The sequence below is a fragment of the Chenopodium album genome, chromosome 23 (assembly GCF_948465745.1).
Source record: "Chenopodium album chromosome 23, dcCheAlbu1.1, whole genome shotgun sequence".
Lineage (NCBI taxonomy): Eukaryota > Viridiplantae > Streptophyta > Magnoliopsida > Caryophyllales > Amaranthaceae > Chenopodium > Chenopodium album.
The window spans coordinates 4,830,173-4,951,447 of NC_137856.1; the positions used below are offsets into that span (position 1 = coordinate 4,830,173).

Below are 121,275 nucleotides of genomic sequence, written 5' to 3' on the forward strand. Positions count from 1 at the left end.
ACTAAGCTAAGAATAGAAATCTAAAATTGTTTAATGAATTTCTTTTTTTTTTTAAGAAATGAGAAGAAATGCTATTTATATACAAAGGAAATAAGGCAAATATCCCGAAATAAACAAAGCCGTGCGCACTCGCGATAAATAGGGTACGAAAGCAAATCCTGAGGTACGCACCTGTGCTAAATTGATGCGCTCCCGCGCAATTTGAGGCTTGTCATGGTGCGGCGCTGCTGCCGTGGCGCGGTGGAGGATGCCGTGTCAAGGCACTTGCTGCCATGACGTGGCGTTGCCTATCTTGTCACGAAGTTTCCTTCCGTGTCGTATTAGAGCCTTCTTGCGCGCCTGCACATCTTCCTTGCGCGCCCGCACTGCTGGAGTAGGGGACTTCCTTCGGTGCGAGCTCCATGTGGAATGTGCAAGCTTCATATTTTCATGTGAGAGCAGCATGCATGCGAGCTCAACCTCTTGGTCTTGGAGTTAGCCATCCCTTGCTCCATTAACTTCCATGAGCCAAAACTTTGCACCAGAAGGCCAATTCCAACCCGGAGAATCATCGTGATGGGTATTGAGCTTTGCCTTAAACCTACAAACAAAGAAAAAGAGCAAATAAAAAGGAAAAACACTAGAAAATCCAGAAAAGTTGACGAAAACACAAAATAAGCAAGAAAAAGGAAATTAAAGAGAAAATGCATAAAACAAAGCATTTATTAAGAAAGAAACCCATGAAAAGAAGGTAAAAACAACCTAAAAACTCATCAAATCATCAGCATGTTTGCCGTTTAATCTAATCCGGTCGCGTTCCTCTTTGTGGAAAAATGAGGGGGAAAACAGGCAAGCCGTTATTTTAAGGCAGGGCATAATACACATTAGACAAATTTTCACCTTTTGTCTTAAGTTTCTTGTACTCAAGACCATAAGACCTAACTCAAATGATTACAAAATTAAATTAAGAAAACAAACTTAGAAAAAAGAGATTGTTTAGAAGTATTTCTCAGCTTCTAATAACTTGAGTCATGAACGACTCTAATAATAATCATCGGTAAAAAATTGTACTTTGATGATACTAAAAACAACAACAAATATCTATTGATACTAAAAAATTATTTATGATGTATGTTAATTATATTTAGTGATACATTAAATCAACATGATACATGTTATAATAATTTAGTGACCAACATGCCAATTTTTACTTGTAGTAAATACTCCGTAACTAATACGGTAAGGCCCCATTCACTTCACCTTATTTTTGCTGAACTGAAATAATTTTTACTAAAACAAAATTATATTTGCTGAACTTAAATTAATTTTACTGAACTGAAATTAAATTTTTTTTACTGATTTTCTATTATAATTCTTCTTTAAGAAAATTGACATTTTACTAAACTGAAATTAATTTTACTGAACTGAACTAATTTTTACTGAACTGAAATTATTTTTACTTAATATTATTTTTGTAAGGTGAAGTGAAGATGGCCTAATTTGACCAACATCAACAAACTTTGTTGACATTAAAAAAAAAAAAAAAAAGAGTATGTTACAAAGTAAATTTGTCAAAAGTAGAGGATTAAAAACATTTCCAATTTTCCAAAATGGAAATTAACTCAATCAAACAAATACTTCTTCCATTTTTTCTTTTTTAAATGTTTCAACTTTTATAAACACTATTTTTTTCATTGAATGTTTTTATGATATATACTTTACAAAAAAAAAAAAAAAAAAAAAAAAAAAAAAAACAAAAAAACAAAAAAACAAAAAAAAAACGGTAAGATAAGACCAAGAACACACCTCGGGGAGATGGAGGAACTAACCATCCCTCCACTCCTCATTCCTCACTTCTCAAGTTGTAGTTATGTGCTTTTGTGTGATCTCGTCATTAAATTCATATTCTTCATAGTTAAAATTATGTATGACAAATACTCCTTCACTTTCTAAATAGTTAATATGTTTAACCTTTTTTTTTTTTTTTTACTATTATTAATGTAAAAATCTTTGATCATCGTATTTTAAAATCGTATAAAAAAAATTATCATAAAATATATTGTTAAATACGAAATTGATATTAATATAAAGATTCATAACATTAAAAATGTTAACATTTTTTTACTAATATTTAATTATATGTATATGAAGTTAAACTAATACATTGACACGCCTATCAACTGTTTAGAACAGATAAAGTATGAGATAGAAATATTACGGAGTACTACTAAAAACAAACGAGGAAATAAACACTGGCCGTTATATGACCGGGTCGCATAGGTGCTGTTGTACTGGCCGGTTTTCCGCTGCAATGGGCCAGTGTCCAATGTCTCAGCTTTAGAAATATATTGCACGTCTTTAAGCCCAATAATCCTTTGTAGTCCAATAAGACTTTTTCTTATGTCTGATATTTCGTTGTTGTTTTTAGAGGCAATTGGATACTTGGACCAAATATATACTCCACTTTCTTGTTCCAAATTAGACGACACAATTTGATTATGTGCAATATTCATATAACTTATTACTTTCTCTATTCTTTTTTACTTGACTTGTTTTTTTTATCACGCTTGTCAATGCAAAACTATAACAAATCATAACTTTAATTATGATATTATTTAATGAGACGAATTTTTAAATTTCCTGCATGAATACGTTTTCCCTTATAAATTATTCAATAAAGACGGTTAAAGGAGAGGTGATGAATAGTGTAAAAGTCAAAGCGGGTCAAATAAAAATGAATGGAGGAAGTATGACTTTGCTTGTGATTTCGTATTAAATATAAACATATTCATGTGGGGTCTTATTAAATTCGCTCAACATTAATTTTTCAAGTATTAAATTTCTATAAATGTTGCTAATATGTAATCAAGGATATCTGCATTAGAAAGTAGGCATTCACAAATGAGCCTAAATTATATGTGTCATCTAATATGAAATGGATGATTTTCATGTGTACTAAGTACTAACTAAAATCATTTTAATTTTCATGTGTTGTACTACGACATTACTGCTTAAATGTGGTAAGACAATATTATTTTTTTATTTAATGTTTACACTTGATCTTCCGCCACTATTTCCTTTGTTTTTTTTTATCCAGTACATGCAACACTTTTCTTTTTACGATTATTGATACATTATTAATATCTATACTTATCATTATCAATGTTTGAAAATTATTAATACAAGGTAAGCGACACACGAAAATTCGTGTGTTATATCAGGCTCGATTCTCTACTCTTCCCCCCCCCCCGGATGGAAGGTTTTTTTTTTTTCTTTCTCTTTTCATATGGTAGTTTTTTTAGGTTATAGGTTTTTTTTTTTTTTTAGATGGTAGTTTTTTCTTTTAAGAATTATAGCTTTTTTGAGAGGGGTATTTTGGACAAGTGAAACACTTTATATATAGGATTTGATAATAATGAAATAGTATAACTTCATAATAATCTAACAAGATCCACATGACTTTTTTTTTTTTTATTATTATTTATATATAAATCATCAAAACTAATCAAAGTAAAAACAAATAAATAATGTAAAAGTCAAAATGTTGATATTAAAAAATTAGATGAAGTATGTGTTTAAGTCATGTGTTGAGATATTGGTCAATTTGGCCAATTGCTTTTCTTTGATTGCATCAATAATGCTTACAAGACATGTGTTGAGATCACTAGTCTAGATTATGGCCATTGGGCCCTAAAAATATGTAGATCCTATTTTAATTAGTATTGGTCCAAATTGGATTTGGTAAGAAATTCAAATTGGATTTAATCCATTGGTTAAATATTGAATTTAATTTCGTATTAGATTGTATTGATGAATTCAACACTTAAAGATTTAATTTGCTTTCAGATCGGGTTGGATTTGGCTTACATCAAACTCAAAGACTAAATAAACACCCTAATTGTTTAACGCATAATTTTTATCGTTAATATATCTACCTATCTATCTAGTTTATAATTGTATAAACTAGTGTGTGGCCCAGGCGATGCCCCGGGTTACTACTTTGTACTTGTTAGATTCGAGTTTAAATCTTGCTATAAACATTTTTAAGTTGTCAAAGTCAATCATTACATATTGGAAACAAATAGTGCTACCTCTGTTACAGGTTATGTGCAATGATTAGACATTTTCCCTTTCTACTTTATGTCAAATCGTTGCACATAACCTATAACATAGTTAGTATAATAAAACATCAATTAACGTATCTAAGTTAACTATAATTTTGTTGGATTAAAAAAACACATGCAATTAATAAATAGCTAATAAGATGGTAAAACTTGTAACTTAAGACTTGTTGCTCTTGAGTTCAATTCTTGTTATAAGCATTTTTTAGATGCAAATCTAATACATGTTGTGAAGGTGACATATTGCTGACATGTCGAACTTAAAAAGGTGACACGTAGAACATATTCTATTTTGATTTTTTTTTTTTTTTTTTTTTTTTTTTTAAGGGAGTAGTAATTTTGATCTATTCAATGTGGAAAAGTGATAATATTGCAATACTTTTTAAAAGTGGTAGAAAAGGCCCATAACTCCGGCGGTAATAGGGCCGTGGAGGCGGGAGATAAAGGTGAAGATGAAAAAAAAAGCTTAGCGATAAACAAGCATGCTTAATACTTTGTAAAATATAATTAGTTAAGTCAAAGGAAAAGATTAATGCATGGGACCCATAAAAAAAAGGGAATATTCATATGATGATGAGTATGTAATGTATGAATGCATCTAAAGTTTAAGCAGAGGATGTCCTTTGTTGATGGAAGAATTGAAGATGCAACGTAACGTATTCTGACACGCCTTTTGTTTTAAAACACTTGCCTTTAATTTGTCAGCCTTTGCGGTATTTTCCCATCTCCTGCTGCCTCCAATCTTCTTCATGTGGGAGGTTTGTGTTCTCCATTACAAATTTATAATACGAGTATACTCGTATTAATGTACAATACTCATATAGACTAATAGACGTACTTGTATGTTGTATCCAATTTACCGGTATTGGCTAACTAGAAAATTCTCCGTTTTAAAATAAGAGCTACACTTTAACTTTTAAATCCATCATACTCCGTATTACGGAGTAACGTCTTTTTGTTTCATCTTATTTAACTCACTAATTTATCGCACTCAGTATTTTATATATACTTGTATAAATTTAGAAACAATAAACAAAGATATAATAAGGTCTTTTTTCTTTTTCTTTCAAAAAAAAAAAGGATCTTTTTTCTTTTATTTAAGAAAGTTTTAAATTAGTTTAATTAGATAAATTTGAAATACAGTCAAAACAATGTAAGTTCTAATAATATATACGAAGTATAAGATGAGAAAAAATAATACTAGTATAGATTCAAGTTTCAACTCATTCAAGTACGTGCTTGTTTATTGCTAAGCTTTTTTTTAATTATTATTTTTATTTTTTTATACTTGTATGGAGTATTTTTTTAATTCTCAACTATAATCACAAATCAAGCTATATACTTGTACATCTATTCATTCTTTAACCATAACCTAAGTTCATTTGTAACATCAGAAGTAGATTATGTGATTTTCATTGCTTTAGTGTAGTTTCGTCTGTTAGAAAGTATCATATTTCTGGGGAGTGAGTCCCTTTTTCTCAGCTGTCAAAAAAAAAAAAAAAAAAAAAAAGTTCATTTGTAACTTTAACAGGATTTCAAGATCAAGATCTAAAAGGCCCTCTACTAATGAAATTTTAATTTGAACCTTCTAAACTAAGGGCCTGTTCACAGCCTGTTCACATTTTCTGAATTAAGCCGAATTGAACTGAACTGAATTGATTGGAGCTAAAATGAATATTTTATTAGAGCAGAAAATTAAGAGCTAAACTGAACTGAACTAAATTGAAATTAAGCTGAAGTAAACAGGTCCTAAGACATCATAAGCTCTTTTTTTTTTATTCAAGAAAGTTTTAAATCAATCAAAATAATGTAAGTTTCAATAATTTATACAAGTAAAAGTTGAGACAAAATAATATAGAAAATAAATTCAAGTTCTCGTTTATTGCTAAGCTATTTTTTACAATATTTATTTTATCGTGTGGTTAGTGTATTTTTGTCATAATTTTCTAAATTTAAACAATTTTTAAGAGTGTTTTTAATGTTTATATATAGCCTTAAGGGCTATGTACATCATTTTCCTTTATTTCTCATCTAATTCAACATATCTCAACTATATTCAAAAATAAAGCAATATTATACTTGTACATCAAATCACATATTTTATTCTTAAATCATAACCTAAGCTTATTCAATTCATTTGAAACTTTAACAAGATCAAGATCTGAAAGGCCCTCTGCTAATGGAATTTTAATTTGAACCCTCTAAATTTTTTAGGGCCTATTTCTTTAAGCCCTATCTATTAATCCAAGACACTGCAAAAACTATAGAATATAGAATGTTAGTCACGTGATGTAACAGTTCACAACATGCATAAATTCTTAATTACTCAACTTGAAAATAATATAAATCAATTCATCCAAGATTAAATTATGATCACTTTGATCTTATTCAACATTATCCAAGTACTAAAAATCAATCTTATTCCTGCAAATTTGAAGTAAAAGTAGAGTAATTTTAAAACCAGGAATCCTAAGGTTTGATACTCTCCACGTACTTCCAATAATAATTGAGGATAACCATGACTTGCACTGTATGTATTATTACTGGGCTCATTTTTCTATTAACTGAAATTCTTCTGGAGTCACATGATCTACATACGAAGTATAATTTAGATTGAATCAAATTTCATATGGAATACAAATTTTGGGGTCCAATGGATGCTCTATATGTAACTCCGAGCTCAAGTTTACTATTTTGATTTAATTATATGTGTATTTATGACATGAGTTACTCTTGACTTTATCTATTTTTGAACTTGTTAATAACTAAATTCAACATTTCCAAATCGAGTATCTATTAATGTATTTAGTATTACTAGGTTAGATCCCGTGCCATGCACGGTAATTTCAATATTTATCATTAGTTTAATACAATTATTTTACTATAAAAAATAATATCAAATTGCAAAATAGGATGAAAGTTCTGTAATTACAATTTTTTTGAATCTTTAAGGAAAACAGAGGAAGAAATGCATGCACGACTAATAAAAATAACCATGGATTACATTACAAAGTTATAGTCTTATAGATAATATTAAATTATTGTATTATATGACTTTGTTCCCGTCATAAAATAAAGGAAAATTTGACTTTTGCTACCTCACAAACACATCGATTTCACTTTTGCTACCTCGGAAAAATTTTATTTTATTTTGCTACCTGACAGCTACTCTTTTATTTTTAAGTTTTGCTACCACTTAACGGAATCCGTTAAGTGAATCCATAACGGCACGTGTCGCGTTATTATTGGCCCAAAAAAATAAAAATAAAATTTTAAAAAAAAGTTAAAAAAAATAAAAAAAAACCTAAACTACCCAGCTGGCCAGCCACCACCCCCGCACCACCCCCGCGCCACCACCCCCTTCCCCCCACCTCACCGCACCCCTCCCCGAAACCACCAGCCGCGTCGCACCACCACCCCCTACCCACCGGAACCCTTCCCCTCCCTTTCCCGCAACCGCCTCGCCCCAAAAACCACCAAACCCAAAAACCCTAAATCCCGAAATGGCCCGAATTTGGCCACAAATGGCCAAAATTGGCCGATTTTGGGGCTTAGTGGCCTTGATCGGCCGATTTCGGCCTTTTAAGGCCAAATCGTGGTCATTTTTGGGTAGGGGTGGTGGTGCGTTTTTGGATTTGGTGGTTTTTGGGGGCGAGGCGGTTGCGAGAAAGGGAGGGGAAGGGTTCCGGTGGGTAGGGGTGGTGGTGCGACGCGGCTGGTGGCTTCGGGGAGGGGTGCGGTGAGGTGGGGGAAGGTGGTGGTGGCGCGGGGGTGGTGCGGGGGTGGTGGCTTGGTAGTTTAGGTTTTTCCCTTTTTTTTAATTTTTATTTTTTTTAATTTTTTTTTATTTTTTGGGCCAATAATAACACGACACGTGTCGTTATGGACCCACTTAACGGATTCCTTAACGGATTCCGTTCAGTGGTAGCAAAATTTAAAAAAAGGGCAAGTGTTAGGTAGCAAAATAAAATAAAAGTTTTGATAGGTAGCAAAAGTGAAATCGAGGTGTTTGTGAGGTAGCAAAAGTCAAAATTTCCTAAAATAAATAAATATATAAATCCTTGTTGAATGTGTAAAAATAAATATACTTGCCAAATAGAAAAGAAATATTATTGTAAAGTAACTATTAAACTAAATACTTCTCTAAGAAGCTTTGAAAAAAAAAAGGAAAAAAAAAAAAAAAAACCTTTTGGAGGGAAAATTTTTATCCAGGTTATGACAAGTGTCATTTCTGGTTTCGCCTTTAGTATAGGTATATTGATTGATTGATATTGATTAGCAAGGCACAAATCGCACAATAAATAGTGGAACAATACAACTTGTGTACAACATTAAAATATTAAACTATATATATACGAAAATTAAACATTGTACTTACATATTTCCTTCTTTATACCTTTTTGATGAATGGAGATTTTTTTTTTTTTTTTTGAAAACACGGTGAATGGACATTATTGATCAAGTTTAATAAAATTTTTGAAAAAAATAATTAATTAAAAACTACATTTATATTTATATATAAAAATTAATTTGTAGCATAGCTATAAAAATTTCCTATAGAAATAATATACTTTTTACAAGTATATTTTAATTTGGATTTCATTTTCATAATGATGTGATCTTTTTTATTAGAGCAAAATGGTTGAAAACAATTGTAATATACACCTAGAAAATTGATTTGTTGACAATGAATTTAACATGATGGAAGAAGCTGTTTTAATTCTTTTTTAATACCTCAAATCAATCTTAGGCCCTGTTCTTTTGAGCTTCTGGGCAGAGCAGAGCAGAGCAGATTTCAGCAGAGCAGAGCAAAGCAGAGCAGATTTCAGCAGAGCAGAGCAGATTGAAGCAAAGCCGAGCAGAGCAGAGCAGAGCAGATTTCATTATTATTATTATTATTATTATTAATTTTTTCATTTTTTTTATTATTATCATTATTATTATTATTATTATTGTTATTATTACTATTATTATTATTATTATTATTATTATTATTATTACTACTACTACTACTACTACTACTACTACTACTACTACTACTACTACTACTACTACTACTACTACTACTACTAATACTATAATAATAATTGTAATGCTTTATTATTGTTATTAAATATTAAATATTATTATTATTATTAATTTTAATATTATTAAATATTAATTATATTATTATTAATATTATTATTATTAAATATTAATTATATTATTATTATTATTAAATATCAATTATATACTTCCTCCGTTTTCTTTTACTTGCAACACACCTTTTAAGTACGCAGTTTTAGGAGATGATTAGTGAGGGTAAACGAGCGATTTTATCAATATAATTTTTACACGAAAATTAGAATAGAGTTAAGTATCATTTGTAAAAATTATAATGAAAAATTTGTCCATTTACATTACATAAACCAGAGCTCAAAACACGTGCCACAAGGCTATGTTGCAAGTAAAAGAAAACGGAGGAAGTATTATTATTAATAAATATTACTTATTATTAATAAATATTATTTATTTATTTATTATTATTAAATGTTAATTATTATTATCATTAAGTATTAATTATTTATTATTATTTTTATTAAATATACATTATTATTATAATAATTCAATATTAAGTATTAATTTTAAGCTAAGCAGAGCAGGGCAGAGCAGAGCAGATTGAAGCAGAGCAAAGCAGAGCAGAGCAAATTTCAGCAGAGCAAAGCAGAGCAGATTTCAGCAGAGCAAAGCAGAGCAGAGCAGCTCTAAAGAACGGGGCCTAATAAATCAACTAGCTCTTTATCAGTATTACACATTTAAGAGAGAACCCTGATTGACGACAACAGCGTAATTTTATAAACGAGATTTAATCGATCAAATAGCTATGTCTGTCACCACGTATGTCTAATGTTAAACCAACAAAATTAGTAGAATTGAGAACACATAAAATCCTTATACTCTTTTGAGAATTAGCATAAAGGAGATCAAATTTCTTTGTTGGTAATGGCTAGTTGCAAAAACATGTGGTAATGTAGAAATGTGCAGATGAGTGCTCGTTGGTCAGTTGGTCACAAGTTGAGAATAATTATAAAATTAAGATGGTAATAAAGCTCATTCCCAAAAATATGCACTCTTTTTTTTGTAGCAAGAAACAAAGCACATGTTGTACATGTGATCAGATTCTTATCCATCTTCTCTTCATCTCCCAATTAATGGCATCCTGTTTCCCACTTTGCATTGGTCACCTTTTATTTTTATTGTATTATTACTATATTGTTGTGATTAGGTGAAATTCTATTAATAAATCATTTATTATAAACTAAATATAATGTATGGTCGTATGGAATACTACATGAAATTAGAGGGTTATTTCAAGGGACTAAAGGAACAATCTTAGCTTACAAAGTGATAAAATTCTTAATTCATGTATATAACTATATAAGAGATCGAGTTGGAAAGTCCTCCATGCATCTGTATTATTCTTAGCTTTCTCTTGTATATCTATCATAAATGGTGTGTTATGTATGGTCACAAGTTATTAGATTTTGATTTTAAACGGTGTATATTATTTTTATAACACGACTTGTGATTTAAAATGATATCTACAAAGTCATTACATACAAAGAATAAGGTAATTCGAAGGGTTTATAAACCATTAAAGAGTGAACCATATACATTGGAGTTTATCGAAATCGATTAGGGTTCATAAACCATTGAAGGTTGAACCAATTACATTGGAGCTTATCCATCAATAATATTATACTGCCTAATCCTAAGTATCTACGTACTTTATTTTATAAATCTACTAATTCAAGAAGAATAACGCTAAACAATGCATGGTTTAACTACTGAGAAATATTCACCTCTTTCGAATACTTGTAACTTTGTAAGTCCAATTTCAACACTGTTACCAAAAGATATAATTTTTTTTTTTTTTTTTTTGGACAAGAAAGATATAATTTCTCTCCATAGGATTAATCACAAACTAAAAAAGTAAAGTTATTTGTCGCCTTATTTACACAACTAATAATCCGAAGAAATGAAACAAAATATTCAAATTATTTTCTTTGATATTCTCATCTCAATAAAAAAGGTGTTAGTTCGACTCATTTAATTAAACTCCCGAACAACTCTACTTCTGTAAGTTTGTTTTCCTAATAATCTATGAATTATGTAGTTTAAAATACTCCACTTAATATAGTGAATGCTATTTATACAGCTATTAGCGGGCAATTTTAGTTGTTTGTTTTCCTTCTTCAAATATCCAGCAAGTAGCTTAGGCAGTGCCCAAAACACTAAAAAGTCCAAAATAATGACCTAAGAGAGTAAAGAATCAGAGGAATGCAATAAATCAAATAATCGGGCCTTAGTTATAAGATGAGAGTGTGACAGCAAGTTGCGTATCAAACTAAGCTGAAGCTTAAATTATTGTATGCTTATTTCTTCAAATTAAATGTTTTATGTTGTACCACTGAAATTTGACTTATAATTTGCATCTTATCTCAATGATGTCACTAATTAGATGTAGGTCTTTTTTTAAAATTAATTACATGTACACTATCTTAATTATTCTTGTCACTAAAAATTGTTGGCTTATCAAATACAACTATAGTTTTCCCGAATCGTACACTAGAATGTTGTTGAGCCCATGAGAAAAACCCACATGTGAGTGGTGTGTTATCCTACATAAATTTAGTGTATAAGTGAGAGTTTGTATTGGGCCGGGTGTGAATCCTACATTGAAGAAATAAGAAAGTTGTGTCCACTTTATAAAGTTAAGGGGCTACTCCCCTCATTGTCATATGGTTTTGAGGTGAAACCTCATTGGTCGTATAAAGTGGACAATTGTGGCGGGTGTGGCCCAGGCCCGTTTATCAAATGCACTTGTTGGTTGTGCATCATATTATCACTAGAACACCCCCCCCATTTGAGATTAAAATTTCAAAAATTAGGTTATAAAAAAGTAAAATTTCACATTTGCTACCAGGGAAAGCACCCTATTTCACATTTGCTACCCCTTTAATTTTTATTTTATACTACTACCACACAAACACACTACCTGTTACAATCACTACCACTTAACGGAATCCGTTAGGATTTTCTTTAAGTTTATTAAAAAAAATTAAAAAATCTATAAAAAAATAAAAAAAATAAAAACCAGCCACCCAAAAAACCCTTGCGCTCCCCGTCAGCCACCCTCCCCTTGCCAGCGGCCAGCGCCCAAAGAGGCGGCGGCCGGCATCGGAATCGAACCCCTCCCCTTCCCCACCCAAAACCGACAACCCTAAACCCTACTTCCCTGCCCAAAACCACCCTAAACGAGTTTTAGGGTTTCGCTTAGGGTGGTTTTGGGTGGCAGGGAATTGCGATTTGTGGCTAACAAAGCAACGCCAACGCGGCCGGAAAAGGGAATGGGGGACGAGGACGGGGCTGGGATCGGGTTTTCGAGGGGAGGGGAGAGGGGCTGGGATCGAGGGGGTTTTCGAGGGGAGAGAGGCTAGGATCGAGGGGGTTTTCGAGGGGAGAGAGGGGGCTGAGATGGGGTTTTCGAGGGGGCTGGGAACGTGACGCCGGCGCCGACAGGGTAGTGGTTGGAGTCGCGGGGTCGGGGCTGCTGCGAGAACGGGGAAAGGGTAGGGGGGTTCGTTGTGGTGGCTGGTCGGCAGCAAGAAAGAGGCTCGCTGGTGGCTGGTTTGGTCGGAGTCACGGGAAGGGAGTCACAGATGGTTGGCTGGATGGTGAGTGGTGGTTGCGGTGACAGCTGGTGGAGTGGTGGGTGAGAAGAAGTGGTGGGTGGGAAGGAGTGGTGGCTGGCGGTGGTTGGGTGGTGGCAACGGAAATAGTAACGGTATCTGTCAAGTGGTAGTGATTTTTAAAAAAACTCTGATTTAGGTGGTAGTAATATAAAATAAAAAATTAAAGGGATATCAAATGTGAAAACGGGTGCTTTCCCTGGTAGCAAATGTGAAATTTTCCTATAAAAAATTCAATTCTAAATTGCACAATTCATTTTTGCAAATTTTAGAGAGAAAAATGAAATTTTATACTCGTAGTTTGTATAATTGTATTTAAAAAGAAAAAACCTTTTATAATTGAGAATAATACACAATAACAAATTATAAATTTTAAAGCACCAAAGTGTTGCACCTCAAAAGGTATTTGGGCTTCTCTTTGATTCAGCTACAAATCAAGGTTTAACTCGAAATTTCAAGTTAGTCTTATGTAGGGGGCTGTAGGAACTAGGAAGTCTACAAGAGCCGAACTTCCGATTTTCAACTTTGCCATATGTGTTCAAGCTAGGTTTTGACTGCTTGCTTCACCAACAACGAATTATTTCTCATTCTCGTCTTCTAAGACTAGGTAAGATATGTTAAAATGGATTTTCTGCAGGTTGTAGGATAGATTATGTGGGATCAAAGCGACGTCCATTTTTATCTCTTGACCATAGAATTTTGCAAGTAGGTCAGAGTGAAGCTTGCTCGCATTGATCTTTCTCGGGTGATGTAGTTATATTATCATTCCCCTGTACGTATGTTTTTTTTTTTCCTTTGTATGTCAAAAATACCGTAAAAATCAAATCGTTGCAGCAATCACTAGGAGAAATAAGCAAGAAGTAGAAATGTTTCCTCAAATGGAGTAAAATACTCTTTCCAAAAGCCAAAAAACCCAAAACCAGCTGCCCTTTGTTTTTCCACTTTCCTTCCAATCAAATCCCCCCTAGTCCCTCCCTTCCGAGTTTGACCGTCTAAAATACGCTTGATTTTTTTTTGAAATAAAAAACACGCTTGAATTTTCTCTCTCTATATAACCCATTTTGCTTCTTCACTCAACGCCTCCTTTCCTTGAACTCTTCTTCTCTTTTGACACTTTTCTTCCTCCTTTTCTCTCCTCTTCTTCTTCCTCCATTAATTTCACTCCCAAAATTAAAAAATAAAAAACCCATTAAAACCCATTTCATAATCTTCCATACTTCCTTTATCTTTCTCCTCTCTCAAAAAAATAAAAAATTTAAAATTGCCTCGGTTTCTGTGTCTAAAACCCAAAAAACAGAGCTTTTTGTCCTGGGTTTTCTGCCATTGAAAAGAAGAACACAAGCAAAAAAAGGTGGGATTTTTATAGAGAGAAAAAAATGGTGCATCATCAAAGATACTATTACCAACATCAAATGAAGAAAGGAGGAGATGGATTATTAGTGAAAAACTTTATATTAGATGAAGAATCACAAATTGGGATTATTACTACTATTAATGGAAACTATTTTAAGAGAGCTATTAGACCCAAGCTTCTTTCTTTCCTCTTTCTATCTCTTCTCTCTTGCAGTCTCATCTGGACTCCTCAGCTCTTTGGCTTTCCTTCCACTTTCTCTCTCCTCTGTAAGTTTCATTTCATTTTCCTCATTTTTTCTATCAATTTTTCTTTTTTTTTTTGGGAAATTTCATGTTTGAAAAATTTTCTGGGATTTTTTGGATACCTGTTTTAGTGAACCAGTAGGTTTTAATCATCATTTTAAAAAAAAGTTCTTGGTTTTTGTCTATTATTTTTTCTTCAAAATCTCTGTTTTAGTGGGTTTATAATCATGATAGTTTTTGCAAAAATTAAGGGTTTTTCAAATTTTTTTGCAGAATCCCTGTTTTATTGGGTGTTTGATTACCAAACTTGTAATATTATTTTTATTAAATCCCCTGTTTTGATGTGTTTCTAATCATAAAAATTTGTACTTTAATGACTTTTATTTCTTTTGATTAATATAACTGTATTTTAATGATTTATGTTTATTTGTTTGTGAATTTTGTAGATTCATTAGGAGCAGAGGATGAGCATATGGGTTCTGACATGGCTTCTAAGCTTCCTCTTTGTTCTTCCGTCTCTAATGGTTTGTTCTCTCTCTATCTGTCTTCATAAATGTAGCATTTTATTCTTTTATCTGTCAAGCTGAAGTCATGGATGCCAACTAGTTTAGTTAATACCCGATATCAAATTCCGTCTATATCATTGCTGCAATCTATAATCTAGTGGTTCTCTCTAAACCAACAAAAATTGATTTTAAAAAAAATGTCTTTCTTGTTAACTTATTGATAGTATTTAACAAAAATTATGTTAGGATGAAGTTAATATTAATACATCATATGGTAAAGTTGATTTTAGATGCATTAATTTGTCACTAGGATAGCTGTCAATAATGGCATGTTGCTATGAGTTTGCATTGATGAACTTATTAATTAGTTCTTTTCCATTCTGAATATAAAATTGCAGAAAAAAGGGAAAAAGGAAGTTTTCTGTTAGATCCTTTTTTGTGCAACAATGGCTTACATCAGAGTAATTTGAACTTTGAAGTATTTTAATAAAAGAAAGAAAAGGCTTGTATTTATGATTTTCAAATGCTGAAATGATTTTTTGAAATGGTTTTTGATTTTATTGTTATTTGTTGAATTATTTTTCTAAATGTTTTGTAATTTATAAATGCAGGAACAATTTGTTGTGATAGAAGTGGTATCAGGACTGATGTCTGTTATATGAAGGGTGACATTAGGACACATTCACCTTCATCTTCAGTCTTCCTTTATACTCGAAACGATCCAAGAGGTTCATCTCATTTATTGGAAGATGGGGATGAAATCGTCGAAGAATTTGAGTACCAACGCGAAAAGATTAGGCCTTACACTCGAAAATGGGAGACTAGTGTAATGAGTACCATTGATGAACTTTCCCTTGTGTCGAAGCACGAAAACAGCATTTCCAAGCGTAAGTGTGATGTTGTCCATGATGTTCCAGCCGTGTTCTTCTCAACAGGAGGGTATACCGGGAATGTCTACCACGAGTTCAATGATGGTATAATCCCATTATACATCACCTCTCAGCAGTTTAACAAGAAAGTTGTGTTTGTCATTCTTGAGTATCATAATTGGTGGATAACCAAGTATGGTGACATTCTTTCCCACTTGACTGATTACCCAACAATCAATTATAGCGCGGATAATCGTACACATTGCTTCCCGGAAGCCATTGTGGGTTTGAACATACATGATGAGCTCACTATTGATCAGTCCCTCATGAAAAGGAACAAGTCAATTAGGGATTTCCGGGACATCTTAGACCGAGCTTATTGGCCTCGGATTAAAGGGTTGATTCAAGACGAGGAAAGGGAGAAGCAACTGTCACAATCGCCTACCTCTACCTCATTGCTTGAGCTAGATTACCAGCCTAAGAAACCAAAGTTGGTCATCCTTTCAAGAAGTGGTTCAAGGGCAATACTCAATGAAGACTCATTGGTGAAACTAGCAGAAAAGATTGGTTTTCGAGTGGAGGTTTTAAGGCCTGAAAAGACTACTGAGTTAGCTAAGATCTATAGGGTACTGAACTCGAGTGATGTGATGATTGGAGTTCATGGTGCTGCCATGACACATTTTCTCTTCGTTAAGCCTGGTCGTGTTTTCATCCAAGTTGTTCCCTTAGGAACCGATTGGGCAGCTCAGACTTACTATGGTGATCCATCAATGAAGCTCGGTCTGAAGTACATTGGATACAAAATCCTTCCTAGAGAGAGCTCACTGTATGATGATTATGATAGAAGTGATCCTGTTTTAACAGACCCTGACAGTGTTAACGCGAAAGGATGGGAGTTCACTAAGAGGATCTATTTGGATAAGCAGAATGTCAAGTTAGATCTTAAGAGATTCAAGAAGCGGCTTGTTCATGCTTATGATTACTTAGCTCTTAGACGAAATCAAGTCTCTTAGTCAATTTTGATTCTGCTGATATCTGCTGGTTGCCTGTTCTTTTGTTCTTTTATTCCTTTGTTTTGATAATGTCTTATGGTGGTTGCTCTGCTGCAGGGGTTAACCAACCTCGCGCCTGCCTGTCCACCACACGGTGAGTGGATGGTTGGTTACCCCCGCGGCTGCAGCCAACATAATTCATTGCGAAACAACAATGTATATCAATATAAAGTAGATGGTTTAGGAGGAATTATTTTTTTTTTTTAAATTTTGTAGAGACTGTAATTGTCATGTAAATGAAATAGTAAGCAAAGAATAAGATTGGTTTGGCAATATGAAACATATTTTGGTGCCCCCATTTCCTGTTGTAATGAAAAAAGAATCTCAGCTTTCCAGATCAAATTGTATTGAAGATGCTTAATCATCATATTATTCTAATATACTTCTGCCAACCTTAATTATCCTACTAATTAATGTCAGGGATATAACATGGCTAGTTGCCTAAATAACCTTAGTTAATTAATGAATTAATCACATTTTAATGTCATGTCCCACCTAGGGATTGGACCTTATTCATGAATTTAGGCTAATCCAATAAAATAAACACGGTTTCTGATCTGGGTATGGTCAAATTGGGACCAATTTGTATATGCTCTAGTCATTTTCTTAGAATCTTGCCATTCAAATAACGGCTACTTGAACACAGGATTATTAGCACATGTGACACTGTGACACTATAGTTTGAAGAGGTTGTCTTAACACTAAATTGATTTCACTTTATAATTCTATTTTGTGAACAAATATATGCCAACTGAAGAAGTCTTTGCGAATTTAATTGAATAGGGAAAAAAAAACATAGTACGGAGTACATAGACCATCTAATTATACACTCCCGTATTAATAGATGGTCAAACAAATTGAAACATATAAATTCTTCATTATACTGAAGAACAACTATGTTCACCTAAACTATCACATGAGAATACACTATCATATTACGTGAATGTAGCATATGCATGATATAATCGAGTGTATAGTAAACATTTACTCGTAAAAAGTAATGCTCTAAATGGTTTTTTTTTTTTTTTTTTTTTTTTTTTTTGAAATTTGAAGATAATTGAAGTTTGCGAAGTGTAGATTCTTAAGCAACATTTAATGATAATTTTTTTTTTGTTACCATTCCTTGTTATCCATTGGTTTGTTGTAATATATGCAAGATAAAATAAAGAATAATATCTCTCCAAAAAAAAACAGACTGTACAACATCAAAGTGAACAATCGTACAAAATCCGTAGATTAAAGTGGAAATATTTACCGAGGACAGTGAAATATGAGTATGCTTAGAGAAAAGGATTATGGAGTACAACTGTACATTGTCTGTAAAATAAAATAAAAAAAAAAAAAACCAGAATAATAAACCTTGGATTATTATAATTATATTAAGAATACTGAAAATAAGAAAAAGTCAACAAATCCAAAAAAAAGGCAAACTGTAAACAGAAGGGCTATAAACGTATAAAGTGTATAAATCTCATTGGATTCCTGTAAACAGCTAGCCATGCTAAATTGCTTCACTACTATACTCAGGTCAACATCCCATAAACATAAACCTTATCCGTCGACTCATAACTTGGATAACATTTCTACTTGTATTATTCGACCCCTTTCATTGTTACAGGTTAGCTTTTTTGGCTACTTCAGATATTCTTATTCTTGCCAAGTTACGTGTTATTTAAGAACTCTTAACGCCTAATGTGTTAATTAATCATAATACGGAGTATGATTATACTTTTTGGACACAAGGTCTCACACAACCAATCATATACATTAAGTAATGAAAATGTTAGTCAACTAACATTAGTGTTAGGGAGTCTTACCTAATAATTAGGAGTACGTTATATTGTCATCCTGACTAGGGCCTGTTCATATTTACTGAATTGAGCTGAACTGAACTGAACTGAACTGATTGGAACTGAACTGAACTGAACTGAACTGAAATGAATATTTTATGTGAGAGAGAAATTAAGAGCTGAACTTAACTGAACTGATTGGAACTGAACTGAACTGATTGGAGCTGAACTGAACTGAACTGAAATTAAGTAAATGTGAACAGGCATTTAGGTTAGTTGATTAATATCAGTTGATTTAATCCTCCGTATATTTTAAATTTTTAACTATGAATCTTTTTTTTGAATGAGCTATAGAATCTACTTCCTATGTGTGTTTTAGCCCTTTAGGTACTTGACACAATGTCCCTTCAAAAAAAAAAAAAAAAAAAAAAAAGGTATTTGACACAATGTTAATGAATAATAATAGATTAAGGGCCTGTATACATTTACTTAATTTCAGTTCAATTCAATTCAGCTTCAATAAGTTCAGTTCAGTTTCACTCCAATCAGTTCAGTTCAGTTCAACTTTTAATTTCCTTCTCACATAAAATATTCATTTCAGCTCTGTTCAATTCAGCTCCAATCAGTTCAGTTCAACTCAGTTCAGTAAATGTGAACAAGCTCTAAAAGTGAAATTAATTATAAGTTTAAAATGATAGATTATAATATGATTACTTTAATTAATGGGAGACTAGAGACTTGAAATAGGTAAATTTGTAATTAATATTATTCAAATAGAAAATGTAAAAATATTAATTGTAAAAGAAAAGGCTCAAAACGGAATACGGAAAAAAAAAAGAAAAAAAGAAAAAAAGAAAAAAGAAATGAATGAAGGGATTATTTGGTGGGTGATTTAAACAATCTAAAAGAAATTCCCGCTAAATTGGATTTTCTCAATTCTATCTTAAATAATGTCATCAACTCATAATAGACAATATAATTAGACAACCGCTCAATGCATTAAGCTTTAAATCCTAAGATTAGGAAGCTAAGAGAGGTCGGTACAGCATGTGGCCAACCCCACGTTACCTACCAATCATCGATGATCATACGGCGTAGTATCTATTTTGTTGAGGAGCTACTACAATCATCGGTGATAATTATACTCTCTTCGTCTCTTTATGTCTCCCTAAATTTTTTATGAATTGTCTATTTTAATTTGTAAGAAAACATAAGTTAAAACTAATTATATATATTAATGTGTAGAATTAAGTGCAACTAAGAATATTATTGAGTAAAATTTTTACTTTTCAATGAGTAAAGTATCAAATGAATAAAGATATACCCTTTACATATATATATGTGAGTACGTATAAGAATCTTTCAAATGAGATGGTATATAAATAATTAAAATAGTGGATTAAGTAAAATGACCATTAGGGTTCAAACTTTTAGTTATGGGGCTTATTTTTCAGGCCTTGTATGGGCTTAGGAAAGCATTTAAATGATGTACTTGCATATTAGTATTAGCTTTTTACATTTATTCTAGCATTCTCTTTTTGTGGTAGCAATTTGACTTTTGTGTTATTTATAGGAAATTTTGTCAGAAAAAACCATTTATAACAACTATTTAGTTGGAAAAAACCTTTTAAAAAATTTTGGCACGAAGAAACTAGATTATAATTTTTTTTTTTTTGTTGAAAACAGCTAAGGGTCACAATCCGGCATTGACCAAGTGTTTTCCAATGTTAACTGAACATGTGCATGCAACATGACCTATTATTTACTAATCCCACCCAATTTCTTCTAAAATTACCCCCACTAATTTCCCTCCAACTCTCTTAATTTAATATTCCCCCTTTTACTTCTAATTTCCCTCATTCTTTGTAATTGGTCCCTTTTAGCTTCTTTGAACACGATGCAACTCCAACACTTGCCTCCTTCTTTGTTTTGTTCTTTGCCATTGTAGAGCAAATTAAAAAAAATTCAGAAAAAACTTACCCAAAAAAGGAAACCCACATCAAACAAATACAAAGCATTAACTAAACTTATTATTTAGGGTGGGTGGAAATTAACTTCTTTGATTGATTTCCAGCTTGAGGGGTGATGCCATAGCAGAAGGAAGCAAAGAAGAGGATTAATTACCTCGTTAGATGAGAGAGAAGAATGAGGGAAATTACTAGTAGAAAAAAAAAGGGGGGGTAAATTAAATTAAGAGAGTCAGAGGGAAATTAGTGGGGGTTGAAGAAATTGGGTGGCATTAGTAAATAATAGGTCATGTGACATGCACGTGTTCAGTCAACGTCGGAAAACACCCGGTCAACGCCGGATTGTGACCCTTGGCTGTCTTCAAAAAAAAAATTTATAATTTGGTTTTTTCGTGCCAAATAATTTTTATAAGGTTTTTTCCCAACAAAATAGTTGTTATAAATGGTTTTTTCTGACAAAATTTCCTTACATATATATCATTTGTTTATTTTGACTACGTTTATTTTACAAAATTTATTGGTAAATATTGAAGATATTAAAGCTCAAAGTTGCACGTTGATACGAGTAGATGTTAAACTAAAACTTGTGACTAAAAGTGAAAATTGGAAGTATATTCTTTACTGAAATCTATTGAAAGGGGAAAAATAAAATATAGATACCAAACATTTACATACTAAAACAGATTGCATTGGTAAGAACAGAATAGCTTCTGCTTTTGTTTCCCCTAATCTGAAAGTCATATAATTCAAAAAGGCAGCTTCTTAGTGATATAATATTAGCTACATACCTCAGTAATCAGATTAGTCAGGATTATTTGGATAAAGAATAGAACAAGTATCTACATGAATATAAATTTTGGATGCAAGCAAAATAAAAACTATCATGAATATAAAAAACATTGATATTGAGGTGAAACACCACATTCCATTGTGGTGTAGTACATTTTCTATTTACATCAATGTCATCATGTCCCTGAAAGTCACTTGTCAGGTAAGTTCTGAACTCGGCCTACATCGAATGAACATCAGTTAAGTTGTGCTTCAAGTTGAAGCACAATGCATCTGTTATGATTGAATTACATCCATCGATTTGTTATCTTCATTGATGAGCGTACAGGAGGAGGTGTTTTTGCATTCCTGTTGTCATTTGGACCTAGAACAAGAAAGAAAAGAATGTAAGAAACACTGTCAAAATTTCTGCAACAAATCCCACATCAGATGTATCTACTTACGAGCATCAGTCGATATGCCTCCAAGAGAAGATCTTCTATTTGAACCTGGTGGAGGAATGCCTGTTAGTGACTGTCTTCTCACAGTTCTTGCTTTGGCTGTCGAGGGTGATCTTGGTTCACGAGCATTGTCTTTTCCCTTCATCGATAATGATTCGACCACCTGTTGGCTCCTGTAATTACAGGAAGCCTTAAGAGTTAACACAGTACACCAGAAAGAAACAAAACTGATCAAGGAAAATCATTAAATACCTTTTCTCAGAGCCATTGATCAACTTTCCAATAGTTCTAAGTGATCTTTTGATCTGAGACCCCTTCTTATTTGTACTTTTTGCAACACTAGGAGTCTGCGTCTCATTCAGATCAAGTTTTTGTCTCTCTGGTGTTTTTGGTGGTTGTATCGTCGGATATTTTGTTGCACAATCTGTGAAAGTTAGTCCATTTGTATGAGTTGCAGGGGGAGGGCTCTTAGGAAACTCGGTAATGCTGATATAGTCCTTAGAACTGACAACATCAGCTGAAGGCATGCCTTTCTTTGTACGATCCTTTGGACCTTCCAAGCTCAATCTCCGAGCACGAATAGAACTCTGTGGTGTTTTAGTACTCTTTCTGATGTCTGCAACAGGCTTCACAGAGTTGGGATTCTCAATGCTTAGTCGGCGTGTTCTTGGAGGAGTTTGCCTTTTAAGTGTGGTTTTCCCTTCAGAAGGAGTTTTGGGTTCCTTCAACTTTTGTTTATTCTCACTTTTGACAGCCATTGAATTTTCGATGCTTAACCTCCTAGGTCTTGGGAAGGACCCTTCAAGCACTGGTTTTCCAAGTGGTGATTTGGGGTCTTTACTTCTTCCTGTTGTTGGATCAGAAAGTTTATCAGGCTTCCTAGCACTGGGATTTTCTGTTGATATCTTTAGCTGCTTTAAAGGTGATTTTTCCAGCCTCTCGGATTTCATGCTTCCAGGATTCTCCAAGCTCAATCTTCGTGTTTTTACTGGACTTTTTTCGATTGCTGCTCTTGTTTTATAACAAGGTGATTTCAGCTGCCTGTTGGGCAGTGGGCTTTTTGGGTCCTTGTCACCCAGTGCACTCTTAAGGATCTCAAGCTGCACATGTTCACAGAATGAAAAAGTCAGAGGCGATTCTATATCTGTAGTATGACAACTTTAAGCATTCTAGCACACTTTACTTTGACAGGAGGTGTCCGAAAAACAAGGAAAAACCTCAAGTCCACAAGGATAAAGAAGTAATTCTTGGCCTACTGATTTATATCATGTGCAAGGAATTTGTTCCCTTCATATGAATGATTTAAGTAGAATTCGAAGAGAAAAAAAAAATCTTATAATTAGACGTGATGCCTTGATGGATAAATGTGTTGTCAAACTCATGGTACTAGACTCCCTTGGATGAAAGCAGAAGACTTAAATACAAATAAGACATAAATTTTCAGTGTATATCGAGTTTATACCTCTTCTTTAAGCTGCATAACTTCTATGTTCGTTTTGTTTGACTGAACAGCTCCGAGCTCAATAATTGAGACTTTCTGTGCAAACTTTAAGGTTCTAACTGTCTCTGTGAAGTTATCTCCTTCTGGAATTACATGTGTGAGCACCACTACCTTTGCATTTCCTCCTATAATTTTATCGGAATGTTATAGAAGTAGCAAGTAAGTTTAATGCAGGAAGTTTCTGGTAAATCACAAATTTCAAACTGCATATGTTCAAGCCTTAGAAAATAATAAAAGAAGTGTCATATTATGATACCTAAAGCATCTTGTAAAAGTGATGTAATTTTACTGTTTCCTTGATGATTGTTAGAACTTTTCTGAGAAAATGATGTAATGACATCTTCCAAGCAGGAAAGTGACTTGTCATCCTCTCCACTAGCTGCAAGATCTACCAAGTGTAGACAACCGCGAATAATATTTCCTGATGTATCCTTTCCATGCACATGGATTGCCACAGCACTACAAGAGATGCAGAAATGAATTCAATGCAATTTATAATGATGCCTTCAGTAAATTGTTAGATGTTCAAACATTTTTAGCACAAGAAGGATTCATTAAGCACTGACCTATGACAAGGACTGCTAATGTTGTTCATCTTTGAAGTATTGACACTCGCATGTTTTCTTTCTCCCAATTTTACTAAATTGATAGCATCAACATTTGACTTCACAGAATGGAATGTGACATCTGGAAGACCTGATTCACTGTCAGATGCAGGATCTTCAGCTAGAAGGTCCTGTATTTCTTCGTTGCATATCCCTACCATTTGAACACGCACATCATAGTTTGTTTCTTGCCTCCTCTCAGCTATTTGGAAGAGGTCATTTAAAGCAAAGAAGTTGATGCCCATATCCTTCTCTGAGACGCCTGATGTACCATACTAAAAGCAGCAGAATCAGATCACCACAAATTTCTCTAGCAGAACCTAAACAAACATATGACAATAGAATAAGTGAGCACTACCATAGTATGTGTCTTGCCGGATCCAGCCTGACCATAAGCCAAGATGCACACGTTGTAGCCATCCATAACAGACCTGATCAATGGCTGAATCTCTTTAAACAGCTCATCTGTCAGAAAAGAAAAATTCAGCAGAGAGGAGTTAGAATTAGTTTTATTAATGAAAAACAAGAATCTGATTATGTACAAGGTTTTCACTTGTATCACTAGTTATGTATGTACGTACCTTGTGTACACGTTGGACCATACACCTGATTGAACTGGAAAATCTTTCTTCCATCGTGTCTTGGTTTTGATGGATCAACAATCACAAGTGATCCATCCTGCCCGACAAAGTCTACCACATTATTTGCTTCTGTATTGAGAATGGGTCTGATCCTACAGTAAACTCTAACATTTCCTGAAAATATATCAGAAAACACAATCTAAGGCCTTCTAACTTCAAAGGGTAAACCTTGAATTCTTCAGGAAATGTACTGAATTACAGTCAACATCTGAGCTCACATAAGAATTATTAAGTGCAGAGATATATGGAGCAACTTACCCTTTAAGTCTTGGGCCATATTGTACAGCTTCCTGTTCTCCTTGATAACTTTTTCGTAACCAAGTGCAGGGCCAGACATCTCTTCAACCAGACTTCCTGTAAAAGCCAAGGAATCATCACAAAGCACTTTGGACTAAGAGAAAGCAAAATATATACAACCGAGTATTATTGCCTACCTAAATGCATTAAATCATTTGACATCTGAGATTGCAAGTCTTCAAACTCTCTTTTTGTCTTGTACCATAAGGCTTTAATATCCTGAATTACAATGGACAACAATTATATATTCCCTCAAACGTTACAGCAAAACTAAGTACCATGAATTGTTACTTTGGTAGTTTGGTTAAAGGTAGTAAGAATACTTACTGAAAGGTCCCTTTCTTGATTTCGCAACATACGCCTATGATCCTTACTACCTTTTCTGGTTTGAACTCTGTGGCACTGCAGTGGCTTTAAGGAAGTGCAAGTTATCAGTTTAGAAGAAATTAGTCATTATAGACTATAAACAAAGAAATATTATATCTGGAAAATCAGCATAGCAAATGACATACTTTAGAGGATCCTGACTTTATTCACAGAAACTGAATACTCAATCAAACAGTCTATCCGGTACAAATAGAAGTCATTTTAGCTACTCGAACATATTTGTATGTTTTGATAAATTATACTTCTTTAATTCTATAGAGAGAATACAAACATACAGATTATTTTTATGAAGCATTTGTTAAAGATTAACTAAAAAGTAGAGTTTGATGAGCTAAGACAGACAAGGCACTTCGGAAGCAATTGTCCTCTTGATTTTATCCATCTGTTTTTACTAACACCTTATGTTTAGCTTAGACACATGTGATAAGGCTAGAATTTCTCTTGAATTTTGCTTAACTATAAAGGGATATCTAATTCTATTGAAATAAAAATGGTCTTTGATATACTATCAAGGCATAAATTACCCCAAAATAGGCAACTTCTTACTGCAGGTTCCACTGAAATCACGGAATCAGTCTTTAACAATTAGTTAATTATCATTTTCTCTAATTAGCTCATCGTTCGATCCCAGTTTTTAAGTAGTGATTAGCTACTAATCCAATAGGAATAGTAGTTTATAAAGAAACAGTATTATCAATTGCAATACAAATATAAAGACGGGAACTTTGAAATACCTCAGGGCTATGTATTAAAGATGAATTTTCCTTTAGTATAGATACTGAAGCATGTGATCTGCCTGCTTCTTGCGAGCTTTCTTGAGAGCAAGACTTTAGCTGAAAATAATGAGCTGAAATCAGTTTGTATTTGCTCTACCTTATGCATTAATGTCAAATGATAGCAGGAAAGTAGCACCAACCATTGGAAAATTATTCCCTAGTTTTTCCTCCAAACATCTGGACAAAATCTCTTTAAAAAGTTGGATTGGACCCTGTCACAAAAGCATATAGAGTGAGCACGATGTTTATGTTATAACTTTGGGAATGGGGAGGGAAGAAAGACAGGTGCTATACCTGGCTACCATTTTGGTAAGAAGTAAGAAAATTATCATCAATGTTTTCCTTTGAATCAACCATACCGTTTGTTAGTGCCTTGACAATGGAATCTACAAAAGCCACCAAAAGGAAGATTGAATAACAATGACTGAGTGTGTAATATAAAATGACAAATTCACGGCTAGCACCTAATTTCAACCACAAATTAACAAACAAAAGGAAAGAGAAGATAACCTAGGTGTGGTCTGCATAATCACATGATTAGAATGATTGTCATACTTGCATTTACTATAATTTCTAGCATGGGCAGTAATGTCAAGCAAACATGCATTCATTAGAACTTAAACCTTAATTGCTAAGAGTGGCAGTTATCTAAATCTGTAAGAGACTGTAAATGTTAAGTAGCAACAATTTCACCCATGAATTATTGGAAGGTCAACTAACATAAATTGGTACAAGTCATTAACACTTTGTTTGGATAGGAAGAAATGGAAGGAAAAGAAGAGAAGAGAAAATGGAGGAAGGAAAACTCACCATTCTTCACTCCCCTCCCTTTCCCTCCCCTCCTTTTCTCCTCCCTCCCCTTCTTTTCCTTCCTCTAATGTTATCCAAACACACCGTAAGTCAACTAGCATTTAATCTGAGATACTATTACAAGTGCAATAAGTTCATATGGACACTAGAGCTGAGCAAACTGAACAAAAATTGGGCAAAAAGAAACCTGTAAGTGATTGTTTCTCATCCACAGCAGACAGGTCTAACTGCCTACAAGGCTGAGCAGAAATCGCGCTCAAAGGTCTAGAAAAGTTCTTGGCAGCAGCATGCAGAACAAGAGGAGATTTAGCTGTTACATGCTTGTAAACTCCATTCCCTCCACTCCACTCCTTCCACTCATAATAAGATTTAAGCGCTAAAATGCAATCAGCTATCCTAGCTGCTGATCCTGTCTCGAAATTCTCCTGAATTATTAACAACAAAAACAGTACTTCATGTCATGATTCGAAACAAACTCGAAACCTTCTTCCAATAAAATAGGACAACATTTAAGTTTATGCAAAGGAGTTTATTAGCCTTACCAGGTCAGAAGCCTCAAAAGCAGGAAGCTTCAATTCTTTGACTGCCATGAGAAAATTCCTAACATTCTCAAAGTACTGATAAGCAGGCAGTGGTTTTGAATCCCAAATTGCTGATTCAGATGCCACAAGCTCACTACTATCCACAACCTAAAAATCACCCCCAAAAAATCCCACAAAAAATATGTTAAAAATCAGCAAAATTTCAAAGCCTAAAACCCCAAATTGGCAAATTGATGACATCAATGAAACCCACAAAACTAATCGAAATCGAACACGAAAACTCGAAAAGAAGAGGGAAATTAATACCTTGGGTATACATCCAGGTTGAATTTTGTTAATGACTTTGCAGAGAATTATGCCATTTCTCAAGCAAGAAATGAACTCTCTATCTGATGGTTCACTATGTATGCCAAGGGGACCCACAGTACATTCTAGCCAGTGGACTGCCTTATATCTCCTTAAAGCTGCATCATCGTACATTTTGTTTTCTCAGAAAAATAAATCTTCAAATTCTTAGCAAACCCAGAAAAAAATTAATAATAGAATGAATGTTGAGAATAAAAAGAGGGGGAAAGGATATGAATTTGAAGAATTAAAAAAGAAATCTTCAATATTTATTTTGGAAATTTGTATGACTGTTCAAAAGTGAATTATTTTTTTAGATTCTTTGCAAACTTAGGAAATTTATATGATTAATTGATTTTTGATTTTCTTGTTTGTGGTGTGAAGAGAGCTTCAAGGGCAATAATGTAGACGGGATTTATTAGATACCGAAGCTACGAGCTAAGGAAACATATATGATTGGTAATTGGTTTCCATTACTATAAAAAGAATGTATCAACAAATTCTTTGCACAACAAGAAAAATTATTTATGTATGTTTTTCTAGCTAATTGAAAAAATAAAAGAGGGAAATTTGAAGAAAAAAAACAGGGGAATTGATTCAATTTTCTTCCATTTTCATAACTGGTAGATTACATAATCACCCAAAATTAATGAAGATCATATTGGATTGTTTACCCAAACAAGAAATAAATCTCATCAAATCAATTTACATATCATTTTCCATTTCAGTCAATTAATCATACTTTCAAAAACAAATAAAAATTCCCAGAAAATTAAAAAAGAAAACAATACCCAATTCTTCTGCTTTTCTTGACGCTAAATGAAAATCATGTAGCTCCCCACTTTTTCTAATTTCCGCCATTATTGCCCTGCAACACCCCCAAAAAATAAAAAATAAAAAAAAAATAACAGTGAGATTGATGAGTGAAATAGGTTAGAATTAATGGAAGAACCAGCGGCCACCAGCTTTCCCAAAATAAGGGGATATTTTCTGCTTACTGCTCACGAAAACATCCGACCGAAAATGGAAAAGGAACACCGAGTGGGATCAAAGAAACTAGCAGACTGATCACTAAATAGATACAAATAGGCGCAAATTCTGACATCACCACAGACCAATTTGTTTTTTCGCTCCGGGAGGCTCGCTCCGGGCAGGTTCGGATCACTTACAATACACGGCTCTACGAAGGAAGGGCTTGGGATAGGTTAGAATTAATGGAAGAACCAATACGCGGCGAAAATTGATGTATCGAAAACTCACATTATCTTTGTAGTTTAGCTGTGAATTTTTCTGCAAAATTTTTGGGTTTTTTTCGTAGAAAAAAATGAAGAAGAAAGGAAGAGGGAAATATGAAAATAAAATCCGAGCCTAAGGGAATTGAGTTTATGATTTGATCAAACGGTTAATTTTGTTTTATTTGTGTTGGTACGGATAATCCGAACCTGAGGCATGGGAAGTTAACGTTATAATTCAGCTCTTTTTTTTGAATTCAAATGTAGGGCCAGAGGTTTTGTGTTGGGTTTTGTATTGGACTTCTTTCATTTTTTTTTTTCTTGGGCTATTTAGAAAATATTCTAGGTGAACAATTGAGACCAAATCACAATTTTATGACAACAAAATCAAAGCCTTATTTAAAATTAGATGAGACTCAATTATATTTTCTCCATTTTCTTTTAAATACAAAACGTGACTTTTGTGCTAATAAAGTATTTTATTTTGATGGTTTGTAGCTAACGAAAAATATAGTCTGTTAAATCCATCTCGATTCATACTTTATCAATATTCTAATGAAATTTTTATAATTTTTACATATTGGAGTAAAAGACATTTAGCAATTGAGATAACACATTGACAAGCGTGTAATGAGAAGTAATGCATTTAAAAGAAAACTAACAGAGAAAGCATTTAAGAAATTATTTTACGTGATCATCTTAGAACCTAAACATAACAATTCAAAATCCATTTCATAGTTAAGTTATCTTAGACCTCCCATGACATCTTTTGAAATCTCCATTGTCCTAAGATCCCTAACCCTTGCACTTTTTATTATCAATTGCATCCTCAAGTTTTTGTCTCTATGTCCAAACCAAGATTGTTAGAGGACCAACTCAACTAAAAGCTTAAGCTGATGGTTGAGGCCCAAAAATATGTTTTATACTCTATCACGCCCCCTCACACGAGAGCCTGTTTAGGCTAGAAGTGTGGATGCAGCATGGGCCCTCCTCGTATCCAGCGCTTATTATTTCACTTGAAAGTTGGGGGATGGATGAGATTTGAAGCCGTGACCTTTGTGTCATGCTGGCTCCGATACCATATTAGAGGACCAACTCAATCAAAAGCTTAAGATGATGGTTGAGGCCCAAGAATATGTTTTATACTCTATCAAAGATAATTCAATTTGGGTTATGAATATTAAATTTTCGGTCTTTGATCTAGTTTCCTTGAGAATCGATATTCACTTTGTCGGTTTTTAAGTTAAAAAAATTGAAAAAAAAAGATATACAATATATATATATATATATATATATATATATATATATATATATATATATATATATATATATATATATATATATATATATATATATATATTTTGCCCAAATTAGTACTGTCCAAGCAAAATTAATCCAATCTCCAACTTTTGAATTTTAAACTCTAGTCTTCGGTATTTGACCAGGCGTTATTACATGCATTTTTTGAGTCTTTGACAGTTCAATCTACCTGAAAAATATTCTACATCACCTGCCCTTAGGGCTGTACAAAAATTGGCCCGGACCTGAAAACCAACCTGTTGATTCAGGTTCTTAATATTCAAGGATTCCGGGTTTCAGGTCGGGTCCGGGTAAAACCCGGAATTTTCAGGCCGGACTTTAAACTGGTAAAACTACTTTTTATTTATTTAATAAGTCTAAACAGGTCTATAAACAAGTCCAAACAGGTCCATAACAAGTCTAAACAAGTCCAAACAGGTCTAAACAACAGGTTTATAAACAGGTCAGTAGATTTATATTATTTTATAAAAAACAACGAAAAAAATTTATAATCAGGTCTATCTAGGTCCAAACCAGGATCGGACCTGATTTTTCAGGTCTGGATCGGAACCGGACCGGACCTGGTGATTTAGATCCAATCTCCGGTCCTTAAAAATCAAGATTCAGGTCCCGGTCTATTTAGGTCCGGTTTTGGACCGGTGTACAACCCTACCTGCCGTATCTCTTCTCTTATAGTTAATGTTTGACAATTAAATTTTATAAAATGTTTATTTAAATATTTACCCTTAATAATGTTAATTACTTATTTTTTGAATTCCTAAGAATACTAAGCAGACATTTATAGCAATAAAATTATTTGTTCACATATTTTCTTTCATTAACGCCGCCAACAACTAACGTGGCATAAGGGCAAACTGAAAGAACTCCTCAAATATGGCTAGATATGATGCACGCATTGTGCGTTAGCCACGAGTCTCTTACGAGTTTGAGATTACTTTTATGAATAGTGTTTGGATCGGGCAACCAACTAAATGTTTACTTACATTTTTACCCTCATTAATGTTAATTGTCTTTTTTTAACTCTTAAAATAGTGTGTGTGGATATTTATACCCATAAAATTGGTTTACATATGTTCCTTTATTAATGTTAAATGTGACACTTAAGGATGGCAATATTAAGTGGATATCCACTAACCCGCTCCACCCGCAATAAATAAATGGACGAAAACCCGAATTAAATGGATGAGAAGCGGGTGACGGATGAAGCGGATGATGGATTGGATCGGATGTGGATGATACTTTTTTCACCCGTTAACCATCCACCCACCCGTTTAACATATATTAATTTTTTAATCTAAGAAATTTAATAATAAAATATGAAATGTGCAAGAAAATTATATGTATTATTTGTTGGAAATTAATTTTTTAAACAATATATTGTTATTGTTTCCTTTTTTATTAATAAAATTATTGTACAAATAACCGAAAATTAAAGTTTATGTGAGTTTTTTTCAACTTTAATACTCATCCATTAGTCATCCGCTCCACCCATTTCATCCGCGGATGATGGACGGACGGACGGATATGGATGATGAGTGAAGCGGATGACGGATGGATGTGGATGGAGCTATTAGAGTAATGGATGGATGCGGGTGAAGCTCCACCCAATCCGAATCCGATCCATTGCCATCCCTAGTGACACTAGACCAAACCAAAAGAACTTCCCAGACATAACTAACTACGACAAGCGTATCGTGCACATTAGCCGCTCTACTAGTGGAATAATCACTTGACTTATCCAGGGCTTGTTTGACATCGTTTTTTGTTTTCAGTTTTCTCTTTTTTTTTTTTTCAAAATAATAACCAAAAAACAGAAAACAAGAAAAAGGTGTTTTCACTTTTCTGTTGTCAGTTTTCAAAATTATCATGACTTTAATATGTTTGACTAATTTTTGATACATTATATGACATTTATCATATGCTTTTGAAAAATAAAATACCAAAAATAGAAAACCATAACAATGCCAAACGAGCCCTCAAATGTCAACTTTGACTTGAGATTTTACTAATAAAATATAAATACCAAAAGTTATTATGTAAACTTTTATTATTGGATCAATTATCTTTCAAAAAAAAAAAATATTATTGGATCAATTAATAGTAATTCATACTTTCATACTTATTTAAATATGGAGGGATATCGTATGTATCCTATATTCCTATGCAAGCAACAGTGGTCCCACCTCTAATTATACACATAGAAATGAATCCTTGCAGATCATGAAAGTGATGATTTCTGTATTAAATGGAGAGATTTATATCCAAATTTGGCATATATTTTCATAATAATACAAATGTCATTATGATTTATGCATGCTTAATGTGTGACTTGTGAGAGTTACAAACCCCCTTCTTAAATACCAATGTAATTATTACTCCAATTTTTTTGTTAAATTTTGCATTAGTACAGTGGGACTTAGGGCTTGTTCACATTTACTTAATTTCTATTCAATTCAGCTCCAATCCGTTCAGTTCAATTCAGCTCCTAATTTCCCTCTCTAATAAAATATTCATTTCAGCTCTGATCAGTTCAATTCAGTTCAGCTCCAATCAGTTCAGTTCAGCTCAATTCAGTAAATGTGAACTTTTTTTTTGGTAAAACTTAGGGCCTATTCACATTTACTGAATTGAGCTGACCTAAACTGATTGGAGCTTAACTGAACCAAACTGAGCTGAAATTAATATTTTATGAGAGAGGAAAATTAGGAGCTCAACTGAACTGAACTGATTGAAGCGGAATTGATTGAAACTGACCTAAAATTAAGTAAATGTGAATAGACCCTTATTTGTACAAGATGTCAAGATCGTCTAACCCAAATTTGAATTGTACATTTGTACCGTGATGTGGACTTAATTTGGCCCTATTTAATATTCATTTGACTAATATTATTGATTCAATTATTCAATAAAGTAAGGTAATAAGTAAAGGTATTAAAAGCTGAACCGATCCGAAATAACCCCACATATTTTAAAGTGATCTGGTCTAGAATTTGAAAACAATAATTTACCATGACCCAAATTAAATCCGACCTACTAGACTGACTTAAATCGGTTGATAATCAGAATTAAGATATATTTTAATGTAAATTCGTAACTAGTAATATGACCAATTGCATAGTTGTAATACGAAGTATTGTATTAAGATGAATTAAATAAGATCCTACATGAATTTATATATTTTATTGGGCATATAAATCAAATGACGGTATAATTTGTGAATTATTGTACAAAAGTCGAAGTGCAAAGAATGTTAAGGAAAAAGAGTTAGTAGTTAAATATGACCAGCATAAATGGATCAAACTTGTTCATGAACGGATACATATGTATGACCCGAACCGAACCCGTCCTAGAAAGATCAAGAATCAAATTTTCTCTTAGGCTATGTTTAGCTCTCCTTATATTAGATCAAGAAAAAGCAATTCTAACAAGCTTTATATTATGTGCGTTTTTTATTGTTAAATATCTCTAATTTCGTAATGAAATTTTCTTATGAAATTAATGTTACATACCTATTAATAAAACGCATCATTAAGAATCTAAGAAGACATCACTTAGGGCCTGTTTTGATTGACTGAATTGACCTGAACTGAACTGAACTTAAGATATATAAGAACTGAACTGAACTGAACTTATTAGAGTTGAACTGAACTGAACTGAACTTAAGATGACCTGTTCTCTTTAGCTTTAGTTCAGTTCAGTTCAATTTCAGTTCTTATCTTGATTTCCCTCTCTCGTTAAATATTCAGTTTAGTTCGGTTCAGCTTCAATAAGTTCAGTTTAGTTTAGTTTAATTCAGTCAATCAGAACAGACCCTTAATCATTTTTTTTTGTATATATTAGCGTACATATAAGGTCAAAGTTTAGGTAAATCAGACAATCATATTATATAAAAAAAAAGGGCTCAAATCAAATTAGATTAGAAAAATAAGTTCAAATCACATCTAATAATCAAAAATAAAGTGAACTAACATAGTAACATACCCTTATTATAAAAATAATCATTTCATTGGCTGGTTGACAACATAGCAAGCTAAGAAATCTCAAACTTAATTAAGGATTCTTTCTAATTGCTAAAGACTTATTTACAAATCTGGAATATATTTTCAGAAAAGAAAGCCAATCAAAACCACGAAACATCAAAAGAATATCAAAAGAAAACCCAATTATAAAACCTAAAAATATAATTCCCAAATAAGCAAGATGCCTCATTAAGCTTTCCATTAATTTCATGATTCTATTTTATTTATACCCCTTTGTCTTTTTTGTTCATCCCATTTGAAATATTGACAGTATTTATAAAATGAGAAAACCTTCTAATTACTCTTAATATATATGGAGTACTTCATAAAACATATTCATGTTGCACCTTATATATCAACTAATCTCGATGAGTAGTTTATTATATATTTATATTACTATTCAACTATTAATATTATACATATTTTTTTTTTACAAATATATAATTAAATTTTATGGTCAAAGTATTACATTGACAAATGTACGTATGTACATAGTTAAAATGGAAAAAACTTTTAGTAACGGAGGGAGTATAAAAAACTAATAGTAAGGGCCTGTTCACATTTATTTAATTTCTGTTCAGTTCAGTTCAGCTTCAATCAGTTCAGTTCAGTTCAGTTCAGTTCCAATCAGTTCAGTTCAGTTCAGTTCAATTCAGTTCAGCTCTTAATTTCCCTCTCACATAAAATATTCATTTTAGCTCAATTCAGTTCAGTTCAGTTCAGCTCCAATCAGTTCAGTTCAGTTCAGTTCAGCTCAGTTCAGTAAATATGAACAGGCCCTAAGTACACATGGCCTGGGTTGGACTCTTAATTGACTTATTGTTTTAATTGTGATATCTTACCTTAAACAGAAAAAATCTTCTATGATAATTATTTCCAAAAATATCAAAGTATCCCCCCAATAACAAAAAAATAATAATTTTTTTTTAATTATTTAATTCTACTTTTCTATCCAAATTTTTATATAAATACCACCATCCAACTCAATAACAATCCACAAATTTCTCTCATTCCTCCTACATCTCTCCAAAATAATTCCTTTCTAGATTTTCAATTCAGCCATGGGAAGAGGCAAGGTTCCAATCCAGTTCATCGAGGACACCGGCAAACGTCAAGTTACGTTTTCGAAACGTCAAAAGGGGTTGATCAAGAAAGCTACTGAAATCTCTATCTTGTGCGACTGTGAAGTTGCTCTCATGATCTTCTCCAACACCAACAAGATGTACGAATATAGGAGCTGCGATAGGTAATTAAACAGCTTACTATTCTATCTAATATTGTTTTGCACCAGTCCAATATAATGATAATATATATACTTTTTACTAGAAATTTACGTGATCATTGTATTAAACTTCTTGTTTTTAATGAGTAAATATTAATGGTTTAAACGATTTGTGGGATTTTTCATCGTTTTTGGCTTATTTGACTGAATTGACTTCTTAAGTATGTATTGATAAATTTTCTAATCAATACGTAAACTTGTGTTTAAAAAATTTAGTTTTTTTTTTTTTAATGAAAATAAATTTCTTGGACCAATTTTTAATGAAATTTGCATGTGTTTGAGTCAAGGAAGGTCTTTTAGGGTTATTCATGACTTATGGTGGACTAGGTCAATCCGTACATAGAGTTTTGCTGGAGATACGTGTGTATTTTTAATTTTTTTTTAAATTTTTTTCTCAAACTATTTTTTGTTGAATTTTATCTTAATTTCAAGATAACTTTTTTGCACCAAAATGACGGAATAATTTTATCTCTAGAGTGATTTTTGTCTGTCTATTTATCTATTATCTTACTTTATGTGTAAGCACAAAATTGAGACTAAAAAATAGTATTGATCTACAACCTCCTTAATTTAATTGGCATGTGGTTTTTCTTTTTCTATCCTCTAAGTTAATATTTTGTGTGCTCCTATATCGCCATCCATTCGCATTGCATGCGCGTGTGCATCACGCGTGCACCATCACGCGTGTGCACGCGTTTATACACAAGTGATGGACTTGTTTCTTTTAAAGGGACAATTATATTACCTATATTAATATTAACATTAATGTATATAATTAAATGTGAATAGTACTCAGCATGGAATGGATGCGCAAGTGAGATTCATGCGATTTTCACAGAAGTAAATAGACTTGTGTGTATATAACTATTTATATAATAAAATGTGGCGTATATGTGGGAGTGAGATCTAGCGCTTTGGGTATATAATTATATATGTAATTAAATGTGGCCTAGAGTATATGCACCTCCGCATGGGATATATGCGCAAGTGAGATCTACGCGCTTTCACAAAAGTGAATATACTTGTTTGTGTATATAATTAATATATAATTAATTAATGTGCCTAGAGTATATGCACCACCGTACCGCATAGGATATATGTGCAAGTGAGATCCACACCCTTTCACAAAAGTGAATAGACTGTTTTATGTATATGTAATTAAATGTGGTCTAGAGTATATGCACCTTCGCATGGGATATATGCGCAAGTGAGATCACGCGCTTTCACAAAAGTGAATAGACTTATTTTTGTATATAATAATATATGTAATTAAATGTGACCTAGAGTATATGCACCTCCGCATGGGATATATGCGCAAGTGAGATCACGCGCTTTCATTTAAGTGAATAGACTACTTATTTGTGTATATAATTATATATATATATGTAATTAAATGTGGCTTAGCCTAGAGTATATGCACCTTCGCATAGATATATGCACAAGTGAGATTCTCGCACTTATATAAAAATGAAAAGACTTGTTTATTGTAGAGAACAATTTTTATTAAATTTGTGCACATGAGATCACACGCTTTAAAAGTGTTTTTTTTTTTAAAGAATATATCTTACTTGATTTTATTTATCGGTTGTAAGTTTTAATTTTGTACTAATATAATGCGAGATATGCGACTCTTGTTCATAAACATGTGCACCCATACATACTTATACTAGGGATAGCATTCCAAAAAGAAAATACACTTTGATGTGCGTATAAACCTTTTTTCGCCACCATCATATTTTTTGTTTAGTGTACTGTGTCCTCAAAATATTTAGATGAAAAAAAATATTTTACTTTGCGAGACTTCTTCTGGGACTAAAACTAAACCAATGTGCCCTAAGTACATGCACCTCCGCATGGGATCAGAGCCTGTTACATGCGCATGTGAGATCATGCGCTAAAAAAGGTATAATTATCTCCTTCCTTTCTAAACGACCTAAGTACATGCACTCTGCATAGGATCATGCATTAGAGCCAATTACATGCGCATGTGAGATCCACGCGCTATAAAAGGTATAATTATCTCCTTCCTTTGAAAGATATATTATGCCTAATTTTACATGTAACCACATTGTTATCTAACAACGTAGCAGTTACAGTATTTGCTTTTTGAAACATATAAATGATGAGTAATCTGTAGCTATATAAACATTAATAATTAATGTTAGCCATACAAATTTGTGCTACTTTTTAATTATTGAACATTTTGTAAATTTATTATGCAGAACCATGGATTCATTCGCAACTATGCATAGGAATGCCATTGTTGCTGCCAGTTCATCAAAATCCGCCAATGTTGCTCCACAATCGGTGGAGGTAAACATATAACTATATTGATATATTTGCTCTATATTTTACTTTTGGATGTTTTTTTTTTTTTTTTTTTTTTTTTTTTTTTTTTTTTTTTTTTTTGACAAAAGCAAAGGACTTTTGGATGTGTTTTTATAGTTTAATATGTATCATAAAATGGTCTAATATATATCGTTTATGAATTTGAGTAATTATGTTTTCATTTTTTACCTTAATTGATTGTTTGGTTAATATTATTGGAACAGGATGATCCAGATGCTGATGTGGCTACCTTGAGGGAAGCACTTATTGAGCTAAGGTGTTCATATCAGTAAGTGATAATTTTTTATGTTATTCACCCCGCTCTTTTTTTTCTCTTCTCATTTATTATTCATGTGATCAAATTTATAAAACTTTAATTGTATTTGTGCTTATTTTATAAAAAAATTTATTATGTGATATATTTTTTTTGAAACAAAATATGACATATATTATTGTTAATAATTTTATAATTTGTATTTTCATTATATCAAATTTTGGTAAATTTATTAATATGACACTAAAGATATTAATGATAAAAGTTATAGCACTAGTAAAGAACGTACAAAACACATGAGAAGATAAAAAATGAAATGGGTGTTAAATTTAATTATTAATATGCTTAGTATGGAACAATCTTTTGTAAAATCATGTCACATATATACTTGATTTATATGAGCAAGGTTCATCGTACAATATAAATAACAACTAATTCTGAACAAACGGAGTGTAAGCTCAAAATTTAACCGATCGATTATTTCTGTAGTCAGATGCTGGGAATAGGATTGGACAACTTGAATTACAATGAGCTTCATAACCTGGAGATGAAGTTGATTAATGGGTTTCGTTTTGTTAGAGATAGGAAGGTATGAATAATAATCCCAATTCTAAAACACGTACAAAAGCATTATATTATTACAAAAATTTAATGAAATGTGTTTCAAAAAAAAATATTAATTACATGAGTTTTTTTTATTTTAAAATATATATAAACGTAATTTGTTTAACATGTAACTTTTATATATGTTGTAGGAACAAGTATTCACGGAGGAATTGAGTATATCTTATGCACATGTAATAATCTTTTTAACTCAAATGACATTATATATTGCGTAATCTTACTAAAGCCGCTAGCTATGACTACTTTCGTTCTATGAAATTATACCTATTCACAACAACTTAATTACACGGTGTTGTTTTCTGTTTGTGCAGGCGCAGAAGGTGAAAGAGGAGAATGAAGAATTGCGCAGGGAGGTAAGTGTACTCAAGAAATAAATCAAAGTTTTAAATAATTCATAGGTTTTTTTTTTGTAATGTTTTATATAATAAAAAATTGACAGTACTCATTGGATTCGAAATTTGTATGTGTAACTACTATGTAGGTGGAGGAGCTTCAGCAATGCTTGATGTCATCTGGCAGTGGCTCTGAATCCAGCTCCTTAAAGAGGAAGCGCGTTGATGCTGGTGTAATGACCGATGAAGGTTACATTACTGATAGAAAGTGCGCTGATGTTGGTGTGATGACTGATGAAGGTTACATTAATGAGAGGAAGCGCGCTGATGCTGGTGTGATAACTGATGAAGGTTACATTACTGAGAAGAAGCGCGCTAATGCTGGTGTGATGACGGTTGAAGGTTACATAACTGAGAGGAACAGCGCTGGTGCTGGCGTGATGACTGATGAAGGTTACATTACCGAGAAAGAATTCGAGTCTGACGATTTTCTCAACTTAGGATAAATGGGTATGTACTTGTTCTATGTAATTTAAGTGTCAAGTAACTTCGAGATTATTGTACACTATGGTATATTCACACAATTCGATTATTTGTACAATGCAGGTTGTCAACAAAAGCTTGTGGTGCTGATCTAAGATGATGCCAAAAGATGGTGTATGCACACTCTTGACTGGTCTAAAGGCGACGATACATAAATCATGAAGCACCATATAGCTAGATGTTGAGTAGACATTGTTCAAGCCAGCTACTTTGTTTAATTTGTTGTTGTTGTTGTTTGTCGTCGTTGTTTTTTATGTCTTAATTAATGCTATATAGAAGAATCAACTGATGTTGTTACATCTTATTACTAAGCTTGCTCGGTTGATTATAGACTAGTATAAGTATAAATTACTGTTCAATTTAGCTCTATTAATTATAGTTTCAGCAGCTGGCATATGATACATTATTGCCTTTCTTTATTAACAAAAACCCTTTGGGTTTTCTTATATCTTTATTTAATTTTATGTTTTTTTTTTTTTTTTTATGGATCGATATTATTAGAGTCGTAATTTATGCTATCTAATACTTCGTATTTGCATAATTAAAATTATTTTTTGTTGAACTAAATTTTAATTAAATTTACTAAAATTAAATTAATCTAATATATAAATATATATATATATATATATATATATATATATAGGGGAAGGCTCTCGTGAGAATTTTTCTTATATGAGAATTTTTCATATGTGAGAACACTCTTTATGTTCTAAATTTTTACTCGTTCTAAATTTTAAATCTGATGTTCTAAACTTTTTCTTAGGTGTTCTAAATTAAATCAAATATTCTAATTTAGTACTCACATGTTCTAAACCATAAATTAGTTAAATTTGATGTCATAAATTTTAAATAGCTTGTTCCAAAATTTTAACTTATATATATGTTCTAAATTTTAAAACATATGTTCTAAGAATTTTAATTATATGTTCCAGATTTCAAAGCATATGTTCTTTTTTTTTACTCGTATGTTCTAAATACTTTACTCACACTTTCTATATTAGTTTGTTCTAAATTTTTATCCACATGTTTATAATCTTAAATCAGATGTTCTAAATTTTTATTAAAATGTTCATAATCTTAAATAAGATTTTCTAAGTTTTACTAGTATGTTTAAAATTTCATAAAGCAAACTTTATAAATTTTTAATCACTTGTTCTAATTCTTAAATCAGATGTTCTAAACTTATTATTCACACAAATGTTCTAAATTATTACTCATATGTTCAAAATTTTAATTTGAGTCACATGTTCTAAAATTTAACTCGCATGTTCTAAATTTTTATTCACATGTTCTAAATATTTACTCACATATTCTAAATTTTAAATCAGTTCTCATATAAGTATGAATTCTCACATATGAAGCTATTCTCACCGGATCCCTCCCCTATATATATATATATATACACACACACACACACACATATATAATTATATACACAAATAAGTAGTCTATTCACTTAAATGAAAGCGTGTGATCTCAAATGCGCATATATCCCATGCGGAGGTGGATATACTCTAGGTCACATTTAATTACATATATTATTATCAACAAATACAAAACGAATAGTTGTATATAACTACGAGTATATATATAGTGTATTTATTTTTATCAACTTCATTTGTTTGTGATATAAGTTGTATATTTAGTGTATTTACTAGATTAACCTCGTGCGATGCACGGTTTTAAAATAAGAATTGAATTATAGACTTTTAATACGTATTGAAAGAAAGTAACTTCCTCATTTTTCCTAACAAATTTTTCTAATTAAATATGAATATATAATTCCCGAAAGTGCACAATTTTCATATTTAATTAAGAAATTTCAATTAAATTATATAATTAACAATTGTTAACAACTCGTAAATAACTAAATAGCATAATATGCATAAAAAACCCAAAATTTAAAATTTAAAATTTAAAATTCAAATGGAATATATTTTCAAAGCTATGATAAATATGGTAGCTTGAAAAAGAAAAAAAAAATAAATATATGACATCATCCTTGCATTTTGGAGGGAAAAAATTAAATAAAAAAGTGACACATAGACAATAATGACATCGGCGCTTGTTATTTTAGTATATATATAAATATATGACATCATCCTTGCATTTTGGAGGGGAAAAATTAAATCAAAAAGTGACACGTAGACAATGATGACATCAACGCTTGTTATTTTAGTATATATATAGATTCTTATTTACTGCATTTGTTTAAGCTAAAGTAAATCATTTTTTTTTTTTTTGAAAATGGGGGACAACATGTTCCTACATGGCTCCGCCACTGATACTCTAAATTAATGTTTTATTTACGATTAACGAAATTCTTTATCAAAATTGAGCAGGTAATGTAATATTTAATTATTCGTGCGATTTTTTATTAACCCTTTAATTTCTACTATTGTTTATCAATATTTTGAGTTTTTTTTATCTCCCCTTTTCGATTTAATCTTTTTTTATCATTATATCCAACCTGAATTGATTGTCTTTATTAATTTGTGTTCTTCATTATGATTTGATGTTCATAATATCACATACTTGTTGCCGACATAGTTTGTTCAAGATTGTGCATTTGAACTTTCAAATTGTTGTATTTTAATTGTAAATTAAAGTTGTAGTGATGTAATTAAGGTATGCTCTCCGCCTCTCTTTAATTTTATTGATCAATGTCGCAAAAAAATAATTGACTTTGTATTCCCATCTGTTTAAACTATTGACCTTGATAAAGTTAGTGTGGATGCAATAATTAACACTAACGTCAAAAAAATATTCAATAAAGGCTAAAATAAAATACACAGACTATAATTAAGAATTGAAAATTCCAGAACAAGTGAGATTAAAGCAGTATATGGTCCTCAACATGGAATGGATGGGCAAGTGAGATTCATGCGCTTTTCACAAAAGTGAATAGACTTGTGTTATATAATCTATACTAATATATTAAAAGGCGTTTATAAAAACGTCTATGCGCCATGTAGCCTCTTCCAAATTACGTCACGTCACTTCACCAACAATTCATGACGCCAAAAAACTGATGATAAGAGGATTTGAACCCCAAACCATTCACAACAAAATTGACTCTTTAGCCATCTAAGTTAATTATCAAACACGTTATAATTATGAAAAAGAATATATATATATATATATATATATATATATATATATATATATATATATATATATAACTTTAAACCATATGGTTTAATTATTACAAAAAAAAAACACATATTTATTTCCTACCTCATTCTTTATTCCCTACTTCATACTCTGCATATTAAAAGCGTTCATAAACCTCTTATTACACATATTACTATTTAACCATCTAAGCCAATATCAACTATGTTATTTGTATAGAAAAAAATTCATATAAGTGTAAACCACAAGGTTCAATTAAAAAATAAAAAACTATATTTAAAGAATAACTCAATTTTGGTTTGACAATGACAATTGCAGTTTTGAAAAGTCTTCTAAAAAATTTATTAATTGTACGCTACAACAGTAGCAACGCCCGGGGTCACTCACTAGTTATTTATAAAATAAAATGTGGTGTATATGTGGGAGTGAGATCTATGCGCTTTAATTTCACAAAAGCGAATAGACTTGTTTGGTTATATAATTATATATGTAATTAAATGCAATTAGTATAATATACTCCTGGATCACAGTACTCCACTACTCCATACCCAATATACTTGAATTATTTTGCCTAGGTGTTATGTTATTTTGCTTAAAACCTTATGTTATTTTGTTAAAATAATATGTTATTCACTTATTTACTTTACATCATGTATTAAAAAAAAACATGCATTTAATAAAAAAACATGTACTTATTTAAAAAACAGTTCCTTTTGCATGCCCCCGGTCTACAATAATTTTATTGTACATCGAACATTTTTGCGAAAAGTGACATTTTTTCTTACAAAAGTGACCCTTTTTATTCATAAAAGTGACCCCTTTATTTTTTACAAAAGTAACGTTTTTTTCACAAAAGTGACTTTTTTTTTCTTCACAAAAGTGACCCCTTTTTTTTCACAAAAGTGACCCTTTTTATCACAAAAGTAATTAAGTTACATATGCAAATTGCAAAACAGAGTATCAAAATCTCAGTATTTTTTTTTTGTTTTTTTCAAAAGTAACCCATATTCGGTTACTTTGATTCGAAATTTCTACTACTTTGATTTGTTATTATTGCTACTATTGTTACTTGATCTATTATGAAAGATAAACTATCAATTTGTATTCAATTTTTTTTGTTAACGAGGCTCAAGCTCGCGGCAGTGGTGGCGGCGATGGTGGCTTCTGTAGTGGGTGAAAAATTAGATGAACATACATACCTTGAAATTGGTTGCAGAAGATAAATCATTGATCAAACAGGAAAATTATGTTACAAAATCAAGATAAAATCGAAAAAAAAGGAAATTGAAGAACAAAGGAGAGAGAAAGAGAGAAGAAGAAGTGCAGAGGAGAGAGAAGAAGAGCAGAAAAAAAAGATCAAATAGAAACCCATGAGGAGAGAGAAAAATAGAAACTTACGTACTACTCCATAAAACTTTCGCACACATAACACCGCCATTCGTTAAATTATTGTAAACCCGCTTTTTTTAAACTTTTGTCTTTAAAAAATAACAGATATATAAATTGAAATAATAAGAGGTTCACATTAAAATAACATGAATTTTATAAATCTGAAGTACAGTGAAAGGATCAATGTTGAAAAAAAAAAACAACATGCAAATATAAAATAACATATACTTATTTTAAAATAACATAAATATAAATTGAAATAACAAGAATTTCATATTAAAATAAAAAAAATTTATAAACCTGGAGTACTATGCACACGGTACTCCAGATGTAGCATAGAATTTGCGAATTAAATGTGGCCTATAGAGAATATGCACCTCCGCATGGGATATATGCGCAAGTGAGATCTACGCGCTTTCACAAAAGTGAATAGACTTGAGCAATATTTCCACTATTATTTATTAATATTTTGTTTTTTTTTCTATCAACCCTTTTTGATTTAATCTTTCTCGATCATTATAGCCAACCTAAATTGATTGTCTTTATTAATTTGTGTTCTTCATTGTGATTTGATGTTCATAATATCACATACTTGTTGCCGACATAGTTTGTTCCAGATTATGCATTTGAAATTTCAAATTGTTGTATTTTAATTGCAAACTAATGTTGTAGTGCTGTAATTAAGGTTTGCTTTCCGGCTCTCTTTAATTTTATTGATCAATGTCGCAAAAAAATAATTGACCTTGTATTCTCATCTCTCTAAATTATTGATCTTGATAAATTTAAGCGTGATAGATGCAATAATTTACGCTAACGTGAAAAAATCTTCAATAAAGACTAAAATAAACCACACGGACTATAATTAAGAATTGAAAATTTTAATACTCCCTCCGTGTTTTAATAAGTATTACACTTACCAAATCTGACCGTGTTTTAATAAGTGTTACACTTCCTTTTTTGGCAAAAAGCTGCCTTTAAATATTATATCTTTCAATTCCCCTCTATGGTCCTAACCAAACTCATTATTACTTTTTTTTTTTATTATATATTTCCTCTCACATTCATTACTTTTTAATAAACTATTAACCCCACTATCAATTTTTTAATGCTCCAACTACCCCACTTACCTCTTATTTTTTTTAAGGGTCTGTTCACATTTATTTAATTTCACTTCAGTTTAGTTTAGCTCCTAATTTCCCTCTCTCATAAAATATTAATTTCAGTTCACTTCAGTTCAACTCCAATCAATTCAATTCCACTTCAGCTCAGTTCAGTAAATGTGGAAAAGCCCTTACAATTAAATTGTCTAAAACTAATGTGCCGGTCAAACTGTAACACTTATTGAAACACGGAGGGAGTAGATAGAATTAAAGGGTATAAGTAGCCGTAAATTATTAAGGGTGAGTTGTACTTTCAACAACATGTAGAGGAAGGCTTGTAGACTTGTAGTGAAGGCACGACTACTTGTGAGTAGGCTTGTGAATGAATGTCCATCGTTAATATTTATAGTTGAAGATAAAGGTAAAAAGAAATGGCTAGGAAATTCTAGAATTTCCTTCATCACTCTTGTTGCCACAAGCCCACAATGTTCTAGTTGCTTTCACTTTAAGAATTCTTTAAAATGTTCATGGAGCTTGCATCATACAAGCTTGTAGAACCAACAAGAGTTGGCTCAAGTGGTAAGCAACTTGATGCCGTTTAAGGGAGGTCTCGGGTTCGAGCTTCACCGTATGCAGAAACTCTTGTTAGGAGACTCACCCAACATAAGCTAGGTGTGCTACCCGAGTCGGATCCAGATGTAGTCGGAGCTAAGCACCGGTGAACCGGGTGGACAACCTTAAAAAAAAAAAAAAAAAAAAAAAAAAAAAAAAAAATACAAGCTTGTAGACAATTTAGAGAAATCATGAGTAAGCAAAACAAGCATAGATAGTCCACCAACATAATGGGCTAATATTATTTGGGCTACACATAACAAAAATTAAAGTTCACCCATTAGCAAACTACAAAGCCGAATCGAAGCAATAACAAGCAAATAGAACAAGAATATTAAATACAATTTAAGCCAAAATTCCGGCGATGATGACGATGACGAGGCAACAATAGGAGTTGAAGTTGCGTGACTTACATCAACCAGAGCGGCTGCAGACTAGGGAAATAGGGGATTGATGATGAGGAGAGAACAAGAAATGAGTAAAGCTCAAACCACCATATATATTTTTTCAACTTGTGACTTCTTTTTTTTTTTTTTTTTTTAATTTATTTTTTTTATTTTAATAATAGGAAAATGTGACCTTGAAAATAAACATAAGTCTTTCCAAAAAAAAAAAAAAAAAAGAAAATAAACATAAGTATGTACAAATTTGTCTCTTAAAATGAGCATGTTAATTATACTTCGTACACAAAGTATTGCTATTACAATGCGTCAATGCGTAATTGCATATAAACCATTCATTGAAATTTTAAAATGAGTGATCTGAGTAGTACATTATTTGGAGTATGTTATTGTGGTTTTGTGTCTCTAATTAGAGATGTGGCATCATTACTCCAATAAAATTAGGTGGACTTATTGTATATGCCGCATATTACAAAACACTACTCTTTATAACATGTTTTATGTGCGGGTAGCTATATCGTATGTCTTCTTGTAAAATAAGGAGTAAAAAACTAACGATGAATTTATTTTATAAATTAAAAATGTTCATATGATTTAATAGAATTGAGCAGTTAACTCTATATGAAAATGAACATAACGGTACATCTAAATGAACATATAATATGTGTAACTGAACAATTTAAATAATTTAAACATACTACTATTTTTGTCACTTTATAACTAATTATAATCCAATGTCAAAAACATGTATTTCGTATTAGAATTTAACAAACATCTTTTTAAAGTGATAATAAATGGTGTTAAACTAATGAACATGTACAAATGAACATAGAGTTCATCTAAAATGAGCATTTACAATAGATTGCAAATAAATGAACATCTTTTAATACGATAATGAACAAATATTGGATTAAAATGAATATCTTTCAATATGAAAATGAACATGTAATAATGTAAAGAGTATAAGCATGTATCAAATTTGATTGAAAATTTTCTTAATAGATGAACATAAATGATCATCATTTAATTTAAAATGATCATTAAGGATTGACTTTTAAATTGCAAAATAAGTAGTAATAATTGCAAAGTTAAATTCATGTGCTTATAAATGAGCATTTAATTATTTGCAAAAGAATATATTTTAAAACTAAGATATATTTACACACAACTCTTAATTGATAATTGACATCTGTGATAAGCATTTATTAATATCGGAATGAATATCTATTATGATGAAATGATCATGCATATGTATTAAAATGAATATGGACATTTATATATATATAGAAAATGAATAAAGTTATTTTCAATTTGAACATTTGTTATGGTGTATTGTTATAGGAAAAATATAGGAAAAATTGGCCACAACAACACCAACTATGACAAAGGTGCGTGTAGCAGCACAACCTTTCAAGGGTGCACTCAACATCACAAACTATGCACTTGGGTGCACATAACAACATAAATGACATTGGCAAAATGTAGATTTCTTCTAAAAGTGAAATCTTAAATATTTTTAATGCCTTTTTGTTTAAAAATATTTTTGATTAATTTCATTCTACTTAATTTTCCATTTTCCATCACATGTAATTAAATAACCATTAAATTGAATTATTTCAAAAAGTTTTCGCCATTATTTTCTATCGTTTGTTTCTTCAATTACTTTTTTTACATCTCATGTGATGATTGACTTAGTTTCCTCTTCCATTATAATTAATTTTTTCCCTTTAAATTAATTCTCTCTTAACCTCCACAATTTAAGTGTTGTACATCAAAAACAAAAAAATCAATTTGACATATCCTAAAATCCAACTCTAAAATTATTTTTTGAATTAAGTATTTGAAATCACTTTGTGGGTTTTGATATTAGTATTTAGAAAGTTACCTATGTATCCTGAAATCTTGTAGAATAAAGGTATTTAAATGATTTTATTTTTTATTTTTTATTTTATTTATCAATTTAGTATTTAACTAGGTGGAAAGGGATAGGAAACTAAGTCAATCATGTGAGATCAATATTAGAAATAGTAATTGGAGAAGCGAACAAAGGAAAATAATAGCACAATTTTTTTTTTTTTAAGGAATCCGCTTAATATAATGGTGGAGGTCAAGAAATGCTTAAATGAAAAAAAAAAAAAAAAAAAGGTAAGGCTAATTTAGTTACGCATGATGGAAAATCATATATGTTTAAATAATGTTTAAACAATTATATAAAATAATAAAGATTCCACTTTTTTCCATGCAACCTTAGTTCATTAGTGTCATTTATGCTAATATGTGCACCCAATTACATAGTTTGTGCTGTAAACCGCACCCTTAAAAGGTTGTGCTGCTACACGCACCTTTGTCATAGTTGGTGTTGTTGCGGCCAATTTTTCCAAAAATATATTAAATATATATTTTTTACATAATATTGAAATAATTTGATGCTTATGATACATACTCATGAGGAAAAATTATACTTATTTAGTTGTATTTGAAAAACATTGCGATTAACGTGTCATTATTTGCAACTTAATAGATAGATTATTATAGATAAAAAAAAAAAAAACAAACAACTTTCCAAGGATTATTATTGAAAAAAAATAGTATCTATTAATTTAAAAGTTAATTATAATGACATAAAAGTAAAGCATCAACTTCTTATTTTTTTGAATGACACCATTCTATTATCACGTTTGTCAACGCATGTTTTTAACGACTAATATCTCTAATTATATATTATTAGCATTGTAAAATTATAAAAAGTGGATATTAATTATATATATATATATATATATATATATATATATATATATATATATATAGAGAGAGAGAGAGAGAGAGAGAGAGAGAGACGATTTAAACAACATCCCACGTGAGTATATTATATCGTATCTATAAATCACAAAAGCAAGTCAAAGTGTAGTGTTATTAGTATAAAAGTCAAACGGTGTCAACTAATAAAAAACGAATGAAGTATTATTTGATTTCATAGCATAAAACTAATAAGATATGTTATGTAAGTAAAATATCTTCAGTAACATGCAAATGAACATGCAATAACATGCAAATGAACTATTAATATTGAATGTGCTTATTTAAATGTTCATTTTTGTACACGTAAATGTTCAATTTTTTTTATCAATAAAAGTTCTTTTTTATTTTTATCAATAAAAGTTTATTTTTGCTTATAAGTATTATAGTTAAATTATTTTATTTTTACATATTAGTAGTAACATGTTACCAGCAATCAAAACACGCATACTACTATATATGCAATCCTAAATATTTTCCGATTATGACTCAACATGTGTGCTAATGTGAAAAAAAATCATCAATCGTTGTATATTAGGAAGAAAAAAAAAAAACAACAATTGAATATTAATTTAATAATCTACTCATTGAGACAAAACAAATAGCACCTAACATATTTGTTTCTCTCTCTAAAAATCCTCTCTCTCTCTCTCCCATAAACCGCCGCCCCTCTTCTTCTTCTCCGGCTATGAGGCTCGCCGGCGGGCGTGTGGCTCACCGCCCACGCCACAGCGTCGGCGAGCCTCCGATCTACCCCTTTAGATTGTTTATTTCTTTTTCCGTTATGGTTTTTCGTTTTTTCAGCCTTTCATCTGGCGCCGCACCGCCTCTTCGTCCACCGCCGTTGTTCTTCTCCGACTGTGAGGCCGGCCTGCCGTCGTTTCTTTGTACCGCCTCCCCGCCGCGCCTTCGCCCCACCCCTTTGTCCGTTGTCGCGACGTGGTTTACGAGAACGGGGAGGGGGAGTTTCCTCCCTCTGAGTCCCTCGTGTAGGGCCGTTCTAAGTCCCTCGTGTAGGGTTGTCGTTGCAGCGGCTCAGGGGCGTGTGGGGTTCGGGCTTCTCAGGCGGGCCTCGGTGGTCCGTGCGTTTATTTCCGGCGTTTCGTGGGCTGGGTCGGTGAATCCCAGAGCGTGGGTGGTGGGACTCGGTTTGGCGGCGGGGTGGGATGTTAGGGTTTCGTTTTTTGTTTTAGGGTTTAGTTTTCGTTCTGTTTTTCCTTTTAGAAGTCGTTGTGTGTTTTTTAGTTTTATTATTTTTTCTGTTTGTGTGGTGTGTTGGAGTGATATGGGGCTTGCAGATCGATGTACCGATCTTCTGGTGCAGGATTTAAGCCGGGTTTTTTGGCTATGGGGCTTCGGTTTGATCTTCTGTTGGTTTGGGCTAAAGGGTTTTGCTTCCATGCCGATATCCGTGTTTGAATCGGAGTTGATCTTGTCTATGGTGAAGTGTACGACACCAATTTTGATTTCAGGTCGAGGAATACGGAATTCTGAGCCAATGAAGGTTCTCGTCAGAAATTACATCATATTGCTAGACCCCCTTGCAAGAGGCTGCATAGGACAGCGTTATATGAGCCAAGGGTACTTAAGAAAGTCATTCTGCGCGTGCAATTGTAGTTTCGTTTATTTCGAACTTGTAATTGGTTCGGTTGTCTTTGTATTGTTCGATTATGATCTCTTATGTAAGTGCCGTATGGCTTTTTATTAATGAATATAATCTCCCCCCTTCAAAAAAAAAAAAAAAAAAAAAAAAAAAAAAAAAAAAAAAATAGCACCTAACATAATTTAATTAGTTTCAAGATTTTAAATGTGAAGAACTTTTAGGAATAGAGGGAGTATAAACAAAGTAATAATTAGATAAACATTAATAATATAAGGATGAACACATTGTTAAAAAATGAACATAAGTCAAAGTTAAAATTTAAATCGAACACTTTTCAAAATGATAATGAACAATCAATACTAGTATTAAATTCCAGATGATAGATGAAAATAAAAAGATTTATAGTTTGTCTTTAATTTTTGTAATTAGGGTTTGAATATAATATTATTCATTCTATTAATGAACATGTTGTCTGTCTAAAATGAACATTTACAATCTATTAAATTTATTAGCTAAAATTACCGATAATAGCTTAAATTAACAAAATAAATAACATTAATTGATAATTGATTTTTTAATTTCGTAAATCTAACATATAATTTTTAGTTATTATATTTTGATTATTTATCTTTCTAAAAATGAACATGAATTGCATTCAAAATGAACATTTATAATATGCAGCCCAATTCCCCAAATAGCAATTTAAATTCACGAAAAGATTTTCATTGCATGATGTTTTCTTTTTCTTTTCCTTGAAACACTACTGCAAAAAAAAAAAAAAAAAAAAAAAAAAAAAAAAAAAAAGGTACATTAGAAAGAAAAGTTTTTTTATTTTTTTTAATTTTTTTTAGAGTGAACAGTAGAAAGAAAGTTAGAAACTAGAGTTTTACTATTTGTCTATTTTATTACAAAAACGCTTAATTATAATTTTGATTCACGCTATTTATTATGATTTTTTCTAGCAATTTTGCCACTTTCGACTATTTAGCGAATTGATTTACTGATATTCTCGTATATCAGATATTGTTAATGATTATCATTTATTACATAGGCTTTCAACTATTTTGAATTGATTTACTGGTTATCAAGGTATGAAGGTTGAGATGAGAAAGAAAATAAAAAATTTGCACAAATTTATTAGGAGAGAAAATGTTTCTTTTTTTTTATATATTTATTTGACTAATGTGGGGTAGGAAGTTCATAAAAGGGGGGTAGGGGCTGTGTACTGGATACTAGGTATTGTGCAATTTGGTAGTGAGAGATTGGGGGTATGGGGTTAAACGATACCGTTTTAAGAGGGGGTGTATGTAGAGTTGACTACAATATAGTTTAGGCATAAATAATTATTCACTTCCTTCATAAAATATCTTATCGGGCCTTGATTATTTTATTGGATTCCTACGTTATTTTCTTATAGAATTAAATATTCAATCTATATACTCTCTTTGTATTAGATTATACCATTTCTTTGACACGGAATTTTAGAAGGAATAGTAGAAAGTATTATTTCATGACGAAAGTGAGGTTGGTTGAAGAATAAAAAACCTAAAATCAAGCAAATTAAAAAAGAGTATAAGTGGAGAGAAAATATGAAAATTATTAATATATTATTAAAATTTCCGAATAAGAAAGTGTAGCAAGTAAAAAATATGGAGGGGTAGGATACTAAAGCATTCATACATTCACCTCTTGGTGCAGTTTTTTGTTTGATATCCTTTTTTTTATTACTCCCTCCGTCCCCTATTGATGGTCACTTTTGCCATTTTTGGTAACTCAAAATGTTAGTCACATCTCCTTTTTTCAAGTACCATTAATATTATTTTTTTTACCAAAATTCTCTAACATTTGCAAAAATGTTTGTGCAAATTTAACTTTCCCATGTAAATTTTACTTTCCCATGTACTTTAATTACTTTCTCCCTCTACTTTTTTGCATACCCAATGTAAATTTACTTTTTCAATGTACTTTCTTTATTTCTCCTTAATTCCCGTGATTTTTTAGCAAAAGTGACCATCAATAGGGGACGGAGGTAGTACTATTTTTTCTACTAAAATCAACTACTTTCTACTTATTACTTGGGGTAACATTCACCAAATCTTATAGTTGTAAACTTGTAATAATTTTGATTTACATTTTACCATATATGTAATAAAATATCTTCCATATCTATTATTTGGTATATTCACAAAGTCTTATAATGTGGCTGGCCACACCGTATTACAGGGGTTACTTTGTTAGTATTATAGGGGTTCCTTGGTCAGTGTTAAAGAGGTTATTCCGTTAGTGTTATAGGTTTATTCGATAAGTGTAATAGGGGTTACGTACTTAATCAGTATTACAGGGGCTACTTCAATTCATTTTCGTTATATGGATTACTTTGATATTTTATAAATGGCCACACGGTGTGGCTAGCCACACACAAGACGGGCTGTTGTATAGTATCTATTAGTATGCATACTAGATGAAGGCCGTGCAATGCACGGTTTGTTTGAATTTTGTAAAATAAATTTTTTTGTATTCATGTGTGAAAATTTGTTACGTATTTCCTCCTTTTTTTTTACTTGACCCGCTTGATTGACTTTTACACTATTCACCAATCCACCTTTGACCGTCTTTTGTGAATTATGTAAGGAAAAATATATTCATGTGGGATCTTGTTAGAATCGTCTAAATAAGTTCTAACACAATATATACCTTTGATACTTTTTACTTAGATAGAATTAAAGTTATTGATGATTAAAGTTATACATCGGCAAACGTGATAAAAAGAAACAGGTCAAGTAAAAAAGAATGGAGATAGTAGTATCCCTACCTTATAAAAAGTAGAAACATTCTCTTAGGAATAGTGTACTACCAATCATACCCTCAAAACTATGTACAAAGTTATGTACAAAATGTGTATTTACTTTATTACCCTCATTAATATGTTTACTATCATTAATATATTTAATGTTTTTTTTTATCATTAAACATATCATCAATTAATTTTGTTTTTGTTAACAAATAATTTGTAATGATTTTTTTAAAAATAAAAAAATTCTAATGCTTTACACTTATATGATGTTGTTATTATTATTATTGTTGTTATTATTATTATTGTTATTATTATTATTATTATTATTATTATTATTATCATTTAAAAAGAAAAAATTTGTATGTACAATGAAACGGTTTATTACCAAGTGACTGATGATTACTTTTTCATAGTTGCTCTTCTTATTTCCGCAAAGTCTCTTGACTCTTGCGAACTTTGATTTGAAATAAAATCCTAATAACTTATCATCCCCCCCCCCCCAAAAAAAAAAAATTTCTTGTCATTTTTTAATTGCAATTATTGTTAAGGTTTATTAGCTTTGTTTTGGTGTTTAGAGAGCCACAAGGGCGAATGATGAGAATCGAACCAAAGATCTCTTGGACCGGGAGGGGAGCTCTAACCACTTGAGTTATCTCTCACTATGTGGTTTATTAGCTTTTTAAGTCTACATATAAACAACATCCATCATAGAATTTGAATGAGATTCATATATTAAATAGTTTGGTGATATTTGAGCAGACGTATGTTATCAAGAGGTATAAAGAACTAAATATCCTAAAATCAAGGAAAATCGGTGGTAGAAAAAAATGGTATTAATTATGAAGAGAATTTAAGATGAAAAATATAACTAATTGGCTATTGCTTTAGTATTGATATAGATATTAGATGGTCGTCGTAGAACATTAAAGAACTTGTTTACATATTATTACTCCACATGACCAAAGCTCACAAAAAAATTCATTTGAAGAAAAACACGATAGAAATATTATACTAAGTACTATTGAAACATGCACAACAATTAAGAGTTCTAAACTAACAATGGCCGCTTAAAATATGAAGGGATGGAAAACAATCAAATATTATATAATAATATAAATTTTTATATAACACTATCAAACTTTTGAGGATTTAAAAAATAATTGTCTTAAAAGATTTTGGTGGCTTTCTTATAATTCTACAAATTCACCACATATGCACATAAATTAAATAGTCAGTATTAAAATTACTAGGTCTACCACCCTAACCAAAGGTGTAAATACACACCAATACAACTTCTCCGCAAGAGCTAGCCCCTCCGCGCGCATCGCGCGCGTAAGATACCCTAGTGTACATAAAATTCCTAATATCAAAAGATAATATTTTATATATAATTAATTTAAACTTAAAAATATCATTTTTGCCAGAAAAAAATAAAAATAAATTATAGAGAACAACTCCTAACATTGGTTTTTTGAAGGAAAAAAAAAGTCCTAACATTATTTTATATATATTTTATAGGATATTTTGATTTATGGTTAGTTGGAATAATTTAATGATTCAAGGAGTAATTTTTAGGAACATTATGCGAAGGATAAATTGAACCACACACCTTAGTGGCACAGTGTCAATAGTGTGTTATGGGCTGTCATCTTGTGACATTGTAAAATGGCATGAATACAAGATGGTCCGTCCATACATTCCTTAGGGCCCAAACATAAACCTAAACCTTAACCGTCAATATACAACTTAAACTTGATCCAACCCAATTTGAAAATAGTGTCACTAATATATATCGAAATAATTCACCCTCAAAATTTAATATGACCACAACTGAACCTAGATACAAACAAGTAAAACAACTACGAGTAACAATTAAGAATCTTATCTAATATAGAAATGTTGATCATTGTTTGTTTAATTTCATGCTAAACAAGTAACCTTGGATTTGAGGATTTCAATCCTTTTCTAAATGGCAAGGCTTATTTACAAATCTGGCAAATAATAAATTTCCATTAAGGAATTAAAGACCAATCAAAACAAGGAAACATAGAAAGATACCCTAATTATAAAACCTAAAAATATAATTTAAAGTACGTAATTAATAACACTATTACCAAATCAAGGTGCCTCCTAAAGTTTCCTATATATTTTCCGATTATATTGTATGCGAGAAACAAGTAACTTAGCTATATATGGGCATATTTCTTACCTTACTTTTTTTTCCATTATATTCTTACTAAACTTAGTGATTACCTTTAATCATAATACTTACTACAAATATACAAGTTCAAGATTTCCTCCCCTCTTTTTTTTTCAATTAATATTTATTTCTATTTCTATTTTTCTACATTATATATATAAACATCCTACAAAAATAAAACATAACACCCACCTCAATAATAATAATCTCTTCCTCTTTTGACTCTTTTCTCTTCCTTTCTCCTTTGTTTTTGTAGTAGGAAAAAAAACACAAAAAAAAAAAACAAAAAAAAAAATAAAAAAAACAAAAAAAAAACATTCTTTAAATTGTTTTTGTTGTAGATTTTTGTTTTTTTAAGCAATGGGAAGAGGAAAGATTATGATCAAGACTATTGAGAACGTCAACAACCGTCAAGTTACGTTCTCGAAACGACGAGGCGGGTTGATTAAGAAGGCGAATGAACTCTCTGTCTTGTGTGATTGTGACATTGCTCTTATAATCTTCTCTTGTACCGGAAAGAAGTATGATTTTGTCAGCAGTAAAACGTAAGTTTTTTTCCTAATTATTTAGGGTACATTATTGAATTTTTTGTCGTATAATTCTTATTGTTAGCTGTTGTTGTTTAAACATAATTTCTGTAAATTTTTTTGATCATAGGTTGAAATCTTGAAAATAATTCCAAATTGATGTTAATTTTTCTGATCATAACTCATAAGTATTGTTTTGGGATTTTTTTTATAATCATAATTTAATGTTCTTGTTGATTAACAAGTTTTGATGGATTTTTATGACTTGAAAAATAATTTGGTGTTTGAGAATTGTACATTTGTACCTAATATGTTAATTATTTGGTAGAATTTTTTTTTGTCCAACTAAATTCGCATGTGTTATAAGTTATGGAAGATCTTTCTTAATTCGTATAGTGGATGAAGTAGAATTAGAATCTATACAAAAATATTTTTCGAGTAGATGAAGACAAATGATTCGGGAAATATAAAAAAATTAAAAAAAAAAATAAAAAATACTCCGTATCTTCTTTTTTTCTTTTTTTTTTTTTCGGCACGTTTGTTAAAAAAAAAAATAGAAAGTTATCTTTCTATGTAATTTTATCCTATATATATCTTTCTGATAATTTTTCATTAAAGTACATTTTAGTGATATCAATATTGATTTATGGAGACTTTATGTGCCCTAGAGTCCACAAACACACTTTCTTTTTGAGGAAAAATCGTCGAAAGGGGAAAAAAAAAGGGATGAGACTCGAAAGTTAAGAAGAGAAGAGAGATGGAGAGAAATAAAGGTAGGGATTCATGTGATGTGGAAAGAGAGAAAAAACATGTGCAATAAGTAAATGTTACAATATTTGTAAAACTTCCTAAAATAGTATTTGTTGCAATAGTATTGAAACGAAACAATTGGCCGTTATACTATAATTTAAAGAAGTATAAAGCCCATCCCAAAATGGCCCTCATGGCCTAAAATCCTATCTGGCTTGATCATTGGGCTTGAAAAGCCCGAAAAATGGCTCAATTTTGGGCCAGCCCAGTGATAAGATTGATAACCTCTAAAATAATTACAATATATATTTTTGTACCTTAGGAATTTGGAGAGCTAATCCTAATAATTCTAGTTAATATTGTTGTTACTCCTTGAGCATTGAATGATTTGTGGTTTGATTTGCAGCACCATGGAAAACATGTTGCAACGGTATAAGGATTTCGTCGCCAACCGTTCAGCTACGGCCGCATCAAATTCTTCCAATAATGCAGCTACTGTTGAGCATCAACTAGTTGAGGTACGTAACAATATAACTATGCTGTATAATTCAAGCTTAATTTCTTGATTAAGTAGTATGTTTCCATTTTCACCTTAATTAATTGTCTATTTAACATTGTTGGACCAGTATAATCCAGATTCTGATGTGAATTCTATGCGTGAAGAACTTACAAAGCTAAGACCTTTATGCCAGTAAGTCACGTATTCTTTATAAGGGTTGTTTTGTAAAATCGTGTCACATAATTGATTTTGTAAGGTTCGGACAATGTAACAACTAATAAATGATAAATAGTGTACGTGCTAACGAGTTTTATATGATCGATGATTGGACTCTGTAGGCAGCTGCAGGGGAAAGGATTGGAGGGCTTAACTTTCTTAGAGCTTCAAACGTTGGAGAAGCAGTTACTTGACGGGATTATGTCTATCAGAAATAAAAAGGTATAAATTGATGCTTAATTTATAAATTTGATAATGAAATTACAATAACTTAAATTTTTTTTCTGATATAATAGCTAAAATCATGAATAATTAAGAAAATCAATGCATAACATGTAACTTGATTGTATGTATTGTAGGAACGCATACTAAGGGAGCAGTGGGAAAGAAGTAAACAACAGGTACAATCTCAAACAATATAATTTCGTGTTAAACACGATACTATCTCCGTTTTATAAAATTCGTTCTACCCATATGCAACCTTATTAACTATATAACTTTTACCTATTTTCAGGAAGAGAAGATTAGCGAGGAAAATGCAGCATTACGCAAGGAAGTATGTGTACTAATAACAAACAATTAGTGTTATCTTTTTTCACTTACTCAAATTTAAGTCGATATTCCCTTTGTGTTCACCCAACACATTTAATTTTTAAACAATTTGAAGTTAGGATTTTGAATGTGCAAAATTTGTGATCATATAAAATTAACATTAGATTTCAAATGTGTGTGTGTGTATATACATAGGTGCAGAGGCTTAGACAATGCTCGAAGACATCTTGCAGCTCTGAATCTAACTCTTTGAAAAGAAAGCGCGATGCAGCTGGATTATCGACTGATGAAGGTTCCATTATGGAGAAAGAAGTCGAATCTGATCAACCTTTTCTAAGCTTAGGGTAATAATAACACTAATTTTATTAGACCTTTTTTTTTTTGAACGGAATTTTATTAGACCTTTGATAAATAATTAAGCTATTGAATGGTATTCTAAGAATCTAAGTTGTGTACCTTTACACACATGCTTACATTATGGTAAATTCACAGTTTTATTTAACTTGTACAATGCAGGCTGCCAACTAGGCGTTTTTGTGATGAGATGATACCTAAAACAGAAAGCACGTCCAATGATTCGATTGGGGAAAATCCCGCGACATATAGCTAGATGTTGATTAGCCATCGCATCGTTCCAGCTAGCTCCTTAGTACAGATAGTTGCTTGTTAGAGTGACAGCCAGTCAATCGAACTGGCTCGGCTGATTAGAGCGTAGTACTAGTACTAGTACTCGTAGTAATAGGTTCAGTTCAGTATAGTTATATAGTAGTGGCAACTTTGGCGTATGATACCAAGCATTTAACATTTTCTTTTGTTTCAAGATTTTTATAGTTCTATACATAGTTGAATGGAAATACAATCATGCCTCCTTTCATAGTTGTTAATTATTATATTGAAATCTAACTAATTTGTCTAATTACCGTGCAGGCTGATAGGTTATCCTTGGCTTTGTTGAATTTATTTAAACAAATATTTGAAATTTTAATTAATATCTGAAAAGTACACATTGATACAAATCTTATGACATGTTGTTTTAACTAGAAAATCAAATGAGGCTCATTAGCACATAGTCATATAGCTCATAATTTTATGCAACAAAAGAGACATTGTAAGTTTATGGACCACGTACTTCACTCCATTTTGAAACAAAGTCCAAGCCCAATTAGATTATTGCTAAGAAAAAGTACTCCACCTATTTATTTTGTTTTTTTTTTCGAAAAACTTCACTAGTCTAAACCTTGCTTGGTATATCTACTTATATTACTAGCTACATGCCTTACAAGCCATTAAAACAACAAATTTTGCTTAACACACCCATGCAATAAACAAACAATATGGAAGTTATATAATGTAAATGAGGAGCCTAATTGGGCTCGCTCGGGTTTAACCTAACATGCTTTGGCCTTGTGGACATTGTGTAGGCCCGATCGGGCCCTAAATATACACAATTAATAGACACTAATGTCTTTTCTTGAAATTCTTAGAAATTCCACTTACAAAGGTGGAGTTCAATTCTCAAGTGAACCTAAAGCTGTATCAACTGATTGTTATCACTTCACACGGTGCTCACACCAAAATTTGTCTATCAAATTTAAGGACTCATTTCCTACATTTTCGGTTGAATACTTGAATGTATGTGACATTGTCAAGGGTTAATATTGAAAATAATATACATAATCAACCAATTGTGCCATCTTTTCTGGTAGGTTTTGTGGTTTTGATTTCATATAGGGTGACAAACTAGTAACGTGATTATGACGCGCTTTCAACCCTTTTTTTTTTAAAAAAAATACAATAAGTATTTGTTTGTATTAGGTACATATGTACGTATTACTCTGTATATAAAACACATTTTTTTTTTTTAATTGCAATAGTGTGTTGATTTTGTAATAAGCACATACTCTAATTTGACTACATATGATATTACAGTATTATTTACCGAAAGATAAACATATATGATGATTTGAAATCTCGTTGAGTTAGTTACAATGAATATATTCAGTTAGCCAATTTTTGTAAATTTCTCTTGTTGATGATATAAAATGTTTAATTTATATAATTGAAATTATGCAATAAAGAGCATGACATACTTCGTAAGTCGATTTATTTTAACCTAGACATGATCCCTTGCTCACAATGCATGACACATGCTAATTTATTTTAACATACGTGAGTCATGCTATCCGGAGTAGGAGAGAAAGAATCGACTGAGAAAAACCTAACAACCATAAACCTAAGATCGCATATTGATTGGTTTCAATAGTGAAGTCACTACAACAATGACATTCAAAGATCAAGATTAATTATTTATACGTATAAAAACATTAAATAGCTAAAGATTAATTTGAAAAATAAGGCCATAAGTAAGAAGTAAAAAATATAATTATTGCTAATTTGCTAGACATTTTCCACAAACAATGAAACAAATAATAAATTTTCTTTGGTTTTATATTTTAGTCAAGGAAAAATATTAAGGAAATCCAATTGTAACTTGATAGAGGAAACATTAGACTCCTTAAAACCAAGTATTATTTTCATAATATAATGCCTAATTGATTAAAACAATAACAAACTCACGTGTAGACAAAAGCAAAGAAGATATTGATGCTAGAAAAGATGGTGACATGTATATGTACGCAAACATATAGACATATAGTTATACTTGTATTACGGAAGAATTGCTAATGGTTATAATACTACACACGTATCATATAATCTTGTCATCAAAAAAGAAAATTAGTAAATGTTAGGCCACCAAAATTATTGGTACAATGCTTATTAGTTATTACCTCAAGCATGTATTATAATTAATTAATTATAAAGGGTTTGGAACCGCCCATAGGTTAATTAATTAAATAGTAGGAGTATAAAAATCATCATTAAACTAAATCATAAAAAATTTGTTATCCTTTCTCAAATGAAAAAAGTGATAGAATGGCCTACTAAAACTGGCCTTTCATCACCAATTTTTTTCCTTAGAATGCTTAGCTTTAGTAAGTACTCATAGTCTATCACAAGTTTTTTTTTTTTTTTTTTTTTTTTTTTTGAAAGGTAGTCTATAACAAGATTATTTTCTTTAATTTAATAAATGGGTAGTAGTTTACATAAACGACTCATATAGTCATATTAGACAATTAATCAAGTGACATCTTATATTCTAGAAATTTAATTTATTGTATTGGTGTTATTTTTATTTATGTACTTATGATTAATAACGAAGTATATATAGGTAAAGGTCAAATCAGACAAGAACATACAAGACTACCCAATGAATACTAATTGATATAAGTATTATTTAATTTATTAGATGTTCTCATAGTTTTTTGTATTGTTGTTTGAAATGTGTTATTGTTTATTGTTTTGACATCATCTATAATGATCTACTCCGATCGAGGGGGTTTTCACAATCTGACATGATACCATATATTATCTCACGTAAATTTAGCTTAGCTTCCACAAAACACCTTAATATAGATGAAAATTAAAATACTAGTAACAACGAACATATATACACCAATGTAATTATAGGTCTAAACAAACCAAGTTATTAACAAAAAATGGCAACACTAGATAATTTGGACGGTGACCTATGATATATATAATATTAATGTATGACAACATACATGTTCTGTTAAGGTCAACCAATTTACAGGGACACGAGTCACAAAAAGTACTTCAAATCTATTTAGGAGTTTAATAGGATCCTATTTATTAACTAAGGAATCCTAAATTCCTAAGTACTATGGACTGCTTTGTACTATTTTTGTCAAACACATCACGTCTAAACAGCCAATAATATCATAGCAAACAAGTTTTAAGGAATAAATTTTATAAAAATCACGGTCCATATGATGCCTTCTTGTTTATTCATTTTGCCTTTGTTTAACTTTATAAATTAAAGATAATAAAGGTGATGAAAAAAAACATTAGGAGATCCCACTCTTGCGGAAAAATATTAACTTTTATACGATGATTTATTTTGAAAAAAGTTGGGACAAAGTAATTTTGATCAATTCTACTCTTTAACTCATACTTGATTTGTTGGGATGTTTTTTATTTATTTATTCTTTTTTTTTTTTTAAAAAAAAAGTGTACGTGTAACATGTGTTACTTTATGTGCTTGTGTATTTGCATTGTGATGTACAAACATCACATTGTAAACACGATATATTATACGAGTTTTTTTAGGAATTGTCCCAGTTAGCTAATTCTGTTAGATGATTTTACAAAATTTTGATCATATGTCTAACTAACATTGTTAGATATATGAGAAATGGAAGATATAAATAAGAAAACATCACATTAATATATTGTATATTCCTATATCTCTAATATTTCCACTCCTAACAAATTTATTGCAAAAGTTAAAATCGTACATACAAAGTTGTCTTTAAATTATTAAATTTGAAATTCGAGTGATTAATTTTTCATACACTCTTCCATCACAGTAATCATTCTACGTACTCCCATTTATAATAATATAATTTTGCAATAAAGATTATTGTATTCTTTAATTTGGGTTAAAATATGTGGGGTTAAAGAATAAAGCTACAAAATTAACAAAAACAATGGCCTTTTCTTATTTGGGGTTAAGACAAATGAAAGAACACAAAGGAGATCGGATGACCTAAGTACACTTAATTAATTAATTGATCAATTCAAAAGCTTGCAAATAATGTTACCCCCACAATTATTAAAAACAAGATAATTAATAATAATCAATCTCAAATATATATTCAACTATCTTATGGTCTTACCAAAGTTATGAATACATAAAGGAGTATAAATATTATTCTAAAGCATATGATAATTGATCATTAACACTTCCAACATATTGGACCACCACAAACTCTCCACTCTTCCCTCTTTACTCATCATTTCCTTTGTCTCCCCCAAAACATTCAATCAATTATTCTACAAACTATTTCCTCTAATTCTTATTATCATTCATTCTCTCTCTAAAATCACTATTTTCTCTCTCTAAAATATGAAGCAAGATCAAAAACTTTCTCTTAGTAGAAGTACTAGTTGCAATTCTTGGAGTTCTAAAATTATACCTTCTAATTTTAGTCGTTCAACTTCTTCTACATTTTCTCCTGATAGTCCAAGGGACGTGTCTCATAAACCCTTTGTACGTAGTAGGGATTCTAGTAATAGTAGCAATTCCCTTGTGGTGTCACGGGTGAAACAAACTCGTCTTACTTTATCCACCTTTTTCCGGTCTCTGCTCCATGTTTTCTCCTTCTCTACATCGTCCTTCTCGGCGGTTCCCACGTGTAGATGGTTGACTATTCCGAACCGAGTCCTTTCCTTATCTTCCCCTACTCCCCTAGGGCGTAAGGTGACGGGCACTCTCTTTGGACACAGAAAAGGTCATGTTACATTCGCGGTACAAGATGATCCTAGGGCTGACCCTGCCCTACTAATCGAGCTAGCGATCTCTACCTCGGCTTTAGTACGTGAGATGTCGTCGGGGCTCGTGAGGATTGCCCTCGAGTGCGAGCGGGGGTCACAACCAACGGGGCGTGGGAAGCACGCGCCTAAGCTTTTCCTTGAGCCCGTGTGGACTATGTATTGCAACGGACGAAAATGCGGGTACGCAAACTCACGCGCGTGTAATGAGTTTGATTGGCACGTGCTTAGTACGGTCCAAAGCGTATCAGTTGGGGCGGGCGTTATCCCTCTAGTGGAGAATCGAACAGGTTCCGGTTCCAGTTTCGAGGGAGAGTTGCTATACATGAGAGCCAAGTTTGAGCGGGTCGTAGGAAACCGTGACTCGGAGGCATTTTACATGCTAAACCCGGATGGTAATGGAGGACCTGAGCTCAGCATATTTCTTCTTAGGTTATAATAATAATAATATAAATATATATATATATATATATATATATATATATATATATATATATATATATATATATATATATATATATATATATATATATATATATATAAATATATAATCATCATTTATAATTTAATTTTATGATGATGAGCTAGATATAATCATGATTAATACAAGAAAAGAGTAAAGAAAAGGGATGTTTAGGGTAATGATTAGGGATTATATGGCAAATGGAAGAAAGTGATTGGTTAAAGTAGTGATCAACCATTTGACATTTTCTATAATGTTGATTTATTATAAAGGGTGTTGGTGTGACCATGTGCTTTTGTTTATAATTCTAATACTTTTTATTCTTTTTTTGTTAATTTTAGTTTTTTTTTTTTGGGATATGATCTTATACTATAGTTGATTTTATCTTTTGATTGGGTTTGATGACAAAAACTTTAAATAGTGAAATGTACCTTAATACAAAATTAATGAAAATTCGAGAAAGATTTGTAGTTTAATTTGTAATTGGTGTTTGGAATTTAATTAAAAGTGTAAGCATATCATATTTAAATTTATATGCCTTTTTTTGAGTGCATGCGCATGCACGCCACCTTCGTTCTCATCTCTCCAAATAATTGCTATGTTTTGTTCTTACTTTTGTGTTTTATTGCCTAACTTTTCAATTAATCTTCTTCTTGTAATCTTTATGACGTATTGTTGTTATGATTTTATTGATTTTACACCTTCGATTACTTGACATAATTGGGCGCAATTTGTTGAGTCGTGCATACCTTTTACTGTATAATTTTATCTTTAGTGTACGATTTGATGAGCTTAAGTTTCATTTGGTTTCTAATAATAGTAAAATAACTAGGTAGTGAATTATGTTTCGCAAATCAAAGCTCATTGTGGATTAGTAGCTAAGTAATAGATAGCACTAGTAACCATTTGCATGTTAGAGAAAGAGGAAAAAAAATATTTAGCCAGTGAATTATGTTCCGCAAATTAAAGCTCACTGCGAATTAGGTAATAGACAATAATAGTAACCACAAGAATTGGACTTTGATTGCACAAAACGAAAATTTGATAGTGTACGTGAAAAGAGATAATAAGTGGGATGAAATAGTGTACTTATGAAATCTTCCTCATCCTCCATGAAATGACACCATCTCCCCATGTCTCTTATCCTCTAATGCATGGGGTTAAGATTGATCGAGGTTTATTGACTAGGGTATCGAACAATTATACTTTGAGATTCTTTAAATTGTACGTAGTTTGGAGTGATTTTTTCTCTTTTTGAACTGAGACACACATAAGTATACTTTTCCGTCGATAATATTGTGATACGTAGTAACAACTATTATGTGTAGCTAGTCATTTATTACTGTAGATATGTAAAAATGTAGCATAATTTAAAAGGTTAGATGATTAAAGATGTTTATGTTATTATATTTTTCTTTATGTAATGAAACACAAATAATCAAATGTCACACCATGTGTCAAATGTCATTATCAAATATGAACACAAAATTAGCTAATAATCGATGAACAATAACTAAATTATCACCTCTGACCTCTATTTAGTTAAATGCCCAAAATCTAGGAATAATACTACGTATCTTTCTTGCTTTTAGCTAGAAAATGAAAAAAGAATGCACGAGGTTTAAAGAGAATTTTCAGAGAAAGTAATGTGTGACCTTGGAAATAGAAAAGTAAAAACTATCTTTTTCACATTACATTAGACATACAGTTGGCCCGGTGAAGCAAAGGCTAAGCGTGCAAAGGAGCAAGAAAAGTTAGCTAGCAAACATGCATTACTAACTTTTTGGTAACATAGTATGATAAATGTATGACTTTTAATAAAACAAGAATTTCAAATTAAGTTGAAATTGTTTTTCCCTTTGGTAACATAGATCCTGTTGGCCGTGTTTGGGAGGTCTATATTTTCAAGAGATTAAAGGGAAAAACAATTTCAACAATTCAAATAGGATCGGCTATTTGGTTGTGCAAGCAGCCCAACAATATAGAGTTTTAAATTTATCAGGGCTTTAAAATAAGAGAATTCAAGACACAATACGTTATATATACATACTCTTTCTGTTTTAAATAACTCAAATCATTATCTTTTTCAAATCATTTTTTTTTTTTTAAGAAAAATCTCCCACTTCCTTCTAGACAACTTAACTTACTACTTTTTTTTTTTTTTTTTTTTATAACATTTTATAAAAAAATAAATTAAACAAGTTATTACTCCATCTATTTTTTTAAAGGAAATTTTGTTGAAAATAACCTATCTATTTACACTTTTTGTGAGTAACAACCTTTTATCTAAATACATATGCTTTTCACAGATCGAGCTAGAGCTATTAACATGATACGGAGTAGTGTTTTATTTATGATCTAAACCTATATGATACGGAGTAGTGTTTATTTATGATCCAAACAATGAGTATAAACATGCTTGACTGCTTGTAAACCATAAGCAAAATGAAGTTCGTTGAAACAATTCTGCTAATATTCTTGGAGCAACTAATTCTATTTTTAACATAAATTCTCAAGTTGAACTTTGGTCGAACTTATTATAAATATATCCAATTGGGTTAAACATTAGTCAGGTTAACTTTTGGTTTCATGTTATTTTTCTAGATGGGTAGTTATGGGATAGTAGGATATATAACAAACATTGGGCACAAATCAGGTTAATTATGTTGAGCTCGATTTAGGTAACGTGTCACCAGTTCCATCAATTGTTCGATTATAATTTGATTTGAGTCATTTTAGTAATTGTTGGGTTCTCTGACTAGTTCAAATTTAACAACAATTGCATTCTTATTCATATGCATAATATTGATATACCAATACCTTAGCATTTAGAGATAGTATAATAAGACATTGATATACCAAGACTTGTCAATTATATATATATATATATTAATAATAGACAATGATACAATATTCACTCAAGTTGATTATTGGTGACAAATCACACTTGAGAGGCCACCTTGTACTAGATAGTACGTACATGTATGTGACTTATTAGAAACGTATAAATTCCAAGGCAAAACCGTGAAAGCTAGAGGCTATCACGGTAGCTTCAGCATCATACTTAATTAGCGCATGGGTTATCCTGATCAATTCGACATGGCAACCAACAAAAACATTATTAAGTACGTAGAACAAAAAAGAATTAGCAATAATATCCGTTATGAAAAATCTTGGTGTTCTTAATAGTTTATGAATAATCATGTCTCACCATCTTCTTGACGAAAATTCCAACAGACTCGAGATAGTTGTTGTGCCTTCCAAAAACGCCGACAATAGGGCCGTCTAGTAGCATTGGTGATGAGAATTCTTGAGGACATTCAATTCCCTTTCCTTCTCCAAATGGTCCATACCCCATTGGACATAAATTGGTGTGGATCTTCATTGTTGCAATCACGCATTCGTTGTTTTGATATTTGTAGTTTCCATAGGTACCGCTAATTCTAGTTATTTTTTCACCATGCTTGAGCACAATCTATATATATTTGAAATCATGTTAGAAGTGTGAATTATTACAAATCAAAAACTTAATTAAGCTGATGGTTAAAGCGCAGACTTTGTTTATTATTTATTTTATTATATATCAGGCTTAATTGCTTTTGAAAACATATAAAATAAGTAGAAGTAGTGTATTTTGTATTCACCCTTGACTCGCATCCGCCATTGCCACCAAACATCTTGGTGAAGGTGTAGGTAACTCCACATGGCTTAGCTACGACGAACCCAATTGCATCCACAATGAACCCATGCCTTACTATAACTTCCTTGAAAGTTTCACCTTCTTGAAGTTGAAAGCTGTAGTTTTCAGGTAATTGAGAACCATAAGGTCCGTATTGTTCAACCATGTGCTTCTGCCAAAGTATAAGGCTAATGACTTAATGTCAACATACATAAATAATCAAATAATTAAGCTCGAAGAAATAGTTGATTAAATTTTATGTACAAAAAAAAGAGAATTGAAAAACTATGGAATCAAAGAAAGCTAACTCTAATCCATACGTACCTGGGGACATTCTTGAGCCATTTTGGTATGAGGTGATTGAAGAAGCTTGGAAGTAACAAAGTTGTAGTAGTGAGTGAGTTGTGATGTGCTTTGGTTAAGGATCGGAAGTTATCAATTTATACACATATTTGGATCACTAAAAATGAACATATTCTTATGGTCCATCATATTTGCCATATTATATTATATTCGGATCACTAAGAATGAAAATATTCTCATGATCCGCCATGTTTGTCATATTATAATATATTCGTTTAGATAAATGACATTATATATAATTTTATACATGTATGTGAACAGAGAAATTGAGACATATCGTTTGAAATTTAATGGACGATCCATGGATAGATGGATGTATGTATATTGTACGTTAAATTGTGCATGAGTTTATCTTGATGCATTTGCATGTAAATTTATTCTATGCGTCCAAAGCACGAAGAGTGTGCCCACATGGCCACATTTTGAGGCTTGGAGCTTAATACTCATGTTGTCACGTGCTACCTATTATTTTAATAAATTCAACTAATAATTTTTCTAAAATTCCGTAAAAGTCAAAACATTTTATTTATTTAAACACAGAGGGAGTGATTATTGAAATATTACATGACAAGCATGAAAAAGAAAAAGTGCAATTTGAGGATTTCGAGAATCCGAGATCTAACAATAACATTTGCTTCATTTCATTGGTCGATTTGATAAGGTTTAGATTAATATAGATTGATTCACACTAGCTAGGTAAGACTAATTAAAGCAATAAAGCCACTTAACTAAAAGTAATACCAAAACTTAGATTAGTAACACAAATAACGACATTGATGACCATCAATAAAACACAAATTTTGATCGACTATGAATTTATAATTTGAGATGCATAATTTCTCACCTTTACATGCTTAAGAATGAAGAAAATGGGTGGGACTTTGGCAAGTGATTTTTCTCAAAAAGAAAGAAAATAATAATAACTGCATTAGAAATTTGGAATTGTCATTGTCAGTTTATCACAAGAGAATGAGGTATTATGCTCATTATATCTAACAAAATATTCCTCTTTAGAAAATTCGATATTTCTTTAATGCTATTGCAACATTGCATGGTTGAGAAAATGCTTTGGATAATTAATAATAAGTATGCTACTCGTACATTTGATTTTTATTTTTTGAAATTGAGTTTAACTAACATTATTATTCTGGAGTTTATTGATTCTATTGTTTACATATAGAAAATATTACGAGAACTTTATTTGTCCTAACTTAGGGCATGTTCTTTTCAGCTTAATTTCAATTCATTTCAGCTCCAATCAGTTTTGTTCACTTCAGTTTATAATTTCCTTCTCTTACAAGCAATTCATTTCAACTCTATTCAGTTCATTCCTTATCTCATAAATGATTCATTTCAGCTCTATTCAGTTCAATTAAGTTCGGTTCAGTTAAGCTTAGTTCAGTAAATCAGGACAGACCCTTAGTACCCTATCAAAGTATCAAGGAATATTTTTTTTGGATGAATTTTAGAGCAAAGTTGATACAAAATAATTGTTAATCTAGAATGTAATTATTATATAAAAAAAAATAATAAGATTGAGGGGGGGGGGGGGGGGGTTTGAGATTTAACTAATTATAAGGCCCCGTTCACTTCACCTTATTTTTGTTGAACTGAAATTAAATTATATTTGCTGAACTTAAATTAATTTTATAAAACAGAAATTATTTTTGTTGAACTGAAATTATTTTTACTGATTTTCTATTATAATATATCTTTATGATAACTGAATATAACTGGATTGAACTTATTTTTACTTAACTGAAATTAATTTTACTTAACTGAATTTATTTTTAATTAATATTATATTTTAAGGTAAAGTGAACAGAGCCTAACAATGGGTATTGGGTAGAGTAATATTTGGACTTTGGAGAAATTCTCCTTAGTACAGAGCAATTTCTTTTTAAAGAGAGAAAAGGCAAACTAAATTGGACAATCGACAAAAATAAGTGGGCATATTAATTTGGGATAGATGGAGTAATTATTAATTATAATTTTACTTAATTTATTGATTTCTACTTAATATGTACTACGTACATCGATCTTTTCTTCTGCAACAAATGGAGTTATAAATTTTTAGATAATACTCACGTAATAACTCATAACTGGTTTTTTTACCCGAATGATGCCCGAAGATTTCCATGATGAAATCCTTTTGTATATTTAATTTTGATAGTATGACATACGAACTACGAAGTATATAAGTATATAACATGGTGAGAGCTTAGTGGTTAACACTTTAATTTTTAAACTTTAGGTGAAGGGTTCAATTCTAGTACAAATGTAGAACCATATTGACATGTAAGCTTGTTTAAGATCGGGTCAATGTAATTGATTTGTGGACCGGCCTTTGTTATAAAACATCGTTTGGACAATTAAACATAAAAGCCCATATAATAATCAATTCATCCTTGTCAAAAAAAAAAAAAAAAAAAAAAAAAAAAAAATCTAATTTTTTCTTTCATTTTTGTCTTCAACCCAGAAAAAGAAAGAGGGGTTTTATGTTTCAAAAAAAAAGAAAGAGGGGTTTTACAGAAAGAAGGGTTTAACACTTTAACACAACTCTTCTTCAACAAATTTCCGCCATTATCAAACCTCACTCAAAAATGGTGGTACTAAAGAAGGTAATGAAGAAGGGTTTAGGAGAAATGGGGTTCAACAAAGGAGGTGGTCCAGTCAATTGGTTCCCTGGTCACATGGCTGCTGCTTCTCGCGCCATTAGAGACCGTCTTAAGCTCGCTGATTTCGTCATTGAAGTTCGCGATTCTCGTGTAATCATTTATTCATTTTTCTCTCTCCTCTGAATTTTGTTTTCGGTTTTTTTGTTGGGTTTTGAATTTTTGATGATTTGATTATGAATTTATGATGATTTACAGATTCCATTATCTTCGCAAAATGAGGAACTTCAGCCGCTTCTTACTGGTAAAAGGCGTATTGTTGCTCTCAACAAGAAAGATTTGGCTAATCCTAATATTTTACCTGTATGTTATTGTTTTCTCCCTGTTGTTTTGGTTTAATTTTATAATAATGTGTGTTGGTTTAATCTTAGTTTTGAGTAATCGGTGAAATATTTTGTATGAATGTATAATTAATTACTAGTAACATGTTCATGGTTATTATATCGGATGATAGATAGTGAATTGGGGAAGAGGGTCTTTGTAGAGGTCCTTTGGAGATAAAATCTTGGTTCATGTAGCCGAGCACTCGACCTCATTTATTTAGGATTAAGGCTTTCACATTGTTGTTGGATATGATGTTGTGATAGTAGTGGTGGTGGAAGATAGCTAGTGCGGGGCTGCGGGCAGGGCAAGGACAAATGGGGCTTGTACGATTTCTTAAAATTGGGCCCTTGTTTCATCATTCAAAATATTTACAAGATGTTGAAAATTTGAAATAAAAGGATTTTAAAGACAAATTGTTGGACATGAGAATAAAAAACTTTTCCCTCCGTCCCTAAATTACATTCCTCCTTTCTATTTTTGGTATTCCAAAATTACATTCCTCCTTTCTATTTTTGGTAAGTTTTTTTTAGTAAATCAACTCTCTTTTCATGTTTTATATTTAATGTTTTCTCACTCATCCTTACCTAATCTCACTCATAATCCTTGTGCCAAATTACAATGAATATGATTGGTTAAATTTTTTTAATTAGGAGCATGTGATTGGTCCTTTTTTTTTGCAAAGGATTGATGACATGTCATGAGTAATAACTAATCTATCTTTGTACTTCCCATTGCATTATCTAATTATTGTTATTTGTCTTATTCTTCCCTCCTTAATTCCCGTGTAAATTTCCAAAGAGGAATGTAATTTAGGGACGGAGGGTAACGTTTTTAGCATTGAGCTGAACATACCTCTCCAATGAGTCTATTATATTTCCTTGATTGATATTGTTATCAATGCAAACAATTAAAATATATCTTACTTGAAGCCCTTGTATCTTGGGGGCCTTGTGCGGTCCTACTACCACCCCTGGACCTAGTGTCGGGATAATTTGTAGCTGGATTTATTTTGAAACTTTATTAAATTGCTAAAAATTGCTCTTTTAGTTGTGTTCTGTATATGACACTGCTTTTGCAGCTATGGCTTATTATGCAGTTGAAGACACTTGTATTATTAAGTGGGTTACTGACTTACTGTAGTTGAATTTGGATTTTGATTACTTAATATTTTCTCATTTTTTGGGCAGAAATGGATAAAATATTTCGAGTCTGACAAACAAGATTGCCTTTCGATTAATGCTCATAGCAAGACTTCGGTCAAAAAGGTTAGTTAAGTGTAAAGTTTTGTTTGCTTCATATGGTTACTTTAATTGGCAATAATCATGTCTTTTAAGTTGACTTGCTAAGGATTTATGATAGTGGCATAAATTCTTTAAATATTTTACTGTTTCAATGTTAGAATGCCCAGGAAATAGCAGCTCACCCAAATATGTTGTAATGATATTCTTCTTGGGAGTGGACTGCATTGTTGAAAACAACCTGAAACTTTTTGTGTCATTGAAAATTTTTTAATTTGCTTTTCCAATTGTAGGTGTCGTAGGTGCAACATTTACTATATACACTATTTAGAGAAGATCTAACGTCCAATGAGGATAACTGTGCAAAGGTGTTCCTTTTGCAAATTCATTGACCTAGTATGACCCTAAAAATGTTGCCATAATATAAGGAAGCTAAACGTCAAATAACTAAGGGTGATGTCCAACTGTGCAGTTTCAGGTCTCTTCCACCTATCATGTCTTTACAAAGTTTCTTGTAGTTTAAGGTCCTGAGAGCTGCTTTATTTCTCTCTCTCACTCACACACACACACACACTCACTCTTACCCTCATAATTGGACAAAAACAAATCAGAGGGCCAGAAGAATTCTCGAGAACCCTTTATCAATGCTACAACATGAGATTTACCATTCTTAAGCACCAAGCTTTGGACTTGTAATGTACTCTAATCCAGTTCTTCCTTAGAGAAGATTCGAGGTTGATAAGTTGGCATCGTTCCTTTTCCTATTTCACCATTAAGTTTGTACCTACTTGTCTGACAATTTTGCAATTTATGAATAATTGTTTGTTTTGGTTTCCTAATTTGTATGTTTTCAGTTGCTGGATCTTGTGGAATTGAAGCTTAAAGAGGTCATTTCCAGGGAACCTACACTGCTTGTTATGGTGGTTGGTGTTCCAAATGTTGGCAAGTCAGCTTTAATTAATAACATCCATCGGATTTCAGCTGAACACTTCCCTGGTAATTTTAGCCAAGATTTTTTTTTTTTTGGTCTGAACTTGATTATGGAGTTGTCAGCTTAAGGAATATTCACCCAATTGGATGATTATCTAAATGTTTCTCATAGTGCAGGAGAGAATGAAAAAAGCAATTGTGGGACCATTGCCTGGAGTTACTCAGGATATTGCTGGATACAAGGTCAAGTGTGCTTTTAATTTATTCAATGCCTCCTTGCAGAAATCATTTAGAGATACCAGTAAAAAACTAAAAACATGTTGAGTACAGAGTTATTCAGAATCAGACTTCACTTTTTAAACATCTTGTCAGCTCCAACAACCCCCCCCCCCCCCCTCCCCATGCCTCTTCCACATGCAAATCTTGTCTTATATACCGTGAGAGTATGTTTTGAAGTGGGTAACACTCTAAAAATTGTTTACAATTTGCACAGATTGCACATCAGCCTAGCATCTATGTTCTTGATACACCAGGAGTGTTGGTTCCTAGTATTCCAGATATAGAGACAGGCTTGAAATTAGCTGCAACAGGTTGGTTTTTTCATCTGATGTTACTCATGCTAGTGGATTATAAATCTCTCTTTACATCTGCATCAAGTCTCAGTTTGAGTTTTAAGCTAACCAAGCTTTTTGGACTTGATAATCACTTTGTTCATTTGCGGCTGTCTACGTTCTGCAATATACTGTACAATGTTCATTGTTCAATATTCTTAAAAATAGTATATAGGTTTTTGTGTGTAAGCTGAAGATAGTGATTTCCTGTAACTATGCATTTGTTTTGTTCTCTCTCCAAGTCCTATATATATACACTTTGGCTGTTTTACGCCATGCTAATACCAGAATAAGTAACCAGTCCTAGATATTTTGTTGATAGTGTATTCATGGCTTTCTTTTGCAATACTTCATCTAGGTACTTTCATGTTCTCAGATGCATTTCCCTCAACTTCACGCAGAATTTAGAGTAGCATCTGTTTCCTTGCTGTCTCATTCTGCCCCTTTTTAATACAACAATCTGAAGTTTTTATCTTGCCAAAATTTTTTTAGCATGTTTGGATAGGAGGGATCACAGCGCTCAAATTTCTTCTGAGTTGTTGAATTCGTTGGTGTCCTTTGCAGGATCTGTAAAGGATTCAGTTGTAGGTGAAGAGCGTATTGCTCAATATCTACTTGCTGTATTCAACAGCCGTGGGACTCCTATTTATTGGAAAAATTTGAATGATCGAAAGAAAGAACTTCAGAATGGTTCTGAGGGAAAACATGAATACAGCATAAAGGATCTTTTGCCAAACAGAAGGAAGCCACCAGATGATTCTGCTATTTATTATATTGAGGTATAATTTCTACTTTTACAACTTTTATTTAGTTTCTTTGACCTGGAACTAGGTTACCATGATAAATTAGGGTTTGACTTTTCTGGATTCCAATCAATATCTTCTGAGCAGTGATTCTTACATGAAACATTTAGACTATGAATGATGGCGTATGTTGCCTATAATATTGTATCAATACATAGCTGGAAACATAACACAATCCCTGATAAGTGAAGCCTTGATTTTATGTGTTTTATTTGGTCCATACGGTGTATTTACCATGCAGTTGTCCCAACTACCATGGTTCAGTTTCCTTTATCTAAATTTCACTAACATAAACACTAAATGATTCGGTGTCAAGTCTTATTGACAAAGAAAATAAGTGATGCACTTGTTAGATGAAATTGCAAGGATATTTGGGGGTGGGCGGAGGTTGCCTTGACTCTAAGGATTGTTGTATGATGATCCTTCTCAATTTACATACCCTTAAAGGTACTAGGAGAGGATGTAATGCTCCTAATCTAAATTAAAATTAAGAAATTATGCGAAATTGCTATATGGTGGGATTTGCTTAATTATAACGGCTAACCAGCAAAAGATTAAATGTTGTGAAAGAGAACGCCAATTTGAGTTTTTTGGAGCCACTAATTTCCAGATGTAGATAGCAACACAGAAAGGGTGTGGAAGAGGCAGGCAGGACAGAGATAATATTGAAATGAAAGAGCACTGTACTTGGTCTACAATGCTTGTACTAACCAGATTTAAGGTTAACAGATTGCATCTTAAGTCACAATTTGTTGTGTAACATACGTCCACAGTCCCTCAAACTGGTGGAATTAGCTATTTGGTGTTCTCTTGTATTCATCACCCGTAATATGTTCTACTGTCATGTATAGCTGTATTGGAACCGTTATTACCATTTGTGTAAACCTCACAAATAGCTTAAGCTCTATCACCAGTAGCAGCCAAGGAGGTTACAAGGGGAGCCTATGCCTGCTGGAAATTTCTTTAAGTGGGTGTTTTAGGTTTCAACATCAGATTGTTGTGTTCAGTACATATTTTGCTTCATGCATGATCTGCTGCTTCTTTGTCAGATGTAGTTAGCCCGACCTGCTTTGTGAGCTAACCTTAACTTGTGTTTCTACATAGATTTCAACATGTTCATAGTCTTGTGGGATGATTTTGCTTGTTTGCTTAGCAATTTAGAGGGGGTCATTAGTCGATGCATAGAGCTCTGCTTTACCTTGCAACATGTAACCCCTAATCTGAATTATGTATGCAGGATATTGTAACAGAAGTGCAATGTGCGCTTACCGATTCCTTCTTGAATTTTGATGGTAATCTTGAAGATGAAAACGACATGGAGAGCCTCATAGAATTGCAGTTTGAAGCACTACAAAAGGCATTTAAAATACCACAAACTGCTTCAGAATGCCGTGCAAAGGCTTCGAAAAAATTTCTGACTTTGTTTAGGATGGGTAAACTTGGCCATTTCATCCTTGATGATGTTCCTGATGTATGCCAACCTGTATCTTCAACAATTTTGTAAGCTGTATCTTATTTAGAACTGATCAACAAATCTGTTGTTACTATAGCAAGTGAAGAATGAACATTTGGTTGTTTGTCAATATATGGCAATAGAGACATATGAGTTATGAGGTAAATCATGGGGGCATTGTTGCATGAATATTGGTATATACCTCTTTACAAATTTACGTGCTATTACAATCCTTTATTACACCCTACCAAGTACGAAATGGTTCGAAAGTGCAAAACTTCATAGCAATAATAGGAAAACTCTTATGTTCATATGTTTGATTGTTTTGCCGTATTATTATTAGTAGAGTATTTTTAAAAAGCTAACAAACATGTCATGCTCTTGATCCAACATAAACAGGTTGAGGAACACCAATACTAACCCAACCCATTTAATTATTAAACATGTCATATCATGTTGACCCGTATAATATACAAGTCGAATTGTTGACCTTGATACTAACCTGCTTTTTCCGTGCTCGGTTCGTGTTGTATTTAAAAGTGTTAGCCTCATTCAAAATATTTATGATCAGTTACGTAAAATGTTTTATTTTCTTAGATCGATTTAGTTGCATTGGGAAACTCTACACAAACTGGTCTGTTTAACTAATGTCTTGTGTCGCGTGATGGCCTTAAACGAGTCGTAAACCCTTAACAGTTTTCCTTTTTTTCGTTTACAATTCCTATCGTATTAACTTTTACCCGCAATAACTTTTACGAAGTTTCTATGCATTATGAATTTATGACAAGATTAAGAATATTGAGAGCATTTGTGGTACAAATCCTATGGGAATAGTTTAGTGGATCGTTAACATCTCCTTCCATTTTAAAAGTCGTTCCTTTAATTTACCCAAGCCCAAAACCAGAACCTCAGAACCCTAATTTCTCCCACAAAACCCTAATCCTAACATAACCCCTAACTCATTTCTGAAAAAAGCTTGAATCCTCCAACAATGGCGACTCCAGCCCCCAAACAACTCCACTCAGTCCAATGCTTCGGTCGCAAGAAGACCGCCGTCGCAGTCACCTACTGCAAAGAAGGGCGAGGTCTAATCAAGATCAACGGCACACCAATCGAGCTAGTTCAACCGGAAATCCTCCGATACAAGGTGTTCGAACCAATCCTTCTACTAGGTCGTCAGCGCTTCAATGGCGTCGACATGAGAATCCGCGTCAAAGGAGGAGGTCACACTTCTCAAATCTACGCAATTCGACAGAGTATTGCTAAAGCTCTTGTTGCGTACAACCAGAAATTCGTGGATGAACAAACGAAGAAGGAGATCAAAGATATTCTTGTAAGGTATGATCGTACTTTGCTTGTTGCTGATCCTCGTCGTTGTGAGCCTAAGAAGTTTGGTGGTCGTGGTGCTCGTGCTAGATTCCAGAAATCTTACCGTTGAAGAACATACTTTGTTTCAATGGCAGATTTCTGGGTTTATTTTGGATTATTTGTGTTTTTTTCATGATTATGAGATGTTAGTTGGAACCCTAAATTTTGATTTTGTAAGTACTTGAAAGTTTTGATTAATCGTCGGATTTTATACTTTGATGATATCATATTGTTTTGGTAATGCTTTTTAATGTTTGAGAATTGAGATTGAGTTGCTCAAATTCAACTTGCCACAACACTCAAATTTGGTTCGGATTTTTTACACTAATTCAATATTGTTTAGTGTTAGAGAGCATGTAAATGACTTTTCGAGTTATTAGTTCTTAGGAATTTCAAGCCAAGCTCGAATAAGTAACAAATTAGCTAGACTCATAAACACCTCTAACCATTACAATGTTAATTAGTATACAAAAGATGCTTCCTTCTCAATTAGTCATCTGGTGTGTAACAATCAAGCAAATCAAATACTTAAGCATTGATTTATACGGTTTTCATTTGGTGCAATGTCATAGGAGAATGACTATTCTGTAAATACTCGACTGCTCGTAGTATTGCTTCTCTACTACCAAAGTATGTTTCTTCCGCTCAAACCCACATCTAAGTTTGCTCGTCGAAAGAAACACACATACTTGGTACGAGTAGTAGAGATGTATCGCCATTGAAACATTACATTAATCATTATACCCAAAAGTTTGGCATCATATGCCAAAGGGGTAAGGGAAAAAAAAACCGCATTCATCATTATGGAAATTAGATAAAAGTCATAAAACTGGCATATATGCTACACAACCATCGGTAGCTGTAATGGTTACACAAAGTTGTAGATTTGTCCAAAGAAAGACCAGAATTTGCAAACATGCAGTCAAAAATTGAGGGCTAAAAATGCCTAATATACGAATACAGTGTTCCAAAAATTCTCCTTAATGTACAAATACGACAACAGTTTTGTCAAGAATATGGCGGAAGAGGTACAAAATTGAACCGCGAAGCAATAATATGTGACCTTACTTATTTGCCTCTATAAATTCTCTGTACTCTTTCTTCATTTTGACTCCTGGAATAGACCTGGATATGCATAAAAATAAGTCATGTTCAGTCAATTGTGTATTTAGAGAGCCCGTTGATCATTAGCTGTGACAACCACAAAAATTCTTCACACCCTAATTATCGAGTTTGGAAGGAGAACTAATAGAAAGCGACGATATCAAGACAGTTGTGGGAAAAGGTCAAGTCATCAGAACACCAAGCAAGAATCGAGAATGATGGTGAATACACAAAACTGTGAAGGACTCTACTCTACAGGTTAGATAACCAACCTAATCATTTCCTTGTTCTTGAAGAATTGTACACAAGGTGTACCCATAATTCCAGCAGCCTCTGCTATCTCCTGATCTTCCTCGATGTCTATTTCAACTAAATGAACGCTCTGGTCATATTCATCAATTACCTGCCATTACAAGATAAGATTTAATCTTATGTAAAGTAAAGTAAGTCAAATACCTCAGTTTCAAGATACATGACTAACTTTCCTAATATGGAAATTTCACAATATTTGACCCGTACTATAAATGAAAAGTTTTTATTCTTTTAATTCAACCCCATCCCTTCTGCCCTTTCTTATAAAACCTCTCTCTACCTTCAACCCAACCCTAAACCACCATGTCCTACCAGCATCCTTCCCATTAAAACCACCACTCATCCCCCACCCACCTCCGCCATCCTCATTGAAAACCACTGTCTTCCGACTCTTCCCCACTGAACCCCTAACCCCACCAAAACCAACCAACCACCCATAATGGAAAACACCACTTCCACCCACTGAACCTCTCTCCCACTTCATCTACCTTCCAAAAACAAAAAATGACCATTGTCAACCCCATAATATGCATCAGAAGTACTGAGCTGTAACATGGTGGCCGCACTATTAACGTCCTTTCCAATTCAAAGTGCTAAATATTATCTACGCATACAAAGAAAGTCATATAGATCTAAAACAACATTACCTTGTTAAGTATTGGCTTCAAGGTTCTGCACGGTCCACAAGTTGGTGACGTATAGAGAACACATACAAGCCTTGGGCTTTCATGATAAAGCTTCCGTAAAGCATACTGCAAATGGACAACAGAATTAACTAAATAAATAAACAGAATTGAGAAACAAACAGAAAATCACGTGCCATTAAGGGCAGTAACAAGGTTGTGAAAAGACACCTGGCCTTTGTGCTTGGTCAGGGTAATATCAAAGCCCTCTTGTACATCACGAGGAGTAAGTTCCTTCTTAACCTCTTCTCTCTGTGGCTGTAAAAATGACAATGATTGAAGCATTAGTTTCTTAAAGTTGACCTGTTACTAGCGTGTGCTAACATCAATATTATTCAATCTGTAATATTATATTAACTGACAAGGTATGCAAACTTTCTGTCAGCATAAGGTCACAGAAGAAGGCATTAGATGACCAAAAAGATGGCTAAACATAAGATCACCATTTTTCCTTTACCCTTACACCGCACATCATCAAGTTAAAAGCACCCCCCTATTTCTTTTTACTATTCCATAATAAAAAGGGCAAGCAGGGATTTTGTCAATACTTAAATGGGATAGGAAAAGAAGATTTTACAAAATACAAATTAAGAAGAAATTTAGAAGTTGGTACGTTTTAGGCCATATTTCTAGCATCAGAAACATTCATAGACAAGCAAACATGTATCATGTATGATCAAAAATAGATTGCAGAGCTTAAAAGAGGACAAAAAAAAATATTTACTATGGAGTAATTTGTTTTGCTAGACAAATTATGATGTTAAGTCCCATGATTATGATGTTAGATAAGTGAAACGAAACAAATTTAGGTACCTGATGAAACTCGATAAGAAGATTCTTGCTTGTAAGATATCTTTCAACTGACATAGCAGCAACGCACCCAGAACCAGCTGCAGTAACTGCCTGTCTCCATTCATGATCCTGCTTGTCCAATTTCATATGTAAGAACTTCACAAACTAAGACAGCTAGCTTGAAGTATCACTTAAATGTATTATGCAATAACCACACAACTTTCATCCAATATTTTTTTACCAACAGGTAAAGTTTAGATCAAATAGTATGCATACCATATCAAACCCCTAAATCTAATTCTTGATAGTAAAGACCATCTACTCTAATGAAAGATTGCTAACAAACATTTAAATTTAGGATTAATAGTGTTCAGCAAATTTTGATTGAAACATCATTTTTGCAATGTCATTTAAAATTTGAAAGCAACATAATTGGTGCTCTCCTTTTTTTTTTTTCTAAAGTGTTTTATGTTGAGATTAATTGGAGTCTCAAAACCATAGTTACAAAATATCTTACTTTTCTTTGAAATCATTGACCAGCTACTACAAGATACAATGAGGTAAAATTAACAACATTAATCTGTTATATTAAGAATTTAAGACCACACCAAAATTTCAATGGTGATGGAGGAATTTTTTTTAATCCAAAATATAGAAATTTTGGGAAGAGAGAATCTAAGAACAGGAGGAGGAATGATGATTGAACTTGGGGCTTGCAGGGGTCAATATGAATTGGAGATGATGTCAAACTAGATATGTAACGTCGTCTGTTAGCAATCTGTCATTCTTAAGGGCATTTTGGCTATTAAATTTAAACCTCAAGAGTACCTCAATCCATAGGTAACCCCAACACCAGGGGTATTTTGAGAGTTTCATCAAACCTCAAGGTACCATAGGAAATTTGCAAATTTGAAGAGCATCCTGAATATTCCAGAGCATATGTGATTTTAAAATAGTCCCAATTTATGGATATGGACCTTGCTAACAACGTAGCCACATTGTCCCAGCAACATACTTGTTTTCTCCCAACCAACATCAACATCATCATTTTTTTAGAAACTCTTAACAATAAGAACTCAAAGGTCAAAGTAAGGAAATTTATGATAGTAATATTGTAATGCAAATGAAATTAAATATAGAGAACAGTACCTGCACATCTCCAGCTGCGTAAACACCTTCTACCGAGGTGCTTGCAGTGCCATCCTTCACTAAAATATAGCCTGCACTATCAAGTTCAACTTGACCTTCCAGCAATTGGCTGTTTGGAGAATGGCCAATACCATAGAATAAACCTTTGGCCTCGATCACAGATTCCTCACCAGTATCAGATCTTCGAGTCAGGACGCCAGACATTTGGCCTTTAGCATTGCCAACCACATCCAAAGTTTCTGTGTTGAAGTGCACAGTGATGTTTGGGTTGTTGAAAACTCTGAAACATTCGCCATAATCAACCTGTTAAACAAACGTTCAGATAGTTGAAAACTTGAAAACTCAATAAATCAACTTATAAACTAGTCTAGACACAAAGAACAGCGTCCAGGTTGTAACACCATGAACAGGTCGGATAATTGCTATTTGCTACAGTAAAGCCACATGTCCTTGACGAGGCAGTTCTCTTTTTTTTTCGTACAGCATTTTGAAGGCAAATAAGTGTAAATTTTTATGGCTGGCAGGGAAGTATTAACACATACATTTATTGTTGAGAAAATAGAAATAACTCAAATAAGTCAAATACCCTAAAATAAAAGGGGATAAAAATAAAACCCTATCATAACAATCCCTTATCATATTGTTTGAACTGAAGCTTTTTATGTAAGGCAATGTAAGATTAATGCTACCACTTTGCTAAACTTCTCCTCTCATCTCCATCTCCTTGTTATACCTCACTTCCTATATACACTCTCAAGTCCCAACTTCATCTCCTTATATGAATACATAGACAAGGCACACTCACATACACCCATTAACCCATATACTAAACACAATCTCCCTTTCCTATGTGAATGATCTCTCCCCCTTCCTTACTTTTGTTTTTTTGGGAAACTTAAGAAGGTAGCTTTGGGCTGATAGGGAACATTTGTGCGATCGGCGCTCCTCCGTTATCTTAGATAGGATTCATGAGTATCTGTTACTACCAGAAATACTAAGTGAATGACTACATCAAATACTCCCACCTAGGGGTGCTAATTGAGTTGAGCAGCTCGCGAGCAACTCGTACTCGACTCGGTCAACGCTCGGTCAAAACTCGACTCGAGTTAGCTCGACTCAAATTCGACTCGACTCGAGATGTTAACGAGCACGAGTTGAGCAAGCTCTAACTCGACTCGATAAGCTCGTGAGCAACTCGATAAAATATTATTAATATAAAATTTGCAAACAAAGTTACTATCTTTAAACAAATTTGACACTAATTAAGCCTTAATTTATATCATAAAAAAAGAAAGAGTAAATTTTTATTAATATTTATATATAATAAGGATTACAATAGAAATTGAACAAAAAATAAATAAAGACATATAATAATAGAAGTACCAAAATTTTAACGAGCATATTGTGAGCTACTCGACTCGACTTGAAACTTTAGCGAGCACGAGTTGAGCACATGTAAAAAGTTTTCGAGTTGAGTCGAGCACCCCTCAGCTCGTGATCGACTCGCTCGATAAGCACCCCTACTCCCACCATTTCTAATCTATGCTTGTGACAAGGGTGCACATCTGTTGTAGAGTCAAGAATGCGTTTATTGACTAAATATTAAATAATGATAAAATGTATTTAGCATTATTTTAGCTCTGCTGGCAGCAGACGTGGCTGAGCTCTGGGGTTTTAAAAGCTCGTCTATTTTGTTGATTCAAAGTAACTTGGAAAAATTTGTAATACTTGTTATAAGTTGTTACAATTGAATTCATCTTTCCTTCCTACTTAACTCTTTGTTTGCTGTTCAACATATACAATCTTTTTCTTATCGTAAAAGTATCCACTGGCATTATTGAAATAATCTAGGCTTGTTTAAGGGTGAAGAATAACACAATGAAGGGAATTACATTTCAAGGCACCCCTGTAGGTCTATAATTCTAACTAATTATGGGATAATTACCATATGTTTTAGCCTTTTAGGAACTCCTATCGTATGCACATTAGATACTATTTTGTTTGTTTTACCTGAATCAACCAATCTTGAACTACGAAGTTAACCACTCCACTTTTCCCATTGAAAGAAAATGGAAGTAGATGATGAATGCAACTACCATTACTTGCATATCAACAAAATAGCAACTTGACGAAGAGACTACAATGATAACTATTTAGGGCAAAATAAATTAATAAAAGAAAGGCATGCATTGGCTAACATTTTACACAATTGCTTCAAGCAGAGATGGAGCTAAGAATACCTAGAAACTAGGGGGCATAGGGGTAGGAACACATGACTTTTTCTGCCAGGTCCCCATGGATCTAAAGTCTGAACTAAGTACACCAAACCATACTCTTATTAAAATTTTCAGATAACACTCATAATACAGCTCATCTCGAAATTGGTAAGAAAACACTATTTAAATATAAGAAAAAAAGAATAACAAAAAAGTCAAAAACGACAGCTCATTATTATAAGTAATGGCAATAAATTATGTCCAGACACTCATATTGATGCAATAAGAAGTGATGAAGTTCAATGGAGGCATAATGAATAAAGCAACACTGACCTATCTTGCATAGCTTTCGATGCCCTCAATTCATTTCGGCGCACGAGTAAATGAACATGACGAGCATACTTGGTCAGATAAATCGCTTCCTCAGTGGCTGTATCACCTCCTCCAACCACAGCAAGGACTTGGCCCTTGAACAATGGTGATGCACCATCACATATTGCACATGCACTTATTCCTTTGCTCCAGAATTCATCTTCATGAGGCAACCGAAGCCTCTTGGCATTAGCTCCAGTGGCAACAATCACAGCATTGCATTTTATCTGAGAATGAATATGACAGAATTTTTTCATTAAAATCAATCAGTAGTCGATCATAGCCAACACAGCAGAAAATGCTAAGGCCTGATCAAAGTATCAAGATGCACATCAACTTTCTGCTCATGTAAGGCCTTTAGATTAATAGCAAACCATTGTCAGCAAAGTTTAATAACTCAAAGGATGTGGAGAGTAGAGCTTTAAATTTTATGGTAACAGGAAAAAATGTGCCAATTGACTTGTTTACAAAGAAGGTAATTTAGAAATTACCCAATCCGTAAAAACATTCCATTTGGCGCAGGATTTCATTTCATGGAAAAGAAAATAAGCCACACACCTATACTATTCCTGAAATTTAAGGTGAAGACATATCTTGGCAATCTTGCCACATATCTTCCCTTTCTAAAGCTGACATGGTGCCACAAATGCACTAATTGCCATCTTCTTATGTTGTTAGGACTGCTCAAATTGTAAACCAAAATGCTTGTAATAGGATTCAAGCCCTTGTATCACTCACATTCATATGTTTTTCAACATTCCAGTCACAAGCTACCATCTAAACTTGATATCTGAATCTCTAAACTTTCTTGCCATTTTATACTGTTATACACTGATGATTTATGATAGCATCAATCCAAGAAAGGCAGCCCATTTTGATGAAAATGCTGTATCATTTGTGATAATGTGGTTTGTGCCATAATGGATAGGTGAAGGATTGTACTATGAGATTTCTCTCAACTAGTAGACCCAACATAAATCATATTATATTAATTTCATATTCTCTCTCCTCCAACTCTCTCAACTACTTTTGCTTTTTACAATTTTTTTATTTTTCCACTAACCCCACTACCTCCATATTTTATTATTTCTCCAATTTCTCCTAAAACAATGCGCATGGAGAAATGGAGCAAGTAATTAAAAGCGGAGGGAGTATGAAACACACGGTCGTGTGTATTGCTTAGTATTACGGTACATGGTCACGTAGGTACCTTGTCATTGATAGCTTGCTCCTCAGTCACCAAATCAAGGCATATTCTAATAGTTCCATATATACTACGTATAATTTATTCTTCCTTGTAAATTCAGCTAAATATACTATAGGAAAGCAAAGAATCCACATCCAGTTTAGCAACTCTAATTAACTGCTAGAATGCTAGATCCCCAACTTCTATCAAGTGATTAATCTCCCCTAAACCTATCCCAAAGTCAAAACATAGATTATTCACAAATGTCGTAAAAGAGCACATATGAGACACCCTCAGAGTTAATGTTGACTAAAAAACTAGGTGAAAACTCTCACCTCACGCTCACTGCTCCGCACAGTAAATGGACTATTTTTTACATCAAGTATTTCGACATCTTCTTGATGCAACTCTGCTCCCCATCTTTCTGCTTGTCGCCGCATTCTACATCCAAAAAAAAACCAAGTTAGGAATTTCATCAATTGGATTTCTCTTTATGACACTAATATATTATAAACAAGAAAAATCTCATAGTACAATTCTTCACCTATCCATTAGATCAGGGCCAGTAATTCCATCAGGAAATCCTGGGAAGTTCTCTACTTCTGTGGTAGTCATCAACTGTCCACCAGGTACACCACCTGCTTGGAACCCCTCAAAGACCACTGGTTTCAAGTTAGCACGGGCAGCATAAATTGCTGCAGTATATCCAGCAGGACCTGAGCCAATTATCACAACATTCTCAACACCTGAACCTGCAAGTTATAAGTTGCCAGCATTATACAAGGATTTCCACTTCTCAATCAAGCACACAGCCATATATGATACAGTGTCCAAACAATCTCAGTAAAGTGCTTAAGTCAAAGCCTAAACAACTGAAACACTAAACTAGCATTATACAAGATTTCCACTTCCACCAAGCGCACAGCCATATATGATACAGTATCCAAACAATCTCAGTTGAGTCAAAGCCTAAACAACTAAAACACTAAACTAACAATTTTAAATGACGAAGATAAGGGCTTCCGATTTCTGCACTAGTATCAAAACAAAGTTGGTTGGTTCAGTCACGACATTCAGTTGCTAAAGAATTTAGTTCACTGCCAACTCCATCTTTCCCTATTAAGCATCTTATGCTTATATAATTGAGCATCAAGCCATCAAGGAAACATCAAGGACTATATCAGTATACCTCAAGATTATACAGTCCTTTCAAACAATAACACCGTACAAATTTCTACACACCAACATTCTTATATGAAAGTTTTAGGAGTTGCAATTCAACATCCTGAGTTGGACATAAATTTCAGAGTAATTAGTTCCTAGAATCATAGTTAAAATACAATGTAAACAATGGAAATTCTTGACCAACCAAAATTTTTACAACTAATATATCCATAATCACTAATTGCCACATAATATATATTTAAGCCCTACAATTTCTTTGACTGTCAATGGCATTTACAAGTCAAATTATGCCACGTCTCCATAAGTTATTTTGGATAAAAACATTTGAGAGAAGCTGGAGAACAAAGAAGTTAGGTCCACCGGTTCACCCGGCCTAATCTTATTGCAACCCGTTCCACAGGATGGTCAAAATTTCTCCTTGTCAACTTAATAATTTTTGAAGGACTTTAGTATAATCAACGAAGTCAAAGGATCAGTGCACATAAATTGTGCTCAATGCATCAAATTGTGTTTCAAAAGGACTCCCCGTGGTCGTATTAACAACACTAAACATTTTTTGTACAAACAAAATATCGTGAAAACAGTTAGAGACAAAGTAAAATTAGTGCTATTACTAACTCCAAAATACACATTCATATTAAGAACCCTCACCTAAACTATATATCATCAAACTTCCATGTAGCGATCGAAATAACTACATTCACATGTTTATAATACAATCAACTTTTAGGCAATGAAACTTATATCATCATACTTTAAAGATGAGGGTACAACACGCTTGCTTGGGGCAAGCATTTATCTCGGTGGGTATGTATCTAAGCTTCAATTGAGACATTCTTATTCACAAATTTCCACATACATTACTATTCAATCCGTTTTCACAATAATTCTTCACCACAAACCAATCTATCAACCTCAAAAACATATTATGGACTATGGTCAACAATACATCCTTAAAAAAATGGGGCCTTTCAATTAAAAAGACAATATAATAATAACAATTTCAAGAAATTTGTAACAATTCTTAGAAATCCCACCATTTTTTCATTCCAAATTTCCAGAATACAGTTCTCAACATTGCAGTTAATAGGAATATTTTTAAAAAAAAAAAATACAAAACAAAATGTTACCAACTTCAAGCAATTTATAACAATTCTTTAAAATCCCACCATTTTTTCAACCTCAATTTCCAGAATACAGTTCTCAACATTGCACTTAGTAGTAAAAAAAAAAAGCAGAAATATTACAAATAAGACAATACCAATTTCAAGAAATTTCTAACAATTCTTAAAAAAAATCCCACCAAATTTCTAAAACCCAGTTGGCATAATTGCAGTTAGTAGTAAAACAAAATCCAAAAACAAAATTAAAAATTGAAAAAATCAAACCTTGAGGAGATTGGGGGTCTTGGGAGGAAGTAGCAGAAGCTCGAACACGAAGAGCTGAAGAAGATTTAGTGAAACTCGGGGAGTTGCAGGAAACTCGAACTGAGTTGACTCGGATACTTAATCGACGATTCAAGAAAGTATTTACAAACAACAGATTACTGCTACCAGTTCGAAGAGAAGTTGAAAGGGTTGAAGAGAGAGAAAATGAGGAAGAAGATGAAGTTGGAGGGGACATGCCGAGTCCCATTATCCGAGTCGTCATTTGCTTCGTAGCATACAAGATGTAAGCAAACCAAAGCTCTGCTTATCACTGAAAATAGAGGGAGAGGTTGTTTGTGTTCCAAAAGATAACGCTTTTCACTTGCGAGAGATCTCAGCCACTACATTCTCTTCCCTTCCTGTGATACGGAATTCTGCTCCTGTAGTGGTGATTGCTGATTGGACTTACACTTGGTAGGAAGGGTCGCGTGTTCGATCCCCGCAAAGGCCGCAATAATAATTGGGAGGGCATTGGAACCTAATCACTCAAAATTGATATCGAATCCGTATTAGCTCAAAGGGTAAACCAGATAAAATAATATGTTACAAAGTCAATGTCTATAAAAGATTTAACCATTACTTTTTAATTAATTGAATGATTCATACAAAGTACATTCTTTTTTTCAAAAGCATAAAAATAAAAATAAAAAATAAAAGTTAAATCATTTACCGTTGTTCAATGACCTTCAAGTTTGTTACAAGGGAACAATCTTTAACAATCTTTAACGCTATCTTTCAAATCCAAAAAAAATAAAACTCCATACTCAAATTAAAAAAAATCCGGGGCAACCCCCGAGGCCAAAAACTAGTTGCATTATAAAACACAAAGGTTCAGCAAGCCACGTTTAACACAAAACAAAGTTGTTTATCAAGAGTAACAAGGAAATAATTCAATCTTGTAACCTTTATCAAGCTAAGGCATAAAATAGTAGATTCAAGCAAGCATTGAAGGGCATAAGTTGTAAATGACCTATAGCAATTTAATAATCGTCATTGTTGAATGGTGTTAGCCTTTCAATTTGACATCGTTCATCACGTTTCTATATTTACCTCTCCTTAGATTAACTTCTTTTTGTTTTTTTAATCTGGTGGTTGTAATGGTTGAGAAGAAGCCGAGTCCTTGTTCGATCTTTCTCTATTGTTGAAGTTTTTTGAATGAAGCTATTTATTTTAATGGAATATATCATAATTCCCACAACAATCACCTATCATATTGGGGTGACAATTCTCTTTATTATTCATTTTTTTCATAGGGTTTTCTTTAAATTAGGTGATGGAGCCACTAGAAGGTGACGAAATAGTAGCTAGACCCCTAGACGTGTATAAAATCAAGGATAAGCAAGTAGAGTGGTTTTTACAGTCAGCAAAAAATAGTAGTAGTTTACAATTCCCAAAGCACAAAAATTTCGAAATTGCCATTAGAGAAATGCTAGTTGTTTCTCAAGAAGAGAAACTGGGATGCCCCCATTAAGAATTTTATATAAATCTAAGAATTTGAAAAAGGGTGGTTGATGAACTACTAGATGATAGTGGCTGGTGAAATTTGTGAAGATGGTGCATTTGGTGGCCGGTGAAGAGTAGTTTTAGGGTTTTAATAATATGTACTAGAGGTGATCAAAAATCGGGTCGGGCCTTTACACAACTTCTCGTGCCCAAACCCGCAAAAAAGTAGCGGGCTTGTCAGGGCAAAACGGGCTTTTTCGAGCGGGTTCGGCCTTTTTAACTAAAAATGCATTTTAATGCTTGCCCAAACCCGCCTTATTTTCGGACCGAGAGGGCCAAGTAGTACTCCTTATAAGATGAATGGGTTGTGAGTAAGTGGGCTGGTAATAACAAAAAAGGCCCAATGTTTCATTTGTTTATTGAATTCCAAAATTTCATATGACTTGAAGAACTGGTTCCGGATACCCATCGGGTATTGAGTCCAATTTTTTTAGAATTGGAACCGGCACCGGTTACAACCGGTTCCTAATTTTCGGACCCGAAACCGGAACCGGTGGGACCAGTTTTAGGTCTAGATCCGCCGGGTCCAAACCGGTTCCGGGTCCGGGACCGGGTACCCATTTTTTTTGCTCATCCCTATCAGCCACCCGCGGGATATTTTGCGGGTCTGTCCTGCTTCCACTCGATGTTCGCTGTTGTTATTGCCAGCCTGCGCCCGCAGGTCTGGTCAAGCAACCCTTGAAGCATCAATAAACCTTGTCATCCCACATCGTCACAAGTCTTCGGGCCACGTCATCTTCGACTTTCACAGGATGGAGGAAAGGAAAAAGGAAAGAAAGAGGAAGGGAAAGGGAAAAAGAAAGGAAAAGAAACAAGGAAAGGAGAAAAAGAAGAAAGAGAAAATAAATCATGACCCCTTTTGACTTTTATGTGGGATATTTTGGGGATTTAGTAGATATATATAGTGTAGGGTAATTAGAATAGGTTTGGGCTTTATAAAGTCTTGGACGTGCATGATAAGATTGTTAACCCAAATACTAAAGTAGGATGAATTGGTTTATTATGAAAATGGGCTATATTTGGATTGAATATTTATTGACCACTATTTTAAAACTTGTTTTACTTGTAATCCAATAATTAAAATATTTTGTGCTTCCAAAAAAAAAAAAAAAAAAGATTTTGACCCAAAGTATTTATTATAATTAAATAAATAATTTATTAAATACATTAAAAATATGGGGTATTACAAAAAGAGTCGCCAACAAGTTTTAAGAACTTGTAAACTGTTCACGGGTGTAAAGGTTACATCCCATCCACAATCACGAAGATCGCTAACTCCATAGTGGTCCGAACTATGACAAAATGTTGGAGAAGATGGTATGAATCCAACCTAAAAGAGATTGAACTCGCCCTAAATGGCCTCTACTTTATTCTTACTTTCTTAGGAAATTCATGTGCGCTTTCCGATCAACATACATCCAATAAATTAAACCTAAGCATATTTAATCTACGTTAGTTGATTATTAATGCACATATAATTAAATCTATTATTGGCGATTACTTGAAATAAAATCATATTAGCCTAAATCAAATTAAATAATTAATTATCTTATTAGGCGTGATTTCAAGTACGAATTCCCTTTAAACCTGCATAAAAGACGTGATCATGCAATAACAATAAATCATGAATAATCAAGCAATGTATAATTATTGATACAACAATCATCTTAATAATATCCTCATTAAAGCATGATAATATTAGCAAGATCCTAGGCATAATAATATGATGTCGTATTTGAGTGAGTTCTTGAAGCTCTTACACATGGTTGTGAACTCGTAATATTTCATCTTACTTTTATTTAATTTTTTTTTTACATATCTTACAATAATTAAGATTTAATCGAATTTTTTTTTTATTATTTTTTTTACACGAGCTTAAGCTAACAAACTAAAATGCAATATTAAAAGAAGATAAACTATACTTAATCGTGGTAGCAAGGATATATATGCATTATGTGAACTTGTTTCCTTTAACCTTATGGATGCTAAACCATGTAAAGGTCTTACTAGCTAGCTCGACACATATCATCCACCATGTAAGGGTTTTGATAGCCTAAATGCTTTGCTCCCCGCCAAAAACCTTCAATACAAGCATTCAGCTTTACACGTGTACGGTCGATTAAGACAAACTGTGAGCTACTCCCCCCAACATTCATTCCTTGAATACCAAACTCCTTAGTTCTGGTCACCATCGCATCGATCCTTATGTATGTTTATTTCATGAGCCATCTACCAATATTATTGTTGTAAAAGACCATGCATGCCATCATTCTGTAAAATAGCTCACATGAACCCTATTGGATGATCCAATCATGCTCTGAAAGATGCATACATCATTACTTGTCCCTTGTATCCTCTGAAATAGACTCTGCTACCTTAACCCTTCTGCTATAGTAGTCGACATCGACAACTGATCTCTACTATTTGTACCCCAAAAATTTTGTTATTCCTTGTAATCCATTCACTTTGTAAAATTTCTTCATTCCTTTAATGTGCGTGTATGCCAGAGAGATATGTTGTGTTTAATAATACAAAGGAAGTATTGTAACACCCCAATAATTCTCCCTTTTTCAAACCACTTACCTTTTATAAAATAGTGGAGAACCATTGACATGTTACCGCCACGTGTTAAAACGTTAAGGCTTTATCAAAGTATCGCAGCGGAAAATCAAACACAAGTCTTTTAAATAACATAGTTTAGGAAATTAATAAGTTAAAGCTTACAAATTGGAACCATGTAAGGCCCTTATTTAAAACCAAACCAATAATCAAAGTCCAAAACATAAACGAAATAGCAAAGCATAAATAAGTTCAACACAAAGAACGAATACTCTCAATCACACAAATCCCTTGACAATGCGTATGTCAAATCCCCGAACTTCACATCATCAAGTTAACCTGTGCAATACTGCTCCCCAATAATACGAGTGTAATAATTGGATCATCACAGGGTCATTGAAAGGCGAAGGCCATGACCAAAAGAAGGACACACACACACAAAAGCACGCAATCAGCAAAGCTGAGTACATACAAGCTTCAACGCACAAAACCTAGCATGCTCAACTAATTAAAGTAAATAAACATATAACACAAATTTATTTAATCAAGACTCCACACTTAAACAATTCAACTGACTCAACTTACTTACTAACTAATTCTAAACGATTGACTCTTTATATTTAATTTAATTAATTTAATTTGGAGTAAGCAATAGACCAGGTTGTCCAATCCACCAAATCATTTTGGTCCCAAATGACCATTTGAAATAAAAGTTTAGCGCGATGCTAGAATGGGCGCGACTCCATTCTCACAAAGTTAGTCTAGGATCCCATCTAACTTTCATTATAAAATAAAATGTAAATACCAAAAGAGAAGAGGACATGTTGATCAAACAAGCCTCGAAAAGCCACGGGCTACCACCGTGTACCCCAACCCATAATTGTCAATACTCTAGAAGTGCACGCTTTCCAGAGTTTTATTGCTCATCCATGTTTCACTTTACGTGATTACAATTTTAATTAATAGCCGACTCATTCAAGAAGACCATACATAACAATCATACATCAATTCATTTTTAATCTTATTTAGGACAATGGTGATCACATCACAAATTGACCTTTAATTCCAATTAAACTTCCAAATTATCCAAAATTGTTGAACATAGTCAACCGACCTAGCTATTTCGGCTTAATAAACCACCTTTACTCAACATACTAACAAGTCATGATTGAGTAATAAATAAATAAATAATGACATTGTGGAATAATTAATAAATTCATTCCACTTAAACCATTCAATTCCAATCCTTTAATAATCCAAATGTGGTTAACAAACCAATCCAATAAAATATGTTTGTATCAATATTCTATACAAACAATTAATCCAATATAATTCAACATACTTGCATCCATAATTCCATACAAGAATAATTAATTCACCAAAACATGCCTCATAACATAAATACATGAATTAATTAAATATATAACCAAACAATTTCCATCCAAATGTTCTCTAATCATGAAACTAAGTTCTTTCCTTTTGGTACATAAACATGATACTACTTACAACGAAGTAGACATGTACGTACCTCGTATAAACAATTCTTTGCGCCACTTTTAATTACTTAAAAGTCTCCTAGAGAAAAATCACTTCCTAGAAAACACCCAACAATAATAAATTAATACTTAACCAAAATTCCAGCAATATAAATTAGATTAAAAGTCCTTAAAACTTTATCAAAAACATGTTTTTATGCTTAATTATGCATTAGAAATCCAATATGAACAAAAGCCCCAAATTAATTGCTCATTAGAACCCTAAAATCCCAATTTGATTAAATTAAAACCCTAGGTTTATAAATTATAAAATCTGAAAATTATAACATAAACAAAATCTGAAATTTATAAGTTTAAGCTATCAAAAACATGATTTTAATACTAAAAATATAATCTTTACACTAAGAAATCAAAACCCAAAACTAATTTAACAAACATTGAACAAAAAAAAGAAAAAAAAAAAAGAAAACAAAGGGAAGAGAGAGCAAGCAGCCACGTGGGCCGCGCTGCTGGTGGTGCGCCGGCGGTGGTGTGCAGTAGGTGGCAGTAGGTGGGGAAGCCAGGTGAGTGCATGAAAACTCACGTAAGAAAGAAAGGAAAAGGAAAAAAAAGAAAAAGAAAAGAAAGAAAAAGGAAAAAGAAAAAAAAAAAAAAAAGAAAGGAAAGGAAAAAAAAATAATAATAATAATAAATAATTAGGGAAAAGAAAACACTAACCTTTTTGTGTGGGGGAAATTTTGGGATGTATGGGGGTATTTATAGGAGAGAGATTTGTAGGGTAAATAGGAGTATTGGGCCTCATAAAAAAAAAATAATGGGCCAATTAGATAAATGAAATGGGCTAGCTTTGTTTAATATGCATGGCATAAATTGTAGAATGGACAATTAAAAATCATTTTAGAACAAAATCAATAATCAACCCAAGAATAATTTGGAACTTTAAAACTTAAATCCCGGAAAAACACATATAAGTATTATAAATAAAATAAAAATTCATTTATAATGTATTTATAAATACGGGGGATTACAAGTATTTACATTGTCAACCTCAATTTAATTATCTTCCCAAGTATTTGTAAATAGATTTATTATTTCAATATAACAGTCTTACAACAACTACAATAAGAATAGACTCCAAAATCGACAATTGTTAGTGAGGTGGCCAATGATTGACCAATATAAAAAGGGGTCCCCATAAGGAGGATCCACTTAATAACACAATTCGACAATGAGTGCACCCGTGTCGGAGTTAAAATCCCCGAAGCTATGAATCATTAAAGCTCTTACCATTGCAAAAAGTAAACTTTTTCATATCATTGAAAATTTTAACCAACAAAATCAATTTACAATGCAAACGTGAGCGCCATGTCATTGGACGAGCACAGATCGCCCATGCGATGCCCGAGTCCCTGAGGCTCGATCTAGTCAGTCTTCCTTATATGCACAACAAGCTAATGAAACAACACATAATGACACTAACCTGCACCACAAACACATGCATAAGTAAGACACACATGCATAGGGCAGGAGGTTCTTAATTAAGACTTGTTGTGCCAGGGTATAGAGAAAATTATCAGTAAATGACAACAAGATGCCTAAAACGAAAGATAAATATTTTTTTTTTTTTTAATGGTGTAGCACAAAATCAAGACTTTTCTTTACCAAAATGTCACTTGATAAACATTTATTAGATTTATCAAAATTATAAACTTGAGTCTCTTCAATAACAAGTCCGATAAAAAGGTTTTTTTTTTTTTTAAAACCACGTAGTACCCTTTACTCTTGTGAGAAAAAAAAAAAAAAAAAAAAAAAAAGTAAAGGGTACTACTTCTTAGTTGTTACCCAAATCCAGTTAAAATATGGGTTAAAACCAAATTCAAACAAACCAAACCCATAACCCGTATTATAAATAGGATTATAAAAACAGGTTTTCTAGGGTTTTTCTCTATCGCCTTCCTCATTTTCCTGCAACTAAAATCTCCTCTTCACACACTCTGAGAAAGCTGCGCAAAAATGGTGAAGGGACGTCAAGGTGAGCGTGTTAGGCTCTATGTCAGAGGTTCAATCCTTGGTTACAAGAGGTATACCCCCTTTTATTTTCTGTCTCTTCAATCAATCCTGATCTTATTTTTTTAATCTACATTATATTTAAGTTTAGATAAATTGTTGCATCGTTGTTATTTCAGCTGAAATTTATGAAAAGATTTGATCTTTATTCGGAAAATCAAGTCAGCAATTATATTGAAGTTAAAATAGATAAATAAAACCTGGAAATTTAATTGAACTGCACTGTTTTTTTTTCGCCTTTTTGTAATTAATTGAAATGAGATTGTAGAATGTGAGAGTTTGTGATTGAGAGATTTTGATACTGGTATAAATATATGGAAATTTGGCCATTGAAAAACTTTAACTTTAGGTGGGTTGTTTGAGAAATTGAATAAAAGGGATTAATAGAGGTGACAATTCAAGATATAATTGACTAAAGAGATTTAGGAGAATGTTAATTGAGATTATTGATTACAGACTATTTTGTTTGGAAATTAAAACATGAAAAATGGGAGAGAATTCAAAGAGTTTCATTTGGTTTAATGAGGAAAACTGTTCATTTTCTAATGGGGAAATGGGGCGGCACTTTCCTTATGTTTTGGCCTAACAAGCTATAATTTTTGGGTATTGTTTGGTTTGCTTAAGTTGTAATTGGGTAATTTGAATGTAAAATAGGTCGAAATCGAACCAGTACCCAAACACATCCTTAGTACAGATCGAAGGAGTGAACACACAAGAAGAAGTAGCATGGTATTTGGGAAAGAGGATTGCTTACATTTACAAGGCTGAAACTAAGAAGAATGGATCCCACTACCGTTGCATTTGGGGTAAGGTTTGCAGGCCTCATGGTAACAGTGGTGTTGTTCGCGCTAAGTTCACTTCCAACCTTCCCCCTAAGTCTATGGTATATTTCTTTCTCTCTCTCTTTTTTTTAATCCAACTTTTCATATTTTGGGTGAAATTATTGATTTTTTTGAATAATATTGTAGGGAGACAAGGTTAGAGTTATGATGTATCCCAGCAACATCTAAGAAGAAGGTAATTTGTGATGTTATTTTTTTTTTATTTGATACCATTGATCAGTTTGGTAGATTGGTATGAATTTTTATAAATTTATGTTGGGCGATATAAAATGTGTAACTGTATGGATGTTATGAAAGAAAATTTACAGTATCATTTTTACTGATGTTTGGATTGTTGTGCTTAATGTGATGTGGGAAGGGGAGTAGAAGTAAATGTTGTGCTTAATGTGATGTGATGCTTAATGTTGTTTTAATTTGTAACTGTGAAGCTGATGCCTCAGAAGGATGAAGTGACTTGTTATCATGCTTTGTGTTATATAAGTTCCATGTTAAAATTCTTCAGACTCAGTAGATATATTTTGTTGGGTGTAAGATAAATAATCGAAACTTGAAACTCTGCATCTCTTAAGTTATGAGTATACTTCTGAAATTAAGCATATCGTGAGAGGCTGTTTGGGACAGTGCTCATCAAGTCATTAGAACTAGCTTTTATTGTTAATTAGTAATGTATCTGTCAGTGCTTGCTTGATTTAATCAAAAGTAATTATGAATCATTTGGTGCTTGGTTGGAATTTGGAGAGACAAAGGAATGTAAAGATTTGAATGACGAATTCTAGTAAAGGTTTAGCAGTTTTTGGATACTTGGGTATATGTGTTATATATTGCCATGCCGTGACTATTAGTTAATTAGCTAGTTCAATCTCTTGTGCCAATGTGTTGTAGCATTATGGAGTGCAATGTCTATGTGACTGTTTTCTAAGGTGTTATACTATGCTGGATTTGCTCTTTGTCGTATCGTGAAAATGAGATTTTTCACCCTAACAAAAGGGAAGTAGTTTATTGGATATTATGGAATGGTTGTACAGAAGTGAATTTATGTTGCCATTTCATGATTAGATGGTTATGTTTTGGGAACATGTTCCCTGAGTCCAAAAGAGTGACTGTTTTACAAGTTATATTCTCTCTACCCTAATATAATACATGGCATTATCTATTGCATTCTATGTTGTTATATGGTACTCTTTGTGATTGTTTGAATTGGAGGATGAATGCTTGTATAGTGTTGTTTAGCTTATCATTGTCAAAAGAGTCATTATTTTTACAGCATAACAAGTAGTCATTTACCTCTGTTTTGGATTCGATTCTTCGGTCGGACCTTGAATGGATTGTTTTATAATCAGTCCTTTTATTTTAGATGTAAAATTTTCCTTTTTGCTATGTCTTAATCCTTATTTCTGAGTTGTTGGGTTACTTCAAATTTCTCAAAATTTCATACTATTCTTCATGCTTACAATCTCTTATATTTGTATGAAGATATGCAAATCAGACAATAGCATGATTTTTTTGTGTGATTGTATCATCTGGACTTGCTGGGTTTGTTTGAGCTAATGATTTTTAAACGAAATTCAAGGACTAACTGATTGCCAAATGACCTCTTGCAGAAAGTTGGATATGCAAGATGATGGTAAAGTGAGGAATTATTGGACTAGAGCTGTTCACTGGAGTTTCATGCCGAGCCATTTTCTATTTTATCTAGTTTGTAGTAAGATAGTTTTTTGTTCAAGTCAAAATTTTTGTGTTAGGATGATTCATTTGGTTCTGGAACATACTGCTGGTTTTGTGTAGTGGCGAAAGAGTTATTGCCCCAAGTTAATGATGTTTTCTGTTTGTTCTCAAATGCCTGATCTGATGGAGGGAACTTTGTGTTGGTATCACCCTCTGATTTGCGTTGTTGTAGGTAGTTGTCTAATTACTTACCATCTAAATCACAAGCTAAGATGCTTAGCTGTTTAATTGACTTACAAGTGGGCTAAATCGCGATGCAATGGCTCAGCAGGTCTTCAAGATTAACCTTTAGGCCCTGCCTGGTTTAGTATTGAAGAGGGAATAACAATGTAGATCGAAATTGACTAATACTTTTAGATCGGCAAGGTTAATGCTGAAATTTGAGCACCAAGGAATTAAATTATAGGTACCTTGAGAAGTAGAGCTGTGAATTATTTATGGTGAAATGTAGAGCTGTCAAAAACTGACCCGACTTGATAAATCGACCTGGACTAGCAATGATCTGAACCTATCCTGTACCCGGACAATGGCGTGAAACTAGTGACCTGTAACCCAACCTGAAACTGACCATATGTTAACCAACAATCGATTTGATCCAATACTTTTTGACCTGAACTCGAACTAATTACTTTAAGCTTCGCCAAACCCTTACAACTAATGAGATCCATATACGTTGGTTGTTTTTGTTGTAAAAGTCCTACAAGATTATGTATATTCATTATCAATTTTCTTATTACCTTAAAGAAGTTTCAATGGCAACATATCCTCTATCTCCTTGCCAATTGGACGGCTGTGTAGTTCATATGATGATCAAATAACGGTTCTTGAAAGACATACATTGTATATGAAAATATCATTAAATTGGATCTTGTTAGATTCATATTAATGTCTACTTTCTATATATCTTATTTTTGAAATTTTTATTTTAATACAAAATTAAAGTAATTAAAGTTATTTATTAATAAGCAAACGTAAATAAAACGAGCTGGTCTGATCTAATTTGATTTAACAAATTCTGGTAATAAGATGAAAAGAACAAGTTCTAAGGCTACCTTTTTCGCCAATAAATTCACCAAAATTTTGTGACTTCAACAATGCCCAACTTTAAGAGAAATTCAAATATAAAGTATCTGTTATTAAGTAAATAGTGCAAATGATATGAAATTTCTTTTCAAACCCCTTAAATTTCAATTAAACCTATCTATTAATTCAAAAGTACCAAAAAAAAGTCATTGTTATTGCCACTCTTCACAAATAACTTTTAATTATTAGAACCCCTAAGTTCAATTACAAAAAACCTAAGATGTCAATCTATATGACTGCAATTTAGACTAAACTGATAAAATATACAGAGTATCCAATAAATTGTTAGTTTATGTCCAACCGAAAAATTAAAATAAATATGGAGTACCGCATTTATATTTAGAGTTATTGCAAATTTTTTTTGTAGTCTACTTTATTTTTAAATTTAGTTTAATCTGTAAGACTTACTACTTGTCTATACGACTATACTACCACTTATGATGAAGGTAAGAAAAGACTACCACAACACAAAGACATGGTAAAAGTGCAAAAAACTACCTAAAATGAGTAAATTTTGTTTTAAAAAAAGATTTAAGCCAACTACAATTGTACAAATTAATTAAAACCACCTATATAATTTTTTTTAGAGGTAAAAAAAAAAAAGGAAAATAGTGGTTAGAACTTAGAAGATATATGAACTTACAAGGGGTTTCATGTATCCGCATTTAAAAAAGTGAAGTACGGAGTTGTATTTGGAAATTAACTCGCGTCCTATAAAAATTCAATTTTAAAAATAAACAGTCTAAAATTTTAACTCGGCTACTCCTATTTCTTGTTCTCTGCCTTCTGCAATTACAAACTCAAAACTCTGCAATTTTTGTTTTATCTCTCCCTGCAAATTTCATCATCTTTTCGTTCGTCAAACGTAATCAATTGTTCAATTCTACTGCTTCAATCTGTAATTGGTCCCTTTATTCATCAAGAAATGGATTCTTGCTACTCCTCACTCTTGCTCTGCAACCACAAATCATGATTTTTTGCGTTTCTAGCTTGTTTTTCTCTCCTCTGACTTCATCATCTTTCATTTCATCAAACGCAATTCCCTTATTCAATTTCTTTAGTTGATGGATTCTCAAGAAGGTATTTTATTTATTTCTTTAATTTAACTTTAAATTATTAAATTTGCATATTTTTTGGTAAAAATAAAAAATTCTTTAATTTTGAATCCAGTAAACGTAATCGACATTTATTTGATGTGTGTTTTCGTGAAAATCCTATGTTTTTTGGAAATTTAACATTGAATTTAATTTAAATTTTTATATACAGATTATTATTATTGGACTATAGATCCTGTTAGAATTTAGGTGAGTGGAAGTAGTGGTGGGATAAAATTTGAAGTATTATTGCATGGGGATAGCTTACATTTGCATGGCAAATTGCTAGTATTTATAGCGGTGTATGTCGGTTTACATGCTCCACCGACATACTACACTCTACTCCTCTTTTACTAGCTTTTTCTAGATTTCTCTTTACTTACTTACATAAACTAGAGTACTAGGCTATTCTAGAAATATCTAGCTAATTGTAGATATTACTTTGATTTTTCTAGATTACATTTTTAACACTCCCCCTTAATCTGAAAAATCTTGTACTCCAAACCGTCTTCTCAAAATTTTCTATCAATTTTTTGTTGATGCTCTTGCCACCAACGGCCTTTAATGCTGTTTCTTCTTGTCACCGATAATTTCTAATGTTGTCTCTTCTTATTGTCTTTGTGTTGGCACTCATGTTACCAACCTTAATTTGTTTTCTTTCTTTTTTTGTTAATTTTGTTGGTATTCGTGTTACCATCTTTCAAACTGATGCTGATCGTGTCACTAGATATCTCCCAAATTCTTCCTTTCGAATATATCTCCTTTATTCTTCCTTCTAATTTTGGTGTTCATGTCACCAACTAGCTCTGCTAATGTACTTGTCATTAGCAACCTCTTATTTTCTTCTTCAAAACAAGCTTTCTTCATTATCTTCCTTGCCAAAATTGGCAATTTCTACATCAGCTTTCTTGAACCTGCAATTCTTTTCAACATGGCTGATTTTTTTTGCATATCCAACATTGTGCTTTCCCTTTGAAGTAGCAATTTGCACTATCAGGGTTAGTTCTTGTTAAATTTCGAAACATTATGAAATGGGCCCGGGCAACCCGAACAAGGAGGAGGAGAGTTTGAGCCACAAACAAGGCTTTGGAGCTTCCATACTAAAACCAATTGGCAATAGTAAGAGGTACTCCTCTACCTTATAAAGTGAAACCATCTCTCCTCTTTCTCCAATGTGGGACACTCATAAGTGGGATACAATGGGTTTCAACACTCCCCCTCACTTATGAGTGTCCCTAGAACTTCAGAGCTAATTGGATAAGGTCAGATTAATAATCCTCTTAGGGGCTGGACATCCTGTCGAGGTAAATCCTTATCCTGTAACTATTAAATACCCAGTTTAGAAGAGACCCGCAACCCGGGCTCTGATACCATGTTAAATTTCGAAACAATCTGAAATGGGCCTAGGCAACCCGAACAAGGAGGAGGAGAGTTTGGTCCACATACCATGTTAAATTTCGAAACAATATGAAATGAGCCTGGGCATCCCGAACAAGGAGGAGGAGAGTTTGGGCCACAAACAAGGCTTTGGAGCTTCCATACTAAAACCAATTGGCAATTGTAAAAGGTACTCCTCTATCTTATAAAGTGAAACTATCTCTCCTCTTTCTCCAATGTGGGACACTCATAAGTGGGCTACAATGGGTTTCAACAGTTCTCTTACAAATTTTACAAAATAATTAATTCTCCATACCTTTGTATTTTGGTGAATCTTCTTCATCTTCACCCTCGGCCTTCTTCATGGACCCATTTTTCTTGATTTCTCCTGGTTTAAGAGAAAATTTTGATGCAAGCGCGGTCTCCATCATATCTTTATCATTACTTTGACATTTTTTTTTGTTCATGGGACTCTAGAGATCCCATAAGTTGTTCAACAGTTGTGTCGAATAAATTTTTTGTTTCTTCAATAATTGTAACTATGTTATCAAATTTGTCATTTAATGATACTAGAATTTTCTTCACAATTTTTTCATCCAAAATTTCTTCTCCATATGATTTCATTTGATTAACAATCTCAATAATTCTTGAAAAATAATCTTTAACCAACTCATCATCTTTCATCTTTAAATTTTCAAAATCTCTTCATAAAGATTGAAGTTTGATACTTCTTACCTTGCTATCTCCCTAGAACTCTTGTTGTAGAATCTCCCATATCTCCTTTGCTGTATTAGCCCTCATAATTCTTGGAAAAATGGTATCTTTCACCGCATTTTGTATGAGATATAATGCCTTTGCATCCTTCATCCTTTCCTCCTCAAGTCTCTTCCTTTGAGCATCACTTAGACTGCTCTCATTTCAGGTTCGTTATAGCCTTTGTCAGCATAACTCCATAGTCCACGTGATCTTAACATTGTCTTCATTTTGATCTTCCAAAAATCATAACTTTCTCCCCCAAAAATAGGAATGAGAAAACTTACATTGTTATTGGTCATTTATATTATGTTGTGTTTGGGTTAATATGTGTATGATATCATAGGAAGGCTTTGGGAATTTGTGGCTCTGATACCAAATGTTAGAATTTAGGTGAGTGAAAGTAGTGGTGGGATAAAATTTGAAGTATTATTGCATGGGGATAGCTTACATTTGCATGGCAAATTGCTTGTATTTATAGTGGTATATGTCTGTTTACATGCTCAACCGACATACTACACTTTACCACGAGCATACTACAATTACTCAAGGGGTTGAGTATAAGTTGAAGATCGGTGATCAACCACTTCTGTTTGTTGAGGAGAAAACAGAAATGGTGTTTATTCTCGAAGTTGAATCCAAGGAAAGCTGTTCTGTGTGGCTATCAACACCAGAGTTTCATCGCTTGTGCCAATATTGTAATGGCTGTGTAGTAATTGCCAAATATAGCAGACTTTCTTTGTAGTGGTCTATGTTGCTGCCATTTTTCTTTTATAAGCAGTCTCATATACAGAGTAATATAATTTGAGGATTGACAATGATTTAGACTCCCAACAACTTATTGCTTGTCTGGCTGCTTGTTTTGTGTTATGAGGTTTAGCTTCATCTCATCTTGTTTGTCTTACTTGCTATAATTGGCTTTGCACTTCTATTACGTATGTATAGCAGTCTTTTATGAGTTTTCCACAATAAATAGAGCCGGCCCAGGTTAATAACCGTGCTAAACCTGGGCTGTTTAGCACAGATCATTTTTCGTCTTTTCGCCTTAAAAAGTAAGGGTGAAAATGTCCATCCCCAATTTGAGAGATAACTGCCGTTAAGTTGCCGTTTTCTTCTATTCCTTAACCCTGGGTAGTTGTTGTCACTCCTACCACACGTGTCTTCTTCTTCTTCAACTTGACTGGTGGTTCTTCACTCCCCCATTAATTATTTTTTTGTTCTTCCATCGAGCCAGATCTAAGCTTGGGTGATGCCGTTTCGTCGATCTTGAACTCAGATCGATTTTCTTCTGGGTTTAATTCTCTGGTGTTCATAAGGTAGGCATTCAATTGGAACAAATTTGCGATTTAATTTGTCTGTCCCACACACCTTCATCATCTTCTTCGAGCTCCATTAATGGCGGACACCAACCTCAACACCATTCTCGGCGGCTTCGCCGCCGAATCCAACGAAAAACCCTAAGTAAAAATATAGAAAGTAAGGGAATGGTTAACCCTTAAGGGAAGGTGTTTTCGTTTGCTTGTTTGATTTCCCCCCTCTTATTGGCATTTACCAATCACCATTGATGGAGCTTGTGAGCTTAACTCCATGGTTAGCAGTGAGCTTTTACTATGGTTTGCAGTAACGTTTCTTCAAAAATTGTCGTTAGCTTGTTTGTATTAGCACATGGCATTTGTCAGATGCTGCAGTATGGGAAAATATTTGTTTATTGCTTGTACACGGATTCCAAGCCCATTTAATTACAAAATTGTCGTGTGCTAAACTTGGTTTGTTTAGCACGGTTATAAACTTGTATTTTCTCCAATAAATAAGCTCATTGAAATTTCTGGCAAAGAAAAATACAAGTATTGAAATTACTGCAAATGACAAGAAAGAATGCGTTTATGTTCTAATCAGTGGACAGGACTGACCTTGGGGAGCAAGTACTCATACAGCTAAACACCTAGCTGGCAAAATCTGTATGCTTAATATTGAGAGAATATAGAAGAATTAGAATTGTATTTCTTGATCATATAATTCCACCAACATAAATATTTATACAAGACTTCTCCTTGAGCTCCAAGGAAGAGATAAAATCAAAACTTATCTAGCTTAGGAAACTAATTATCTTTTTTCTAAAATAAGCTAGAAAATATAATAATATATTGTAAAGATATTATCATATCTTTCCTAATATAAAGTTTTATGATTCCTAAAAATAGAGTTATAGTTTCCGTAGGATTAAGATTGCTTGTACTATATATATGTTATTCAATATCAACAACAATACAGCTTTTGGTTTAGCTTGTTCAAATATTTTCAAAAACTCTTAAAGGTTTTTGTGTGTACATTGTCAACATGCTTATTTCCGGCACAAAACGGCCTATATCGGTTCGCGAAGTAGCTAATGACAGGTGCATGGAACCGCTTTGGACGGGGTGGAAACCTCCCTTGGCCGTTAGGAGAATGTCGAATAAACGGTGTGTGGCTATTCGGAAGCGTTGGCATATTAGTGTAGATGGTGATGATGTAGTAACGCCGCCTATCAAGAATTTCAAGGAGATGAGGTTCCCTGAACCTGTTTTACGGACCTTGGAAGAAAAGGGCATTGTCAAACCCACGCCCATCCAAGGTCAAGGCCTTCCTGTTATTATGTCTGGTAGAGACATGATTGGTATCGCATCTACTGGTACGGGGAAGACACTGACTTTTGTCCTTCCTCTGGTAATGATAGCTCTACAAGAGGAGAAGATGATGCCTATTGTTCCCAAAGAAGGGCCGTTTGGTCTGATAGTTTGCCCGTCAAGGGAGCTCGCAAGGCAGACCTACGAGGTCGTGGAGAAGTTTTTGATTCCGCTTAGGGATTCTGGATATCCAGAATTGAGGCCTCTCCTTTGCATAGGAGGAATGGATACGCGATCACAAGTGGAGGTTGCCAACAAGGGTGTACATATCGTTGTTGCCACTCCAGGTAGGCTCAAGGATATGCTTTTAAACAAGAAATTTAATCTTGATAATTGCAGATATTTGTGCTTGGATGAAGCGGATCGATTACTCGATTTAGGATTTGAGGATGACATTAGAGTGGTGTTTGATCACTTCAAAGCTCAGAGGCAGACTGTCCTGTTCTCTGCCACTATGCCGACAAGGATCCAGAACTTTGCTAAAAGTGCACTGGTGAAGCCTATAGTTGTTAATGCTGCTCGGCGTGGGGCTGCTAATCTTGATATCATCCAGGAAGTTGAGTATGTGAAACAGGATGCAAAATTAGTTCAACTCGTCGAGTGCTTGCAAAAGACACCACCCCCAGTTGTCATATTTTCAGAGAACAAACTTGATGTAGACAATATCCACGATTATCTCCTACTCAAAGGAGTTGATGCAGTTGCAATCCACGGTGGCAAGGATCAACAAGAGAGGGATTACGCGATAAAGGCTTTTAAAACCAGGAACAAAGATGTCTTAGTCGCCACTGATGTGGCCTCAAAAGGGCTGGATTTTCCTGATATCCAACATGTCATTAACTATGACATGCCCGCTGAGATTGAGAACTATGTGCACCGTATAGGTCGGACAGGAAGATGTGGAAATACAGGAACCGCAACAACTTTCATAAATAAAACCCAAAGTGAGACTGCACTGCTTGATCTAAAACAACTTCTCCTAGAAGCCAATCAGAGAGTACCTCCAGAATTGGCTCTACTCGATTTCCAAACAGAAGAAGCAGCTACTGGATGTGCCTATTGTGGAGGCCTAGGTCATAGGACTCTAAACTGTCTAAAATTGGCGCATCAAAATAAGCAGCTCCTAAATCCTAAACATGATTATTATTTTGGAGGTGGGGGTTATAGGGCAGAAATATAAATCCTCGGATTTTCAGTTCCCTCGTACTGTATTACTTAACTATCTTCAATACTACAAGTTTTGTAAATCTTTTTTGATTGTATTATAAGTACAAAGATGTATTCGTATTCCAATGAATTGACCATTTTGGCTTACCGATCAATGCTTGTATTATATATGTATTTACAAGGGGTACATTCCTATCTTATCTATTTGGCACAATTGAATTTCAAGCATTTCCCAATTGAAATATCAGTAAACCGACTTTGGATTGTGTTTCAGTCAGGTATCAGATTTTAGTTTTCATCATATCAGAATTCACATTACATTATATCACAAGTCCGAGTGCATGATGTAGTACTTGGCCTCACCCTGAACATCATTTAGAGTTCGCTCTGGAATTTTTGAAGCAGAATATCAGAATTCAGAATGCCTGTTTTAGTTCTTGTTAAATTGTGCCTTGAATAAGATTGTATGACATATAATATGTCTACCTTGGGCACCAAGTATTTTACTTGGGCACCAATCTTGGTAATACTTGGGCATCAAGCTTGGTAAAGTTTACCTTGGGCTCCAAGGTTAGGAGGTCTATAAATACTCCTTAAGATTAGTCATATTTATTCATCAATTTCATGAGTAGTATTTCTTATGGTGATACTCATGGGGGATAATCATGGGATATATTCACGGGGATATTGAATGGGGACCATTCAATATCACTTTGTAATATATAATCTGTAATCTGGAAAATTTTCTCAAGATCAATAAAAGGTTTTTCTCTCGTCTGTCCGTGGAGGTAGCCAATTTGATAATTGGTGAACCACGTAAATCTGTGTGTTCTTGTTAATATATTTTAATTTTGTTTCTCCCTCACATCCGTCATAACAGTTCTTACTTCTTAGCCTCATTCTCTGATTTATGATACTGTTGTTAACATTTCATGCTGTCCCATGTCAAAAAATGCCAAAGCAACAACCTCTAAATTCAATCAACATATTATCTCGAGCCTAACAGGGACTAGTAATATCATGTCAAATTGTCAAGATCATAAGCAATACAAAGTAGAATGTAGCGAAATATGCAAAATAAGATATGTGAGTTTATAAAAAAATTCTTGACCTTCACCTTCTTCAATATCTCAATCTACAAGTATTAAATAGACAATTATTTAAATTACATGAAACATTTTATACGAAGTATTTGCAATGACTGGACTACCATATGTAAACTGTCATGTGCTTGGCAGTTGAGTATCCTATTAAGTGTTCAAATTTAAATGTCCTGTGTTTTATGTCTTAATTTGTGTTGTTTCAGATATTCATTTGAGACGTCACAAATATTACACAGCTGCTCGTACTATGGTTTCGTGTTTTGACTCTCTTGAATATTCTTAATCTTAATATCTAGTGAAGAGGTTTCCCTGGCCTATTGATATATTTGATAATGATCATTTTGTGTGCTTACATGGCTCCGTATTAGCATAGCATACTTAAGCATACAAATTTTAGCAATAATCTATGAATCATCTCCAAGATTGAAAATTAGAGCATTTTCTGAGAATTGACTGACTTTGTTGTGTTAAGCCCAGGCCCAGTTGATTTGCAAGTAATCTGCATTATTCTTCTATTGGCCTACTCAACAGTTACACAGGGTTCATATTTATCAAGATGTCGGCCCATTTCACATATCATCCCACACAACTATAAGCCGATATGTCTGCTTTATGGAATATATCAGCCTACTCAACAGTTACACAGGGTTCATATCCATATTTAGTAAGATGTCGGCCCATTTCACATATCATCCCACACAATGAGATCGAGGAGCATTGTGTCCTTTTTGCACCAGGTGCTTACTCATCTTGTAACAACCCTCATTTTTCGAGAACGATTAATTCTTTTATTAATTTTTTAATTTGAATGATTAGTATTTAAACTTGTTAAATTACCTTGATAATTTAAAATTTTGATTTAGTTCGTAAAATGTTACTAACAAATAATAATTATCATTGAGTATTATTGAAGTTTAGTTTATTTACTCGTAATAAATTGCTAAAATTTAAGCGGTTTTATTTTATTAAAGATCTAAGTTAATATTAATAATAGAATATCGAGAGTGAAATATATTTTGATCTTTTGAAATAATTTAACCTTGTATATTTAAATTATTCCGAAATGAATTGTTTTATTGAATTAATATATGTATTCGGTTAGTTATCAAAAATTAAAATATTCGATTTCTTAAATAATTTAATTATATGGAATATTTAATAAAAATAAGTAATAAGTATATTCAAGTTCACTTTATTAAATATATTTCGTCATGAGTATACGTACTTATATGCTTTTACATTATACTTATTTTAATACATATTAAGTACGAGTATAATACGTTTTAAAAATATAATTGTTTCAAATTAGAGAATTCCTATTTTACCCCTGTTCTTTTTAAAAAAAACTACCATGCAACCTAATTTGGCCCTTATGTCATATTTTGAATAAAATAACAATCAACTACCAATCCCCATCCCATCCACACACCACCACCAATCCCCACAACACCACTACCAATCCCCACCATGCCACCACTAATCCCCACCACACCACCACCAATCCACAGCACAACGAAGTCTGTCAAACAGCATGGCGGACAAAGAAAGCGACTTCCAGTCACCCTCAACGCCAACACCGGAGGTAAAAATTCGAAAAAAAAATGGACGATACCGCCTGCCATATCTAGTAACAAGGTGGTGGTACCGCCCGGATTTTCCAATACCACCGTGGTACCAGGTTTGGCAAGCGGTACCGGTAATTTTTTTTTTCGTTTAAACAATATAAAATGCCTAAGAAATCCCACCATTGTGGTACCCCTTGATTTTTTAATTCAGTCACAGTGGTACCGGAAAATTAAGGCAGTACCACAGCCTTCAATTTTGTAATTTTTTGACATTTTTTCGCCCAAAAATAAAAATTGCTGAGATGTTTACCATGGTTCCTAATATCCTCCGGGAGTCAAATTGGGTCGGTGGAATAATCCAATATGCCTTTTTACGATCATTTTACCCGTATACAACTTGTAGTGATTTCGTAAACTCAAGCTACCACGAACGTTTGTGACAACATATAATGATCATACATGGTATCAAACGGCATTATATGACACCAAGATATAACCCCTAGAGTCTCAACACTTTTCGCCACCAGGCCCCGAAACCTCAAAATTTCCTCAAAAAGCGTGGATTGTAGCCTTCGATTTTGTAATTTTTTGACCTTTTTTTGCTCGGACTTAAAAATTGCCGAGATGTTTACCATGGTCCCTAATAACCTCTGGGAGTCCAATTGGGTTGGTGAAACCATCCAATATGTCCTGAAACGGTCATTTTACCCGTTCGCAACTTGCACCGATTTCGTAAACTCAAGCTTACCACGGACGTTTATGACAACATATAATGATCATATATGGTTTCTAATGACATTATATGACCCCCAAGATATATCCCATTAGGTTTCAAGGATTTTCGCCAACGAGCCCTGAAACCTCAAAATTTCCTCAAAAAGCGTGGATTATAGCCTTCAATTTTGTAATTTTTTGACCTTTTTTCGCCCGGAAATAAAAATTATCGAAATGTTTACCATGGTCCCTTATATCCTCCGGGAGTCAAATTGTTTCAGTGGAACCGTTCAATATGCTCTTAAACGGTCATTTTACCCGTTCACAACTTGCATTGATTTCACAAACTCAAGCCTACCACGTACGTTTATGACAACCTATAATGATTATATATGGTTTCAAACGGCATTATATGACACCGAGATATATTCCCTAGGGTCTTAACACTTTTCGCCACCGAACCCCAAAACCTCAAAATTTCCTAAAAAAACTTGGATTATAGCCTTCAATATTGGAATTTTTTTTACCTTTTTTTCGCTCGGAAAATGCTGAGATGTTTGCCAATGTTCGCTAATACCCATCAAGAGTCCAATTGGGTCGATGGAACCACTTAATATGCCCTGAAACGATCATTTTACCCGTTCGCAACTTGCACCGATTTTGTAAACTCAAGCCTACCATGAACGTTTATGACAACATATAATGATCTTATATGGTTTCAAACGGCATTATATGAGCCCGAGATGTATCCCTTAGGATCTCAAGACTTTTCGCCACAGGCTCCTAAATCTCAAAATTTCCTCAAAAAGCGTGGATTATCGCCTTCAATTTTGTAATTTTTTGACCTTTTTTTGCCCGGAAATAAAAATTTACAAGATGTTTACCATTGTACCTAATACCTTCCAGGAGTCCAATTGGGTCGTTGGAACCATTCAATATGCCCTTAAACGGTCATTTTAACCGATCACAACTTGCAGTGATTTCTTAAACTCAAGCCTACCATAGACGTTTATGACAACATATAATGTCATATGTGGTTTCAAACGACATTATATGACCCCGAGATATATCCCTTAGGGTTTCAAGGCTTTTTGCCACCAGTTACCGAAACCTCAAATTTTCCTCAAAAAGCGTGGATTATAGCCTTCAATTTTGTACTTCCTCCGTTTTCTTTTACTTGCAACACACCTTTTAGGCACGCAGTTTTAGGAGATGATTAGTGAGGGTAAATGAGCGATTTTATCAATATAATTTTTACACGAAGATTAGAATAGGGTTAAGTATCATTTGTAAAAATTATAATGAATAATTTATCCGTTTACATTACATAAACCCGACCTCAAAACACGTGCCACAAGGCTGTGTTGCAAGTAAAAAGAAACGGAGGAAGTATTTTTTTGACCTTTTTTCGCCCGGGAATAAAAAATGCCGAGATGTTTACCATGGTTCCTAATATCCTCTAGGAGTCAAATTGGGTCAGTGGAATCATCCAATATGCCCTTCAACGGTCATTTTCCCCGTACACAACTTGTAGTTATTTCGTAAACTCAAGCCTAGCACGGACGTTTATGACAACATATAATAATCATATATAGTTTCAAACGGCATTATACGACACCGAGATATATCCCCTAGAGTCTCAACCTTTTTCGCCACCAGGCCCCGAAACCTCAAAAAGCGTGGATTATAGCCTTTGATTTTGTAACTTTTTTGACCTTTTATCGCACGGAAATCAAAATTTCCGAGATGTTTACCTTGGTCCCTAATACCTTCCGGGAGTCTAATTGGGTCGGTGGAACCATCCAATATGTCTTGAAACGATCATTTTACCCGTCCGCAACTTGCACCGATTTCGTAAACTCAAGCTTACCACGGACGTTTATGACAACATATAATGATCATATATGGTTTCGAACGACATTACATGACCCCGAGATGTATCCCATTGGGTTTCAAGGCTTTTCGCCACTGAGCCCCGAAACCTCAAATTTTCCTCAAAAAAGCGTGGATTATAGCCTTCAATTTTGTAATTTTTTGACCTTTCAATGGAAGCTTCCAATATGCTCTTAAACGGTCATTTTACCCGTTCACAACTTGCATTGTTTTCGTAAACTCAAGCCATCCACGTACTTTTATGACAACATATAATGATCATATATGGTTTCAAACGACAGTATATGACCCCGAGATATATCCCTTAGGGTCTCAACACTTTTTGCCACTGGGCCCCGAAACTTCAAAATTTCCTCAAAAAGTGTGGATTATAGCTAGAGTTGTCAAAAATTGACCCGACTCGAGAACCTGACCAAGATTTGAACCCAGCTTGTACTCAAACAATGGGGTGAAACTAGTGACCTGTAACCCGACCTGAACCTGATCTTAACCAAAAACCCATCCATTTGATCCAATACTTTATGACTTGAACCCGAACTTGCCCTCGACCTAATAGTAACCATCAACTAATCCGACCCGAAAACAATCCGAACCTGAACTAGTACTCGACCCAATTAAAACATGAACCCGAGTCATGGAAGGTTTAATAAAATTTTATATATCTTTTATTCAGCTTATATACTGTTATAATTCTGTAAACCCTCAATCCGATTTAATAAAATCTTTTGTTCAGCTTATATAATTTTTGTTCTCTATTACTCGTATATAGGTTTAATTAAATCTTGATGGTGCTTGATCAAATTATGGAAGACGTAATTATATAGTTCACCTTGGCCACATCGATATTTATTAGAATTGAACTTGAACCAGAACCAGCCTCAACACTAACCCGAACCCGAATGTACTATCTTGTTAACCCATCCAAACCCGACTCAACACAACTCGAACCTAAAATTAAACCCGATCTGATTTTAACTCTAATTGAACCCGACCTATATCTGAAAAGGTGTACGACCCGTTTTAACTAGAACTGAAATTGACCTGACATGAACCTGAACCTGATCTGAAGCTAGATTGACCCGGCATAACCTGATCCTGATTTAACTCGAGACCTAATTTGACCCAACCCAAACCCGACTTGAATATCCGAATTGGCAGCTCTAGCTAGTGAAAAGTGTTTTTAATGGGAGTTTTAGAAAAGAGAGGACAAGCATAAGGTTGTTGGTGTAGTGGAGTAGCTTGTTCAAGGTCTTCAAGCTAGTGTTAACACTGGTGTAAATTTGTTTAAGCTTGTGTTGCTATGGAGGATAGAGGGGATATAAACCTTTACTCTAGTATATTGATGCCAATTTTACAAAATGAAAGTTTTACCCCGTAATGGATCCTCCAATAAATTTTTCCCCATTGGATTTTAATCCCTTAACTTGTTAGGAATCTAGGCATGGGGAGACATATCTTAAATATCTTAAACACTACTAGGGAAGTAGGGAAGGGTGGTATAATGCAAGTAATCAATTATTAGAAAGTGTACCAACCAAAAAAAAAGGAGGTCGTACGTAAATAGTGCAAAATTCCAAACAAAGCGATTAAAAAGAAATGGACGAAGCATAATTAAGATTGTACAAGGCTAAATGAGTTTAGATTGCTTGATAGACTTTGGTTATAGAGCTTATATTATATTGATATACTACATGCTCATTGAGAATGCAGTGAGATTTCATCAACAAGAAGAACTAACAGAGTGTTCGGTGTGAGAGGTAGGATAAGAGTGTGAGATAAGGATAGGGAATTGGTGAGAGGGATATGGATAAGACATGTGTTCTCAGTCATCATCATTCATCAATGCCTATTTTGGCGTTCGGATATTTGTTTGTTTTTGACCGTTTAGCTTAAGAATTTGAGCACACCAAGTTTCATCTTTGTAATCTTTGTTAACGATAAGTTTCTAGTGCGGCAAGGTGTCACATTAGTAACCCCTCTAATAACCTACTTAAATAACCCCTTAAGTAACCCTCGAGTAACCCCTCATGTAACTCATCTAGTAACCTCTCTAGTAACCTCACTTAAGTAAACCCTCTAGTAACCCCTAACCAACTAAGTAACCCCTAATCCTACACTACCTCAAAGCCTTAAACTCCACCACACCACCACCTGTTGCACCTCACTCATCACACAAACCACTGCCCCACACCACCATCCCACGCCACTAGACCCAGCCCTAAATACCAGACCACCAGCCCCTAACCTAGGCCACGCCATCTACCTTTAACCCACGCCACCTTCCCCTAACCCACGACACACCCAACCAAATTGTAAAAAATAATAAACCCTAGAAATACTTTAAAAAGTTAACAACGGCTTTGAATTCACTTTAAAAATGGCTAAAAAGGCCAAATTTGATCTAGAGGTTTCATGGCTGAATTTGGTCTTAAAAACCTCAAACTTGTTTCTCAGCGACGAAGTCATCAAACCACCATTATTCACCACGGAGTTCCGACGAACGAACCACGAAGAGGAAGACGACGACTATCGTACGATGGTGCGGAATTTGTTTTCACTGCTAGGGCTAACTGCTTGTACAGAGTGCGGTTTAGACCGCACCAAACCGTAAACCCAACCGCATTTTTACGATTTGCGGTGCGGTTTGAAAATTGCGTTGCGGTTTGAAAATTGCGGTGCGGTTTTTAAAATTGACCAAACTGCGGCTTGGTGCAGTTTCCAATAATCTATAACTAATACTAAAAGAACAACCGCTCACATAATTCAATTATCCAAATTGTACACGTGTCAAATTCTCCTTTACAAATTTTCCCGCGTAAACTTTTTTTTTTCCTCATTCATATTTCTTATTAAAAAAAAAAAATGTTGACTACAAAAACCTTTAATACATTAATTACATTAAACTCATCACAATTTTTTTTTTGATAAATCTTTTGACAACCCTTACCCAATGAAACATTATTTTATGCTTTTTTTTTATAGAGTATTATTTTATATAGTTCTCTTTTTTTCATTATATCTGTGCATAACACAGGAGCTAATCTAGTATTTATACCAAACCGCATCGCAAACCGCACTTTAATGTGATTTGCGATTTTTATACTATATTTTTATAAAAAATATATAAAAGAACTAAAGTATATGAGCTAATCTTTGACTATTAGTTTATTAATGGTTTAAAAAAAGAGTTTAATATTTGAATTATAAACTAATAATTATAAAATAAAATATAAGTTATGTTTTAAAAAGAAAAATTAAAATTTTAATAAAATATGGTTAAACCGCACCAAACCGCATTTTGCGGTGCGGTATGGTGCGGTTTTTTTAAAAGTGCGGTTTAGGATTCAAACCACACCAAACCGCACCGCGAACACCCCTATTCCTAAGATGAAGGATTTAGCGTGGATGTACTGTGTGGGCTTGGAGAAGAAAAGAGAAGAGAGAGAGAAAAAAAAAATGTGACTAGCCGCACGGTGTGACCAGCCACATATGAAACTTTGTGCTTTGCTAATCCTTTGTCCGATGAAAATAGTAATAAAATCTCCAAGTTCCATCACCTAAAGGATGTAGCTCATTTGAGTAAATCACTATAAACATCTTGTGTTATTTAATTATGAATTTAATTGCTTTCTCATTACAACATGCATTGTTCTTCAATCAAAGTTCCAAAAGGTCCTATTTCGAATCATCGATACAAAAACAATGGAGGAACTGAGGAAGTATATGTTTTTCTAGCTCGATCGACCGCCAAACCTCTAGTCAATCGATTGGAGCATGATTCTCTGTCCAATTTTGTATGAAACATTATTAATTCCAACCCTTGTTTTTTTTCCACACATTCGTGCATGCATGATGCAAAGAGTAAGCTTAGTAGCATGCAAGGTCCCACCATGGAGGCTGGTGTAGCATGCATTTCATCCTTTTCCATTCTTTCTACTTTTGCAATTCATCTTTTTTAATTTTCAAATTTAGTGGCTGTCAAATACATTTTGTTAAAACAAACATACATATAAATTTTTATTATTCTTCAATTCCTTTAATTGTCAGTCTTTTCCCCTAATTTTTAAAATGAAATTCAAGTATAAAAATATGTGAGATTATGCCATAAAGGGATTATGATACGATTGCACAATATAACAATATTACATTGATATCATGTTTTTGACGAGAGCATTAAAAAAAATTCCATTATGTGGTTTTGCTGTCAAATTAAAAGAAAAATCTTATAAGAAAAACTAAAAATAGTGAAAGAGAAGACGAAAAACTAAAAATAGTGAAAGAGAAGACGGTTTGCAAATATGTGACTAGCTTCTTGCAACCAAGTATAGACTACAACCTTTGTATTTATATACAAAATACTTGTTAATTTTTAATGATTCCTGTTTATAATATTAATATATTTTCCCTCCCATACTTCCTGATTTCTTCCCAAAATTACAAATGAAAAAAAGAACATAAAGAAACGGAGAAAATGATAACTTTAAATTAAATAGAGGTATAAACTTTAAATTCATAACCTATGAATTTTTTTTTTTATTTTTTTCTTTTCTTGTAATTCCTTTGGATTATGAGCTCGAGCTAGAGTTTAACAACAAGCTTGAGCTAGAGTCAGATCAATCAGCTTGTTTACACCCCTACTTGGTATGTATTTACCAATACAATATAATGCTTATTGAAAGATAATAATTTATTTAAGACATATAATATAAAGTTGATGGTAACACTGGAAAGGAAAGGAAAAAGTCACTTCACCAACCGAACATTTAAAAAGTAAGAGAGCTGGTTTCTTCCGAAGGATCCAAAGCAAATGTAAGACCACGACAGTTGATACTCCAAAGATTAATCATCAAAATCAAATTATATTTAAGTATATCAACATTTCAACTACATAAAAAGTGCAAAATGTTATAGAAGGTTCAAATGCATACGTATTGACACTTTCCAATCGGTGGAAAATGCATGTCATCAAGAGTTTTTACAAATTTAAGGAGGTTCCACCTTGAAAATATATGACAATATGAGGAGTGGACGAGTGGTCATTTAGCGTTATTAAATGTTTGATTTTCTTTAATTAAAAGAGAAGAATGTTACATATATTGTTTGAGAATTGAAGGTTATATTCCAACAAAGAACCATGACATTGATGGTCAATTACTTTTGTTGGTGCACAAATATGTCAAAAAATAGGTAAGACATTATAGGACAAAGAGAACAATTCGTAGAATGACCAACTCAAAAAGTGTATCCTGAATTCTGAATGACTAAGGGGCTGTTCTCATACGTTGAAATTCAGTTCAACTCAGCTCCTAATTTCCTTTTCTTATAAAATATTCATTACAGTTCAGTTCAGTCCAACTCAATTCAGCTCAACTCAATTCAGTTCGATTCAGTTCAGCTGAGTTCAATCAATGAGAACAAGCCCTAAATCCAAACTCAAAGTACTATTTTCGTTTCTTTAGGTTGCAACAAAGGAATTTTATGTGTTACAAATAAGGCAAAAGCTAACAGACGCCCTGGAGGCGTTGGCCGGTTAAGATCATAAGATAGCTAAAAGTAGAAATATTAAATTAAAATTAACATTAGTTACACAGTTCGATGCATGATTTTAGCATGCATTCTTAAATTAATATCACTTTATTAAGTATTTTAAATGATTATCTAATGCTCTAGAGACATTCATTAGCAAAATCATATAAATAATGCCCCTTTATTGCAACTAAAAGAAACTAAAGTAGTAAATTAATCTCCTTTTCAGAAGAATAGATCGTCCACTTTCAAGTTTTCAGTGGGAAACAAACTTTTAATTTGATAAATAATTCTAAGTTTCAAAGAAGTAGTCAAGTAGTAAATAGTAATAGGCTAATAACTTGAGTATGATTCTAGATAGTTTGTGCAATTAACAAAAAGTCATGACTTTGGATCTACAAGACTAAATTGCATGCATAACTTTGGAATAAGTACACTACACTCTACGGATTAGTATAGAATTTTCATAATTTTCAACAACCGTGACCACATATTTCCATTTTTAAGAATTTGACTTCGTTAAACGCGGCATATAATAATATTTAATATTGTATGTTCATACACACATCACACTTTCAATTTGAAAATTTTAGATTTATTCCTATATTACATTAATTAATCTTTAGGAATATCACTTACAATCACTTACATATATGTAATTGCAAATTGTGCTATGGAGTAATTCTTAGCACTTTGAATTATAGCTCTATATTCTATGTTAATTATCCACAATTTGACTTGTTATTATTTGAGGAGAAAGTCTTAGATGATGTATGATCATATTTGTTTATTTGACGAGAAAATCCTTAAGTTTTTAATTGGTTAGAAATTCAGCATAATTTGAATTAAGGCAATCAAAATGAATAATCATCTACTATGGAGCATTTGAAAAACGAGAAATGCTTGTATATGTGAAAACAAATAGAAAAGAACCCAATTGATCAAATTCAATCTTCTACTAGGGTCCTCCTATTTAACAAAATAGTAGCGGATGACTATTAGCGGTTGAGTATTGGGTAGCTATTAGATTAGCGAGTAGTAGTGATTTGTTGCCAATTAGTAGTGGGCAGTGATTTGTTGTCAAAGTAACAGTTAATAATAAATTAGCGGTTTGACTATTATAATAAAATAAAATCTTTACATATTGTTTAAAAAATAACCAAAATTAGACAAACACTACCCACTGCCCTTTGAAATAGTAATATTTTAACATTTGAAAAAAAAACTACCTAAACGCTATATCAACTACTAACCGCAACTCAACCATTTTATCTTGTAAAATACTCTTATTTTTTCTAGTAGTGTTTGACTTGGTCAAAATGATAAACACTTAAAAGTATGGAAGGGAAGGGTTCCTAAGTTATCATTTCTGGAGTTTGGAATTGCAAAACAAATATACTAAATAGTATGCACGCGTCATATATAGCTAGCCATGTATGAGAGTCTTTTTTGATTTAGCCTTATGTCACAAACATAGTTGTTGGCAGCTTTAATAAGGGAAAATATGCAAACTAATGTTTTTAGGGGATTAAGTATATGCACATTATTCTTGTCAAAAAAAAAAAAAAAAAAAAGTATATGCACATTATTTTTAGAAGATAGAAACAGAGAATTAATTTTAATGAGAGCAATTAAGTAAAGAAACATTTTAATTAAACGATACAATTGTCCAGATATCTAAAGAGTTATCTCAAACTTTGTACGTACCAAAAGGTAGGGAGATGTCTCTATGTATAACTAGATGAAGCCCGTGTGATGTACGGTTTGAATTTTTAAAATATATTTTTTTTTTGTATTAATGTACTAAAATTTGTTATATATTTAGATAAAATTTCTAATATCAAAAGATAATATATTATATTTAATTAATTTAAACTTAAAAATATCATTCGCCAAATTTGTCTATGTGGCATTTGAATTAATTAATTCTAAAAGAAATTTGTAATCTCTTATTTAATTAGCTACAACTAAAATTTATAATCTTATATGACTTGCTAAGAGAATTAAATCCTAATTAAATAGCTCTCTAAAGCCTCGGGAAAAACTCCCCTTTATATATACTAGGGCAGCTAACGCGCGCATCGCTAAGAGAATTAAATCCTAATTAAATAGCTCTCTAAAGCCTCGGGAAAAACTCCCCTTTATATATATTAGGGCAGCTAACGCGCGCGATGCGCGCGTCATAGCTAGCCATATCTTGAAAGTTTTTTTGGTTTGGCTTTTAAATCACAAAATCAGTTAAATTAACAATAAGAGAAATTTTTTCTAAAAAAAAAACAATAAGAGAAAATATGTAATCAACTATAATTAGGTGGTATAAATGTTCAAGACAACTAACATTTATGAAAGCATAAAAGTACATAAATATTTTAGAGGGTATAGTTGTCTAAATACTATTCATTAAAATAGCATCCACATATTAATGAGGGTATGTATGTAAATACACATTTTGAAGGGTATAATTGGCATTACACTATTCATAAGAGTATGTTTCTACTTTTTATAAGTTAGGGAAAATCACAAAATTAGTTAAATTAACAGTAAGAGAAATTTTTTCTAAAAAAAAAACAATAAGAGAAAATATGTAATCAACTATATTTAGGTGGTATAAATGTTCAAGACAACTAACATTTATGAAAGCATAAAAGTACATAAATATTTTAGAGGGTATAGTTGTCTAAACACTATTCATTAAAATAGCATCCACATATTAATGAGGGTATGTATGTAAATACACATTTTAAAGGGTATAATTGGCATTACACTATTCATAAGAGTATGTTTTTACTTTTTATAAGTTAGGGATATACTAGTTTTGTGCTCGTGCGATACCCGGGTTGTTTATGAACTTTAAAGATAAAATTATAATTCAATTTGTATAAATGAATATTGGTATATTATTGAAATAAAACTCTAAATAACAATAAACCAAATGTGATTAAAAATAGAATTTTAAATTAACTTTTTATGCTACAAAATTTATCTATTTCTATCCAACGTGGTACGACACTTGACAAAAAGTTGAAACGCTAAATGTTGTCTTGTGCCTAATTATAAGTTTATTATTTGGTATTTTATCGAAAATAAAACTCTAAACTAACGATCTTATTCTAAAATTATATCCTAATTTGATTGAAAATGAAATTCTCAACTGACTTTTTTACTCCGTATCTTATGAAGTCTATGTAAATCTGTCCAAGGTGGCGCGACACTTGGCGAAAAGTTGGAATGTCAAGTGTCGCTGTCTCGTGACCTGGCTAAAAGTTTAGTTTTATATATTAGTTATATGATTAGATTGTTTCACATTGGAATGAAGATTGATAAGAAGGTCAACATATTATATGTTTCGTTTTGAGGAAATTGAGCTTAATGTAATTTCCATATTAACGTAATACGGTGTACTTTGGAACACATAAATAAATTTAAATCTATCTAGTGACATATGTGTTCTTTAATTTGGTGCTGTATTTTTCAAGTTCTTTGCTAGTTATCCTCAATTGACTTTTTATTTGAGGAGTAATTAAGTCTTTGATGATGCATTATATTCTTGTATTAGTTATGACCAAATCCCTAAGCTTTTTAATTGGTTAGAGATTCAGCATCATTCTAAGTCAATTAAAGATCGTCTATGGAATTTTTGGAAATCGAAAACAGAGGTTTTTGAATGCGGCAGGCCATATAGTGTGGCATGGGTTACTTGTAGGGTATTACTGGTTTTGTAAGGGATTATTTAATGGTGTTACTTGCATTATGAGTATGTAACCCCTACAAGTAACTCCTACACCAAACCCACATACCAAACCAGTAACACTCTTTAAGTAACCCCTGACCAAAACCAGTAACACCCTACAAGTAACCCATGACCGAACCAGTAACACCCTTCAAGTAACACCCTTAAAGTAACCCCTGACCGAACCAGTAACACCCTTCAAGTAACCCCTGACCAAAACCAGTAACACCCTACAAGTAATCCCTGATCGAACCAGTAACACCCTACAAGTAATCCTTGACTAAACCAGTAACTCCAAATTTGTAAATCCAAAAATGCGGGTATCCTTCAAAAATTTTAATTAAAAAAAAAAAAGAAGAAAATGACCTTATTGATCAAATGGACGATTATTTGACATACG

The 121,275-nt window shown here is 32.8% G+C and overlaps 8 protein-coding genes and 2 pseudogenes across 8 annotated transcripts; 7 read left to right on the forward strand and 3 right to left on the reverse strand.

Annotated features, from left to right (window-relative positions):
* The first annotated feature begins 13,884 nt into the window (after positions 1-13,884).
* Positions 13,885-17,128, forward strand: LOC145607670 (xylan glycosyltransferase MUCI21-like). The gene is made up of 3 exons (XM_081663263.1): positions 13,885-14,452; positions 14,875-14,952; positions 15,546-17,128. The coding sequence occupies exons 1-3, from the start codon at positions 14,209-14,211 to the stop codon at positions 16,814-16,816; spliced, it is 1,593 nt and encodes a 530-aa protein (XP_081519389.1). The 5' UTR covers positions 13,885-14,208; the 3' UTR covers positions 16,817-17,128.
* A 4,493-nt stretch (positions 17,129-21,621) lies between these two features.
* Positions 21,622-28,850, reverse strand: LOC145606899 (kinesin-like protein KIN-14L). Its single transcript, XM_081662737.1, has 19 exons — positions 28,744-28,850; positions 28,537-28,613; positions 27,707-27,864; positions 27,401-27,547; positions 27,046-27,283; positions 26,343-26,434; positions 26,189-26,260; positions 26,007-26,105; positions 25,213-25,296; positions 25,023-25,104; positions 24,847-24,942; positions 24,529-24,702; positions 24,306-24,412; positions 23,909-24,222; positions 23,599-23,801; positions 23,304-23,467; positions 22,094-22,941; positions 21,845-22,014; positions 21,622-21,765 (listed from the first exon to the last, which is right to left on the reverse strand). The coding sequence occupies exons 1-19, from the start codon at positions 28,848-28,850 to the stop codon at positions 21,689-21,691; spliced, it is 3,309 nt and encodes a 1,102-aa protein (XP_081518863.1). The 3' UTR covers positions 21,622-21,688.
* Positions 28,851-56,086: 27,236 nt separating this feature from the next.
* On the forward strand, positions 56,087-58,618 carry LOC145606900 (agamous-like MADS-box protein AGL15). Its single transcript, XM_081662738.1, has 7 exons — positions 56,087-56,271; positions 57,410-57,521; positions 57,630-57,694; positions 57,841-57,940; positions 58,078-58,119; positions 58,233-58,274; positions 58,466-58,618. The coding sequence occupies exons 1-7, from the start codon at positions 56,087-56,089 to the stop codon at positions 58,616-58,618; spliced, it is 699 nt and encodes a 232-aa protein (XP_081518864.1).
* Positions 58,619-63,242: 4,624 nt separating this feature from the next.
* On the forward strand, positions 63,243-64,138 carry LOC145609021 (protein MIZU-KUSSEI 1 pseudogene; annotated as a pseudogene).
* A 2,863-nt stretch (positions 64,139-67,001) lies between these two features.
* On the reverse strand, positions 67,002-68,269 carry LOC145608143 (protein GOS9-like). The gene is made up of 4 exons (XM_081663754.1): positions 68,149-68,269; positions 67,790-67,996; positions 67,357-67,620; positions 67,002-67,230 (listed from the first exon to the last, which is right to left on the reverse strand). The coding sequence occupies exons 1-4, from the start codon at positions 68,167-68,169 to the stop codon at positions 67,210-67,212; spliced, it is 513 nt and encodes a 170-aa protein (XP_081519880.1). The 5' UTR covers positions 68,170-68,269; the 3' UTR covers positions 67,002-67,209.
* Positions 68,270-70,702: 2,433 nt separating this feature from the next.
* Positions 70,703-76,373, forward strand: LOC145609279 (short integuments 2, mitochondrial-like). Its single transcript, XM_081664804.1, has 8 exons — positions 70,703-70,955; positions 71,061-71,165; positions 72,374-72,451; positions 73,279-73,420; positions 73,527-73,597; positions 73,848-73,944; positions 74,530-74,744; positions 76,006-76,373. Exons 1-8 carry the CDS (start codon positions 70,791-70,793, stop codon positions 76,270-76,272), a joined length of 1,140 nt encoding a protein of 379 aa, XP_081520930.1. The 5' UTR covers positions 70,703-70,790; the 3' UTR covers positions 76,273-76,373.
* A 711-nt stretch (positions 76,374-77,084) lies between these two features.
* Positions 77,085-77,811, forward strand: LOC145608322 (small ribosomal subunit protein uS9). Its single transcript, XM_081663941.1, has one exon. It carries the CDS (start codon positions 77,213-77,215, stop codon positions 77,657-77,659), a length of 447 nt encoding a protein of 148 aa, XP_081520067.1. The 5' UTR covers positions 77,085-77,212; the 3' UTR covers positions 77,660-77,811.
* Positions 77,812-78,399: 588 nt separating this feature from the next.
* LOC145608285 (thioredoxin reductase NTRC-like) lies at positions 78,400-88,344 on the reverse strand. The gene is made up of 10 exons (XM_081663901.1): positions 87,977-88,344; positions 85,948-86,155; positions 85,739-85,844; positions 84,179-84,444; positions 81,630-81,909; positions 80,502-80,609; positions 79,860-79,946; positions 79,653-79,757; positions 78,966-79,096; positions 78,400-78,714 (listed from the first exon to the last, which is right to left on the reverse strand). Exons 1-10 carry the CDS (start codon positions 88,236-88,238, stop codon positions 78,654-78,656), a joined length of 1,614 nt encoding a protein of 537 aa, XP_081520027.1. The 5' UTR covers positions 88,239-88,344; the 3' UTR covers positions 78,400-78,653.
* A 7,152-nt stretch (positions 88,345-95,496) lies between these two features.
* Positions 95,497-98,319, forward strand: LOC145608172 (large ribosomal subunit protein eL33y). The gene is made up of 4 exons (XM_081663782.1): positions 95,497-95,654; positions 96,295-96,523; positions 96,609-96,657; positions 98,084-98,319. Exons 1-3 carry the CDS (start codon positions 95,587-95,589, stop codon positions 96,648-96,650), a joined length of 339 nt encoding a protein of 112 aa, XP_081519908.1. The 5' UTR covers positions 95,497-95,586; the 3' UTR covers positions 96,651-96,657; positions 98,084-98,319.
* A 6,484-nt stretch (positions 98,320-104,803) lies between these two features.
* Positions 104,804-106,357, forward strand: LOC145609685 (DEAD-box ATP-dependent RNA helicase 35A pseudogene; annotated as a pseudogene).
* The last annotated feature ends 14,918 nt before the right edge of the window (positions 106,358-121,275 follow it).

Coding starts and splice junctions, on each gene's coding strand:
- LOC145607670 (XM_081663263.1), top strand. CDS start 14,209: ATGGTGCATCATCAAAGATACTATTACCAACATCAAATGAAGAAAGGA. Junction 14,453..14,874: donor TTCCACTTTCTCTCTCCTCT/GTAAGTTTCATT, acceptor TGAATTTTGTAG/ATTCATTAGGAGCAGAGGAT. Junction 14,953..15,545: donor TTGTTCTTCCGTCTCTAATG/GTTTGTTCTCTC, acceptor TTATAAATGCAG/GAACAATTTGTTGTGATAGA.
- LOC145606899 (XM_081662737.1), bottom strand. CDS start 28,850: ATGTCAGAATTTGCGCCTATTTGTATCTATTTAGTGATCAGTCTGCTA. Junction 28,614..28,743: donor GTCGGATGTTTTCGTGAGCA/GTAAGCAGAAAA, acceptor GGGGTGTTGCAG/GGCAATAATGGCGGAAATTA. Junction 26,261..26,342: donor CTTACCAAAATGGTAGCCAG/GTATAGCACCTG, acceptor CTTTTGTGACAG/GGTCCAATCCAACTTTTTAA.
- LOC145606900 (XM_081662738.1), top strand. CDS start 56,087: ATGGGAAGAGGAAAGATTATGATCAAGACTATTGAGAACGTCAACAAC. Junction 56,272..57,409: donor GATTTTGTCAGCAGTAAAAC/GTAAGTTTTTTT, acceptor TTTGATTTGCAG/CACCATGGAAAACATGTTGC. Junction 57,695..57,840: donor AAGCTAAGACCTTTATGCCA/GTAAGTCACGTA, acceptor TGGACTCTGTAG/GCAGCTGCAGGGGAAAGGAT.
- LOC145608143 (XM_081663754.1), bottom strand. CDS start 68,169: ATGGCTCAAGAATGTCCCCAG. Junction 67,997..68,148: donor TGGCTCAAGAATGTCCCCAG/GTACGTATGGAT, acceptor ATACTTTGGCAG/AAGCACATGGTTGAACAATA. Junction 67,231..67,356: donor GAATTTTCGTCAAGAAGATG/GTGAGACATGAT, acceptor CGAATTGATCAG/GATAACCCATGCGCTAATTA.
- LOC145609279 (XM_081664804.1), top strand. CDS start 70,791: ATGGTGGTACTAAAGAAGGTAATGAAGAAGGGTTTAGGAGAAATGGGG. Junction 73,598..73,847: donor AGGATATTGCTGGATACAAG/GTCAAGTGTGCT, acceptor CAATTTGCACAG/ATTGCACATCAGCCTAGCAT. Junction 74,745..76,005: donor CTGCTATTTATTATATTGAG/GTATAATTTCTA, acceptor TTATGTATGCAG/GATATTGTAACAGAAGTGCA.
- LOC145608322 (XM_081663941.1), top strand. CDS start 77,213: ATGGCGACTCCAGCCCCCAAACAACTCCACTCAGTCCAATGCTTCGGT.
- LOC145608285 (XM_081663901.1), bottom strand. CDS start 88,238: ATGACGACTCGGATAATGGGACTCGGCATGTCCCCTCCAACTTCATCT. Junction 80,610..81,629: donor ACGCAGCTGGAGATGTGCAG/GTACTGTTCTCT, acceptor TTGGACAAGCAG/GATCATGAATGGAGACAGGC. Junction 79,758..79,859: donor TGACCAAGCACAAAGGCCAG/GTGTCTTTTCAC, acceptor GTCCATTTGCAG/TATGCTTTACGGAAGCTTTA.
- LOC145608172 (XM_081663782.1), top strand. CDS start 95,587: ATGGTGAAGGGACGTCAAGGTGAGCGTGTTAGGCTCTATGTCAGAGGT. Junction 95,655..96,294: donor TCAATCCTTGGTTACAAGAG/GTATACCCCCTT, acceptor AATGTAAAATAG/GTCGAAATCGAACCAGTACC. Junction 96,524..96,608: donor ACCTTCCCCCTAAGTCTATG/GTATATTTCTTT, acceptor ATAATATTGTAG/GGAGACAAGGTTAGAGTTAT.